We start from the raw sequence: 144,179 nt of genomic DNA, 5'->3' as shown, positions 1-144,179 counted from the left end.
TCTGAGATCAGAACTGCATCCCCCAGCTAACGTTTAAGGCGAGCCGTGCAATTCCCAGACAGCCAGCAGGCGTTAATTGTGCTCCCACTATGTGCTTGCCATTGTGTTTGGAATTAGAGGTTGTCTCTGAGACGATCTAGGCTCTTCTAGAGAAAGAAATCCAGTATTATAAATCTAAACCATCCAGAGATGCCCGTGGAGCCCTTCCTGTCCTGCTTCTTACAACAGAAGAGATTCTCTTTCTGACACAGGGAGGCCGGGAATGAGCTGTGATCCAGCAATTCAACTCAAGTGAGACGCTCAGGAACACGGGACTCACCCCGCTACCCACAGATGACTTTGTGTTCGATGGACTGTCACATCGCTGTTTTCTCCAAACCTCCAAACAGGAGGTGAGGGCTGTGATTTCCTTCAAAGGGTACAGTGAGCACCAACACCTCCCGTAAAACGCGCTACTTGAGGAAAGGTTCTAAGTGTGCAGCCCCTGATAGCCGCCTGGGGAGTTTGGTTTTTGAGTTTTATTCTCTTATGATCAAAGCGGTGATTGGAAAAGGGGGACATTGTAAAATGGGGCTCTGATTAGGACTCTCTGAATTTATATTCCAGCTGGCGAGAAACACATCTGAGTCATTGACAAACTCCAAAATTCTGTGATTCTACTAGCTATTGGGATGAATAAGAGACACATCATACCAAGAATAGTGAGATGAGCGACTACAGACAGCATGGGACCCAGAGGAAGCAGAGGTCAGAGTGGGCAGGGATGAGCTTGGCCTTCTTGCTGAGGGGACTGGGCTGATATTAGACAAGAAAAGGCAAAGGCATCACTGTCATGGCACCATGGGCAAAGACTGGAAGTGAACATGAAACCAACAGGTTTCTGAGGATGTGGGATCCGCCCAGCAGGCGGGGAACGTTCACTGGAGGAGGAGACAGAGGATGAGGTCATCAGTCACACGGGGGTCTGATGAGGGAGAATCAAGATATTGAAATCCGTCTTTTACAAAGATTCAACCGGTAGCAAAGGGTAGAAAGGATAGGAGAAAAGACAGAAGAGAGACAGAGAAAGTCTCTAGGAAGCCCGTACAGTACGGTAAGAGCCCCTGGACAACAGAAAAGGCAAGACTTGGTGTCCAGGTGACCACGGAAGGCAGAGGGGTGGTGGAGACACGTGGAGATGGTGAGCTCTGTGTTTCCAGCTAACTCGGTAGCACTTCCATCGAAGCTCCTCTAGCTGCCACCATTGTCACATTCAACTTCTGCCTTCAAATCAGAGTCTGATCCTGCAAGTTGGGGCCTCTCCGGGGGCTGTTTTCATTAGGAAAAGTTTCAAGTGTTCTCACAGAGACCCCAAGCAATCAGGATTCAAGATGGACGTGGATTTCTCTCTCCTGCTATCGTCCACATGTGATGGTCCCCATGTGATGGCCCATGGCTGGTACGGCAGCCGCCCACGTCTCAGACCAGGCCCCGCCTCCCCAGTCGAGTGACGTCCCTGCAGTGTTCCCTTGTTGGCGTTCCCCAAACTCGCTGCTCCCCGCTCCATGGTCTGGGCGGCAGGATGGAAGAAGGGACAGAAGGAGAGAGCACCCCTTCCTTTTAAGGAAATGACCTAGAAGTTGCACCTAATAATCTCACTCACAGCCCTTTGGCCACAGCCCAGTGTGTTGCCACACCCAGGGGCAGGGAACCTGGAAGGTGGAGTCAGGGTCCAGGGCAGCCCAGGTGAAAATCCCATCACTGTGAAGGAAGGAACGGATGGCTGTTGGGGGTTGCCTGCAGTGTCTGTTACAAAAGCACTTCACCTAAAGTAATAAACCAGAGCTTTTTGAGCAGTGTGGAAAGAATGGTTCCAAGAAAATGATGGAACCATTAACAGAAACAAGAGGAATGAGGAGGGGCCAGCCAGTCAAGTGAGATGATTAACTCATGTGGGGATGTTGTTTGTTTGTTTGTTTTATTGAAGTATAGTTGAGTTACAATGTTGTGTTAGTTTCTGGTGTGCAGCAAATTGATTCAGTTATACATATATTCTTTTTCATATTTTTTCCATTATAGTTTATTACAAGACATTGAGTAGAGTTCCCTGTGCTATACAGTAGGTCCTTGTTGTTTATCTATTTTATGTATAGTAGTGTATACATGTTAATCCCAAACTCCTAATTTATCCCTCCCCCCACTGCACCTTTGGTAACCATAAGTTTGTTTTCTATGTTTGTAAGTCTATGTTTTGTAAATAAGTTCATCTGTATCATATTTTAGATTCCATATATAAGTGTTATCATATGGTATTTGTCTTTCTCTGACTTACTTCACTTAGTATGATCATCTCTAGGTCCATCCATGTTGCTGCAAATGGCATTATTTCATTCTTTTTTATGGCTGAGTAATATTCCATTGCATATATGTACCACATCTTCTTTACCCATTCATCTGTCTGTGGACCTTTAGGTTGTTTCCACATCTTGGCTACTGTGAATAGTGCTGCTATGAACATTGGTGTGCACGTATCTTTTCTAATTAGTTTTCGTCTTTTCTGGATATATGCCCAGAAGTGGGATTGCTGCATCACATGGCAACTCTAATTTTAGTTTTCTAAGCAACCTCCATACTGTTCTCCACAGTGGCTGCACCATTTACATTCCCACCACCAGTGTAGGAGGGTTCGCTTTTCTCCACGTCTCTCGTGGGGATGTTCTCGTGAGCCTCCCGAGGGACACGGTTCCTCCATTTAGAGAACAGGCCCTGGAGCTCAGGGGAGAGGATGGGTTTGAAGACCCAGGTGACAGTCATGATGGCAGAGACCAGGAATGCCCTCCCTGGGACTGAGAGATGGGCCTTATCTGGGCCTGTCCAGCGGGCTCACAGTACTGTGGGCAAGTTCCTAGATTGTCTCCAAAATGACTCTGTAAATCCCACTCTCTGTTGGTGCTGCTTATTCCCAGTGGCACCGGGGATTAACCTTGGGGAAAAGAAGGTCTGTACTTGAACCCTTGAGTGACAATGACTTCTCGTCACTAAGCAAGCTGGCACTTTCTTGACGCCAGTCCCTTGTCGCATGTGTGCACCCTGGTGGGGAGGAGAGGCAAAGGCAAGAAGGACAAAAGCACTGAGAATTTTCAGGCCGCCGACCGCAGCGCCTTTTCTTCGGCAGTTGCCGGCATTTTTAAGCATCTGGAGCGTTTCATCCCCCACTGCTCAGTCATCCATTTTTAAAGTGTTCGCGTCAATAAGTAGGATGGGTACCAGCGCCTTCACCTGTGGCAGAGATGGATCTCTGGCCGGTAGGAGTGAAGTTGGCTCCGGAATATAAATTGGTCCCCTGTTCCAGGCTGCTTGGTGAAGTTCTAGCTAAACTAGGGAGCCAGCAGCCCACCCCTCTGGAAGACAGATGTAAATGTCAAGTGCTGAAGAAATGTGGCCAAAGGGGGGACGGAGGCAGTGTTCCAACCCACGAATCTGCAGAAGGCTCTCAAAATCACAGCTGTAAGAGCACTATTTTGTCTGGTGACACTCCACACATCAAAAGATGAAGTTTTATATTGAATAATTTCTGTCCTGGAGCAAGGTCAGGAACGTCACACAGGATGTCTGGATGCACGTGGGGTGCAGGGTAAACCAATAGCAAATGAAGTCCAGGCGATGCTTAACAGTTTGGGTTTCCTGCCAGCCAGCGAGGTTCGGTTAGCAGAGAAGTGAAGTCATGCCCACTTTTAATAATTTTGTGAACTAATGAGGCAAATGTAGCAAAGAGGCACCTGATGCCTTTGCTTCCAGCACAGAAGGAAACTAATATTTATAGAGTACGTAGTGCATTTAGGACACTTTATATATCATAAGGCTTGGATTTTGTTATTCCTACTCTACAGATGGGGAGCCTGAAGTTCTGAGAGGTTAAGTCACTCACCCAAGGTCACACAGCTAGTAAGCTGTGTGGCTAAGATACGAGCCCAAGTCAGTCTTCACACCGTAACTTACATCTGAAGAAAGGAGGTTTAAGAGCGATCCATGCTGAATTTATTTCAGCTTAATATTGCTGCCATGTCATTTTAATAGAGCAGAATAAGACAAAACTTAAGAGTGAGGTATTGGATACCATTTTGTAGGATGAATGAGAAGTGGTAAAAAAAAAAACCCTGTCAAAAAGAAATGTGCAGCATAGACACGAAGAAGAATTCTTTATAGGTAGTAGAAAAGGGTGAAAATCGTCATAAAGGAACTATACCCAGAATTTTTTATTAGAAAGTGTTGTATAAAATCTTGAACACACAGTGTTTCCATAAAATGTAGTAGCTATAGATTAAAAAGATTAAAATATCTATTTTAAAACTAAACTAGCTGGAGAGGGTTTGGAGAAAAGCGAACCCTCTTGCACTGTTGGTGGGAATGTAAATTGATACAGCCACTATGGAGAACAGTATGGAGATTCCTTAAAAAACTAAAAATAGAGCTATCATATGTCCCAGCAATCCCACGACTGGGCATATACCCAGAGAAAACCATAATTCAAAAAGATATATACACCCCAATGTTCATTGTAGCACTATTTACAATAGCCAGGACATGGAAGTAACCTAAATGCCCATCGATAGATGAATGGATCAAGACGATGTGGTACATATATACAATGGAATATTATTCAACCATAAAAAGGAACGAAATTGCGTCATTTGTAGAGATGTGGATGGACCTAGAGACTGTCATACAGAGTGAAGTAAGTCAGAAAGAGAAAAATAAATATTGTATATCAATGCATATATGTGGAATCTAGAAAAATGGTACAGATGAACTGGTTTGGAGGAAAGAAATAGAGACACGGATATAGAGAACAAACGTATGGACACCAAGGGGGGAAAGCGGGGGCGGTGGGGGGAATGAATTGGGAGATTGGGATTGACATGTATACACTAATATGTATAAAATAGATAACTAATAAGAACCTGCTGTATAAAAAAAAAGAAAAAAGAAGAAAAGCAAAAGAAAAAAGAAAATATAGTAATAAAAATAAACTAAATGAGAACAGAAAAAGTAAAAATATTATATGTGGCATCAAATTAGCTTCTTAAAAGATATATGGAAACCTACCGGAATGCTTAAAATTCGAGGACTGAAAATACCAAAAGTCAGTAAAGGTCTAAAGCAGCTGAGCTCTCAGACACCGCTTGGCTGGAGGTTAAACTGGGCTTTTTTGAAAACTGTTTAACATTATCTACTAAAGCTAAACATACACCTACTCTCTGGCCCAACAATTCCACTCCCAGGTAAATACCCAACACAAAGCAAGTGCGTGTGTCTGCCAAACACCTGGGCACTCATGGCAACTCTGTTTACGATGGCCAATAACTGGATACAACACAAACGCTTCAGTAGGTGGGTATATCCAATCTCTTGGCTTTAAGGTCGTCCATGATTTCCTACTGTTTTACTGAACCAACTTTATCCTCTGTTCCTTTTACTTGAAAGCTCACAGTTCCAAAAAGGCAAAGTACCTCAATATCAGACCCGCACTGGGTGCGGTAGGGAAATGGCATGAATATGTTGGGACTTGTGCAGTCAGGGCAGCCCGGGTCAGAGGATGAAGGATAGAGAACAAGACTTGGGAGTCACACTACTATATCCAAAATAGATAACTAATAAGAACCTACCCTGTAGCACAGGGAACTCCACTCAATACTCTGTAATGACCTACATGGGAAAAGAATCTAAAAAAGAGTGGAGAGATGTACATGTATAACTGAGTCACTTTGCTGTACAGCAGAAAGTAACACAACATTGTAAATCAACTATACTCCAATACAATTTTTTAAAAAGGCTTGGGAGTCAGAGACAGAAAATTCATTACCCTGGGAAGGTTTGCCTGTGCTTACATTTCAAAGGGTAATAAAACCTGGATACACTCACTTCCATTCCAAAGGGCTATAGCAATCCAGGGACACCAGTGTTTTGATTTAAAGAAGGAAGCAATTCACAAAAGGAAGCAATTCACAATTCTAGTAAACATATTAAAATGTCCAAGCTCATCAATACTCAAAAAAAAATGCAACAAAACCTGGTACCATTTTTTGCTTATCAATTTAGCAAAGAGTTTTTAAAGGTTTTAATATCAAGTGTTGGTAAAGGTGGAGGTAAGCCTTCTCACACTGGGGGCGGCCAAAGATGTGTCAGACATAAGTCATTAAATACCTGAACTCACACACACACCTTGTCCCCTTTTTGAATCATCCAGGAAATGAGAGTGGATTCATGCAAATCACAGGGTTATTTCTGATAGAAAAACCTAATAGTCCAACCATAGGAAGCTGGTTAAATAAATTATGGTAGATCTATCCATTTTGAAATATTTAATGACACCAAAATATTCACAATATATCATTTGCAAAGTTTATGAACCTATATGTAAATATATGCATAGACACATACATAGATGCACACTGGAAGTCTGTACACCAGATATGGGATATTTAATTGTCCTTCCTTCTGTTTATCTGTATTTTGTAAGTTTTCTAAAATGAACTCTCATGACAGCTGGATTAAGGAAAACAATAAACCAACGTTATTACGTTTAATAATATCAAGGACTCAACTGAGACCTGGATGCAGTCTGGTGGTTCCTGGGCAGGACCCTGTCCCGCACCAGCTCCCACCCACCCACTTCCTCCTGCCCCTGGGCTTCGGGGCCTTGAAAGCCACAGCCAGTCTCTATGGGGCATTGGCGGGGAAGGGAGGGAACTTCTGATGCTCCTGGGCGGGCAGTGGGGGGATGAACCCCCAGTGTCTCCTGAGCCCCCAGTGCTCACTACACACCCGTCAGTCTTTGCAGTATTAATAGATGAGTTTACTGTGGGTTGAATAGGTGTAAGTGAGCTGGCAACCACCTTATCACCATAACACAATAGTTTCTATGAAATACACTCCAGGTTCCAAAAGTACTGACTTATTGGCAACTTTTGGCAGCTAACGTACATGTAAATTGGGAACCGCCCATTGACGACTTTTGGCAATTTGGGATTCAGGATTCCTGGAGGAGAGCTGCCCTCAGAGGTTCCACCGCCCATGACCGCCTCTTGCTACTGGCCTCGTGGCTGTAAAGCAGATCCTTGCTGCGTTACGTGGGGGCCTGTTAACTCCTCTCTCATCTCCACCTCACGGAAACAACTTATTGCAACAATGATGACGTCACGTGACCCCTTCGGGGCTGCTGTCTCGGGAGGGCTTGTGCCCTGGCCAGCAAAGCCTGCCCTAAGGTCACCGCCTGTCAGGGAGCAGGGGAGCCCAGTCCCCGCCCGCCTCTGCCCACCTGCAGGGCTGTGACATTCACCTCCAACTGCAGCTCTCTGAGACACCCCCCCCACCTCCCCCGAGGGGCTCCTGCAGGACCACTCACCCACATGAAAACAATGAAATTTTTCTTTTTTCTCCAAAGAAGGCGAATGTGGAAAGGAAAGGTGGATAGCGGTGTGAAGTGAAAAGGGCCGGAGACCAGCGGTCTGTGACTGGGAGGCTCTGCTCACGGCCAGTGTCTGGCCTGGCCCTGTACCTTCACCACACAGGTCGTATTCTTCCCAGTTGACCGATAGTTAGCTGATCAAACCTCGGATCTTAATTTCTGTCATTGTTTGAGAATGAATAAACCTATGCCTACCCATCATTATCCTAAGAAAACCCCATTTTCTCCCAAGAAGGAAGGGAGTAATTATTCGGTCCCTGAAGAAGGAATCCCTGAGGTCCCTCTAGGTGTGAACATGTCTCCCACACCTGGTTGACAAAGGCTCATGAAGAGGAGAGCCCAGGTCAAATCAGGGCCCAGGAACAGGCCTCTAGACCACGGAGCCAGCAAACTATGGCCCAAAGGGCCCCTCTGTAAATAAAGTTTATCAACACACGGACGCCCTCATTTGTTGGCTATTGTCTATGGCTGCTTTATGTGCTACAAAGACAGAGGCCATGCAGCCTGCAAAGTCTGAAATATTTACTGCCTGGCCCTTTCCAGAAAAAGTGTGCCAAGCCCTGCTCTAGGCAGTGGAGTCATCTTTGCCCCGGGCGCAGCCCCCAGAAAGCCGTCCCCACATCAGTTTAGGGGAGAAGCAAGTGTGAGAGAACCAAGGACAATTGAAGATCTTCAGTAAAAGAGAAGGCATCTCAAACAGTTACATAGATTCATAAGCATATATAATTAGGTGTACAAAATTATGATCCTACTGTAAAGTTTTCGCCAGGACCTAAACAAGTACATCTGTTACAAGCCAGCAGGCATCATAAAGATTATAATAAGAATAACAAGCCGCCTTAGTTTCTAGAGTGACTCCTTGTAGCAAGTTCAGAACACTGCCTTCTACTCTTTCATCCACTGTCACAGCATATACGAGAGCTGTTAGACTTCGTTCAACAGCTGAGAGAGCAGATTAAGCTACAACAAAATTGGATTTGAGGTTTCTTAACTTCAGACAACCCTATAGTTTTTCATTTAATAAGCATTTTTGTGAGTGAATGGGGGTATAGTTAATGATCACATTCAGGCAACAGGTGTAAACCAGAACTGTCCCCAGCACACAATTATTCTCACTTAATAAACTGTAGTCCAGAGAGAAACTGGAATGAGGAAACTTCAGTGTATATGATTTTCAGCCAGTCAAATACCACCAACCAATTTCTTGGGACTTTGGAATGTAGAAAACAGAAAAAAGAGGTGGTGATTCAGAAACCTCACAGGCCCAGAATCCTAGGAAATGTCTGAGCTGCCCAGTTCCAGGCCTGGGGCCACAAAGCAATTAGCCCATCAACCTGGCACTGGAACTTCCAAAGCAGGAAGACTTCTGAGGAGGAAAGCTGGGGGAGGCCAGGGAAGGGAAGCAATATCTGTTAGCCAGAGGCACTCTGAAATCCAGCAGGGGGGCGAGGAAGGGGGCAGGTCCACAGCTGCAAGCTTATATTCTGGGGGTGGGGTGGTACCAGCCTTTGTTGGCTATTTATCTTTGTATCTCTTCCTGTCACACAGGAGACATCCCATAAATGTTTGATGAATGAATGAGTGGTTGAATGTATTTCCTTGAAAGGGACTTAAGCAACAGAATTACCAGGTTCAATACTGGAACAGCATTTGTAGTCATACACCAAGGCTTCAGAAGCCTCCACAACTTGTACTATTTTCCTCTACGTTAGTCCAGATAACTCTCCCAAGTCCTGTAAAATCAGGATAATAGTAATGTGTATATAATTATGTTATGGAGTTGACGTGATGACTAAGAGTTAATATATGTAAAGTGCTTAGAATACTACCTGCCCCATAGTAAGCATTGTTTAAGTGGAGGTGAAGGTGGAGGTGGCAGAGGTGGTGAAGTTGGTGGTGATGGAGGTGGTAGAGGTGATGGTGATGGAGGTGGTGATGGAGGTGGTAGAGGTGATGGTGATGGAAGTGGTGATGGAGGTGGTAGAGGTGATGGTGGTGGAGGTGGCAGAGGTGGTGAAGGTGGTGGTGATGGAGGTGGTAGAGGTGATAGAGGTGGTGATGGAGGTGGTAGAGGTGATAGAGGTGGTGATGGAGGTGGTAGAGGTGATGGTGATAGAGGTGGTAAAGGTGATAGAGGTGGTGATGGAGCTGGTAGAGGTGATGGTGCAAGAGGTGGTAAAGGTGATAGAGGTGGTGATGGAGCTGGTAGAGGTGATGGTGCTGGAGGTGGTAGAGGTGATGGAGGTGGTAGAGGTGATGGTGATAGAGGTGGTAAAGGTGATAGAGGTGGTGATGGAGGTGGTAGAGGTGATGGTGGTGGAGGTGGCAGAGGTGGTGAAGGTGGTGGTGATGGAGGTGGTAGAGGTGATAGAGGTGGTGATGGAGGTGGTAGAGGTGATGGTGATAGAGGTGGTAAAAGTGAAAGAGGTGGTGATGGAGGTGGTAGAGGTGATGGTGATAGAGGTGGTAAAGGTGATAGAGGTGGTGATGGAGCTGGTAGAGGTGATGGTGGTGGAGGTGGCAGAGGTGGTAAAGGTGGTGGTGATGGAGGTGGTAGAGGTGATAGAGGTGGTGATGGAGGTGGTAGAGGTGATGGTGATAGAGGTGGTAGAGGTGATAGAGGTGGTGATGGAGGTGGTAGAGGTGAAAGAGGTGGTGATGGAGGTGGTAGAGGTGATGGTGAAAGAGGTGGTAAAGGTGATAGAGGTGGTGATGGAGGTGGTAGAGGTGATGGTGCTGGAGGTGGTAGAGGTGATGGAGGTGGTAGAGGTGATGGTGGTAGAGGTGGTAGAGGTGATGGTGCTAGTGATTTGAAACAGTCTAACATACATGCCGTTTGAGTTCCAGAAGCAGTGAATAGAAAGAATAAGATGGAAGAAATATCTGAAGACATGATGCCCAAGAATTTCTAAAATGATTGAAGAACCACAGATCCAAGAAGCTCAGAGAACCCCAGGCAGGATAACACAAAGAAAAATACACCTGACACATCACAGTCGAACTGCTGAAAATGAAACCAAGCTTTTCTGTGTTCCCTGTTTCTTATTTGCAGGAAAAAGGCTTCAGACTCCTAGACCTCCCTGAATACCAAAAGGCAGATTCAAACAGTTGCTAATCAAGGATTTAAGGGGAAGCAGAAACAAAGGAGGAACAGTCAAGAAACAAGAGTGCAGCAATTAAAGCAGGATCCTGGTTCCTCTTCAAGGAATATACATAACAATATCTTTGAGTTCTTCTGCAGGATCTAAGGCCCTTACCCAGGTGAAGGATGGTAACTTCAGGCTGAGCACAAGATTCCTGGAGCCCCACCCTGTTACCTCATTAACAACCAATCAGAAGAAAGTCACATACCCTACAGCCTTCACCCCAAATTCTGCCTATAAAAACTTCTCTCCAAAAAGCATCGGGGAGTTCAGGTTCTTTTGAGTACGAGCCACCCATTCACCTTCCTCAGCCCTGCAATAAACCTTTCTCTGCTCCAAACTCTGATGTTTCAGTTGTTTGGCCTCACTGTGCATCAGGCACATGAACTTGCATTCGGTAACAAAAATTCAAAGATAAAGAACAAAATTGTGAAGGCAGCTAGGGAAAAAAATTACTTACATAAGGTAAGAAATGATAAAAATTATAGCCGCCTTCCTGAGAAGCCATGGAAGCCAGAAGACAAAGTGTAACAGGGAAGGGCAAAATCTGACTCCATGTGGATCTGTTTCTTTTACTTTAACCTTTGCTTTTTATTGCTTTCGTTATTATAATCACTAAAAGGTTGCTGTCTATAGCTGTAAGCATACATAATGGCCTGCCACAGGGAACACAGCCCACCTGTGAAAGGCTGCAGAAAAGAAAAAATTAACACATCCCCTCCCTGATGCAGGCCAAGCAAGGAGATATCTTGCAAGATTAATGGCCTTTTTACTTTACTTCCTCACCCCCTCCCCATCTCTGTTCTATAAGAGAAACTGGCATGCAGACCCCAATGAGATGGTTATTGGGGACACTAGTCCTCCATCTTCTCGGTCTGCCGGCTTTCTGAATAAAGTCATATTCCTTGCTTCACCACCTCGCCTGTCATGCAGCGAGCAGAGTGAGCTTGGACTTGGTAACAAGATGAAATACATCCTTACAAGAATGAAAGAAAAAGCTTATCAACCTAGAATTCTATACCAAGCAAAAATGTCTTTCAGAAATGAAGGCAAATTAAAGATTTTTTCAGACAAACAAAGGCTGAGATGATGCATTATTAGCATACCTTCTGTACAATAAATGCTAAATTTCTTCAGGCAGAAGGAAAATGATACCAAAGGGAATTTGGGATCTCAAGGGAAAAAAAAAAAAAAGTAAGAAGAGTGACAGATAGGGTAAATATGTGGGTAATTTTTTTTAATCTTCTTCTTTAAGACATAAGTTTTGACTATTTAAAGCAGGGGTTACAAACTATAGCCCACCGGTCAAAACCTGTCTGCTGCCTGTTTTTGTACATAAAGTTTTATTGGAAAACAGACATGCTCATTTATTTACTTCTTACGGTTGCTTTTGTGCTACAATGGCAGGGTTAGATAGTTGCAATAGAGACTATATAGCCCTCAAAGCCTAAAATATTTACTACCTGGCTCTTTACAGAAAAAGTTTGCCAACCCTGGTCTAAAGCAAAAAAACTCCAAAGGATTATGGGATTTATAATGTATGTGGACATAAAATACACAGCAATAACAGCAGAAAAGATGGAAGACAGAAATGGACTGTTGTATGATTCTTATTGGAGACCCTAAAGAAACCACCAAAGAATAATAATAAAACAAACCCTTGGAAACTGTGTGAGACAATATTTGTTGTTTCAAACTGCTATATCCTGGGGTAAATTGTTGCACAGCAAGATGACTAATGCAAGAGAAAGAAGGGAGACAGCATGAGGGCTGCAGGTGGGGATTATTTTCTTTTGTCTTGACTTCAGATTCACTTCCTCCCCTCACCCCCCAGCACCTTGCCTGTGCTCAGGGACAAGGCTGAAGGGGAGAAAGAAACTCAGCGAACCGACGTAGGGAAGCCTGGGGGACACGTCTCAACACAATCACGAGCCCCACCTGCCGGAAACAGGCGCCCAGGTCCTAACATTTGAGGCGGTCAGGGTAGGGAGGTCATTCATTCATTCAGTAGCATGTACTGAGCACAGGACAACCAGTGCCAAGCTGTCCCCTGGAGATACAGGAAGAGCAGCAGACCCAGGGCCTCTCTCTCGTGACATTTCCAGGCCAGCGTGTGGAAGTCCCAGGCCTCTCCCGTGTCTAGACATGAGCACGCAGCAATCCACAGACTGGGATGCTGTTCCAGATGTAAGGATGGGCGTCTCAGCTGCTGGCTGCCTCCTGGTTCAAACAGGGCTCCACAGCAGTAGAAGGGCGAGCGTGTTTTATTTTCTAGCTCAGGACTCGATCACAGTATCGTTGGAGGCAGAGACATGTCCAAGGACTTCATGGAAGGAGCCAGCAGGAAACAACCCAGCACGCGGGCTGCTGGCTGCTGCCTCTCCCCTCCGCAGCCCCGCTCGGGTCCACACACCTATCCCTTTGTGCTCCAGTTCAGCGTGCTGCCAGGGAGTGAACAGGATGCTGAACCCAAACACTGGTGGGGGCGTGACAGGACCCCTGTCCTCTCATTTATGACCCTTGATGTCAGTTTGCCGTGGTCCATGTAGGGAAATATCATAAAGGAGAATATCATGGAAACTGGATTATCAAGTGAGCCAGAGGCAGTGATGCCCAGGAGAGCTGGAGAAAGTTAAAGGAATCTGTCATTTATTGCTCTGTGACAAATTACACCAGAACTAGGGTCTGAATACAATAACTGTGTATTACTGCACACAGTTTCTGTGGCTCAGGAACCCGGAGCAGTTTAACTAGGTGCTTCTGGTCGCCAAACACTGGCGGGGACGTGACAGGACCACGACAGCCCACCTGGCACCAGAAGCCAGGCCACCCCCTCTGCCCGTTAGCATCAGATCAGTGTCAAGACAAGGCTACGTCTTGCTGAGCAGATGCTGGGCAGCCTCATGTCCAGCCCCAGCTTCTCCCACCGGCTCTGGCCTCGCTGATTCCAAGTCTACCCCCATCACCCTGCTCCCTTCACTCTCTCCTTCCAGCCTCTCCCCAGTTCCTTCCCCGCTTGCACGTGGCCCTTGGCTTCCTAGCTCTGCACATGCCCTCCTGGCTCCTCACGAATCACGTGGGCTGTCGCGTCTCCCGGCGTGTTGGTTGGCAACTCCCCACCAGGGAGCCGTACACCCCAGAGGATGGAGGGCCTCCAGGGCTCCAGGGAGGATCTCGAGGTTGCCTGAGAACCCAGGGAATGAGCAGGCGGGGATGCAGTTCCTTCTGAACCGTGAGAGTTGATCTCGTCCCCCATGCCAGGACCCATGGGTGGAGACCAGAAATGTTGGCATTGCTGTAAAGGGGTCTGTGTACCTCAGACACCCCTTCACTGATGTTGTAGGACAACCACAGAGGAGGGGAACTCCTTGTTGCTCTTTGGATAAGAGAAACATCTCTTTATTTCTTAGTAGTGACAGACATTGAGAGACACAGGAAGGGGCGTCTCTGGCACACCTGCTCCCTCCCACAAATCTTCAGTCTCCTGGAGACGGCTCTTGCCACCCATGCACAACCAGAGGATATTATTTGGAAGTCCTAGTAACTGTCTGCAGTAACTGTCACACAGGGATTTCTGCCATCATCCCTTATGATAAACGGAGCTTCCTATCAAAAAGTTATACACACCTCAATGTTCATAGCAGCACCACTCACAATAGCCAAGATGTGGAAACAACCTACACGTCCATTAACAGATCAATGGATACAGAAGATGTGGTACTTACATACAATGGAACATTACTCAGCCATAAAAAAGAATGAAATAATGCCTTTTCCAACAACATGAATGGACCTAGGGGTGGTCATACTAAGTGAAGTAAGTCAGAAAGAGAAAGACAAATATCATATGATATCACTGATATGTGGAATCTAACATATGACATGAACTTATCTATGAAACAGAAACAGACTCACAGACATAGAGAACAGACTTGTGGTTGCCAAGGGGGAGGGAGGGTGGGAGAGGGAAGGATTGGGAGTTTGGGATTAGCAGATGCAAACTATTATATAGAGAACAGAAAACAAGGTCCTACTGTAGAGCACAGGGAACTATATTCAATATCCTGTGATAAACCACAATGGAAATGAATATAAAAAAAGAATGTGTATATAATATGTATAACCAAATCACTTTGCTGTACAGCAGAAATTAACACAACAATATAAATCAAAAAATTTAGAACAAACAGAGCTTCCTGTAGGCAAGGTCATATGTTCTAAGAGCCATGTCATTTTCACAAAGTACTACAGTGTACATCCCTCTGCCCTTTTTCTTCAAGCTTCTTAAAACTACACTAGGACCAGCTTCTGTAGCCCATGCATTTAGCTAGTCAAAATGAGTTGTTCAGCCCATCGATTCCTGAGAGTTCGGGTTTTACGAACAGGAGTCAACAGACACTGGGCTATGGCAGCTCAGGATAGGAGCCATCCTGCCAAGTGACCTGGAAATTGGTGAGTTGGTAGGGCTCCCTCACCCCCATCTGTGAAGCAGGCAGAAATCAAGCCGAGTTTGGGGACAACACTGTCCTCCTGTCCAGGCTGTGGGGCTGCCTTACAGATGAGGGACCTCAGCAGTGGGGTCCGACCTCCCTCAGCGGCCACTCAGGCAAGTCTAGAAGGAACACCAAGAAATTAGAGGGGAAACGAAGTGCTTTTCTTCACCAAAGTGCAGCATTAAAGTTTTAGAGTATCCATTCCAAAAGCAAAAAGTATAGCGATTATCAATTATGTGTCTGGCATTGCTGGGTGCCAGAGCTGCAGAAAAGAGTACCCTGGATTACAGCCCTGAAGGAACTGACCCTCTGCTTGGGATAAGCACAAAAGGACTACCAAAGACTAGGGACACCTGTTTTGTAGGGTAGGGGACATTTAAGCTGGACTTTGAAGGATGCATAGGAGTTTGCCAGGAATAGAAAAGGGCAGCAAAGCCCTGGAGAGGTGAGCAGGTGTGGCAGGTTTGGGGATTTGAGTGGAGTAACCAGAACATGATGGGGGTTGGTATCGCATGAGGTGGGAAAGGGAAGGGCCAGATTATGACCACTTTATGCACCATGCTAAGAAGCTTGGGTTTCACCCTTTTTTGATAGTCTGGCATTTAGTCTGATCACAAAATAAAGATCTCCTGATGCTTCACTAGAGCTTTGCTTCTAAGCTTCATCTGTTCTCTTAAGGATGAAAAGTGGCTTTCTTCACTCATTTCTTTTCTTTCATTTTTCATTTTTTTAACCTCTGGTGAAGGTTAAAGGTTTTCTACAAATCTGAATACTCATGGCTATTGTTATGCAGGGGAAGCCCAAAGGCACTGCAAAACACAGCACAGAGGCCAGTTTCCTGGGGACAAAAGGAACTGTGTGAGATCTGACCATGGGGCTCTGGCACCAGGGTCAGCTGGGAGGGAGAAAAAAGTGCAGAGTCAGAAACTGAGCTGAAATGGACGCTAATATCAGCAGGGAGCCCAGCTGCATGGTCTCCACAACATGTCTCCCATGATGCAGAGTCTATATATCCACTCAGTGCACGGTAAGTAATGCCATCCTTCACAGCCCCCTTCCTCTCCCTCTCTCCACTCATCCCCGCCGGCTGTAACACCCGCTGTATATGGCAGCCTCCACATTGTATTTCTCTGACTTTGACCTCACTTGACTCGTGCATCCACCTACCTACTCAGCATCCCCACTCACACTTGACAGATCCTGGTCTCCACATCCCTCACGTGGCAGATTCTGTTTCCCAAAGATAAGCACCAGGGTATCCCCATTCCATACGCTCCTCTACAACGTGATGCTGACACCTCCCACGGACAGCCGGGTCCGTGTCCCCTCCCCTTGAACCTGGCCGACCTTTGAGACTCCCTCAAGCAATAGAGGACAGTAGAAATGAGCTGAGGGACTTCCGCGGCTGGAGCCTAACGTGCCATGTGCTTCCACCTTGTCTGGGGAGCCTCAGTCTTGGAGCCCAGCCCCCAGGATGTGAGGGAGGTGAGATGTGGGGTTTCTGGCCGAAGGTCTCAGCTGAGGGTCCTGCCCACAGCCAGTATCAACAGCAGGCACGTGCACAGAGCCTCAGATTGTCCAGCCAGCGTGTGAGCCGCAGCGACCACGAGGTCCGCTCTGAGCTCTGCCCACATGGCAGACTTGTGACCAGAACTGACTTTGGGAGGGTCTGTCCCTCAGTGATAGACAGCTGGAACCTCCAACCTGCTCCCCGCACAGGCTCCCTTTCTCAGATGATAGAACCGTCCTTTACCCACAGCTCAGGCCAGTACCGGATGCACTGTTGGCTCTCTTCTCACGTCTCAGATCCAGATCCAGTCGATTCTACCTTCAAAATACACCCAGAGTCCATCCACTTCCTATTACTTCATGGCCCCACCCCCAAGCCTCCATCATCTCGGGGGATGGTGGCAATAGCCCCCGCTCTCCAGCACGCGGGGCCACCCTCCCTTCTTCCACTGTACGTATCCCTCCTGGCATATTCCACATTTACTTATTAATTCCCTCAAGTTCTGTCTGGAGACAGGAGGCAGGAACGTGGCTTTGTCCACTGCTGCAGCCCCAGGAACAGAACGGAGCCCGGAATTGGAGAATGTTTGCTAACCAGGTGAATGAACAGAACCAGCAGCAAAGGGCACCGTCAGCACAGACGGGAGTGAACAGAGGAACCCGCCATTGTGTCTGCCTCCTTAGCTCAGACTATTTTTTTTTTCTACTGGACAACACAACCCAAACTGATTTCTTTCGAAGATGTGGCCTTGGACCAGCCACATCTCAGCTCCGAGATTTCCCTTTTCTCCAAAATGGGAATACTAAAACCCGGTCCTTGCAGGGGCCTTTGAAGGATGAGACAGAGTATGAAAGTCCCTGCCACACAGAAGACACTCAGTATGATGTTAGCGTTCTTGTTGTTGTTAAAAGTGAATTGGGGTCAGATTAGGATGTGCTGAGGGGTTTTTATCCTGGGGCACTGGGAGTCATGAAAGGATTTTAAACAGGGAGTTACACAGTTAGAGTTGTGTTTCACAGAGCTCTCTGTGGACCTTGAAGCCTCCTGAAACTCTCTCTAGGACATTCTGTGTACATGGGTTATGGACCTCACTGGAGGGAGGGACCATAGGTCTCTTTAGGTCTCAGTGAGTCTGCAGGCCCATGACGGTCAAGAACCACTGGGAAGGGAAGGAGATAGTGAGGTAGGCAGGAAGGGGCAGTGGGAGGGATTTCCATGCCATGAAAACATTCAAGCAGACCTCCGGAGGGGACCATAGCGAGGACCTGAGGCCTCTGGCCAGCAGCCGCGTGAGAGCACCGTCCTGGAAGTGCGCCCGCAGCCCCACTCTGAACTCCAGATGGTGCAGCCTCACAAGAGACCCCAGACCAGAAGCACCGAGTTAAACTGCTCCGGGTTCCTGAGCCACAGAAACTGTGTGCAGTAATACACAGTTATTGTATTCAGACCCTAGTTCTGGTGTAATTCGTCACAGAGCAATAAATGACAGATTCCTTTAACTTTCTCCAGCTCTCCTGGGCATCACTGCCTCTGGCTCACTTGATAATCCAGTTTCCATGATATTCTCCTTTATGATATTTCCCTACATGGACCACGGCAAACTGACATCAGAGCCTAGCTCTTAGCCTCTGCACTGCACGACATCCCAGCTTCCCTTGCATAATAATGCAACACTTGCGCAGAGCTCTACAGCTTACAAAATGCAGCATCACCCTTCATCCTCATGGGAACCTTGGGGTAAGGAAACACTTCTGCATTTCTTCATTTTGTAGTTTAAAATAATGGGGCTCAAAGAAACTGAAGTGATTTGCCCAAGGTCACAGAGGTAGTGCGTGGTAGCTGGAATTCCAAACAGGTCTTCTGATTCCAAATCCCCGCCTCTCTCTCTTAGTCTGCTGGGGCTGCCGTAACAAAATAGGGCAAGTGGAATGACTTAAAACAGTAGAAATGCATTCGCTCCCAGATCCAGAGGCTGGAAGTCCAAAATCAAGGAGTCAGCAAAGTCCTTCTGGAGGCCCTGAGGGAAGATGTGCTCCCCCCACCCCGCCCCAGCTCCTGGGCTGGTGGCAGCCTTTACCACAAGTCCCCCGGTTTGCGGCTGCACCATCTAATCTCTGCTGCCATCCCCATGTGGCCTTCTCTCCTGGTGTGTCTCTCTCCTCTTCTTATAAGGGCAGCAATGTTATTGGATTAAGAGCCCACCCTGAAGACCTGATCTTAACTTACTTCTTAGCTACATCTGCAAAGATCCTGTGTTCAAATAAGGTCCCGTTCACAGGTACCAGGAGTTATCTTCATCATATCTTTTGGGGGGACACAAATTAACCCAGAAAACCTTCATAAATTACACGCTTTCCTAGTAGACAATCCATAGACAATCATCCAACTGGGCCTAAACTGGGAATTCCTGGGATTGTCCTTGCTTTGCCCCAAAGTGCAGCCTGGGGCTCCAGCAGCCCGGGCGAGTCCACGAAGTGCCCACCAGGGGGCACCACTTGATCAGACAATAACTCCAAAACACCTACGGGTTTATTAAATTCCTTCATGAATTGTTTCTCAATTTTATTTCTTAAATTATGATCTTCAGATTTGCTGGTCCAGAGAGATTCAAGGATTTACTGGTTTTCCAATCACAGATTTCTGAGCAGCTTTGAAACTCATTGCACCCACGCTTGTAGCCATGGACTTGGAGCCACCCTGCGCTGGTAGATTCTTCAGGCAGACAGTGGGTCTCCTCGGTCCTTTAACTGGGCACTCCCTTGGAATAAGCTCAGTTAGAGGAGCCAGGAGCCCCCACTGATTCTGAGATCCAAGTGAACAGAAACATACATGGAGGCGTAGGGTGGCTGTTCCTCCAGGACTGGCTCAAGCTCCTGTCTCGCTAAGGTAAGCTCAACTCTCAGCAAAGTTGCCCAAGAGAAGTCTGCTTTGGCCACCACTTCCCCGTGGGCCCCGTCTCTCTATCCTCCTTCCCGCTCAGACTCATGTGCCACAAACTTGCCCCCAAACCCACTGCACATTGGTTCCCAAAGAGCCCTCAAGTTCCAAGACCACGTCTCCCACAAACAACATCACCAGTTCCCTGAGGGCCATCAGTTACGAAAGGTCCCTCTTTACTCACACGCAAAGTGAAACTCGTAAGCTGTCTGAGAAGGGGCAGAAGGAAAGCCCACAGAAGCAGCCTCAGCATAAGCATCCCTGAGCCCCGGGCCTGGGTGGCTCACCCGTCCTGGGGATGCTGGTGTGCAGTCTCGGCACAGACTGTGGGCTCCCCTGGGACAGTTTAAAGGCTCATCATCATCTCCGTGGCCATCGTTACTGATTCCACACAGGTGACACCAGCTTTCACTCACCCACTCGCTCATGCCACACGTATCTGGGGGCATCTGAAAAGCGCTCCGGTGCTCTGACTGGGTCAGAGGCTCCAGACTTCCTGCCAGGCTGACCCTGAGCCATCGCTCAATCATGGGGTCAGGAGAGTAAAAGAAAGAAAGGAACCGAAGAGATTGGGCTTTAAGAAGGAAATGGACCATCTCAGCAGAGGGGATCAGGGAAAGTCCCGAGTCAAGAGCCTCCTGAGAAAGATGAGGGAGTGAGGAGGGGGCCCTGCAACCCACCCGGTCCCCCCAGCTTTGACGGCTGGTGTCGGCTGCATCCCTGGAGAGAAGCTCTGCTGACTGGGGCAGTGGTGGGGAGCCCTGAGGGGAGGGAGTTGCCCCCAACATGGATAGCTTGAACTTTAGCCCATGGTGGATTTCCAACCCGTCTATACCTCTAACCAGAGAACTAGCTCCCAGCCAGACGTCCTCACTGCCAGACACAAAGGCCCCAACACCCACCGCACTTAAAATTCCACTCAGCCTCTGCTGCCCTCCGTTCCTTGCCCCAGAGGCAGTCAGTGCCTGAGTCCTTAAGCAATGAAGCGCTACCCACCCCAGCCCACATCAGGATTCCTCACGTGTGGGGACCACCTGCATCAGAAGCCTGAGATGCTTGCTAAAAAAATGCAGACCCCTGGGCCCTGAGCCAGGATCAGTGAATCAGACCCTCTGAAGATGGGATCCAGAGTCTGTGCTTCTGCCAGTCTCCCAGGCGTTCAGAGACTCTGCAGAAGACTGGTCTTCACTTCGGAGGAGAGAGCAGGACCTGTACTGACACACAGCATTGCTGTGCTGTATTTACAGCTCTGTGGAGCATCTGGGTGATGAAAAGTGTTATTTATGGGTTGAATGGTGTCCCCACCCCACACTCATATGTTGAAGTCCTAACACCCAGGTCCTCAGAAACTGACCTTTTATTTAGGATCAGGACCGTTGCAGATGTAATTGGTTAAGATGAGGTCGTTAGGATTATTAGGACTTAATCCAATGTGACTGGTGTCCTTATAAAAAGGGGAAATTAAAACACAGAGACAGACAAAGGGAGAAGACCACGTGAACATGAAGGCAGAGATCACGGGGGTACCAGTGACCGCCAGGAGCTGAGAGCAGCGGGAACAGATCCCCCTCCACAGCCTCAGAGGGAGCCAGCCCTGCCCACACCTGGATCTTGGTCGAGTTGCCTCCAAGACTGGGGGAGAGTAAATGTCTGCTGTCTAAGCCCCCCGCTCTGTGGTCCTTTGTCACAAAAGAAATGGTATTGGCTACAGTTTGGGCCCAAATAAAGATGTGGAGACCAACAGAAAGGACAGAGTTTGGAGGAGGGAAAGCAGGCTGGAAATAGAGGATATGGTGGGTGTCCTCACAGTAGAAAAACCCACCCCAATCTCATGGAACATATTATATTTTCCCATGGGAAAGCCAGTAATCTTCTATCAGAACTTCTTAAAAATTAGCCGGGAGAAGATTTAGGAAGAGCATGAAAGAGCTTTTGGGGTGACATGAAGGTTCTATATCATGATGGTTGTGGTTGTTTGTTACACGACGGGGTAAAATTCGTCAAAACTCATTGAATTGTACACAAAATTGATGAATTTTGTTGCATGTAAATTATAACTCAGTAAAACTGATTCAACTGAAAAATCAGCCCAGGAAAGAAAGTTCTGGTTAATTTTGTTTGGTGGTGATTAGAGAGAAAATCCAAGAAGAAAAGAAAAAAAAAAAAAACCCTTGTTTTTGCAAACCATCTTTTTTTTTTTTTTTTTTGCAGTACGCGGGCCTCTCGCTGCTGCGGCCTCTCCAGTTGTGGAGCACAGGCTCCGGACACGCAGTCTCAGCAGCCGTGGCTCACGGGCCCAGCCGCTCTGCGGCATGTGGGATCTTCCCGGACCGGGGCACGAACCCGTGTCCTCTGCATCGGCAGGCGGACTCGCAACCACTGCGCCACCAGGGAAGCCCGCAAACCATCTTTTAAACAAGAAACCAGGCTAAAAATAGGCCATTTGATTTAAAACACGGTATGGAAAAGAAATAGAAAAATAGAAGAAAGATAATTCTATAGCATTTTTATCAGAAAATGAAAACACGTGTATTTTAATATCCTCAGGCAGATAGTTAATCTGATATGGAAAATATAATAAAAAGAAAACAAAAACCAGAAAATTTTCTTCTCCTTTTTAAAAAAATATTTATTATTTTTGGCTGCACTGGGTCTTCGTTGCTACGCGCGGGCTTTCTCTAGTTGCGGCGAGCGGGGGCTACTCTTCGTTGCAGTGCGCGGGCTTATTGCGGTGGCTTCTCTTGTTGCAGAGCACGGGCTATAGAGCGCAGGCTCAGTAGTTGTGGCACATGGGCTTAGTTGCTCTGCGGCATGTGGAATCTTCCTGGACCAGGGCTCTAACCCGTGTCTCCTGGATTGGCAGGTGGATTCTTAACCACTGCACCACCAGGGAAGCCCCAATCTTCTTCTTCTGAGTTAAGAACAAAAATTCAAAGAACTCGTGAGTAATCCCTGAATACAAATGCTGTTAAATGCAGAAATATGCAGAGACGCGTTCCTAATAGAACTAATGGACCGTTCACTGGTAAGTTTCAAATTAAAATATGAAGGGGGGGAGTGACCACATCACTGAAGTGTACCCATAGCTCCAGCCTCCACTGAACACTATACACTGTGTACTCACGTTGAGCATTTGCGGTATGTTCCGCACACGTAAACAAGTCCATGTGCTTTTAGAGGAGGTTCAAGGCCTTGAGCTTGGTCATGGAGAACAGGATGTTAATTGCAGTGTTGTTTTCTATCTCACAACTGGAAGTCTCCCACTCACGTCTCTGTACATTCAGCATTGTGGTGCCCGGGAGAACCTGGGTTTGGTGCATCCTCAGCTGTAAAGGAGGGCGAGGGGAGCTACCTGGGCAGGTGTTGTGAGGGTCAAGGGAAGGGACAGAAAGCACCCAGAGAGGCCATCGGCTTTCTTAGGTTCCCCTACTTTCAACAATTTAATGCCTTTTCAAGTCACACCTCTGTGTTTTGGATGTTTTTATACTGCATTTTCTTTCTCTTACATATTATAGATAAAAAGGAGACATGCCTTCTACCAAACGTTAGGTAGATAGCTAGTGGGAAGCAGCCGCATAGCACAGGGAGATCAGCTCAGTGCTTTGTGACCGCCTGGAGGGGTGGGATAGGGAGGGTGGGAGGGAGGGAGACGCAAGAGGGAAGAGATATGGGAACATATGTATATGTATAACGGATTCACTTTGTTATAAAGCAGAAACTAACACACCATTGTAAAGCAATTATACCCCAATAAAGATGTTAAAAAAAAAAAACGCTTTTCCACTTAAACTTGAAAAAGTTAAGTTCCCAAAAGACCCCCTACATCAACCACCGAAGCTCATTTGGCAGTAAAAACAATAACATTCAGCGGACAACAAGAAATCTAAAACAATAGTTGTTTTAACAAAAAAAAAAAATCCAGCAGCTAATTAGTGTCTTTCCTGTTTGAAAGAAGGGGGTGGGAAGTGGACAGAAGACCTTATAGGAAAGATAAAAAGAAAAGGAAAATAACAGTTTCCAGTTTGACAATCCAGCTGTCTTCTGCATCCATTTCATCCCAAGACGACCAAGCCAATGTGGAGGCTTTTCCCTCCTTCCCTTTTCTTTCCATGAGACCGATCACAACCAGTGCTGCAGATTCCATCGAATTAAGGAATGCTGTTGCCTACATGGGTGAATGAGCTAAAGTGAGTAAAGTACTGAAGTAGAGGACACCTAAAGTGAAACGTCTTCATGAATGTCCACGTGGCTGAGCAGCAAGTTAACCTTTCCTACATGTGCTAAAGAAGAAGAGTTGGGTTTTATTTTATTTACTTTTCCCTGGACTGTGTTGAATGACTATCATCTACAAGTTCAGGCTACTTTTGGCTGAGGATTAATGCACTGGGAGAGCTGAGAGAAAACTGAACAATAGAGCTGTCTTTTTCTTGACCAGTTCACTTAGTATCCCAAACTCTAAGTCTTTCCCGAATTCTTTCTCCTTTTTATTGTAGTAAAATGAACATAACACAACATCCACCATTTGGATCATTTTACAATTCACTGCACCATTCAGTGGAATTTACTACTGTCACAATGTTGTGCAACTATCACCACTGCCGAGCTGCAAAACATCTCCATCAACCAAGAGGAAACCTACACCCATTTGAGGAGTCATTCCCTATTTCCCTCTCTTCCAAACCCCAGTCACCACTAATGTAGAATCTATTCTGTGTGTATGGATTTGCCACTGCTGGACACTTCATATAAATGGAACCATACAATAATAAAAAAAAAAGGGGACATGCCTTGTTTAGTTTGGCTTTAGAGAAAAACCCCAACATTGACACATACTAGCAGTGAGAACTGGGGCAAAATATGTAATCCATCTAGACCTTTGTTTCCTAATCTACAAAATGAGATAATACCTACCTTAGGAGTTTGTTGTGAGGACTGGGTTTTATAACACATGTAAAGCACTTAGCACTATACCTAATGTTTAATTAAGTCCTCAGTAAATAGTATTAGCTGATACTTTTAAATGGTTTTATTACAGCCTTTCCACAATTACATGGTGGCATATGAAACTACTGACTTTTAAATTTCCCATAAATCAACAAGTTTAAAATTAAGTTTATTATATTAAACTAAATCCAAATTAATAAAGAGCTGCTGAGTTTTATTTCGTTCATTCCTCCTTCAACAGCTACTTAATTATTGAGGGTTTTCTATGTGCCCAGTACTACTTTAGGCATGAGGTCAGAGCAGGGAATAAGACAGATAGATACATCCCCTCTCCTTACAGAGCTTACAGCCTAGAGGGGAGCAGATGATATACTAATAAATGATGTACGGGGTAGATGCTGGGGAGACCAAAGGAGGAAGCGTGTGAAGGGCTGGGGAGGAGAGGGAATCACAATTTGATGTCTGAAAGGGAGGGCCTCATGGATGAGGTGACATATAAGCAGAAAACATGAAGGCTCTGGGGGAACAAGCCACATAGACGTCTGGGCAAGAGCATTCCAGGCCGAGGAAACAACACATGCAAAGTCCCTGGGGCCAGAGCCTGCTTGGTGTGTTCAAGACACAATAAGGGGGCCTATGTGATCAGAGCCATGAGACTAGTGGGGGTGGGGGAGGAGAGCATCAGAGGAGAGATAGAGCCCTGGGAAGTGATGAGAGGAAGGGTTCTGAGCAGAGCGTGGCCACCCCCCCCCCCCATCCCTGGCTGCTTCAAAGGATTGTTCTTTTTGTTTTTATCTACATTTTAATAGGTTCGCTCCAGGAGCTGTGGGAGAGCAGACAGCAGGGAGGCCAGTTAGGGGCACGTGGGTGAGGGGGCAGCACAGTGGGCAAAGGTGATTCTGAAGGTGGAGCCAGGGGGACTTGCTGACGGCCAAACACGGGCACGAGCGACAGAGCGAAGCTGAGGACTCCAAGGTTTTGTCCTGAGCAAACTGCCGTTCGCTGAGACAGGAGAGCCTGCAGAGAGCACAGGCTTGCTGAGAACGTTGGATGTTTGGGGTTTATTTTGTGAGTAGTAAGAAACCTAATAGGTGTTCAAGTAAGAGATATCAAGTAAGCGACTGTATACAGAAGCCCAGGCAAGAAGGAGACCTGGCAGCATCAACTTTACCAGATATTTAAAGCCCTGCGACTGGATGCGATCAATAATGAGGCAGTGAGTGAGGATAAGAGATCACAGCCTGAGGAGGAGGCAGCACCCCTGAGCTGGGCAGACAGAGCGGGAGTCCTCGGGGCCCAGTGAGGAAGGGGCAGAGCTGTGCAGAGAGGGGGTCAGAGCCTCCAGGGGTTCCTTCATGCCTTCATCTATGGACCCGCACAGGCCTGCAAGGAAGCTACCTGGGGCCAGGGGAAGGGTCACCTGCGGAGAGTGGAGGGGAGAATCCCCAGCACCCACCCAGGGCCCAGGAGAGCGCCTAAGTCCAGAACCACAGTGGGTCCTCAAGTTCAAGGACACTGGGTGGAGTCGTCAGAAGGTGTTGGCCTCAGTAATGGGGCAAAATGCTGCTCTGGGCCCCCACAAAAGCTTAAAAACAGGACTGAAAGCATCAGACTCTTTCCAAATAGCTTAACTGTATCCCAGAACAAAGTACAGCAATACTTACATATATAAACAAAGTAAACTTCTCAATGTCTGGCATCCGATCAAAAATTACCTGGCATGGAAAACATTACTCACAACAAGGAGAAAGGCCAACCAATAGGAACAGCTTCAGAAATGACTCAGATGCTAAAATTAGTAGAAAATGACATGAATACCATTATTAGAACATATTCCATAGGTTCAAGATGCCAGAGGTGAGACCAAGCACTGAACATGGTACACACACACCAAGGTGAACTTCTAGAGATGAAACTACAATATGTGAAGTGGAAAATACACTGGCTGGGGTTAACAGCGGTTGAAATACTGCAGGAAAGATTAGTGACTTTAAAGGTAGGGCAATAGAAATTATCCAAAATGAAACACTGAAAGAAAGACTGGCCAGGAATGAAACAGAGTAGCCGTTAACTGTGGACAAATTCAAGTGCCTGATACATGTGTGATGCAGTTACCAAGGCAGAAGAGAGGGGAGGGGCAGAAAGACTATCTGAAGAAATAATGGGTGAAAATTTTCCAAATCTGATAAACACTATAAACTCACACACACACATAAAACAAAACAAAGAAATGTAATGAAACTGGAGGACGAAAACCATGAAGAAAACCACATCATGGCACATCATAATCAAACTGCTCAAATCGGAGATAAAGATAAAATCTGAAGAGCAGGCAGTGATAAAAAGATACCGTGCATACAAAGGAATAAAGATAAGAATGACAGCAGACTTCTGATCAAAAACAACATAAGCCAGAAAACATTTTATTAGGGGTAAAAAAACACATTAATTTAGAAATTGAAACTTAGCAAAAATATCATTCAAAAACATAGATAAAAAAATATTTTTTTAGGGCTTCCCTGGTGGTGCAGTGGTTGAGAGTCCGCCTGCCGATGCAGGGGACACGGGTTCGTGCCCCGGTCCGGGAAGATCCCACATGCCGCAGAGCGGCTGGGCCCGTGAGCCATGGCCGCTGAGCCTGTGCTCTGCAACGGGAGAGGCCACAACAGTGAGAGACCCGCGTAACGCAAAAAAAAAAAAAAAAAAAAATTTTTTTAGATGTACAAAAGCTGAAAGAATTCATCAGCCACAGACCTGTGCTTCAAGATCCACTGAGGGAAGTCCTTCAGGCAAAAGGGAAATGACAGCAAGTGGAGATGTGCATTCACGCCGAGGGCTGAGGGGTCCTAGATATGCTACCTATGGGCTCAATACGAGATGCTGGGTCTTATTGTTTAAACCTATTGAAAAGGGAATTTGCTGGAAAATGTGGTAAAAACATACAGTGGAGTATACAGGAAGGAGATTCTGACACATGCTACAACATGGCTGAATCTGAAGGACATGACGCTCCGTGAAATAAGCCTGTCACCAAGGACAACCGTGTGATTGCATTCACATGAGGTCCCCAGAGCAGTCAAATTTACAGACCGAGAAATGCAATGGTGGTTGTAGGAGGCAGGGGGAGGGGAATGGGAGCGGAGGGTGCAGAGTTACATTTCCGCAAGATGGAAGGAGTTCTGTGGATGGAGGGCGGTGATGGTCGTACAATGTGAATACAGGTGACCCTTGAACAGTGCAGGTTTCAACTGCGTGGGTCTAGTTATACATGGATTTTTTTCCATAAATACACAGTGGACTCTCCATATTCATGGGTTTCGCATCTACAGATTCAGCCAACCATGGACTGAAATTTCTCTCTGTGGTTGGTTGAATCTGTGGCTGTGGAACTATGGAAACAGAGGGTCAACTGCACCATGCCATCCTATCTAAGGGACTTGAACATCCATGGATTTTGGTATCTGCAGGGGCTGCTGGGACCAATTCCCCCACGGATACCAAGGGACCGAATGCCTCTGGACGGTACTCTTCAAGGCAGATGGTTGATGGTCAGTTCTATGTGTATTTTACCACAATTTTAAAAACAGAGGAAATTGCCGCTTAAAGCAAAAATAGTAACAGCATATGTGGGGCGTATGAGAAATATGGGGGTAGAAGATCCCCAGCAGCACGGGTGGGGAGAATGGGGGTGAGCTGCCAGGAATGGCAGGTGGCCAGTGGTGAGGCGAAGACCCGGTTATAAACCCTAACGCAACCACTCAGATAACCTCACAAGCAGTTATTCCTAATAAGCAAACAGCAGGCAAAAGAGAATCGTAAAAAAAAATGCTTCTGTCCACCTTAAAGGCCTGGAAGCAGTGACACCCCAGTCGTAGTGACCACAGGTGTACACAGATACCAGAAATTATCAAAGCGTGTGCTTTAAATTTCAGCTATACTCCAACAAAGTTGTTTAAAATAAAAGCGGATGAGCTGCCTGCACAGGCGAGACCTCCTGGGCGGCGGGGATGTCACATCTCTCCACGTACCCCCTTCTCTCCTTCTGCAGCAGTAACGACATTGTGCGCTCTGACATTAGGTGTGGCCACGTCACTTGCTGTGTCCCGCAAAATGTCAATGAAAGTGATTCTATCAGTTCCTGAAGGGGTCCTCACGAGCTAATGCATGTGGTGCCCAAGAGACAGCAGGAGCATGTGTGTAGCTGAGACTTGGGGCACCTGGATCTACCAATGCCAGGTGGAGCTGAGCTTCTGCCAGCATGAGTGCAGCAGGCAGTCTGAGTGAGAGATGGACTGCATGCATGTTGGGACACCTTTGTTACTACAGCTAACTTAGCCCATCCTGACTGAGTACCCCGACACCACACAGGTCCCATTACAGTGGAAGTTCTGTTTGGCACTAGAAGGCAAACCTGTCCAGTGGCCTCCGAGGTCTCTTCCACCTTGAAGACATGAGTTACGTGTCACAAGTGTCAGCAGCCTGGGTGTCTAACTAAGGTTCCCTTTCAAGCCTCCACCGACTTGTGCAGAGCTCAGTGCCTCTCACAGCATCACCCAGGTATTGCTGAGTCCCCGAATACTCAGACACAGGTTGGCTCCTGTCCCCCACCTCCTTCAGTTATCAAGGAAAATCACAGTGACACAGAGACTGTGACCAGTGCCCCCGCCAAGGATGCCACGTCCCTTTGTTCCCAGTGTCACCGCCCCCCAGAATGTCAGGGTCATGCTGGATTCTCATCCCGAGCCCTTTCTAAGGCTCCCCTCCAGGGGACCAGGCCGCCGTTCTAGGTCTGACCCTTGTCTAGGAGCCCATCTGTCCCCACTGGTTCCTCCAGAGATTCAACGGCCCTTACCCATGTGGGCCTCTGCCAGTCCTGGGGTACAGGACTCCTTGTGAGGCTGCAGCCCCTGAGGCTCCTAATTGCTCGTTAAATGTGACACACTGCCAGGGAGCAAAAAGGAAAGTACCAGGTGCTTCCAGGCCCACTGACCTGAGGAGGGGTGGGCAAGACCTACTTTGGAAGAAATCCTTCTCCCTTCATTTCCATTAGACAAATTTCCGATGTGCCTAGGATTTTGGAAGGCTCCCCTGAAGAGAAAGGAGAGAATAACTGGAGAGAACACAAATTAATTTTGCAGTAAGTTTCCCTTCCACACAATCAATGGTACCTCAGAATCAAAGCAGTCTCCAAGAATATTTAGGAGAAATGTATTTTCTCTCAAAGATCCAACGCTGCTGAGATGCAAATCATCTTTCCCATTATTATTCAAGGAAGTTGGGCTCCTTCCAACCTCAGCTCTTGAGTACTTCCCTTTCAAGTTGTGATATTCGGCTTTGTATTTGCAAACTAGAACAAAAATGGCTTCTCTGGGTGGTTTTCCCAAAACAAATAGTCTTTTCCATAGGCCTATCTAAGCATTCGTTTTCCACAGTAAAGAGAACTGCTCTCAGCTTTGAAACAGTCGCTTAATTTCTATCACTCTGTCCAGGTTTCACAAATCACGAGGTCCAGTTTCGATAACTCAGTGATTCCTTTCTTATTATCCACAGAAGTTCCTGACAGGAAGAAGCCTTAGATGTGAAGAATGGGATCACTGTCTTTCCTCTGAAATAGCTCTAATCAGAGTCAGTCTGCTATACACAGGAGTGCAAATCAAACCTAACTTGCACAAAGCCAGATGAGAAAACAACAGTGTCCCAGCCACTGAACAAGGGATATATACAAAAGAATTCCAGGAAATTACAGTTCGCACCACATTTCAGGATGGGGCCTCCTCTGTGATTTAGAAGCAAGGATATCTCTTTTCTGCTAGCATCAGACAGAAGAGTAAAATGCCGAGCCAGATAGCCGTTGGAGGGGAGGGGAAGATCTCGGGAAGGTCTGATGCCAATTTGGAGGACAAAGCCACATGGGCTTGAATAAACTGCGTTTCCTGGCATTTTCCCCACCATCCAAGTCGCTTGGGAGCTTAGCCAGGGCATATTTTTAGTATTCTACTGTGTCTTTTGAACAAGGTTGGGTCTTATGAGATACCACGTGGCCCTGGTCATGCTCCGATGGAGCAAAATCCCAACCAAAAATCTCTTCAGTAAATGTTTATCGCTGCATTTCCAACAGAAGGGGATTCTGAATTCAGTTGTGCTCCTTAAATCAAAATATTCAACCAACGACTCGTACCCGTAAAAATGCGTCCGCGGCTGAGAGCCCAGAGATGCTTCCTGCCCAAAGGCCACATTCCCTAAAGTGAGGTGCAGGGGGGCCAACGTCTACAGTCTTCTGGGGACTTTTTGGAACCGGTACGTCCTAAGCTTCTGTCAGTTTCCCCCAGAAGCCAGCTCGGCCCCAGCGGCGACGGCCCCGGCAGGTCAGCCTGCCTCCCCGCCCGCAGGGCTGGCCTCCAGCTGGACACCTGAGGCCACGCACGGCCTCCTAGTTACACATTCACCCCGTCCCCGGGTTGATCATTCCAGCGCGGAGGAAGTCCTTCCCCGGCCGAGCGCCCCAGATGACGACGCCCAAGCCTTTACCGAGGCGACCAACCTGGCAAAGCGCTGCCTTCCTCGCCAGTGCAGGCACTTTGCCTCCTCTGCGCGAGAAAGGACCCCGCTGTCCCAGCCCCTGTGCCCACCCCGTCACCCCCAGGCCTGCGGACCGCCCTCCCCTCGCCGCCCCCCCGCGCCCCGCCCTCCCCGCGCGCCGACCTCCTCGCGCGCCAACCCGGATCCTCGGCGCCCATCGGCCCTCCCCGCCCCGGCCTCCCCGCCCCGGCCTCCCCGCGCGCACGCGCGACCACATTGGGGGCCGGGCCTCGCGCCCCTTCCCTCCTCCCCTGCCCGCTCCGCCGCGTCCTGACCGGTGGGGGGGCGGGGCCGTGCGCCTGCGCGGAGCGGACAGTCTGGCGGGGCCGCAGCCGCGGAGTGGCAGGCAGTTGCCGTGGGGACCGCGGGCCCCTCCCTCCTCCGGTCCTCTGCCCGTGGCGTTCCCCACCAAGGCGCGGCCGACGACCCGGCTTCCCTGCCGCCGGCCCGGCGGAGCTGCAGACGGTGCCCCGCGAGAGGCGGAGCCGCTCCCAAGATGTCGCAGACGGCCATGTCCGAGACCTACGGTACGAGGCGGGGGCGCGGGCCGGGGCGCGGGTTCCCGGGCTTGCGGGCCGGGGTGGGGTGCTGGGGGCCCGGCCTTGCGGGCCGGGGTGGGGTGGGCGCGGGCGGCGGGGCGCGGATCCGAGTGCCGGGGCGCCGGCCGGCCGAGTGTGGCCAGTCTACGTGATCTGCTTCTCCGAGGGTCCTCTTGCTGGTTCTCCGCGTTCACGCCGGTAGGGTTTCCCTTTCTTAGTCTGATATCAGTAGTCAGGGTTTGGGAAGCCAGTTGGAGACTCGGCTTATCTGCGATATTGTCCCTAGCAAGGGATGTGAAGGACTTGAGGCGACGCCTGCAGTTGAGTGTGCTCCTCGGCTATTGCACTTTGAGGTTTCCTAGATTGGAAGTCTTCCTTTGCACTGAAATTACAAGGACTTATCGATAGGCAAGTTCATCCATTTCTATTTCCAGGGACTTTTCAGGCTGCGTGATGGCTCTTTATAAATGTGTCTTTTTAAGACCACAAGCACCTCCGAAGCACAGCCCAGTCTGCTTGATCTTTGCTTCCTCTGTAGCACCCACACCTGAAGGCACCCAAGAGAGACTTTTTTTTTTTTAATAAACGAAAGCCTTCCCAATTCATAAACTGTGTTTGTTTTTGTCCTGCGTGGTAAAAATAAACAACATAGTACACTTCTGCTTTGTATCAAGGTTGATGAGGTGTTCACCAGTCTGGAATCACTCTCAGATGTGTACATTCTCAGGTTAAGTCTGATTTGGACTTTGCAGTCCCAGGGAGGGGCTCAAGTTCAAAACCATTACTTCTCGTCAAATCAGTCATGTCTCCTCCGTGTGTCCTGACATGCTGCCCCCTTTCCCATCAACAGATAGGTGTGGACCGGCTTTATGGGCCGGCATGGTTTACAACACTACAAGGTACCCCACCGGCACTGCTCTGCTCTCAGGGAGTTTACGGTCCGGGGGGGGATACAGTGTTAATCCAGGTATGATACTAATGAATGTTAAAAACTTAAGGCAGGAGTTCTGAAGGAATGTGGTCTCTGAAGTTATGTTAGAAAGAAACCTGACCCAGACCCAGGCCAGGGAGGCGTTAACCAGTGCGCAGATACCCAGGCCCTGAGGGATCCAGGGTCCCGGTTAGAGGAGTGTGGTTGAGGCCCCTTGGCCCCTGGGCATTTGCTTCACCTTCAGCCACTCCTGTGACTGGTACCTGCCCTGTTCTTGGTAACGCTGGGAGCAGGATGGCTGTTCCTAGAAGGCTTAGGAAGTCCGACAGGACGTCCCTGGCTTGTAAGGATCAGTGTCATGGGAGCTTCTGGTGCTACAGCACCTGTCACATCCACGTGGTCTGCCTCTGTCTGTAGAGAACCACAGTCAGATTTCCTAAAGAAAATCCATTTCTCCAGCAAGGTTTGGTTATGCTTTTGCTTCTTCTTTATTTTCAAGTGCTCCTTTGCCCACACTTTGTTTTTTCCTCTGACCCGGAGAAAGGAGCACATGGGAGGGGTGGAAAGTCCAAGTAGGAAACCAAGTGGGGTTATGAGTTAGGAGGAATATGGGAAGATGGAGATTTTGTTCTTCAGTTGTGTCATATGAAACAATAACCGTGGTAAAATCTGGCATCTCCACTTCAGACAGAGCTCATCAAGCATCACAGGTTAACTGATCAGATTCTGTTCATCAGGCTTTGACCTTTAGTGTTCTTATTTCATGGTACCTTCCAAATATGTTTTTTATTTTTATTTTATTTTTTATTTTTTTGCGGTACGCGGGCCTCTCACTGTTGTGGCCTCTCCCGTTGCGGAGCACAGGCTCCGGACGCGCAGGCTCAGCGGCCATGGCTCACGGGCCCAGCCGCTCTGCGGCATGTGGGATCTTCCCGGACCGGGGCACGAACCCGTGTCCCCTGCATCGGCAGGCAGACTCTCAACCACTGCGCCACCAGGGAAGCCCTGTTTTTTACTTTTAACTAACTGAATTTAATCCTTCCCTCTAGTAGAAGAAACTCATAGAAATTAGTTTTAGGAAGAGCAAGTGTGGCACTTGAAAGTGCCAACCCAAAATAAAAGTCACCCAAGACCAAGTCCTAAGCTATCACCTTCACTTATCATTGGTAGATTGGCACAGCATTGGTTCCCAAAAGGAAAACAGGTTCCCTGCTTCTGGACGTTTGCCTGTTAGGTGGCTGGTAAAGGAATGTTTTGCCTAATCTTTAAATTCCTTTGTACTCTGTGCTCATTTTCTCCCTTCTGGAAAAGGAGTCTCTCTAGCTTGACAGGTATACGATGAAACATAAAGAACCACTGCTTACCAGTGTACTGTTAATGAGCTCTGTCTACTTGCCTTTTCGCTTATTAAGGCAGTATTTCATCTGCCAGGGACTGAATAGTGTTCAGTATTTTGCTGCTCTGAAAGCACCAACCACATGAATAACATATGTTATGTAATACTTTACTTAATATTGTAATACAACATTGAAATCTCGAACACATAGGTTTCTGATTGAAACCCTCCCTCTGAACATCCCTAAACCGAAACAGTGTTTCCCAAACATTGTTAGATCCACAGCATTCTTAATGCTCTGGCCACTTAGTATGGCTTGGGGCTTCCCAAGGAGCTCCAGACTGGCTGATCAGAAATTGCCTTTAATTTATGATACCAAGATCTGTGAGACAGAACGAACGAATTGAATAGGTAGTATCAAGCAGTGATGTTCAGAAAGGATCTGAGAAGCGTAAGTGGTGTAGAACAGCGGTCCCCGACCTTTTTGGCACCAGGGACCGGTTTTGTGGAAGACAGTTATTCCATGGACGAGGGGGCGGGGAGGGTTCAGGCGGTAATGCCAGTGACGGGGAGCGCCGGGGAGGGACGGGGAGCGGCGGGGAGCGACGGGGAGCGGCGGGGAGCGACGGGGAGCTGTGGATGAAGCTTTGTTTGCTCGCCACCGCTCACTTCCTGCTGTGCCGCCCAGTTCCCAACAGGCCACGGACAGTAATGGCCCGCAGCCCTGGGGTTGGGGACCCCTGGTGTAGAAGATGCTAGAAATTAAAAAGAAAAAAAAAAGTAAGGGCCGAGGCAGTTTGAGAGTGAGGAAAAGTCTAAGCCAAATCTCTGTACACACTGGACTTTATGCATTCTACAGTGACAACAATTTATGAAGCCAGGACACAAATTGTTGGTCATATACTAGTTTTATTAGTGATACAGTGTATACTCAATATTTTTATTTTGTGCTTTATTTTGAAAGTATTACAACATTTGACATATAACTTTGAGAATTATCAGGACATGTTCTTTTTAGAATGTTATCACTATAGGCTGCTGTGGGTTGAATTGTGTCCCCTAAAAGGTATGTTCAAGTTCAGGTCCTAAGCCCAGGCAACCTGTGGATGTGACCTTATTTGGAAATAGGGTCTTTACTGATGTAATCAGGTTCAGATGAGGTCATGTTGGATTAGGGTGAGCTCTCATTCAATGACTGGCATCCTTATAGGTTGAGAGGAATTTGATATAGACACATGGAGGGAAAATGTGATGTAAAGACAGGCTGAAGTCGAAGTGATGTGACTGCAAGCCCAGGACCACCAAGGATGGCCGGCAGCCACCAGAAGCTAGGAAGAGGCAAGGAGGGGTCCTTCCCTGGCATCCTCAGAGAGAGCCTGGCCCTGCCAGCACCTTGACTTTGGACTTCTAACCTAGAACTATGATACTACAAAATAAGCCATCCATTTTGTGGCGTTTTGTTACAGCAGCCATAGTAGGAAACTAATACATAGGCGTTGGTAGTCAAAATATGATTCAGGGAGAAATTCAGGCTTGATAAAGCAAAGTGGACTGAGGAGAACATTCTAGGCAAAGGAAATAACGTCTTCAGAGTCATCTGGTTCCAATGAAGTGTGAAAAAACTTGCTGTTAGGGAAATCACCTAAATTGCCATTACTGTGTTTTGTTAGACAGGGCATGTAAAAAATGTCAACAAAGGAAGCATATAACATGAGAAAAAGAACATTTCTCTAAATTGAATACATTTATCATTTTAAATGTTTGTATTTTTCTTTTTCTCACCATTGAAAATTGGTGAACAAGAACCAAAGTTTGGGGAAACACTACAACCACCGTGGTTCTCAACTGCATGTGCCCCGAGCCCCCTGGTGTGTTAAGATGCAGATTCTGGTTTTGCATATTCACTTCTGCACCTGCCCAGCTCCCAGGCTGTGCATGCACTGTTGGTCCAAGGACCACAACTGCATATCAGGACACTATTCTGTACAATGCCTCCAGGCCCTAGAACTTTGAAAACATTGTTCTTTGGAAAATCAGAAGTTTATGAGAATTTTTCATGGTCATTTGAACTATAAAGCATTCCAATCCTTGCCTGTCATTTGCCTTTATCTGAAGTCTCCTAAATATTTCTAGCCACATCAGTCCCTCAAGCTAAATATCTTGTTTTCAACTCCCTACCTACCTATTGCATGTGGATGGCCTAGAGGTAGCCTACCCCATGTCCCAAACCCAACTAATTACCCGTTGCTATTCCCCAGGTACCCATTTGCCTAAGAGATGATCTTTGCTCTGAATATTTTTTTGGAATGAGAAGAAAGCTGAAGTTTCTTTGATTTTTTTTTTCTCCTAAACCATCCATTAGAGATTGCTCAGGCTGATGTAATAGATTTTTCCCCGCATTTCTAACAAATCCATTAGAATACTCGCCAGTGGAAATAGTTTGAGGGAAAACCTGTGATTCCTCTGTGTCCTGTCTGTAACACTGGTCTTTGGACGTCACAGCTTTCTCTGCCAGTCTCATCTTGGTAATGGACTGAGTTCCATGTGTTTAAAGAAGACTTTTGCTTCTCTGTAGCTGTGAATATGACTCAAAAGCTAAAATGATGTGCAGGATACTGTTGTCTAAAGGCGGATCAAGCAAGGCAGATGTAAAGGATAGGGTACTACAGCACAACACATAAGTCAAACGAGCACTGTCTACAAATTGTCTTCTGTTGTAATCCCCACTAAGCTTTCTAAACAAAAATAAGTTTACATTGAGAGAGATTTGGCCAGTAAATAAATCCCTGATGATGACGGTTGTGACACCTGGGGATTCATGCTTGATTGCTCTGCCACAGCTAGATGCAGCCCTGCACTACGCTACGGAACAGGAATTGCTTATATGACAACACATAGTGACCTTGGCCTTCTGATTCTTCCTATTTCTCTTATATGCTGTGTTTTGGGCAGTTAAGAAGTCGTAAAAAGCAGCTCATATTTAGAAATGGGGGGGAGGGACACCATTCATAAAGTGCTGATACTTTATGAATGAGACGATGTATTTTAGAGGGAGGTTTACCATTTTTCAAATGTGAAGTTTTAATCTTCCAGAAGAGACTGCGGACTTAAAAACACAGCATCTTTCCCTCCTTTGTTGTAATTTAAAATATTGTTACGTGCCACATGCTCACTTCGTTACAGAAGTTTCTCTGGTTCACTTGCTTACACGGGTTATGATAGGAGTCCTCATAAAATAAACACCCAGCTTTGCTGCCTGTGGGGACTGGCGGATCGATTTTGCAATTCAGTCAACTCTTGATGGTGGCAAAGCACATCTCTTTCAAGACTAGACCATAAGCTCTTTGAAAGCAGGGGACTGCTTGCATGACTTTCTGTCCCCCATGCTGTGACCAGCCCCTGGACAGCCGTCAGGGAATGTTGAATGAACCTTCACTTTGATTCCACTGGGGAGGTGGTATATTTTCCTCTCAGTTACAGGATGTGAAACAAAATGTCAGGATGAATAGAAAAGCTGACTGGAAGATGTAGTTTAACTCTTTTCTTTATGGTAGAAGTCTACCAGTTTTTTACATTGTATGTAATGTAAATGCAATTCTAATTAAAACCTCTCCAAAGAGGTCACACAGGCATCCTTTTTGAGAATGGACTTCCCGTGGGAAGTCACATCTGAAATCAGCTCCCAGCGGTTGGAGCTGAGGGCTGCAGAGGCACCATTGCTTTGTTTCCGGGGCAGTAGCCCTTGACTGCTGCCCATTTGAACGTAACTGCACCTGCAGAGAGAACATGATGGTCAGCAGCTGGCTGGCCTGCAGGTGCAAGGCCTCAGTGTGTCCATCAGGCACTTCAGGGAGGCTGGCACCCTGCCCTGGGGCCTGGGGCACCCAGGCAGACTTCTTCCCACCCTGGGGCCAGACACCAGGTGACCGGAATCTGTGTTCACCAAACATTCAAATGCCCGGCAGTTGGTAGTTATTAAATACATTCGTTGAATGCACTCACCTCGTTCTAAATCCATGTTTACTTAACCACCTTCTGATTATAAATTGACTCTACATGATCAAAAATAAAATTTTTTAGAGATTATGCTTAAAAGAAAACTTGTGTTCAATAGATAATGGATTGTTAGCTCTTTTGGTCATTTTCTCAGGTGGAAGGTTTCCAGCTGCAAGTGGCATAGGTAATATGAAAGTGTTTTTTTTCATTTTAGAGCACTTTATTCAGGTATTGGTCTGTCGGAATTCATTCTAGTGCACTCTTCTTGTTGAGTTTGAACATGTATTTTTGAAAATGGCTATAGATGAGGTTTCAGGGCTGGTTGATTCAGAAGCTCAGCCATGTCAGCAAGGACCTAAATTTTTAACATCTCTCTCCTCTGGCTGTACTATCCTCATCCCCTGAGCCAGAAAACGGCTACTGTTTGTAATCTGCGTACCCTTCCTTGTTTACATCCATAGAAAAGAGGAGTGCTTTTCCATGTTTATGAAATAAAGTCCATCATCCCCATCTGATTGGGCCAAGTTAGGTCAAGTGCCTGCCCTGGACCAGTTACAGGCAGGGTAATACCTTGCTCTCTTTAGCTGAAACCTGTGTTTCTAATCCAGTCTCAGGAAGGGAGAAGGGGCCTGGGAATCGGTTTATAAAAACAGCGCCTGTCCTGGAGTTCTGGGGTCCTGTTTCCCGAGGTTACTGTGGCTCCTTGGGGGAAGGCTGTTAGGCAGACAACATCTACCGCAGCAGTGCCTCCTAGTCTCCAAAACATGTCAGCTGTGGTTCAGTTTGAACTTGTTTCTTCCAGTTAGTGATTTTCCTGAAGTAGAGGACAGACTTAGATGTCCCTTCTCCAATGGGGAGGACGCAGCAGAGTTGTGGAAAGAGCACGGACCTCCACCGTGGGCGAGCACAGATGGGAAAACCTGATCTTCTTAGGAAGAGCGAAATTTCTCTTGTTATTTTGCAGACACAATATACTTGCCTTTGACCTTAGTTCTCATTGTCTTTGTGAAGCTGATAAAAATATTTGGTGTTTTGAAGGCTAATAACATTTACCTTCAGAACCACTCATACTTTGCGGGGGGCGGGGAATGGAAGTCAGTTATTTGGTGGCCATTGCTGTTTCCCCGCTTTTCATAAATTAACACCTTGAGTAATTTTGTCATAAACTTGTACGTAATTTTGAAATCCTTCTCCTCCATTTCGTCTCTGGTCACTGATGACCCCCTGGATCTCATTGCTCTAGTGCATGTGCTAGACACACACTGGATGTTTGATACGAGTCAGAATCGATCTCTAACTCAGGACACAATTGGGAGGTGGGCGCTGAAGCCTGTACCTTCTCAACTAATGCCGGAGACCTTTCCCGTTCACGTGGGGTGCTTTCATTTCTGTGTAATCTCTGAAATTGCAGATACTGTTATGGTACTCGAGGCTTGCTCCAAAGTTGTAGTTCAGAAAGACACGTTTTCTGTATGAATCCTCAAATACAGAAATTACTGTTCAACTTTTCTCTTTTCATTACCCCAGTTGGAGTGTTCTCTGAAACATTTTGACAAACAGCTTGCCCTTATTTCTTCATATAATTTTATCCTCTCGTATACCTCAATCAGATTTAACATTCTACTCTTTAAAGTATTCAAACTTATTTCCTGGTTAAGGATAATTGTTTTTTTATTAGGTCTCTTCATTTGTGTCTGCTTCACTGGCCGCCAACTTCCTTTTCTGGGCAGTTTCTACTTTAGGAGAAGAATTCCTTTTCTTTTTTTCTTTTTTTTTTCATATTATTACATCAAGTAGGTATCACCTAAGAACTTGCGGCTTTGATACTGGGTCACTGGCCAGGCTCACTCACCTGCGAAGGAACCTCAGGCCCCCAGTGGGTCTGACCCACACGAGCATGTCCGCACAGTCTCAGAGCCTGTCCGTGACCTTGAGCAGCCCCTGGGGTCTGTGCTGAGAATGTTAAACCCACCGTGTCACAGCTCCTCTCTGCCGTCATTTAACTCAGGCTCAGGCAAAGCCCCAGTGCCGCTGCCACCAGCCAGGCTGCTCGCCGCCTGTCACGCCGCCATCCATAGGTCACTGCTCTCCTGCTGCCCAGACCGGCCGCCTCGCCTAAGCCAACGCTCCACCACGGGTTTTGCTGCTTGACTCCCGCTGCCCAGTGAACCAGAACTGGTTTTTGGAAGCACTACATGTCATCTGATGTTCTGTGCGGCACTTGTCCTCCTTGTTGCTGTTCCCTGGTGTCCTCGCGGCTGTTCCTTACCCCCCAAGGTCCCCTGGTCTGGGGTCCCGCTCCCTACTACAGCCCCTCGTCCACCCTGGGCGACGGCGGGGTCCCCGCTTGGATTCTCAGTTCCTCGATGTCGTTGCCTGTCCCCTTCTCCGCCTTCTCTTCTGCCCCCACTTTGAGGCCCTCACGTCCCCGGCTGCTCTCTGGACGTTGTCACATGCCCCGTCCCGGTCACCCTCCCCCGCCCTCCCCCTTAGGAGCTGCGGGCTCCCGGCCCTTCCAGCCCCTTCTTTTGGGGCGATGAGCACCCACGTGCGCCCACGCCTTTCCTTCGCCTCTTCCTCAGCTGCGCGCGCGCTGTGACCCCGGCCCCGGTTCCCCACCATCTGCCCTGCCCGCTGCCCTGCGGGCAAAGCTCTTCTCCGATTGAGACCTCTGTAGACGGATGGCCTGTGCATCCGGCTGGATGCTCGGGGTGCCTGGCCACCCTTCCCTCTCTCCTGGCTGGCTCGCTTTTCCTCTGCATCTGCTGTTTTAAACTTCCATTAATCTCAAGCCCTCAGCTCACCTCCACCAGGTGACAGGAAGAGGAAGGTACTGTGCCGAGGAGACTCCCTGCCCTGCCGCCCCTTCTCCGCCTGTCTTCACCTCCACACCTTACCTTAGCCCTGGTCCTGCTGTCTCAAGAAAGGAGGTCTCTGTCGCGGCGGACACTAAGCCCTGCCTCCTGCCTCACACCTCATCTCTCAAGGCTTAGGGACGTGTGTCACCAGTCATCCCTTTTCCGCTGGTCACTTCCCACCTGCTGGCATCCACACTGCACTCTCCCCTCACTGGCCTGGCCCTTCTTTCCATCCCAGCCAAGCTCTGGTCAGAGCTGCCAGCGCTTTTTATCTGCAGCCTCTCGCATCCCCTGCCCTTCAGCAGCCCACCCTTGGCCCCAGCTCCAGTGGCCTGGCTCACCTCGGGGTGCTGGGGGTGATCTTACCGAGCTTCCGTTCACAGCACTTAGAGGAGCCACCTGCCCAGATCTCCTCCATGGTCGTCGGCATTTGAAGTGTGATCTCTGAATCTGCACCCACAACATGGATACGTCCTCAGAACCTTCAGGCTTTCTTACCTCAGTTGTTGGTATCACTGACCAGCTGGTCCCTAAGCCGGAAGCCCAGGACCCCTTCTCAGATGACCGACCCACTGTCCCAGCGCCTTTTCTGCCAGGAAGTGGAATACACGGAATGAATCCCGCAGTCAAGGCTGTCATCCACCTTTGCTTCCTTTCTGACCTCTGGAAACCTTAAAAGCAGAACCAGTGCTTGGAGAAACAAGGAAGGCAGAGGCCATCTGGTCTACTCAGCGTGACTTGATTTTCTTGAGGCTGAAGGTCAGTGGTGGAGCGGATGTGCGGGGCTCTTAGTGCCCCTTTCTGGCCCGGTGCCCGGCTCCCCGTCACTCGTTACTGTCCCTGTAGCCACAGTCATACTGTAGCATGTGCTGCCGATCTGCTGTGGTCCGGGAAATTGGAGGTTGCTTGAAATGAGTGTAAAAACAAGTCAGTAGGGCTTCCCTGGTGGCGCAGTGGTTGAGAGTCCGCCTGCTGATGCACGGGACACGGGTTCGTGCCCCGGTCCGGGAAGATCCCACATGCCGCGGAGCGGCTGGGCCCGTGAGACATGGCCGCTGAGCCTGCGCGTCCGGAGCCTGTGCTATGCAACGGGAGAGGCCACGACAGTGAGAGGCCCGCGTACCGCAAAAAAAAAAAAAAACAAGTCAGTAGGTTCCAAATGAGGTTTCCCCCATGGAGTTAATCCTTTGGCTTTGTGTTAGCTGCTTCAGCGGAGGCCATTTTTTCCTGATCCAGTTTTGTCCGTGTTCCTCAATGACTGACTTTTGCCCAAGACTAGTTTCTAATTATTCAATACCTTTCCTGTTACCTCATTTAACATTTCTCATGCAAAATTAAAAATACATTAGTAGCGTATATCCCTTTTAGGTTTTCTATTTTGGGGTATGCTCTTTCCCCCACCCTCAAGCTTAGCTCATTCTGAGGAAACCCTCATAACGATCATAAGTCGGATGCAAAAAATTTCTTTGTGATTTTGAGCAAAGTGACATCCACTGTAATAACACAACATCAAATCCAACTGAAGTAGACATGATTACTTAGCTCACAATTAGTTATCTTATACAACCTAACAATGTGCCCTACACATCCCCCCATAAATTACTCTGTAACATGCCTAGTTACCTGCTCCTGGTAAGCCTTTTTTGTAGCTGTTAAGCACTGTACACTTGTCATATAAAACATACATGATATGCAATGTGTATGTCATCCAACTTCCAGCAAGGAAAGAGGGGGAAAAAAACACAAAAACGCAGATCATAAAAACAAAAGAAATCAGTAAAGCCAGCGAGCGCACTTTCTACCAAACCCATGGATATGGGCCTCGTGAGTGAAAGCCTCACTGCTGTGAAAAACCAGCCAACGTCACGCCCCGAGGAGAGAGTGCCAGGTTTTGTAGATGATGCCACTCAGCTCCGAGGAAGCCTGTGAAATCCAGAGCCCCTCGTCAACAGGAGGAGTTTAACGGAAACGCTTCGTAAGTTGGATCCTTGTCACCTACAGGGAATAAGTCATTGCCGGTTGTGGTGCTTGGTCGTGTTTGTGTCAACCAAACACACGTATCTCCAGACGGAAAATAACAGGACACACAGCCTCGCATCTCACCTGCCGGTCCCTCCCTCTGGGTACCACGTCCTCCTTGAAGCACACCCTTCAGTGGTCCTTTCAGTGTGGGATCTGCAGAGTCAACTTACAGAAACACTGTCTGATAATACCACCTATTCTTTCATTTTTTTATAGAACTTTTTATTTTGAGATCATGATAGATTCATAGGTTTAAGAAAAAATAGAGATCTCACGGACCCTTTCCCCTGTTGCCCGCAGTGGGAACATTGCAAAGCGGTCGTAAGATAACCAGGATTTTGATGTTGCCATGGCTACCGATACAGATCACTTCTATCAGCACAGAGATCTCTCCTGCACCCTTTAGAGGCACATACTCTTCCTCCCTGCCCCCACCCCTCCCTAGGCCCTGGCAACCGCTCATCTGTTCATCTGTTTCAGGAGTGTTCTGTAAGTGGACTCATGCAGTGTGTAATCTTCTGGGATTGACTTCTTCACACATAATCCTCTGGAGGTCCATGCAGCTTATCGCATGTGTGCACGGTTCACTCCTCTTTATTGCTGAGCACTGTTCCTTGGTCTGAATGTACTAATTTGTTTAACCAGTCACCTGTTGAAGAACATCTGGGTTCTTTCCAGTTTTTAGCGATTACAAATAAAGCTGCTACAAACATTCATGTACAGGGTTTTGTGTGAACATAAGTCTTCATTTTTCTGGGATAAATGCCTGGAAGTGCAGTTGCTGAGTCATCTGGTGGTTGCTTGTTTCGTTTTTTTGAGAAACTGTCAAGCTATTTTCCAGTTCGCTGTACCATTTTATATTTCTACCAGCAATGTATGAGTGATCTAGTTTCTGCACATCCTGGCCAGCATTTGGTGTTGTCACTACTTTTTATTTTAGCCTTTCTGTTAATGTGTAGTGATACCTTATTATGGTTTTATTTACATTTTTCTAATTATTGGCTAATGACCTTAAACATATTTTCATGTGTTTGTTTGCCATTTGTATCTCCTTTTCAGTGAAATGCCTCTTCATGTCTTATGCCCATTTTCTAATTGGGTTGTTTGATTTTTTAATTAATTAATTAATTATTGAATTACAGTTGATTTACAATATTGTATTAGTTTCAGGTGTATAGAAAAGCGATTCATTTATATATTTTTTCAGATTCTTTTCCATTATATGTTATTACAAGATATTGAGTATAGTTCCCTGTGCTATAGAGTAAATCCTTGTGGCTTATCTATTTTACGTATAGTAGTTTGTATCTGTTAAGTCCCACCTCCTAATTTATCCCTCTCCCTCCCTCTTTCCCCTTTGATAACCATAAGTTTATTTCCTATGTCTGTGAGCCTGTTTCTGTCTTGTATATAGATTCATTTGTACTATTCTTTAGGTTCCACATACAAGTGATATCACAATAATATTTGTCTGACTTACTTCACTAAGTGTAGTATTCTCTATGCTGCTGCAAATGGCAATATTTCATTCTTTTTTATGGCTGAGGAATGTTCTATTGTACATATATACCACATCTTCTTAATCCAGTTGTCTGTTGATGGGCACTTGGGTGGCTTCCATATCATGGCTATTGTACATAATGCTTCCATGAACATCGGGGTGCATCGGGGTGCATGTATCTCTTCAAATTAGAGTTTGTCGTTTCTGGATATCTACCCAGGAGTGGGATTGCTGGGTCATATGGTAGCCCTATTTTTAGTTTTTGAGGAACCCCCATGCTTTTCTCCATAGTGGTTGCACAGATTTACATTCCCATCAACAGTGTAGGAGGGTTCCATTTTCTCCACACCCTCTCCAGCATTTGTTATTTGTAGACTTTTTTTTTAACATCTTTATTGGAGTATAATTGCTTTACAATGGTGTGTTAGTTTCTGCTTTATAACAAAGTGAATCAGTTATACATATACATATGTCCTCATATCTCTTCCTCTTGCATCTCCCTCCCTCCCACTTTCCCTATCCCACCCCTCTAGGTGGTCACAAAGCATTGAGCTGATCTCCCTGTGCTTTGCGGCTGCTTCCTACTAGCTATCTACTTTACGTTTGGTAGTGTATATATATCCATGCCACTCTCTCACTTCATCCCAGCTCACCCTTCCCCCTCCCCATATCCTCAAGTCCATTCTCTGGTAGGTCTGCATCTTTATTCCCGTCTTACCCCTCGGTTCTTCTGATCATTTTTTTCTTTCTTTTTTTTTTTTAGATTCCATATATATGTGTTAGCATATGGTATTTGTTTTTCTCTTTCTGACTTACCTCACTCTGTATGACAGTCTCTAGGTCCATCCACCTCATTACAAATAACTCAGTTTCGTTCCTTTTTATGGCTGAGTAATATTCCATTATATATATGTGCCACATCTTCTTTATCCATTCATCTGTTGATGGACACTTTGGTTGCTTCCATGTCCTGGCTATTGTAAAAAGAGCTGCAATGAACATTTTGGTACATGACTCTTTTTGAATTATGGTTTTCTCAGGGTATATGCCCAGTAATGGAATTTCTGGGTCGTATGGTAGTTCTATTTTTAGTTTTTTAAGGAAACTCCATACTGTTCTCCATAGTGACTATCAATTTACATTCCCACCAACAGTGCAAGAGGGTCCCCTTTTCTCCACACCCTCTCCAGCATTTTTTGTTTCTAGATTTTTTGATGATGGCCATTCTGACCGGTGTGAGATGATATCTCATTGTAGTTTTCATTTGCATTTCTCTAATGATTAATGATGTTGAGCATTCTTTCATGTGTTTGTTGGCAATCTGTATATCTTCTTTGGAGAAATGTCTATTTAGGTCTTCTGCCCATTTTTGGATTGGATTGTTTGGGTTTTTTTGATATTGAGCTGCATGAGTTGCTTGTATATTTTGGAGATTAATCCTTTGTCAGTTGCTTCATTTGCAAATATTTTCTCCCATTCTGAGGGTTGTCTTTTAGTCTTGTTTATGGTTTCCTTTGCTGTGCAAAAGATTTTAAGTTTCATTAGGTCCCATTTGTTTATTTTTGTTTTTATTTCCATTTCTCTAGGAGGTGGGTCAGAAAGGATCTTGCTGTGATTTATGTCATAGAGTGTTCTGCCTGTGTTTTCCTCTAAGAGTTTGTTGGTGTCTGGCCTTACATTTAGGTCTTTAATCCATTTTGAGTTTATTTTTGTATATGGTGTCAGGGAGTGTTCTAATTTCATTCTTTTACATGTAGCTGTCCAGTTTTCCCAGCACTACTTATTGAAGAGGCTGTCTTTTCTCCACTGTATATTCTTGCCTCCTTTATCAAAGATAAGGTGACCATATGTGTGTGGGTTTATCTCTGGGCTTTCTACCCTGTTCCATTGATCTATATTTCTGTTTTTTTGTGCCAGTACCATACTGTCTTGATTACTGTAGCTTTATAGTAGAGTCTGAAGTCAGGGAGCCTGATTCCTCCAGCTCCGTTTTTCATTGTCAAGATTGTTTTGGCTATTCAGGGTCTTTTGTGTTTCCATACAAATTGTGAAATTTTTTGTTCTAGTTCTGTGAAAAATGCCAGTGGTAGTTTCATAGGGATTGCATGGAATCTGTAGATTGCTTTAGGTAGTAAAGTCATTTTCACAATGTTGATTCTTCCCATCCAAGAACATGGTATATCTCTCCATCCATTTGTATCATCTTTAATTTCTTTCATCAGTGTCTTATAATTTTCTGCATACAGGTTTTTGTCTCCTTAGGTAGGTTTATTCCTAGATATTTTATTCTTTTTGTTGCAAAGGTAAATGGGAGTGTTTTCTTAATTTCATTTTCAGATTTTTCATCATTAGTGTATAGGAATGCAAGAGATTTCCGTGCATTAATTTTGTATCCTGCTACTTTACAAAATTCGTTGATTCACTCTAGCCGTTTTCTGGTGGCATCTTTAGGATTCTCTATGTAGAGTATCATGTCATCTGCAAACAGTGACAGCTTTACTTCTTCTTTTCCAATTTGGATTCCTTTTATTTCTTTTTCTTCTCTGATTGCTGTGGCTAAAACTTCCAAAACTATGTTGAATAATAGTGGCGAGAGTGGGCAACCTTGTCTTGTTCCTGATCTTAGTGGAAAAGGTTTCAGTTTTTCACCATTGAGGATGATGTTGGCTGTGGGTTTATCATATATGGCCTTTATTATGTTGAGGAATGTTCCCTCTATGCATACTTTCTGGAGGGTTTTTATCATGAATGGGTGTTGAATTTTGTCGAAAGCTTTCTCTGCATCTATTGAGATGATCATATGGTTTTTCTCCTTCAGTTTGTTAATATGGTGTATCACATTGATTGATTTGTGTATATTGAAGAATCCTTGCATTCCTGGAATAAACCCCAGTTGATCATGGTGTATGGTCCTTTTAATGTGCTGTTGGATTCTGTTTGCTACTATTTTGTTGAGGATTTTTGCATCTGTGTTCATCAGTGATATTGGCCTGTAGTTTTCTTTCTTTGTGACGTCTTTGTCTGGTTTTGGTATCAGGGTGATGGTGGCCTCGTAGAATGAGTTTGGGAGTGTTCCTCCTCCTGCTATATTTTGGAAGAGTTTGAGAAGGATAGGCGTTAGCTCTTCTCTAAATGTTTGATAGAATTAGCCTGTGAAGCCATCTGGTCCTGGGCTTTTGTTTGTTGGAAGATTTTTTTTTTTGCGGTGTGCGGGCCTCTCACTGCTGTGGCTTCTCCCATTGCGGAGCACAGGCTCCGGACGCGCAGGCTCAGCGGCCATGGCTCACGGGCCCAGCCGCTCCACGGCACGCGGGATCCTCCCAGACCGGGGCACGAACCCGTGTCCCCCGCATCGGCAGGCGGACTCTCAACCACTGCGCCACCAGGGAAGCCTGTTGGAAGATTTTTAATCACAGTTTCAATTTCAGTGCTTGTGATTGGTCTGTTCATATTTTCTATTTCTCCCTGATTCAGTCTCGGCAGGTTGTGCATTTCTAAGAATTTGTCCATTTCTTCCAGGTTGTCCCATTTTATTGGCATAGAGTTGCTTGTGGTAATCTCTCATGATCCTTTGTATTTCTGCAGTGTCAGTTGTTACTTCTCCTTTTTCATTTCTAATTCTATTGATTTGAGTCTTCTCCCTTTTTTTCTCGATAAGTCTGGCTAATGGTTTATCAATTTTGTTTATCTTCTCAAAGAACCAGATTTTAGTTTTATTGATCTTTGCTATCATTTCCTTCATTTCTTTTTCATTTATTTCTGATCTGATCTTCATGATTTCTTTCCTTCTGCTAACTTTGGGGTTTTTTTTGTTCTTCTTTCTCTAATTGCTTTAGGTGTAAGGTTAGGTTGTTTATTTGAGATGTTTCTTGTTTATTAAGGTAGGATTGTATTGCTGTAAAATTCCCTCTTAGAACTGTTTTTGCTGCATCCCATAGGTTTTGGGTCGTCGTGTCTCCATTGTCATTTGTTTCTAGGTATTTTTTTATTTCCTCTTTGATCTCTTCAGTCATCTCTTGGTTATTAAGTAGTGCGTTGTTTAGCCTCCATGTGTTTGTATTTCTTACAGATTTTCCCCTGTAATTTATATCTAGTCTCATAGCAGTGTGGTCGGAAAAGATACTTGATACAATTTCCATTTTCTTAAATTTACCAAGGCTTGATTTGTGACCCAAGATATGATCTGTCCTTGAGAATGTTCCATGACCACTTGAGAAGAATGTGTATTCTGTTGTTTTTAGATGGAATGTCCTATAAATATCAATTAAGTCCATCTTGTTTAATGTATCCTTTAAAGCTTGTGTTTCCTTATTTATTTTCATTTTGGATGATCTGTCCATTGGTGAAAGTGGGGTGTTAAAAGTCCCCTAGTATGATTGTGTTACTGTCGATTTCCCCTTTTATGGCTGTTAGTATTTGCCTTATGTATTGAGGTGCTCCTATGTTGGGTGCATAAATATTTACAATTGTTATATCTTCTTCTTGGATTGACCCCTTGATCATTATGTAGTGTCCTTCTTTGTCTCTTGTAATAGTCTTTGTATTAAAGTCTATTTTGTCTGGTAGGAGAGTTGCTACTCCAGCTTTCTTTTGATTTCCATTTGCATGGAATATCTTTTTTCATCCCCTCACTTTCAGTCTGTATGTGTCCCTAGGTCTGAAGTGGGTCTCTTGTAGACAGCATATATATGGGTCTTGGTTTTGTATCCATTCAGCCAGTCTATGTCTTTTGGTTGGAGCATTTAATCCTTTTACATTTAAGGTAATTATCGATATGTATGTTCATATTACCATTTTCTTAATTGTTTTGGGTTTGTTGTTATAGGTCTTTTCCTTCTCTTGTGTTTCCTGCCTAGAGATGTTCCTTTAGCATTTGTTGTAAAGCTGGTTTGGTGGTTCTGAATTCTCTTAGCTTTTGCTTCTCTGTAAAGGTTTTAATTTCTCCATCAAATCTGAATGAGATCCTTGCTGGGTAGAGTAATCTTGGTTGTAGTTTTTTCTCCTTCATCACTTTAAATATGTCCTGCCACTCCCTTCTGGCTTACAGAATTTCTGCTGAAAGATCAGCTGTTAACCTTATGGGATTCCCTTATGGGTTATTTCTTGTTTTTCCCTTGCTGCTTTTAATATTTTTTCTTTGTATTTAATTTTTGATAGTTTGATTAGTATGTGTCTTGGCATGTTTCTCCTTGGATTTATCCTGTATGGGACTCTCTGCACTTCCTGGGCTTGATTAACTATTTCCTTTCCCATATTAGGGAAGTTTTCAACTATAATCTCTTCAAATATTTTCTCAGTCCCTTTCTTTTTCTCTTCTTCTTCTGGGATCCCTATAATTTGAATGTTGGTGCGTTTAATGTTGTCCCAGAGGTCTCTGACACTGTTCTCAATTCTTTTCATTCTTTTTTCTTTATTCTGCTCTGCAGTAGTTATTTCTACTATTTTATCTTCCAGGTCACTGATCCGTTCTTCTGCCTGTTCATCACTGTTTGTTTGCTCTTTAGTTCTTCTAGGTCCTTGTTAAACGTTTCTTGTACTTTCTCCATTCTATTTCCAAGATTTTGGATCATCTTTACTATCATTACTCTGAATTCTTTTTCAGGTAGACTGCCTATTTCCTCTTCATTTGTTAGGCTTGATGTGTTTTTACCTTGCTCCTTCATCTGCTGTGTGTTTTTCTGTCTTCTCATTTTGCTTAACTTACTTCATTCGGGGTCTCCTTTTCACAGGCTGCATGTTCGTAGTTCCCATTGTTTTTGGTGTCTGGCCCCAGTGGCTAAGGTTGGTTCAGTGGGTTGTGTAGGCTTCCTGGTGGAGGGGACTAGTGCCTGTGTTCAGGTGGATGGGGCTGGATCTTGTCTTTCTGATGGGCAGGTCCACATCTGGTGGTGTGTTTTGGGGTGTCTGTGGCCTTAATTATGATTTTAGGCAGCCTCTGTGCTAATGGATGGGGTTGTGTTCCTGTCTTGCTAGTTGTTTGACATAGGGTGTCCAGCACTGTAGCTTGCTGGTCATTGAGTGGAGCTGAGTCTTGGTGTTGAGATGGAGATCTCTGGGAGATTTTTGCCATTTGACATTACGTGGAGCTGGGAGGTCTCTTGTGGACCAGTGTCCTGAACTTGGCTCTCCCACCTCAGTGGCACAGCACTGACTCCTGGCTGGAGCACCAAGAGCCTGTCCTCCAGACGGTTAAGAATAAAAGGGAGAAAAAAAAGAAAGAAAGAAAGAAGATAAAGTAAAATAAAATAAAGTTATTAAAAATAATAATTATTAAGAAAAAAATTTTAAGTAATAAAAAAAACAGACAAATGGTAAAAGCAAAGCTGTACAGACAAAATCACACACAGAAGCATACACACTCACAAAAAGAGAAAAAGGGGGAAAAATGTATATATCATTGCTCCCAAAGTCCACCTCCTCAATTTGGGATGATTCGTTGTCTATTCATGTATTCCACAGATGCAGGTACATCAAGTTGATTGTGGAGATTTAATCCTCTGCTCCTGAGGCTGCTGGGAGAGATTTCCCTTTCTCTTCTTTGTTCTCACAGCTCCCGGGGTTCAGCTTTGGATTTGGCCCCGCCTCTGCGTGTAGGTCGCCGGAGGGTGTCTGTTCTTTGCTCAGACATGACGGGGTTAAAGGAGCCGCTGATTCGGGGGCTCTGGCTCACTCACGCCAGGGGGAGGGAGGGGCACGGAGTGCGGGGCGGGCCTGCGGCTGCAGAGGCCGGCGTGACGTTGCACCAGCCTGAGGCCCGCCGTGCGTTCTCCCGGGGGAGTTGTCCCTGGATCCCGGGACCCTGGTAGTGGCGGGCTGCACAGGCTCCCCAGAAGGGAGGTGTGGATAGTGACATGTGCTGGCACACAGGCTTCTCGGTGGCAGCAGCAGCAGCCTTAGCGTCTCATGCCCGTCTCTGAGGTCCTCGCTTTTAGCCGCAGCTCGCGCCCGTCTCTGGAGCTTCTTTAAGCAGCGCTCTGAATCCCCTCTCCTCACGCACCAGGAAACAAAGAGGGAAGAAAAGTCTCTTGTCTCTTTGGCAGCTCCACACTTTTCCCGGACTCTCGGCCAGCTGTGGCGCACTAGCCCCCTGCAGGCTGTGTTCACGCTACCAACCCCAGACATCTCCCTGCGCTGCGACCGAAGCCCAAGCCTCAGCTCCCAGCCCCGCCCACCCCGGCGCGGGAGCAGACAAGCCTCTCGGGCTGGTGAGTGCTGGTCGGCACCGATCCTCTGTGCGGGAATCTCTCCGCTTTGCCCTCTGCACCCCTGTGGCTGCGCTCTCTTCCACGGCCCCGAAGCTTCCCCCCTCCACCACCCGCAGTCTCCGCCAGCGAAGGGGCTCCTAGTGTGTGGAAACCTTTCCTCCTTCACGGCTCCCTCCCACTGGTGCAGGTCCCGTACCTATTCTTTTGTCTCTGTTTATTCATTTTTCTTTTGCCCTACCCAGGTACGTGGGGAGTTTCTTGCCTTTTGGGAGGTCTGAGGTCTTCTGCCAGCGTTCAGTGGGTGTTCTGTAGGAGTTGTTCCACGTGTAGTTGTATTTCTGATGTATTTGTGGGGAGGAAGGTGATCTCTGCATCTTACTCTTCTGCCGTCTTGAAGCTCCTCCTGTAGACTTTTTTTTTTTAAAGATGTTGGGGGTAGGAGTTTACTAATTTTATTTATTTATTTTTGCTGTGTTGGGTCTTTGTTTCTGTGCGAGGGCTTTCTCTAGTTGTGGCAAGCGGGGGCCACTCTTCATCGCGGTGCGCGGGCCACTCACTATCGCGGCCTCTCTTGTTGCCGAGCACAAGCTCCAGGCGCACAGGCTCAGTAGTTGTGGCTCACGGGCCTAGTTGCTCCATGGCATGTGGGATCCTCCCAGACCAGGGCTCGAACCCGTGTCCCCTGCGTTAGCAGGCAGATTCTCAACCACTGTGCCACCAGGGAAGCCCCCTTCTGTAGACTTTTTGGTGATGGCCATTCTGACCAGTGTGAGGTGGTACCTCATTGTGGTTTTGATTTGCATTTTCCTGAGGATCAGTGATGCTGAGCATCTTCGCATGTGCCTGTTGGCCATCTGTATGTCTTCTTTGGAGAAACGTCTATCTAGATCTTCCACCCATTTTTTGATTGGGTTGTTTGTTTTTTTGATATTAAGCTGCATGAGCTGTTTGTATAGTTTAGAGATTAACCCCTTGTTGGTCTCATCATTTGCAAAGATTTTCTCTCAGTCTGTAGGTTATCTTTTCATTTCATTGATGGTTTCCTTTGCTGTGCAAAAGCTTTTAAGATAGATTAGGTCCCATTTGTTTATTTTTGCTTTTATTTCTTATTTCTAAGAAAATATTGCAACCATTTATGTCCAAGAATGTCTTGCCTATGTGCTCGTCTAGGAGTTTTATGGTGTCATGTCTTATATTTAGGTCTTTAAACCATTTTGAGTTTATTTTTGTATATGGTGTGAGGGAGTGTTCTGATTTCATTTACATGTAGTGGTCCAGCTTTCTCAACCCCACTTGTTGAAGAGACTGTTTTCTCTACTGTATATTCTTGTCTCCTTTGTCATAGATTTATTGACTGTAGGTTTATTTCTGGCCTCTCTGTTCTATTGCATTGGGCTATATGTCTGTTTTTGTGCCAATACCACAGTTTTGATTACTATAGCTTTATAGTATAGTCTGAAGTCTGGAAGGGTTATGCCTCCAGCTTTGTTCTTTTTCCTCGGGATTGCTTTGGCAATTATGGGTCTTTTTTGGTTCCATATAAATCTCAGGATTGTTATTCTTGTTCTGTGAAAAATGTCATGGGTATTTGATAGGGATTGCACTAAATTTATAGATTGCTTTGGGTGGTATGGACATTTTGACAATATTAATTCTTCCAATCCAAGAGCATGGGATATCTTTTCATTTCTTTGAATCAGCTTCAATTTCCTTTATCAATGTTTTGTATTTTTCAGTGTATAGGTCTTTCACCTCCTTGGTTAAGTTTATTCCTAGATATTTTTTTGATGAAATTTTAAATGGGATTTTTTTTTTTTACTTTCTCTTTCGGATATTTCATCGTTAGTGTAAAGAAATGCAACAGATTTATGTATTTAATCTTATATCCTGCTACCTTACTGAATTCCTTTATTAATTCTAATGGTGAGTTGTTTGAATTTTTTTACTGTGGAGTTTTGAGAGGGTTTTTTTTTAATTGATGAATATATTCTAGATGCTAGTCCTTTGTTGGATATTTTGCAGATCTTTTCATCCAGTCTGTAGCTTGTCTTTTTATGCTCTTAGCAAGGTTTTCTACAAAGCAAAAATTTTCAATTTTGGTGAAGTCAGATTTATCAGTTTTTCCTTTTCTGGATTTTATTTTATTTTATTTATTTAATTTAATTTAATTTATTTATTTATTTTTTGGTGTCCAGTCTAAGAGCTCTTTGCTTAGCCATAGATCCTGAAGCTCTTCTCCTATTTTTTCCTAAAAGTTTCATAGTAATGTTTTACCTTTTAAGTCCGTGATCTATTTTCAGTTAATTTTGCATAAGATATGAAGCTTAGGTCAAAGTTCTTTTTTCCCCCCCATGGATGTCCAGTTGCTTCAGCACCATTTGTTGAAAAGGCTCACTTTCTTCTGTGAAATGATTTTTGCACTTTCAAAAGCATTTGGACGTATTAATGTAGGTCTACTTCTTAGTTCTGGTCTGTTCCATTGATCTATGTGTCTCCCCCATCAGTCCCTCACAGTGTGATTGCTGTAGCTACATAATAACTCAGGTAAGGTGATTGCTTCCACTTTGTTTTTCTTTTTCAAAACTGTTCTTGCTATGCTAGCTCCTTTGTCTTTCCATATAAATTTTAGAATAATCTTGTCTCTATGTACCAAAAAGTCTTGCTAGAAATAGGAATGAATTGGCATCTTTACTTTGTCTAGTCTTTAATCCATGAACACAGTATGTCTCTCTGTTTATTTAGATTTCCTTTTGTTTCTTTCATCAGCATCGTGCAGTATTTTTTATCATAGAAACGCTTTACATGTTTTTGTTAGACTTATGCCAGAGTTTTTTTTTCCAGTGATTGCAAGTGGTGTTATATTTTAAATTTTGACGCTCATGTGTTTGTCATTAGTATGAAGAGATACGATTGATTTTTATATCCTACAATCTGGACCTTGCTGAACTCACTTATCAGTTATAGGAGGGTTTTGGGTTTTTTTGTTTTTGTTTTTTTTTTTTTTTGATTCCTTGGATTTTCTATGTAGACAATCATATTGTCCGCCAATAGGAACAATTTTATTTTTTCCTTTTTGATCTGTGTGCCTTTGTTTCCTTATGCCTCACTGCACTGGCTAGAACTTACTGTATGATATTGAATAGAGTGGTGAGAGCGGACATTCTTACTTTGTTCCTGATCTTAGCGGGAAAGCAGTCTTTCACCACTCAGTGTAAGGTTAGCTGTAGAATTTTTTAAATGCTCTTTATCCGTTGAGGGAGTTCCTCTCTGGGTTGCTGTCTTTTTTTGTTTTTTTGAGTGTTTTTATCATGAATGAGTGTTGACTTTGACGAAATGCTTCTGCTGCATCAGTTGATATAATCGTGTGATTTTTCCTTTTAGCCTGTTAGTAGAGAAATTACATTGATTGATTTTCAAATGTTGAACAGCCTTTCGTCCCTGAAACAAAGCCCACTTGTTCTTAGTGTATAATTTTTATATATGTAAAACTGAATTCTTTTTGCTAATATTTTGTTAATGTGCATAAGAGATACTGCTCTGTCATTTGTGTTGTTTTAAGGCTGTCTTTTTCTGGCTTTGGTATCAGGGAAATACTAGTTTCATAAAATAATTAGGGAAGGGTTCCCTCCTCTTCAGTTTTCTCAAAGATGTTATATAGAGCTGGTGTTGATTCTTTTTTTAAATGTTCATAGAATTCTCTAGTAAAACCATCCAGCCTAAATGTTTCTTTTTTGTTAATTTTAAAATTACAGATTCAGTTTCCTTAAGTTATATGGCTATTTAAGTTATCTATTTTATTGGCTGAGTTGTACTACTTTGTGTTTTTGAAGAATGGGTCCATCTCATCTAAGAAGTCAAATTAAAGTATGTGGAGCTGTTCTTGTTACTCCTTTGTTACCCTGCTGGGTCTGTAGTGCTGTGACCTGAAATTGGCTCTGTGTGTCCTCCCTTTGTTGTTGTTGTTGTGAGTCTTTGTTACATAAATGAGTTAAAGATGGTCCTTCATGTTGGCCTCTCTGTGGCGTTCTTCACAGCAAGCTGAGACGTTAGTTCAAAGCCTTGCCAGCACCAAACTCCATTCTTACACATTCAGGTGCTTTAAATATAGCCCCAATACACATATTTTTAGCCATTCAGAGGCTGCCTGCTTTGAATACCCTGTGAAGCCACACTCTCATCTGCAAACTTTTGCTTAGACACACTGGGGCTGTGACAGGCCTCTAGCAGGTGCTGTCTGGCTTCCCTCCCATGCAACCAGTCAAAGTGCTACCCAAACGAAGGCGGTGTGTGCTATGACCATCTCAAGGTCCTGTCTTTTTCCTTGGTCTGCCCCAGACCTTGAACTCACCAGTTTTGCTAGAGGTTTATCAATTTTAATGATCTTTTCAAGGAACCAGTTCTTTGTTTTATGGATTTTCTTTGTCTTTCTGTTTTCAGTTTCATTGATGTCTGCTCTTTATTTTCTTCCTTCTGCTTGCTTTACTTATTTTGCTCGTCTTTTTCTGTGTTCTTGAGGGTAGGAGCTTAGATAACTGATTGAGACTTTTCCTCTTTTCTAATATATGCATTTAGTGCTCTGAATTTTCCTTTCAGCATTGCTTTAGTTGTAACCCACAAGTCTTGATAAGCTATATTTTCATTTCCATTCAGCTCAGTGTATTTTTCTATTTCCCAGGAGACTTCTTCTTTAAATCATGGGTTATTTAGACATGGATTGGTTAGTATCCAAGTATTTGGAGATTTTCCTATTGTCTTTATATTATGAATTTCTAGTTTGATTCCCTTGTGGTTGGAAAACACATTTTATATGATTTCAGTTCCTTTAAATTTGTTGAGGTTTGTTTTATGGCCAAGGGTATAGTCCATCTTGATTTACGTTCCATTGTCCCTTGGAAAGAATATGTGTCCTGCTCTTGTTGGGCAGAGTGTTCTGTAAATGTTGACTCCATCCTCTTGGTTGACTAAGCTGAGTTCTTCTGTGTCTTTGCTGATTTTCTGTCTAGTTGTTTTATCAGTGTTGAGAGAGGGGTGTTGAAGTCTCAGCCATAATCGTGGGTTTGTTTCTCCTTTCAGTTCTATCAAGCTTTAGTTTGATGTATTTTGTAGCTCTGTTTTTTGGTGCACACATTGAGGCTTCCTATGTCTTATTGGTGGGATACCCTTTTTTCATTATATAGTGACACTTTCTTTCTCTGGTCATTTCCTTTGCCCTGAAGACTGTTGTAGCTGATAATGATAATGATTTACTTTGATTAATATTTGTGTGATATACCTTTTTCCATCCTTTCACTTTCACCCTGCCTGAACATCATAACTGAAGGGAGTTTCTTGTAGGCAGCTTATAGTTGGGTCATGTTTTTTCAACTAATCTGCCAATCTTTGTCTTTTACTTGATATATTTATATAGTTTACATTTAATATAATTGATCTGTTAGAATTTATTTTTGCCATTTTATATTTTTGCTTTCTGTTCTGTTTTTCATTTTCTCTTTTCTTTTTCTAGTCTTTCTGTGGTTTATGTGAACATTTTTTAGAATTCCATTTGATTTACCTATAATGTTTTTGAGTATATCTCTTTGCATTGCTTTTTTAGTGGTTGCTCTAGGTATCACATTATATATACATATCACAGTCTACTGGTGTCATCATTTTACGTTCGAGTGAAATATAAAAACCTTGCCTTCTCTTATAGGCATACCTTGTTTTATTGTGCTTCACAGAGACTGTGTTTTTTACAAATTGAAGTTTGTGGCAACTCTACATTGAGTAAGTCTGTTGGCATCATTTTTCCAACAGCATTTGCTCACTTCGTGTCTCTGGGTCATGTTTTGGTAATAATCAAAATATTTTAGACTTTTTATTATTATTATATTTGTTATGGTGATCAGCGATCTTTGATGTTCCTGTGGCAAAAAGATTATGACTTGCTGAAGGTTCAGATGATGGTTAGCATTTTTTACCAATAAAGTATTTTTTTAATTAAAGTATGTACATTGTTTTTTTAGACAGAATGCTGTTGCACACTTAATAGACTACAAGATAGTGTAAACATAACTTTATATGCACTGGGAAACCAAAACATTTGTGTCACTCACTTTATTGTGATTTTTGCTTTATTGCAGTGGTCTGGAACTGAACCCGCAGTATCTCTGGGGTAGAGCTGTGCATCCGTTCACCCTCCCCCACTTGTAATATAGTCATCTTAAATATTTCCTCCTCTTATATTTAGTCACATCAAACAGTGTTACCATTTTTGCTTAAACACCCAAACACACTTTAGAATACTCAAGAAGAGAAGAAGAAAAGCCTATTGTAATTACCCATATTTTTCTTTACCATGTCTTCCTTCCTTCATGATGTTCCATGATTCCTTTTATCACTTCCTTTCAGGTTTTTTTGTTTGTTTGTTTTTTGCCATGCTGTGCAGCTTGCAGGGTCTTAGTTCCTCAACTAGGGGTTGAACCCGGGCACCAGCAGCGAAAGGCCGGAATCCTAACCACTGGGCCACCAGGGAACTCCTTTCCTTTTGGTTTAGAAAGCTTCCTTTAGCCATCTTTTAGGGTAGATCTGTTGGTGACAAATTCTGTTAGTTCTTTTTTTCCTCTACGAATGTCTGGATCTCTCCTTCATCCTAGGAGATTTTTAGGGTATAAGGATATAAGATTCTGGATTGAGAGTTCTTTTCTTTCAGCCCTTGAAAAATATTGGTGCCACTTCTGGCCTCAGTGGTTTCTGATGAGAAATCTGTTGTCATTTGGATTGTTTTTTTCCTGTAGGTAAGGTATCATTTCTCTCTGGCTGCTTTCAAGATTTTTTTTGTTTATTTGTTTTTAGTTTTTAGAAATTTCATTATATATCTTGGCATGGATGTATTTGGACTCTTGTTTGGAAGAATCTAGCTGTTTGAATTCAGTAAGCTTTGCGAATCTGGATTTATGTGTCTTGCCAAATTTAGGAATTTTTCAGCCGTTATTTCTTTGAATACTTTTTCAAACCCATCCTCTTTTTTCTTTCCTTCTGTGACTCATGAAAGTTAGATTTGTTTTTTTTTTTTTTTTATCATCTCAGAACTCCATGAGGCTCTATTAATATATTTTCAGGCTATTTTCTGTCTGTTGTTCAGGTTAGATATTTTCTATCATTTTGAAGCCCAGTTCACTGATTGTTTCCTGTGTCCCCTTTTGTTTTGAGCCCATCCACTGAGCTACATACATCAGTTATTGTATTTTTCAATTCCAGAATGTCCATTTGGTTCTTCTTTATATCTTCCTTTTCTTTATTAAGCCTTTCTTTTTGCTGAAGATCTCTCCTTTTCATTTGTTTCAGTCATGTTGTTATTGCTTGTTGAAGCATTCATGATGGCTGCTTTACAGTCTTTGTCAGATTTTTCAGACGTCTCTATCATCTTGGCACTGGAATCTGTTGATAATATTTTTTCTTTCTGTTTGAGATCTTCCTGGTTCTCGATATAATGAAGGATTTCCGTTTGAATTCTGGGCATTGTTTCATTGTGTTATGAGACCTTAGATTTTTATTTAAATCTCTTGTTTAACTCGTCTCTGCTCTTGGGCGCTGCTCTGTGACTGCTGGGTGAGGTGGAAGCCCAGGCTGCCTGCCGAGCTCCCATGGCCAGGACACCCAGGGCCAGGGCTGTTCCCTTGTACTGCTGGGCCAGGGCGAGAGCCCCAGTGTCCGGCCTCCCACACCCCATGACCACATGTCCCCACGGGCACTGTGGCTCCGTGCCTGGCCTTGGGACACCACCCTGCTGGGGGCGTCAGGGAACCTCACTGCAGCCTCGGAAGGGTGGTGGTCCGGGCTCCCCACTCAGCCTTTGCTGGCATTGGTGGCGTGAGGCCACAGTTTTTCCTGTAGTGTTTGTCTGGAGTAGAGCAGTTTTGTATAAAAGATTTCTCTCTTGCTGGGTTGCCCTTTCCTGGTTCGATGACTTGAGAGAGCAGGCTTTTGTTGGGGCTTCTTAAAATCTGCCTCCATTGGCATTTCCAGGCTGCCAGCTTGTTCAGCTCCAAGTCTGGGAAATACGAGGGAAAAGGAAAAACCCAGGGGACTCATCACTGTGTCATTCCTCAGGCCCCAAGATCCCTGGCCAGTTTGCCACCTTCTCTACACTTTTCAAAGTCTTCTTATGTTTCTTTTATACGTAGTGTCTAGGGTTCTAAGTTGTCCTGAGCAGGCAGAATGGGGAAAAGTACTTCTGCTCCATCTTCTTGGAAGCAGAAGGCCGCCTTGGTGTTAAGGGTCATTTTTTGCACATCGAATTCTACATTAGACAGTTCCTTGTTTTTGTGCTCCTGCCCCAACACTGTGAAGATGGTGACCTTTGGGGTTAAGGAACCTTGTTTCTTAATAGGGAGTTTTCCCTTTCTTGCTGATTGCTTTTACAGTTTAATATTGACTCTACCTCATTCTCTGGGTTTTTTTTTTTTCCATTCCAGAATATGTACTAGACCTATATGTTGGACCTTTTCCTTCAATTCTGCATTTTTCTTAAACTCTCATATTTTCTCTCTCTTCATGTCTCTGTTCTGCCTCCTAGTAGTTTTCTCCAGTCTGGATTGCAGTTCACTAATTTTCTCCTTAGTTTTGTTGATTCTACTCTTTAACTCACCCACTGACTATTTATTTTTAATGACTGCAGTTTTTATTTCTAGACAGACACATTCTGGAAATCTACCTTTTCTTTTATATCACTTTTTATGGATTCAGTTCCTTTTTTATGGTATCAATCATCTTGAGTATACTTTGTCAGGTTCTTTTTTTATCAAATTCTTGAAATTGTAATGCCTTTGGATTGCTGACTCACTCACGATGGGTTGTTTGAATGTTTCGTAATTTTAGATTGTGAGGATTGCTCGTCTTCAGAGGAGCTGTAAGCATGGGTCTCCTATGTATCCCGGTTTGAGAATGTGTCCTTCCAGAGCGACCTGCATTTGCATCTTCCAGGCATCCTGTTGATATCACTTTCTAAGGCCATTTTTATTGTTTTAACTTTCTTGACTTGGAGATTCATTGTCGACATGTTTTTTAAGTTTGAATTTCACACTCACCTGTGGAGCCAGCCCATGATACATCTTCAGAGCGTAATGTCTTTCTGCTGATCCTGCTGAGAGGTCGGGCAGAGTCAGAGAAGGTTCCTTGTCCTCCTGAGCTGGTGAGAAGATTTTTCCAGCCTGTCCTTCACTTGTTCAGATTCAGCTCTCTACTCCTTCCTTCACATGGGCACAAACTCTTGAATCCTGTCCCACAGATGTTAAAACTCAATACTGACAACCCTCCATCTGGGACCCCTACTGCTTTTTCCAGTTCCAAGCATCTAGAGATTGCCTTTTCTTTCCTAAAAGGTCAGCTATGTGTCTTTTTTTAATATGATATATTTTTTCCAGCATTTCTAGTTGTTTAACCCAAGAGGGTTTTCAAAAATAGGGTTTTCTATTTAAGTATGAAAACTTACCTCTTGGAGCTACAAGATTCAGAGTGTGAAGAGTTTTTTGGAGGAATTAAATATTTTTACATATGGAAATTACACATCTTACTTGTCTTTTGTCCAGCAAGGTGCAAGTCAGTTGATATGTTACCCTTTTACCTGTTGAGGTTGTGGTATAATCTGGAAAGCGATTACCATAATAGAGTCCATTGAAGCAAAACTTGCAAAGCAGAAAATAATAATGGAACAAGCATTAAGCCAAAGACTGTGCTTAGATCTATGAGGTTTTGTTTCAGGATTAGATGGACTTGTGAAACTCCTTTTACTATGTGCATATAAAACATGAGAAACATTCGCATTTGTATATATAAATTATTTTTGCTCTCAAGACTTACTTTTGCCTATATATTGGCAGCATCTTTACCTGGTTCTCATCTTCCAGTGTTTACAACCTATGTAATGTATTGGGCTTTATTTCTTAAATGGAAGAGGATATTGAACAAGATTGAGAACTTTCAGTATTTTCATTTTAACCTGGCAATCTTAATTTCTTGGGCTGTGAAAGCTGTTCAGTGACGATGATGAGACTTGCATATTTTATTTTGTATGTGTGGTAAAATATACGTAGCATGAGATTTGTCATTTTAAAATCAACAGTTCAGTGGCTTTAAGTACCTTCACATTGTTGTACAACTATCGCCGCCATCCATCTCCAGAACTTCTTCATCTTCTCAAACCGATACGCATATCCATTGAACCCTGACTCCCCATTTCCCCTCTCCCAGCCTCCTCGCAGCCAGCCTTCTACGTTCTGTGTCTGTGAGTTCGACCACCCTGGGTACCTCATATAAATGGACTCTTCTGGTATTTCTCCTTTAGTGACTGGCTTAGTTCACTTAGCACAATCAAAGGTCATCCATGTTGTAGCCTGTATCAGAATTTCCTTCCTTTTTAAGGCTGAATGATATTCCAATGCACGTATGTACCACATTTTGTTTATCGTTGATCTGTCAATGGATATTTGGGTGGCTTCCATCTTCTGGCGACTGTGACTAGTTATGAACACTGGTGTGGCATGCTTTCAAAACAGGCAGTGAGGTGCATAAAACTGTAGGTATTTTTAAATGCTAACAATTGTGAATAGCACTGTCCTGCAAGTTTAATTGCCTGTAACTATTTGAAAAGCACGAGAGGTTGAATAGGCTTGACCTTTGGGTGATAAGGAATGTAGTTCTTAGGAACAGGGCTGGACCAAGCACCAGCAAACAAATTGACCGTTTGTGCTTCACTGGGTGGGTGGTGGGGGGAAGGAACCAGGGCTGGGAGCGCATGGTCGGGTCTGAAACAGGAGTGTGGAGGTGACACCTTCAGAGGTGCCCCCGACAGAACCAGGAATGTGGAGCAGGCCCTTCAGGGCCACGGGCTGAGCCTGGCAGCCGGGGGTCAGCAGACGTGGGTCGGGGTCAAAGTGTGAGGGTGGAGAGGGGCTTGGTGCCTGCAGCGCTAGGCTGAACAGAACTAGAGTTCTTCGCCAACAGAAAAAGCAAAAGGAATCACCAAGCCAGTGTCAGGCTACCGGTGCCCCATCATTCCGATTCACAGATTCCATTCTAGAAGCCTCTAGTTCCAGTTTATGGAGAGTAGGATCCCAAATTAAATCTATTCCCCTGCGTAAAGAAGAAGTGAAGAGCTCTCTCTATATTGAATGGGACAAATATCACATGTGGAGTACTGACCCAAACCCCTGGGCTTAGGCCGGCCTTCCCAAAGGTCATAGACACAGGAATGAAGGCAAGGCCACAGAAGTCTGCAAGTGCAGGGAAAACTTATACCTGTTTGTGAAAGAAGAAAGGAGTGGACTTCTCAAAGCCTATAAGTCTACCAGGTTTTTTCTTTTGTATAGAAAAATTGCAATTTCTAGGCGATTTTTGCTTGTCACTGTGTGTGTATTTATTTGAATAGCAAAGAGATTTCAGTCATTACAAGAGGAGTTTTCAAACTTCCAGTATCAAAAGAAATTGTCCCCAGAGCAGTTTGAAAAGGCACTGGGTTAGCATATAAGCCATGTATCGAAAAGTTGGAAAGGTAAGTCAGTGTGTTTATTGCCATTTTCACAAAATATTCAGTTACCTCTTTTTTATATTAACTGAGATTTCATTAAATTTTATGATTGTAGTCTAAGTTCGCGGCACCTGCTCTAAAGTTCTGTTTCACGGTCTCTTTCTGTTTTTCAGATTTTTTGTTTAAATTCTTGGTTATTGGGAACGCGGGGACCGGCAAGTCTTGCTTGCTTCATCAGTTTATTGAAAACAAATGTAAGTGACGTCACATGGTCAGTGTTTCTTGCTTCTTTCTTGTTTCTTGTTTCATGTCTTCTCCCGAGAGCGCACTCTTGTGCAGATTTGTTTAGGACAAAACTTCCGAATACGTTTCCAGGGAAAATGTCATAGTTTAAAAATATTTTTAAATGACATAAAAAGTTTATGTTATTAAACGTTTAGTAATCTGATTTTTTATTTAGCATTTCAGTTGCGTAGTGGGTCATTGTTCATTATGTAGTGCGTTGTCCTGTACATTTCCCAGACACTAAAATACAGTATGATGCTGTGGAATTCTGTTTCCTGGCAGGAGTGGCCCGAGAACCCTAGTTGTACATTTTGGATAAGATAGCATTTGCTCCCCAGCGGCCTTGTATTGTCCTTAAGGCAGCTATCGTCATCAGTCCTGTTTTACAGGTAAATAAACAGAGGTTTACAGGACTTGGTGTGTGCACTTGGGATGGTCACCTAGGAACGGTGCATGTTAGACTCAAGCCCAGGCCTTTCGACCACAGAAAATATCTTGTGCCGTTGACCTGCCCTGTGTTGGTGAGAGAGGTTGAATTTTGTATTCCAAGCTACTGTAAAGACGGTAGGTTCGAAAGTCCCTTAAATTAAGCCATGCTTATATAGTAATGGAAAGAATTGTGGAGAATGACCTGTCTATCTAGAGGTAGTCAGGTGAAGGCCCGAGCACAGAAAATTAATCTCACTTAATGCAGCGCCTCTTAAGAATGCGTGACATGCATTAGGTGGCGGGCGGTGGAGACAGAGGCAGCCAAGGGTGTCCTGGGAAAGAGCTCTGAAGAATAAGATTCTAGAAGTGTTTTCTGCTGCTTCCATTTCCATCGACCAGGAGCTTGTTGGAAACTTCATGTAGTGACACGGACCCAGCGTGGCTCAGCCCCTCTTGAATTGACAGGCGTTCACCCGCTGGGCGGCCTGGGGTTCTGTACGAGTTACCCAGACTTTGCATTGTTCCATCCCAGAAGAGGGGACGCTGGGCCAGGTGCCCGGCCTCGGCGGACACTCTCCCTTCACATCCTCCCCTCACCCCTCACGACCACAGTAATGATGTAAGGAGGCTTCACTGTATTGCTCTCGTAGCTGTGTCTTAATCAGGATGCCCTTGGCCTTTCGTTACTGCCTTCGAAGGCTTCTCCCGCCAGGCTGGCCCAGTAGCTGGGCACCAGCGGATGTCCACGCCGGTCTGCACTGTCTGGGCCTGAGACAAGCTGCTGGAATCAGACCCTTTCCTCCCCCAGGCCCCCAGGGAGCAATGAACAAACACAGCTGTCAGATGGCGCCCTGGTTTCTGGTACAATTAAATTTTATCCTATAGTTATAAAATATAAACCAGTCCATGGACTGTGTAGCCAGGATATTTGTTTTTTCTTTTCCTTTCACATCACAGAAATTTTCTTTTATAAGACAGCTTATTCCAGTTGGGTTTAGCAAACTACTTATTTTGCCAACCTCCCTACCCATTCAGACAGTATTGATTTCTCCAGCAAATTCATTCCAAATGATTGCCACACACAATACTCGAGTTCATGAAACTCAACAGCTGTAATGTGCATAGAGGTCTTGGTTTGGGGTGTGTTCTGAGTTTTTTACTCTATCTTTTCTTCTTTTTCCCTTAATCTTGGGTGAGCATCAAGTTTCTTTCTTGGGCCACGGTGCCTCTCCTTCCCTTTACTTCTGTTTCTTTAGAATGTTCGTCCGAATAGTTGAAACTATCGTTGGCCAAGTTGCAGTCTGTCACTGGGCAGTAAGCCCTCCAAGATGGTACCCAGTATTTTGCGCAGTTGCCATTCACGAGAACCTTAGCGGTGGTCAGGTAGATGTGGTCCTACGTGGCGTGGCCACCAAGCCTCAGCTTCAAATACATGGCTTGTTTAGGTGTTTTGAGAAGAAGCTTTATTGTCTCCTTGAGAACAGGAACTGTGTGTATTCTGTTTAAAACAGTGAGTGCTTATTAGCATCTGACTGTTGGAGAAATGAATGGCGACAGTAAATTACATTTTCCATTGACAGCACTCTTGATTTCAGTGTTACTTGTATAAATCTATAAGCCTGTTTCCCTAATGTTCTAAAATAAAATTTCTTTTTCTTTTTCAGTCAAAGATGACTCAAATCACACAATAGGAGTGGAATTTGGCTCAAAGATAATAAATGTTGGTGGTAAATATGTTAAGTTACAGATATGGGACACGGCAGGCCAAGAGCGATTCAGGTAGCTTTTTCTCTAACTTAATAAAAATATTTGAAAAGTGGGTTTGAAATAATCAATTATATTCTCATAATGTATGTGGTCCCCTCCTCCCTCCCCGCACCCTCACAGATTTTAGAAAGTTCACCTCTGGAAGCTTTAAGACAAGCTAAAAGTCAGTTTTTCTCCACACAGCATTGATTTACGAAAGAATACGTTAGAATCTCTTCCGAGTGCACGCGTCCTAATTTGGAGGCGAATTTATTCTTTGGGACCTAGTGGGTACATTAGGAGGTCGTGGCATTGCATATTCCACACATTACTTTTGGATTAAAATCAAGGCAAAGTAGTAGCACAAACAACTTTTCTCTGTATTTCACTTTAAAAGGAGAATTTTTTAAAACCTCTTTGGGGGTTGGTTTTGCTTTACATTAAAACATTCCACAGAATATTCTCTCCTCAGCACTTGAATTACGCTGAAGTCATGATCGACGTTTGGAATGATGACCACAGTCCACAGCAGATAGGTTCCATGTTTGATATTCTGTAACTACTAAAGCAGGAAAGTAGATTAATATTTTAGTTGTGTTTTTTTGAATAGATACAGAAAGTCAAACAGAACAGATATTCACAGTTACAAAATGCAGTTAAATAGAACTCAATCCCAGTGCAAGCATTTCACTTAAAGTCAGGTATAATATTTTAAATGCTCAATAATTGTTTGCTTCAAAAGTATCGTAACTAGAGCTTCCCTGGTGGCACAGTGGTTGAGAGGTCCGCCTGCCGATGCAGGAGACCTGGGTTCGTGCCCCGGTCCGGGAGGTCTCACATGCCATGGAGCAGCTGGGCCCGTGAGCCGTGGCCGCTGAGCCTGCGCGTCCGGAGCCTGTGCTCCGCAACGGGAGAGGCCACAACAGTGAGAGGCCCGCGTATCGCAAAAAAAAAAAAAAAGTATCATACCTAGACTTCAGACAGTATTACTATAAAGCTATTGTAATCAGAACAGCGTGGTAGGACTTCCCTGGTGGCGCAGTGGTTAAGAATCTGCCTGCCAATGCAGAGGACATGGGTTCGAGCCCTGGTCTGGGAAGGTCCCACATGCCGCGGAGCAGCTGGGCCCGTGAGCCACAACTGCTGAGCCTGCACATCTGGAGCCTGTGCTCTGCAACAAGAGAGACCACGATAGTGAGAGGCCTGTGCACCGCGATGAAGAGTGCCCCCTGCTCGTCACAACTAGAGAAAGCCCTTGCACAGAAACGAAGACCCAACACAGCCAAAAAAATAAACAAATAAATAAATAAAAATAAATTTAAAAAAAAAAGAATCTGCCTGCCAATGCAGAGGACATGGGTTCGAGCCCTGGTCTGGGAAGATCCCACAAGCCACAGAGCAACTAAACCCGTGTGCCACCAACTACCAAGCCTGCGCTCTAGAGCCTGCGAGCCACAACTACTGAGCCCATGTGCCACAACTACTGAAGCCTGCACACCTAGAGCCTGTGTTCTGCCACAAGAGAAACCACCGCAATGAGAAGCCCACACACCACACCGAAGAGTAGCCCCCGCTCGCTGCAACTAGAGAAGGCCCACGCTCAGCAATGAAGACCCAACGCAGCCATAAATATATAAATTTATTTTTTTAAAAAGAGAAAGTACCTTGGACAGACTTAGAAGGACTTTCTTATTTAAAAAAAAAAAAAAACAGTGTGGTACTGGCAGAAAAATGGACATATGGGTGAGTGGAACAGAATAGAGAGCCCAGAAATAAACCCACACACCGATGGTCAATTAATCTTCCACAGAGGAGGCAAGAATATACAATGGAGAAAAGACAGTCTCTTCGATAAGTGGTGCTGGGAAAACTGGACACCTACATGTAAAAGAATGAAATTAGAACACTCCCTAACACCATATGCAAAAATAAACTCAAAATGGACTGAAGACCTAAATGTAAGACCAGGTACTGTAAAACTCCTGCAGGAAAAGCAGAGGCAGAACGCTCATTGGCATGAATCGCAGCAATATCTATTTGATCCGTCTCCTTAAATAATGAAAATAAAAGCAAACATACACAAATGGGACCTAATTAAACTTAAAAGCTTTTGCACAGCAGAGGAAACCATAAACAAGACAAAAAGACCACCCTCAGAATGGGAGAAAATATTTGCAAACGAACCAGCTGACAAAGGATTAATCTCCAAAATATACAAACAGCATGCAGCTCAATATCAAAAAAAACCAAACAGCCCGATCAAATAATGGGCAGGAGACCTAAATAGACATTTCTCCAAAGAAGACATACAGTTGGCCAACAGGCACATGAAAAGATTCTCAATGTCACTAATTATTAGAGAAATGCAAATCAGAACTACAGTGAGGTACCACCTCACACTGGTCAGAATGGCCAACATCAAAAAGTCTACAAAAAATAAATGCTGTAGAGAGTGTGGAGAAAAGGGAACCCCTCCTGTGCTGTTGGTGAGAATGTAAGTTGATGCAGCCACTATGGAGAACAGTATGGAGGTTCCTCTAAAAACTAAAAGTAGAGGCCAGCCGAGGGCAGGGATGAGTGAGGCAAGGACTGGAAAGACAGAAATTAAGTGAAAGTCTGCTGACCCTCACCCTCTTCCCCCACCTCTTCCTTAGCTGCTGGCAGCCAAGTGTGTATGTCTCAGGCAGGAGAAACGATTCTTATCTGCAGAAAAATAGCCCCAAAGAAAAGGCTTAAAGATCCTAACATTTTGGTTCCCCAATGAAATAGCCCAATTTCTGTCCAGCCATCTCACAGTGAATAGCCCACACATAAAGAGCGTCTTTTAGAGTTTGGCATCCTTGTCCTTGAATATAAATGATCAACCAAGGATCAGCAGACACTTGACGAAAGTTTTTAGGATAAGAGAAAGAGCCCAGAATAAAGAAAATAGAAACTTTCAGGGAATAGACAGAAACTAAAACTACAGTATCCTCACCAATAAGAGTAGATATTGCGTTCAGGGAATGAGAACAAACTTATAATTTAAAAAGAGCAAAATTAAAATAATATATTAAATAAAGTAGTGCCCTTCCAGAAAGTGAAACGGTAAACTTGAGATGAGAAAGGGAAGAGACAGCATAAGGGCTTCGCTGGTGGCTCAGTGGTTGAGAGTCCGCCTGCCAATGCAGGGGACACGGGTTCGTGCCCCGGTCCGGGAAGATCCCACATGCCACGGAGTGGCTGGGCCCCTGAGCCATGGCCGCTGAGCCTGCGCGTCCGGAGCCTGTGCTCTGCAACGGGAGAGGCCACAACAGGGAGAGGCCCGTGTACCGCAAAAAAAAAAAAAGACAACATAAGAAATCATACAGAGTCAGTCTAGGAAGCTCAAGGCCTTACCAGTTAAGCCTTCCCGAAGACAGAAGAGCAGAAGAAACAGTAAAAGAAACAATCGAAGAACATTTTCCACTAGAGGAATGAGACTCTGTTAAGATTCCACCGTACACCAAACACAGATGAGGGGGGAAAAATCCAGACCAGGTCTGCCACGTAAAAGTTCACAACACCAGGGATGAAGTGAAGATGCCAAAAGATTCCAAGAGGGAAGAGCAAATCACATATCAAGAATCGAAAATGAGAATTGCGCTGGACTCTTCAGCAGCAACGCTTGGAAGCTAGAAGATAACTAAAGCCTTGCCTTCAAAACTCAACGTGAAAAATTTTTTCCAACCTAAAATTATGAACTCAGCCAAACTCTCCATTAAGTGTGAGAATAAAATCAGAAATACCTTCAGTTATACAAGAATGGAGGGAAACAAAGGTGGTCTTTCATATGTTCTCCCTTAGAAACTTCAGGAGGATATGCTTCACCAGCACAAGGGAGGAACCAAGAGAGGAAGACCCCAGCCTGGGGAACAGGGAGGTGGCGGGAGCTGTCTGAGCCCCATTTCTTAGGGGTCCTTAGGGAGGTTCCAGTCCGTAGGCACGATCGATTCGATCACTGACCATTGGGGGTTGAACTTGAGCCCCGGTCCCTGAGCACCAGGGCCTTGCAGGCCTCGAGGAAGACCTGGAGGAGGGGCTGAGGGCCACAGGTGACAGAGGGGACACGCGTGGCAGGGCTCCAGGCAGAGCTGGTGGTTCGGATCAGGACGGTGCTGGTGAAGGTGTAGAGACGTGCACGGTGTAGGACCTGACCAGTTGGTGAGACGGGTCCTGACAGATGTGTCCACTGCGGGACACGTTGCGTCACATCACTTTGTGATGGGCACAGAGTGGGTGGAGAGATTCCTGGCTGTGTAAACAGAGTGGGTGGTGGGGCCGCCTCCCGGAGGGGCCTGTAGGCCGGGAGCCAGAGTTCTGCCTGAGATGTTGACTGTGACGCGTGCATTGTGGTCACACGGAGAGTTGCCGGGCTGGCGGATGGCTCTTACGGAAGTAGGCTGAGCTGAGGATTAAACCGGAGTTGAGAGCGTTGGGAGAAAAGAGAGTGGCATGGACATATATCCACTACCGAACGTAAAACAGCTAGTGGGAAGCAGCCGCATAGCACAGGGAGATCAGCTCGGTGCTTTGCGACCACCTAGAGGGGTGGGATAGGGAGGGTGGGAGGGAGGGAGACGCAAGAGGGAGGGGATATGGGGACATATGTATGTGTATAGCTGATTCACTTTGTTATAAAGCAGAAACTAACACACCATTGTAAAGCAATTATACTCCAATAAAGATGTAAAAAAAAGGGAGAGCCCAGGACCCAGCCTGGGGGAAGGAGCTCCAGGACCAGCAGGGCAGATTCAGAGGAAGGTCCGGAGTAGCTGGTGTGAGAGGAGACTGGGAGGGAGTGGGGCTGCGGCCTGGGGGCGGGGGGAGGGGTCCAGGCAGCAGGGGAGGGCAGGTGCCGCGGGGTCCACGGGGCAGGAGGAGGCGGTGCTGGCGAAGCAGCCCCTGAGACGTGTGGGTGCGCGAGGGGCCCACGATGGGACGGCAGCGGGAGCGTAGCACCGCCTGCCTGGCTCTCGTCCAAGATGGGAGGTGCCGGAGCCCATTGTATTCTGTGAGTGGGGAAGTCTTCGCGCGGGGAGAGAGTCGAGATGCAGGGGAGAAGGTGTGTTACTGCAGGAGAAATCCTGGAGCTTGTGGGAACGGGCGAGATGCGCTCGGGTGGGGGCTCGCTGAAGACAGGTGAGGCCGCGCGGCCGGGCGTGGGAAGCGCAGCCACGCGCGGCCCCTCGTCCACAGGAAGGCACGGACCCCGGGCAAGCAGAGGGGCTGCCGAGGGCTTCGTGCCCTGGGACTCTGTGATGCCCCCTTTCTGCCCCTCCCCCGACGTTCTCAAAGGCACCCTCAGTTGTGCGGGGCAGCCTCATGCCCTCCAGGGAGGATGACCCTCATCCCGCCTCCCTGTCGCTCCTGTGATACGATTTCAGGCAGGACAGCCCTTCAGGCCCATGTTCAGATAACTTTGAATCATTTCTCTTTAAAGCCACCTCCGTCCCTATGTTGTGGTTTCCAAGGCAAAAATGGGTGTTTTGTGTGGGAAGATGGTGCCCAGGGGTACGGGCTCTGCATGGTGGAAAGTGAAAGCCTGTAACTCTTCCAGGTCTGTGACGAGAAGCTACTACAGGGGTGCGGCAGGGGCGCTGCTCGTCTATGACATCACCAGGTAATGACACCCCTCGCCGGCCTGTGCTCCCCGAGGTCCGAGCCTCCCCGCGGGTGTGCTGGGCACGTCGGTGGCAGGGCTGTGGGGCGGGAAGCCCCTCAGCCCTTTCCCTGGGGGTCTTGGGCATTTTCGAAGCAGCCCCTTCCACCACTTTACCATGTAAAGCAGCATGTTCCCAAGCTTCAGATAGATAAGCACCCCCAGTGTCATTATGTTTCTTAACATGGTGTTTTGATGCTTTCCTTAAGGTTTGCAAAGTGAAGCTTTGCGTGTGGTAAATTATTAGAAGTAACGGACCTCCATCAAGCACAGGCTCTAGGCTGGGACGGCCTGGGTTCAAAGCCCACTTGCCGTCACCAGCGGTGTGAGTCCTCCGGCGAGGTGCTCCGCTGTCTGGACTTTAGTTTCCTTGTCTGTTCCATGGAGTAATGACCACGTAATACTTGTGAGGTTGTTGGGCGGTTGATTTGGTTCACATAGAGCTCTTGGCCCATCGTAAGGATCTGAGTGCACTGTCCTGCATGTAGCTATCACCCAGGTATCACAATTAAATTTAAAATTCAGTTCCTCGGTCAGTCCTTAGAATATACGAGGGTTTTATCCTTAGATAGATGAGGGCTGAAAACAGTCCTGAAGGTGGATGCACCTGACCCAGTCCTGGCTCTGCCACTGGCTGCTTGTGTGACTTTGGGCAACTTAGTCTCTCTGGGCCTCAGGTTTCTTGTGGAAACAGGAGATAATAAGACTCTGTGTCACAGAGTCCTTACAGAGAATCAGTGTGTTAAATTCGTGTGAAGCGAAGTACCAGCACATCACACGGATCCACTGAGTGGCAGCAGTTAGCCTTAGGTCCTGCTCGCATGTTGCATGAACCGAGAGCCCAGTAAATACTGACCCTGCTTGGGCAGACGACAGACAGCAAGCTTCTGACTTGTTGCCTCGTTTTCATGGAAACAAGATGAAATGCACCCTGTTGGTGTGGTGTACACCTGGGGCATCCAGGTCATCTGAGTCACCCTAAAGGTTGTGGGCGTTGCCCTGCGTGTGTAGAAGCGCTGTGAGTGGTGTGAGTGACTGGAAAGAGTTGCTAGCTTTATAAAATACATGTGCTATTTTCACAATCTTATATTACGCAGCCGAGAAACCTACAATGCGCTTACTAATTGGTTAACAGATGCCAGAATGCTCGCGAGTCAGAGCATCGTCATCATCCTCTGTGGGAACAAGAAGGACCTGGACCCCGATCGGGAAGTCACTTTCCTAGAAGCCTCCCGGTTTGCTCAGGAAAATGGCAAGTGGCCTTGCACCTGTCACACCTGCTGGAGGTTTAAGACGCAGCTGTAGTTAGGAAGTGTGGAACCTCCTGTTGTTTTCACTGTGCATTAGACGCATTTAACATAGTCTCACCCTATTGCATTCTGCCCACGAAGGTCACTATGATGAGGGACTTCCCTGGTGGTCCAGCGGTTCAGACTCTGTGCTTCCACTGTAGGGAGCGCAGGTTCCATCCCCAGTCAGGGAACTAAGATCCCGCATGCTGTGTGGTGTGGCCAAAAAAAAAAAAAGAGGTTACTGTGATGATAAAAGCTAATCTCTTAGCATTCTGTGGTGACTTTTCAGTCTAGGATCTTCGATATCACAGGTCTTGGTTTAAAGTGAAATTTATAACAATCTTTAAAGGCCCTAATCAGATGATGTCATCTTTTATAAAATGGAATTTGAAGCTAAGTTAGTGAAATATTAGACGTAAATAGAAAGGGAAGCAGTAGAAGACATACTGGACTAATTGGCTGTATTTCACTTACATTAAATTTAAGTCATTTTGGGCTTCCCTGGTGGCGCAGTCGTTGAGAGTCTGCCTGCCAATGCAGGGGACACGGGTTCGAGCCCTGGTCTGGGAAGATCCCACATGCCGCAGAGCAACTGGGCCCGTGAGCCATAATTACTGAGCCTGTGCATCTGGAGCCTGTGCTCCGCAACAAGAGAGGCCGCGATAGTGAGAGGCCCGCACACCGCAATGAAGAGTGGCCCCCGCTCGCCGCAACTGGAGAAAGCCCTCACACAGAAACAAAGACCCAATGCAGCCAAAAATAAATAAATAAATTAATTTAAAAAAAAATTTAAGTCATTTGGCTAAAGATGCCTTTGAAACTTCTCTGAATTTCCGTATAGAATACATAAGGATGACACGTAAAATTAATGGTTGCTTATAGACGGCTGAATGAGAATTCACTACTAGGCATATACCCTGAGAAAAACCATAATTCAAAAAAAGTCATGTACCAAAATGTTCATTGCAGCTCTATTTACAATAGCCAGGACATGGAAACAACCTAAGTGTCCATCATCGGATGAATGGATAAAGATGATGTGACACATATATACAATGGAATATTACTCAGCCATAAAAAGAAATGAAATTGAGCTATTTGTAATGAGGTGGATGGACCTAGAGTCTGTCATACAGAGTTAAGTCAGAAAGAGAAAGACAAATACCGTATGCTAACACATATATATGGAATTTAAGGAAAAAAATGTCATGAAGAACCTAGGGGTAAGACGGGAATAAAGATGCAGACCTACTAGAGAATGGACTTGAGGATATGGGGAGGGGGAAGGGTAAGCTGGGACAAAGTGAGAGAGTGGTATGGACATATATACACTACCAAACGTAAAATAGATAGCTAGTGGGAAGCAGCCGCATAGCACAGGGAGATCAGCTTGGTGCTTTGTGACCTAGAGGGGTGAGATAGGGAGGGTGGGAGGGAGGGAGACGCAAGAGGGAGGGGATATGGGAACATATGTATATGTATAACTGATTCACTTTGTTATAAAGCAGAAACTAACACACCATTGTAAAGCAATTATACTCCAATAAAGATGTAAAAAAAAAAAACACATCTCACAAAAAAAGAAAAAAGATACTTAGAAAAACATAGCTTAGGTTTAAAAAAAAAGAATTCAGGCATTTTAAAATAACTTTAATTTTTGAAAGCAATCAACTACTAAAATATCCTACTATCACCTTTCAGTTGGACTCCAGGACCACCCACTTACACTCTCACAAACGAGCAGGGTTTCTGCTAGGAAAATAAACAGAAGCCTTCATGAGTTTGTAAAGAAGCTGTTTAGAAACATGCACACTTAGAATGTTAAAGGTCGAAAGGAATTTATCTGTCACTTAAGTGAAACTCATTTTTACAAGGAAGGAGACAAGGGTCTGGAGAGGTTGTGGTTTGCTCCCAAAAGCAAGGAGAGCAGCCTTCTGCTGCATGAGTCACCAGCTGGTGCATAAGAAGAGGGCTCGTTCGTGGAAGATCCCCTCACTGTCAGGGCGGCACACCAGCTGTCAGCACTTGTAGGTTGTATCTGTGGTGACGTGGAGACTATTGGAAAGGCAATTGCTACTTTGTCTTATATCAACAGCCGGGTGCCTTCAGCCAGCCTGCTTCCTTACCAGCGTCCTGCTTGCTTAGTTTCTTCAACACATTTAAGTGCTAGCACAAAATACTAGTTACTTTTCGGGAAAAGTTAGATTTATTCTAATATTTAAAAAAATATTTTGACATTTATTGATTTCATATTTGCAGAAATACCTGGTTTTAAGTACTAAATTTGTTTCGTCTATTATTCTAAGAGTGTACTAAGCTGGCAGTTATGAATCGAATAATTGTGATTGTCTTCTAAATATGGCTTCGTGTTTTGTTTGATGTCGATTTTAGAGCTGATGTTTCTGGAAACGAGCGCACTAACCGGGGAGAACGTGGAAGAGGCCTTTGTACAGTGTGCGAGAAAAATACTTAACAAAATTGAATCAGGTAAAAGGCTTTCCATTAATAAACTTTCCTTTAGCGTCATTTCCTCTCTAGCTCAGCAGTGTCACTTTTCAGTACTTCCAGGAGTGCTTTGGTCAGAGTGGCCTCTCCCCCTGCCGACCTGCAGTCACCACTCACGGGCTTGAAGGTCTTGTCCGCGGCTGAGGTGGGAGCCCACGCCTCCTTCACGGCGGCCTCCTTGGCCCCAGTGACGGAAGGGACAGAGTCAGGGTGTCAGGGCGCGTTTGCTTTTAGAACCACAGCCTTTGTTGGAGCCATCCCTTCAGGAAGAATGGACCTTTGTCCGCGCTCCGTCAGCACCTCGGGCTCTGCTGGGCCAGCGGTCGTGTGTGGTGGATTGACGTGATCTATGGGCACCTCGCGGGGTGCCGCTGGTTTAGATCAGGCGTCGGGGAGAATTTACTCCCGAAGCTCACTGAGCGTGCCTCAGTAGTAACCTGTCTCATCATTGTTCTATTTGCTGCTTCAGTAAAAATAAATTTACAATACCCCTAATTTAGGCAGCTGACAAAGTAATATGTAGTTGTCATTTATTAGAGTTACTTTCTATTAAGTATCACCGCAATTATATGTGGACATTCAGTTTTTAATTGATTCATTCAAATATATGAATGCCTGTTCTTTGTCAGGTGCTGGGATACAGAAATAAATTAATCACAGCCCTTGCCCTCAAGAAACTCTTTCATGGGAAGCAGTCAAAAGATAATTATAATACGGTGTGGTCGATACAGTAACTGAGAAGCGCACAGGATCTTGGGGCACACGAAGAAGGAGAACCTACCTGCTTAGGAGGTGATATCAGGAAAGGCTTCCAGGAGGAGGTGGCAGCCGAGCTCAGGCTGTCAAGTGTGAGGAGGGGAGGCCAGCAGGGACAGCGCGAGTGGACACTGGGGGAGAAGTTGAAGTTTCTAGAACAGACGGACCACAGCGGGGAATGGCAGGAGAGAAGGCTGAGGAGAGGCAGCAGCCAGGCCAGGGATCGTGATCCGGGACCTAGAACTTTACCCTGTAAAGGGTGACCGAGTCTCCACCCTGCCTGTATGCTAGAGCCTCCTGGGATGCATAAAAGTTTGAATTACAAGACCTGCCTCTAGAGATGCTGAATTAGGCCCTCAGCATCAGATTTTAAAAAGCTCTCTCGTGTGATTAATTCTGATGTTTGTCCACGACTGAGCACTGCGGTAGGGGTAAGTGGCCATTCAGGGGCGGGGGCCGTGAATGACGTGGTCAGGTTGTGGCTGGAGGCAGATCGTGTGTGTGGGTGGTCACATCAGGGACATGCTGGAGGGAGCCCAGGGCCGATGGCCAGGATAGCAACAAAGGCATCTTTGAGTTATCCGAAAAAAGATGCCTGATTAAAGCTTTATCAAGGGTGTGGAAGCGGAGATGAAGAGACGTAGATGAATCCAAGAAACGCTTTGGCAGTGGCGGCGTCCTGACTCAGATGCTAACTAGCGGGGCGGGGCCCTTGCCTCTGGGGAGGGGACTGAGAGGTGGGGTCAGGAAGGGAGGAGGGGTTGAGGGCAACTAGGTGTCACACCTGGGTAACTCGGGGACCCAGAGGGTCATGGCAGAGCCAGAGGGCAAGCCGGTTCAAGGGAATCCAGATGCTTCTGTTTTGGAGTGTTCCCTGGGCAGCGTCGCTGGAACAAACGCGAGGAGGCATGCAGGAGGCTGTGGGGAGAATTCCTGGCTGGCGGAGTCTGCTTGGGAACCATCAGTCTGTAGGAGTAGTGGCAGCTCTGGAAGGAGCGAGACCACGCAGCGATCAGTGGAGAGTGGGAAGGGCAGTGGCCCAGAGCGAAGCCCTGGAGGCCGGAGGATGAGAGAGAGGAGGGGGAAGTCATAGGTATGTGAAGGTATATGAAGAGATCCGGGAACGTGGGTATCACTTTGGCCGAGCTTCAGCCAAAGGGTTGTTCATTATCAGATGCATCAGAGGAAAGTCTCATAAGCCAAGACGTGAGCTGAAAAGTGTCCGGTGGGGCGGGCAGTAGGAAGTCACCAGCCATCTTTACCAGCAGAATGACAAGGAGAAGACAGGGGGCAGTGGAGCGCCAAGAGGGGGTGAGGAAGCAGAGCCTGGCGCCTCCCCGGAGGAGGGTTAATTTAACGAGAGGTTTCAGTAAATGATGCGAGAGGAGAGAGAGGAACGGAAAGGAGAGAAGGCGGGAGGGGAGCGGACGGAGAAGGTAGGGGCGGGCGAGGTAGTGGGAGAGCGCCAGGGTCCCAGATGGCGGGCTGGGCTCAGCAGGAACAGGGCCGCTTCATCCTTGTGTGGTCTTTTGACCTGAAAACAGCAGCAAAGTTATTCAAGCTGGTACAGAACTGTTATTTTTAAAGACTAGAGCATCAGTAGTTGTCATGAAAATTGGTGTGATGTTGAGTATTAGCAAGCTCAACACGAGCTTTTCTTTAGCTTACCTCCCCCTTTGGTGTCCACCCATGAATACAGTGTGTGTGAGTTCATTCATATAAAGCTTTCAGGATCTGTTTCTTCTGAGATCATCCAAGTCATAGTTACATCAGATGGAAAACTACAAGGACGTGTTAAAACTCTTCAGCAGTACTTTTTTTTTTTTTTAGATTTTATTGACGTATAGTTGATTTACAATGTTGTGTTAATTTCTGTTGTACGGCAAAGTGATTCAGTTAGTTATACATATATATTTTTTTTCATATTCTTTTCCATTATGGTTTGTCACAGGATATTGAATATAGTTCCTTGTGCTCTACAGTAGGACCTTGTTATTTATCCATTTCAGCAGTACTTTTTAATTTTAGTTTTCTAAAGAGGCAGTACATTCATATGGTTCAAAAACCATTATTTTCTCCCCTCCTTTTTATACAAAAGTTAGCATACTATGAACTCTGCACTTACTCTGCCTACCAGTGATGACAAATCAGTATTTAGAGACTTCCATATCCATATATAGATGCTAATGTACATGTGCACACATCGTGTGTGTGTGTACGTAGTGTTCAATTTTGTGTATTGCCGTAATCTATTTAACCAGTCTACTTTGGACATTTGCGTTGTTGCCAGTATTTTGCTGTAACAAAAAATGTTGCAGTAAATAACCGTTTGTATATCATTTCACATGTGTGTGAGTGTATGTATAGGATAAATTCCCAGAAGTGGATTTGCTGTGTTAAAGAACACAAGCATTTGGAAGTTAGGTAGAAGCTGTCAGATTCCTCCATCGGGGTTGTAGCAGTTTATCATCCCACTAGTAGTGAATGAAGGTGTTTATTTCACTAAAGCCACACCCACAGGGTGTATTATCATACGTGGGTTTTTACCAGTCTCATAAGTGAAAAATGGTATCTTTTTTAATTCGTGGTTTAATTTTAAATTAAATCTTTGTATACGTAATATATTCACATAATTCCAAATCCAGAAAGTGCAGAAGAGGATAGAGTGTGTCACCCTCTGTTACCCCGTCTCCTGTCCCCTAGCTGTCTAGAGCTCTTTCTTGAAGTCAGCCATTATTACAAGTTCTTTATGTATCCGTCCAAAGAGGTTTTTATGCCCATACAAGCAAACGTGTGTACTTTTCCTCTGTATTCAAAATTGTGTTGTATATACACAGTGTTCTGCACTTTGCTTTTTTCACTTAATATATTGTGGGGATCACAGAAACATGAAAACTTTTTCTAAAGACTTGCTTGGTCCTCAGGTGAGCTGGACCCAGAAAGAATGGGCTCAGGTATTCAGTATGGAGATGCGGCCTTGAGACAGCTGCGGTCTCCACGCCGCGCACAGGCCCCGAGCGCACAGGAGTGTGGCTGCTGAAGCAGCAGGGTGCACAGGTAGGTGCCTGCGTCGTGGCCGCCCTGCCGCCTTCGGCCTCGCCCTCTGTTTGCTACCCACAGCCCCGCACAGGCTTAGAGGTGGAGGCTGTCACTGCCTTTTGCAGCCGCGTTATGAAAAGGAGAGGTGATTGCGTAAGTAAAAGTTAGAGATTCTCAGCAGTAAGAATCTCTGCTCACACATTCTTCCAAGCTCACACGGACACTCACCAAGACAGACCACATCCTGGGCCATAAAGCACACCTGAGCACATTTAAAAGAGCAGAAATCATCCAGTGTCTGCTCTCAGGCCACAGTGGAATTAAACGAGAAATCAGTAACAGAAAGCTAACTGGAAAATCCAAAACGCGTGGGGATTAAACAACATACTTCTAAATAACACACGAGTGAAAGAAGCAGTCTCAAGGGAAATGTAAGAATATTTTGAACTAAATGAAAAAACACAACTTATCAAAATTTGGGAAGATTCAACACAAACAGTACTTAGAGTGAAATTTATAGCATTGAGTGCATGTGCTAGAAAAGAAGAAAGGTCTAAGTACCATCATATAAGTGTCCACCATAGAAAACGAGAAAAAGAAGAGCAAATTAAAGCCAGAGTAGGCAGAAGAAAAGGAGTAATAAAATTAGAGCAGGAGAGCAATAGAGAAAAATCAACGAAGCCAAAGCCGGCCCCTTGAAAAAGACCAGTAAAATCAGTGACTCTAGCCGGGCTAAGGGAAAAAAAATAAAATAAAATTATATAATAAAATTACTAATATCAGAAATGAAAGAGGGGGCATCACTGCAGATTCTATGGACATTAAAAGGATAATAAAGGAATGCTATGAACAACTCTATGCCCACAAATTTGATAACCTGCATGAAATAAACCAATTCTATCAAAGACACAATTTGCCACAACTTATACAAGAACAAATACACAATCTGAATAGGCCTATATCTATTAAAGAAATTGAACCAATAATTAATAATCTTCCAAAACACAAAGCACCAGGCCCACACGGGTTCACTGGTGAACTCCACCAAACATTTAAGGAAGAAACTATACCAATTCTCTTCAGCCTCTTTCACAGAACAAAAGCAGACAGAACACTTCCTAACTCATTCTATGAGGCCAGCATTACCCTAATTCCAAAACCAGACAAAGACATTACAAGAAAAGAAAACTACACACTAGTATCTCCTGTGAACATAGATGCAAAAATTCTCAGCAAAATGTTAGATTGAATCCAACAATGTATACAAAGAATTACATCCTTCCAAGTGGGGTTTATCCCAGGTATGCAGGGCTGGTTCAACATTCCAAAATCAATTAATGTAATCGTCATATCAACAGGGAACAAAAATCACATGATTTCATCAAGAGATGCAGAAAAATCATTTGACAAAATCCAATATCCATTCACAATGAAAGCTCTCAGTAAAGTAGGAATAGAGGGGAATCTCCTCAACTTAATAAAGAAAATCTACCCAAAACCTACTGCTAACATCCTGCTTAATGGTGAGAAAGTTGAAGCTTTCCTATTAATATCAAGGCAAGGAGGTCCCCTCTCACCATCGTACTGGAATTCCTAGCTAATGCAGTAAGAAAAGGAAATAAAAGGTACACAGACTGGGAAGGGAGAAATGAACTAACTGTGTTGGCTGATGATAATCTGTGTAGAAAATCCAAAAAGTCCACAAACTCTATATAAATGATTATATAGCACAGTTGCAAGATACAAGGTTAATATACAAAAGTCCATCACTTTTCTCTGTGCCAGCAATGAACAAGTGCAATTCGAAATGAAAAACACAATATACCCTTCACATCAGCATCCCTAACCCTAACCCTTCACATCAGCATCCCTAACCCTAACCCTTCACATCAGCATGCCTAACCCTAACCCTTCACATCAGCATCCCTAACCCTAACCCTTCACATCAGCATCCCTAACCCTAACCCTTCACATCAGCATCCCTAACCCTAACCCTCACATCAGCATCCCTAACCCTAACCCTTCACATCAGCATCCCTAACCCTAACCCTTCACATCAGCATCCCTAACCCTAACCCTTCACATCAGCATCCCTAACCCTAACCCTTCACATCAGCATCCCTAACCCTAACCCTTCACATCAGCATCCCTAACCCTAACCCTTCACATCAGCATCCCTAACCCTAACCCTTCACATCAGCATCCCTAACCCTAACCCTTCACATCAGCATGCCTAACCCTAACCCTTCACATCAGCATCCCTAACCCTAACCCTTCACATCAGCATGCCTAACCCTAACCCTTCACATCAGCATCCCTAACCCTTCACATCAGCATCCCTAACCCTAACCCTTCACATTAGCATCCCTAACCCTAACCCTTCACATTAGCATCCCCCAAAAAGGAAATAGGTGGAACTCTAACAAAATCTATATGAGGAAAACCAAACCGATTCTGAAGTTTATGTGGAGAGGAGACAAAAGACCCGTAATAGCCAACACAGTATTGAGGGAGAAGAACAAAGTTGAAGGACTGTTCCTACCCAACTCCAAAACACTATAAAGCCACAGTAGTCAAGACAGTATGGTATTGGTGAAATAATAGACAAGCAGATCAATGGAACAGAATAGAGAGCCCAGAAATACACCCACATACTGATGTTTGATAAAGGAGCAAAGGCAATACAATGGAGCAGAAATAGTCTTTTCAACAAATGGTGCTAGAACAACTGGACATCCATGCAAAAAACTGAATCTACCAGACCTTGTACCCTTCACAAAAATTAACTCCAAATGGATCGTAGACCTAAATGTAAAATGCACAACTGTAAAACTCCTAGAAGGTAAAAGAAAATGTAGATGACCTAGGGTGTGGTGATGACTTTTTAGACACAGCACTAAAGACACAATCCATGAAAGAAATAATTGGTAAGCTGGACTTCATGAAAAATAAAAACTTCTGCTCTGCAAAAGACAGTGTCAAGAGAATTAGTAGACAAGCTATAGACCAGGAGAAAATATTTGTGAAACACACACCTGATAAAGGACTGTTGATCCTAAATACACAAAGACCTCTTAAAACACAACAGTAAGAAAACAAACAACCCAATTTAAAAACGGGCCAAAGACCTTAACAGACACCTCACCAAAGAAGATACCCAGATGGCAATAAGTATAGGAAAACATACTCCATATCATATACCATCAAGGAGAAAGCAAGGTAAAACAATGAGATATCACTACAAGCCTATTAGAATGGCCACAGTCCAAGACCCGGACAGCACCAAATGCTGGTGAGGATGTAGAACAATAGGAATTCTTGTTCATTGTTGGTGGGAATGCAAAATGGTGCAGCCACTTTAGAAGACAGCTTGGCATTTTCTTATAAAACTAACCTTAGGACTTCCCTGGTGGCACAGTAAGAATCCACCTGCCAATGCAGGGGACACGGGTTCGATCCCTGGTCTAGGAAGATCCCACATGCCGCGGAGCAACTAAGCCCATGTGCCACAACTACTGAGCCCAAATGCTACACTACTGAAGCCCGTTCTGCTAGAGCCCGTGCTCTGCAACAAGAGAAGCCACCACAATGAGAAGCCCGCATACTGCAACAAAGACCCAGCGCAGCCAAAAATAAAAATTAAAAAAAAAGAGTAATGCTTAAAAATAAATAAATAAATTAGCAAGACATGTTTATAATCAGTGTTTAAACTGTCAGTCATATAACACGGGTAAAACCATTAGGTAGGTAGGTAGGTAGGTAGGTAGGTAGATAGATGAATGAAACTAAACATACTCTTACTGTATGATCCAGCAGTCTCACTCCTTGCTATTAACCCAAAGGAGTTGAAAACTTATGTCCACACAAAAACCTGCACATGGATGTTTATAGCAGCATTATTCATAATTGCCAAAGCTTGCAAGCAAACAGGATGTCCTTCGGAAGGCAAATGGGTAAACTGCGGTCTATCCAGACAATGGAATATTATTCAGCACTAAAAAGAAATGAGCTGTCAAGCCTTCAAGGCATATAACTAAGTGGAAGAAGCCAATCTGGGGATTTTCCTGGAGGTGCAGTGGTTAAGACTCCGCGCTTCCAATGCAGGGGGCACAGGTTCAAGCCTTGGTCAGGGAACTAAGATCCCACATGCCATGCGGTGCGGCCAAAAAAAAAAAAAAGAAGCCAATCTGAAAAGGCTACATACTGCGTGATTCCAACTATGTGACATCCTGGAAAAGGCAAAACTATGGTGACGGGAAGGATCAGGGGCTGGGCATGGGAGGGATGAATAGGCAGAGCACAGAGGATTTGGGGAGAGTGGAAAGACTGTATGATACCATGTGTTGGATCCGCGTCATCATGTATCTGTCCAAACCCCTAGAACATAGAACACCAAGAGTGAACTGTAATTTAACTATGGATTTGGGGTGGTTATGAATTGTCAGTGTAGGCTCATCAGCTGTAACAAATGTACCATCTGGTGGGGACGTTGATAATGGCGGAGGCTGTGTATGTGTGAAGGCAGGTGGTCTTTGGGAACTCTACATACTTTTCCCGCCTCAATTTTGCTTCGAAGCTAAAACTGCTCTAAAAAAATAAAATCTTAAGAAAAAAGTCCTAAAGCACTGAAACAACACAATGAAGAGTTTTGGCTAATAAGCCAACATGGGGATTAAAATGGAATAAATACATAATTAAATAAATCCAAAAGAAGGCAGGAAAAGAGGAAAAAAGGAAGTAAAGAACAGATGGGGAAAATATAAAACAAATAGCAAAATGCTAGATTAAACCCAGCCTTACCAATTAAAATAAAAAATTAGATTCTCTGCTTGAAAGAATTTGTAGGAAATCCTTAATGCACTTGCTCAGAAAGGAAAGTTGATGGGAGTGATTGAGTTAGAGGTTCTTCTCCCTTTATGTCAGTGACGAGTCTTTTCCTGGGTTCATTGAAGTCTAAATGAATGTGCCTGTAGCTATGGCTCATTTATAAAATTTGCAAGTAGAGATTTTAACTTTCTAAAGCTTCCTCTTTTTTATGTATAGTCAACATTATCTAATATGCCTAGGTAAGTTTAAATAAAAATTGGAAGTATTCATTCACTAGTTCCCTTTGTGACTTTAATCGATGTTTGTTTGTACATTTTTAGTTACGCATATTTCTAAATTGTTCTTAATATTTTTTAGGTGTTCATACAGTGGTATTTGGGACACAATTGTTGGAGCTTGAAGAAGTTTTTTATTTTAACCACCATCTTTTTCTACTTTAAATGGAAGTAGATCTTTGTGCAAAAAAAATAATTTGGGTTGTTATGCAAGCTAGTAGATGTGGCACAGCAAACGTATAATAAATCCAGTTCAGTGGACAAGACCATTAAATGTACACATATATGTAAAAATGTTCTGTTCCGTATTCGCCCTCTCACCCCAGTTTGAATCCTGGCTGTGTACTGTATATAAGCTACTCCAGTACGTCTCCACAGCATGGTATCTGATGTATGGTATGATCAATAGAGTGTTGCACTAAATGCAGTCTAATACTTCATTTTTTTTAAATCGTCTGAACTAAAATCTGTTCATTGTGAGGTGTGCTTTGATCATCGCGTCGGTTATATTGCACAGTTGGTTATGTTTATGACCTGATATTCAGAGACTCTGGCATTGATCGCCAATGCAGTGCTTAGTTAATTCCATTTACCACAGTCCAAAGGTGTTATGTGAGCCACACTCGAAATACTAGATCAGTAGTTACTCACATACCAAAACAAAATGAAAAATGGAGTTTTTCCATGAACTTTACACTGTCCAGCACCCTGTTGATTTTAAAGTATCTTCATCAGACCAGTTCAGGAGGTAGAGCTGAGCACCTGCTCTGTCACAGGCACTGTGATTAGTACTAAAGATGCTGGTACCTTTAACCAAACTTCCTAGGCAAGCGATCTACTCTCAGCATCTGGTCAGTGCAATAGATGAACCATGTACCAGGGGCTGCTCACCTGGTCCCAGTTTGCTGAACCACCTGGTCTCCCTGTTAGAAAACACATCGTTTGCTACTGTGCTTTTTCTGGGATTCAGTATCAGAGCATCACTGCCTCTTTTTTAGTCTTTTGTTGTTTTGTGTTCATTTTAAGGCAACCCACTAAATCAAGTTAATTTTAAAGGGACACCACTAAGAAGTTTCTGTACAACTTTTGCCTTATGACAGTTATCAAGTTAACATGTTTTTAATTCACATGAGTTATATTGAAGTCTAATATATATTGTATTACAAAGACTTGTTCTAATATTTTAAAATGTTTATGCAAAAAATATATAATAGAACTTCTCTTTAAAGTTAAAATACAGCACTACTTAAAGCTGAAAGGTTTACAAGCATTCTTCACCTTACATGTGTTCTTCCACTGTGACTTTTAGCTGCAAACTGGTAAATTTCATTACCTTTAAGTTGGAAGCTGCCTACTGCTTTTGTTGTTTTGTTTTAACCAACAGAGCACAGCAGCACTACAAACTCTGGGAAGTGACTTGGATAAAAATATCGGGATATAGCTGTTTTACGTACTTTAATTTTGCTTCTTTTATGTCTCGAATTTGATTTTGAAAAGTCAGGATATGAAGCAAATTCTCAGACTGAGCTGCTTCTTGGACCTCGCTAGAAGAATGTTTCATTCAGTATCTCATTTACAGTGGGTTTGCAAGCTGCTCGTTTTGGGACAGCTTTTTGCATGGGGTAGGAGCATGTCTGTTTGACCACATCAGTTTATTCAAAAGCAAAAATTTTTTTTAAATAAGATAAATGTTAAGTTGATTTATAAGTGAGCCTGTTAATTAAACCCCAGGTACTGCATATAATTCCACATCCCTTGACCAATAAAAGTTGCTGGAGAACCAAACCATGGTGGTTCTTAATAAAGGCCTTTAGGAAAAATGAAGAGGGGAGAAGATGTGGTATTTGGTCCGTGGAGTGTTTTCCAACACCACCAACCAATCCTCTGATTCTTCACACACCAGATGGGTTCTGTTCTGACCCTGTCTACACGGAGATGGCATCAGATTCCATAGGTTAAGGGCTGAGTAGGCATCACCACCACTACCACCACCCGCCCCCAGACACACACTGCAGATGTCAGTCACCCGTCCAGGTTGTTACCTGTGCTTCTCACCTACGAGCACAGGTTAAGTGCTAAGGTTAAGTCAGCACTAAGTCTGAGGTTCCCACGACCCCCTCCTCGGGTTTGATTAACTTCTAGAGCAGCTCACAGGACTGAGAGAAACGGTTTCCTTACGAGATTACTGGTTTATTGCAAAGGATGTTAAAGGATACAAATGAACGGCAGACGGGGAGATACATAGGGCCAGGTCTGGAAGGGTACCGGGCACAGGAGCTTCTGTCCCCGTGGAGTTTGGGGTGCGCCACCCTCGCGGCACATGGATGTCTTCCTGTTCACCAACCCGGAAGCTCAGAAGCTCCTCAAATCCTGCTGTTCAAGAATTTTTCTAGAGCTTAATCTCCAGCATCCCCCTTCCCTGAGGCCGGTGGGTAGAGCTAAAAGTTCCTTCGATCTTTCTGGTGACCAGCCCCACACTGAGACTCTCTAGGGGACACACCCGAAGTCAGTTCATTAGCATAAACTCTGCTCACAAGGGACCCCTAAAACTCAGGAAATTCTAAGGGTTTTAGGAGCTTTGTGTCGGGAACCAGAGATAAAGACCAAATATATCTAGTTACAAACGTTATGTATGTATTTCCCACAACTTACTAAGTTTTCAGGATGCTCTTAATTTACATATCTAGAAAAGCATTTTCTCAGTCTTCCTGGAAAAAGATTCTACACTCCATCTGGACTTGGGATTATAATTTATTCTTTCACAGTCCAGCATTTAAGTGAAAATGAAAACATCACAATTTGGGAAACTATAACGGTTTTTTGAAAACATATTACTTGTGACTTATGCAAGAGTTTTTGAAATCTTTAAGAACATTGATTCCTAGCAGATCAGTATCATTCAGAGTGAAGAAAGTGCTAAAATTAGTAATTTAAATGATTTGTAATTCATACCATGACACAGTAGATGGTTCTTTATTTTCTGTCATATTTGTCCTTTTTTTTTGCTTTTTTTGGAGGGGAAAATTAGAGGGACTTTAAAACACCTGTAAAGTTTAAAATAACTTTTTGTGCTAGTTGTAAAGTGATTTCTCTTTACTAATCAGTCTACCTGTGCACCTACAGACAATCTGAGTTTATCCCAGTTGTTGCTTGGTCGCTTCCTGATTGTATTTACTTGTTTAAGGAGTTGCTTTTAGAATTGTAGAGGGATTTATCTGAGGACACTCAACCTGCCAGCTTCAGAAAGAGGAGCCATTTGCCGGCCATCACCCTCTAAGGTCAGCAACGGACTTATGGGAGTGTTTGAACTTAAACAAGTGTTTGAACTTAAACAAGAGAAAATAGCACATAGAACCACTGTATCAGCTAGCTTCCACAATTGTCCGCATTATGCCAATCTTGTTTTATCTACTGTACCTTTGCCCCACTTTTTTTATGCTGTAATATTTGGAAACACCCAAAACATCTGTCATTTCACCCAAAAATAGTTCAGTATGCATCTCTGACAATATATTTTTTTAGTTTTATATAATCAACATACCATTGGGAACTTCATAAAAGATAGTGTTACAAGCCAAGAATGGCTATGGCTTTTTCTTGCAATTATATAAAGTTGTCTTTCTGGCATGTATTGAAGAAGCAAGATGCACATCTTTAATCCAGCATTACAGGAGGTCATTTCCCAACATGTGGCTAATTGTACTGGAAGTTCTGTCCCCGAGCCCAGGGGACAGTTGTACCTTCAGCAGGGACACGGGGCAGCCAGCCTGCCACCCACAGCCAGCGCAGCTTCAGAGTGGTGGGACCCCTCGCCGGACTGGTTGTTAGACCTTCTCAGTATCACACTTGCTGCCGTAGTAATGTGAGGCACACCTAATTTAATCACCTCAGCATGTCTACATGAAGGACGTATTGAACTTGACCCATGCATCTCCGGAAGTTACGCTACCAAGTATGAAGCGGGTCGAGCTTGCAATAATGTCAGCATGCTCCTTCATCCTAGAGCACGTTGTCCTTCACCTGCGGGAACTGGATGAGAAATAGATAAGCCTGTGCTCTGACAGCTCCTTTCTCTAACTTCTTGATGTCATGTGTAAATTTCATTTTAAAGAAAAGCTAGCATTTTCAGAAAAACACTAAATTTCTGAGTATGTCACATTCCAAAATGCCATAGAAATAATTATGTTCACTAAATATTTAAGGGCCACCTAACTCTGTGTGAGAGTAAAGTGCTAAGTTCTGTACGTTGGGTGGGGAGCCGTCAAATCATTTTACATTGACTAGGAAAACTTGTGATTAATTTGGGCTAAGTCCACCACACCATCCTCCTTTCCAGAAAAGTCACCATGTTGGTTTCTGTGGCTATAAACATCTGTCACATGCCCTCACGCTATGCCTATTTCCTGGGGAAAATGGTGCTTTTACAGGACACTCTTGTGTTTCTCCGAATGCCCCTTGCTTTCTCATCGCCTCTCTGCCTTTGCATGGACTGTGTTTCACTGCCCTCACCCTGTAACACACCCTGCAGGCAGTCCAGGTCCGTCAGGCTGCAGCCCCCTTGTCCTGACGGGTGCAGCTGGGAGCCCTCAGTAACCCTCTCCCACTCCTGACATGTGCAGACACACCGCCCCAGTCCTGCACTGTCCTGACACGTGCAGACACACCGCTCCAGTCCTGCGCTGTCCTGACCTTGCTTTGGTATCGGTCACGTTGGTCCGTAGATTGTCTTTATTTGTCTTCTCTACTGGGCTGAGACTTCCCTAGGAAAGGGCTGCCTTCTGTGTGCCTAGGGCCTGGCAAATAGAAAGGACTCCAGTGCTTGTGGGAAGGACAAACGATCAGAGTCAGTTGTGTCCCCAAGTCCTTCTAAAGCACCTGGATATCAAGCCTACCCACTGCAAGATGCCTGTTTTGCAAAGTCTCCCGAAAGGTGGTTATCTGATCCTACTCAGCCCCTTCCTGTCTGGGAGGGAGTTTCGTAGCTCCTGGAGCTCACTTTCAAATGATATCACCAAGATGGCGAAGAAGGGAGACCCCGGCCTCCATCCCCCGACTCCCAACAAAGATCAGCAATTAGCTATCCACAGAGAAAAACAGCTCTGGGAGAACTCAGGAGTCTACTTCACAGCTGCTCAGTGGAACAAAACCCTGAAAATAATCACACAGAAAGGGAAGAACAGCTTCCTCTTGTCTGCATCACCCCATCCCCCAGGCCAGCACTGCTCAGCACCAAGAGGGAGCTCCCCAGCTAGAAAGAGTTCTCCTCCACAGGAAAGGGGGGGGGGGTGTGAGCGACTAGCTTCCCCAGCCTTTTGGGGCACCACACAAGGGACCTGTTCAGTTTCACCCCACCTAGAGACCAGCAAAGCAAAGTGTCAGCCGTGCAGCTGGAACAACCATGGTTCCTAGTGCCCTGCTCCGCAGAGGAGCCCGCCAGCTCTCCGTAGTTACCACCCCGTGGGTACTCCCATTCCTGGGCACCTGCTGCCTGAGTCCCTCCCCATTCTCCCTGGCCCCGCCAGAGCCCAGGCCTCTGCAGCTACATAGGTGCAAGATGCCCGCCTGGGCCCCTGCGGCTGACCCCCGTTGCCGGGTGCACAGTGTGGCCAGCCCCTCCCAGCTGTGCACCTGCACACCCCCAGGCTGATCCCCGTCACCAGCCTCCACTGTTGTGTACACACCTGTGGGGAGATTCTGCAGCTCTAGGAAAGTACACCACCTGCCAGGGCCCCCGCAGCTGCTGTGGGCCCACGCTTGGCCCAAGCCCTTGCAACTGGCCTTGTTCCCCACCACTATGTGTGAGTCTGCGACCAGCCCCTGCCACTACACAGGCACCTGCAGCTGGTCTCCACAGCCAGGTGTGTGCACACCTCCAACTGTGGCCATCACTGCTTCCTGCCCTGTGCCCCAGCAGCTGAACCTGGAGGTACCACTGAGGAACCCACCAGCCCTTGCAGCCACAGCAGAGCCCCGCACAGTGCTTGCCAGGAACCACACAGTTGATGCTGTGACCCTCAGTTGCCTGAGCCAATGGCACAGTATCCCTCCCACCCAGACTACCCCCGACCCTGCACTTGGAACCCCGCACCACTAGGCCTGGGATCCCAGCACACTCCGGCATGCCCCCGCCTGCAGGTGAAGGTCTTTCCTTATACCAAAGTCAGCCCGTAAAGTCTGGAAGAGATAGCTGCTGCTTCAAGTGCACAGATACCTATTAATAGCAAGACTGCAGGGATCACAAAGCATCAGGGAATCGTGAGACCACCAAAGGAACACGGCAGACTTCCAGTAACTCTCCCCAGAGAAATGGGGACACATGAGCTGGCCAACAAAGAATTCAAAATAATCGTTCCAAAAATGCTCAGAGAGCTACAAGAGAACACAGATAGAACAACAAAATCAGGAGAACAAAACGAGAAGTTCAACAAAGAGATAGAAAACATAAAAGAGAACCAAACAGACATTTTGGAGCTGAAGAATACAACGACTGAACCAAAGAATTGAATACAGAGCTTCAACAGCAACGGAAGAAAGAAACAGCGAGCTTGAAGACATAGCATTGGAAATTATTCAAACAGAGAAGCAAAGCGGCCGGGGGGGTCGGGGGGGATGAAAAGCCTCCAGGACTTACAGGACACCGTTAAGAGACAGTCTGCACATCACTGGAGCCCCAGGAGGAGGAGAGAGGGAGGGAGAGCGGGAAGCTTGTTTAAAGAAATGATGGCTGAGAACTTCCCAAACCTTGGGAGGCGTTTGGAGTCCAAGTTTCAGTCCACAACTCTCTTTCCAAGACACATGGTAATGAAACTGTCTAAAATCGTAACTCTCAGAGCAGCCTCTTCGTTTGCGACTGTTGACGTCAGTGCCTAGTTACCCAGTTGTCTTGTTTTACATTCTAGGGTTAAGAGCTTTGCTGTTTAGGTTGCAGGTTTTGTTGTTTGGACCAGTATTTCTTGGGAACGCTGTCTGTGCACTCTTAGTTGGCCTCTTGGTACCTGACGGTACAGCCTGTGGGCAAGCAGGCGTCCAGACTGCTGTGCTGTCCGTGTGCACTGACCAGTCACTTGAGGCTGTGAGAAGCAATAGAACAGACGATTTGTCGATAAACGTCTGCTTTCAGGGCTAGGCCTGCTCAGCTGTCCAAGACTTGTAGGATGGGCCATAAGTGCCTGGGGTGGAATGTGTCGAATCTCTCAATTCTGTGAATTACACACACTCTGTTACACATTGAAGCAGAAGCCAGAGCTGTGAAAACTCAGTAACTGCCTTTTCGAAGCCGTAGGAGAGGAGTGGCAAATAATAGATTTCCTCCTCTAATTTTAAGATGAAATGATTTCACCTGAAGCTTTTAAATTTGGTTTTCTATTTAGGTTGTTTATACATGTTTTTACCTGATTCTTCAAACTTTAGCCCTATCTGAGCCGTGAGAAATACACTTCTGCACTTGGAGAAATCCAGTACCCAAGTGCTGCGTTGCTTGTTCAATGTGTCTCCGATCAAAGTATAGGATTTCATGCCCACTTTTCTTTTCTTCTTTTAAAAGAAAACGTAGTTTATTGAGAAATTACTGGAGAATTTTTGTTTAACAGATTCCTCATTTTTAATCCTGTCATTTGAAATGTCTATCGTAAAGCCTCGACGGGGCAACAACTTAAAGGTGTTCTCACTTTTAACATCTGATTTAACCTTCAAAATAGCCCTTTGCGGTGGCTCAGAGTACAGGGGCCCGAGATGCAGACGCCAGGGCTGCCACTCCCAGGAAGTGGACGGCAGGCCCCGGGGGACAGCCCTGTGGTCTCCACAGCAAGGCACAGTAGGACAAGGCACCGATATTTCTGTTGAGTGGCACCTTTTTTTCTTCAGACTTCATGGAAATTTCAAACACACGTGTTTACTGGAATTTCAAGGACTATAAAGCGTCCTCATTTTAACTGGTAAGAGTATTTTCCATGTTTAACATACCTTTAGTGCCAAGTTGTTGGAGGTGGGAAATAAGTTGATTTCATCACTGTGAAACCATGCTTTGATTTCAAAAGAAAAGAAAAAGAAACGTGCAAGCTTGATAACTTGTCTTTTTGTCCCTGCGCTCAGTACACTGAAAACATTATCAATTAAAAATGCATGACTGAAAATGCGTGCCAGCTGGTTTCCGAATGCTTGTCGCAGTCGTTTTGTATTTGGTGCCCAAGGCTGTGCCGAAGTCGCTTGTGAGTCGGGTATTTCTCTGTGAAGGTGAGGCAGTGCCTGGGGGCCTGAGCCGTGGCTGCCGCCCTTCGCCCGCAGGAGGGTGGTCTCTGCCTGACGGCCCTCGCCCAGCAGCATCTAATGTCTGCAGTTACCGTGGCAACACTCCTGTGCTCTCTGCCAATAAACGCCTGAGCCGGCTGGCCCTCGTCTGTGCTGCTTCTTTTCTCTGTTTATTTGACTGAGTCCTTGAACAAGAATAGAAGAAAAATGTCCTTAGGTACTCGGATTTTTTTACTTGATCTGCAGCTATCCGATTACTGTACTCTGGCCTTCCTGCCTTCCTCTTTTTGTTTCCTGCAGTAATGTTGGCTTTAAGCACTAGCCCGTGACTTCAGACTTTTACCCAATGTAGTTACGTTTGGGGATCCATGTAGCGGCCTTGGCTTTAGGCCGGGTCTGGTGTTTGTCTCCGGGGATGTCGCGGTGAGATGGTGTCTCACCCGTTGTCAGAGCCGTTCTCACAGGGTGACGCCACACAGCAGAGCACTCGGCTGGGCGTGGGTACGAGTCGAGTCCACGGCAAACGTCGTAGAAAGCACAGCGGGCAGCGTCGGGATCCATCCACGAGGGAGGGGTGTTTGGTGCCAGGCCGGGGCCCCCAGCAAGGCGGGCTGTTGGAGGGGGCTCTTGGCAGGAAGCAGGCATTTGCTCCTGACCCCCAGGATTCCTCTCAAGGAGCAGAAGGCAGCACAGAGACAGAAGAGCCTCCAGTTCCCTTGAAATCCTCAAGTGAAACAGGCTGTCTGTCTCTGGCCCTCGTCAACACCTAGGTCATAAAACCAGTAAAAGACGGATTAATGGCGATGTTAGCTGTCACAAGCAGTCACTCTTAACTGGTTCACACTACCGGTCACAGTCAACACGGCCAGTGTTTGGGGTTTAAGTTGAAGCCACACTCACAGCAAGATCCCAGGCAGCAGGCGTGGTGTCCCCTGCCCGTGAGCCACCGGGCTTCCTGAACCTGTGCAGGCGTGAGCAGAGAGCGTTGGCTGGGTCTTCCAGATGCTCAGGGCTGCCCGCACTTCCCTTTCCTCATTCCCCACCACCGTAGGAGCTCCGATGGGGGCAGTGTGCGGATGTGCCCCGTAGAGCCGTAAAGCCAAACTGCCCTCCAGAGAACTTGTGCCAATTTACCTTCCCACTAATAGTGCAGGAGGCCCAAACTTAAATCCATGCTGTACGTAAGAAGAAGCCATTTTTTAAAAAATTATGGTTTATATTTTGTATTATTAAATGTTAACCTTTGCCATACATACTGTGGCAGTCATGAAGAAGGTGTCCTTTAATCTATAAACAGCAGTCACAGGCTACAGGAGCACTGTTGTTATGAAGGGCACACCGCGGGCATCCCTGGGAAATCAGTCCTGCTGTGGAGGAAAGTGGAACAGAGTCTATGTGTCCCAATCAGAACACATGGAAAAGCCAGCAGCCTGGCTCACCTAAGGAAGCCCTGGTCCTTCTGAAAAACTCGATAAGCTTCTATTGTTGGTGTAATCAAGTTCAAATTTTATTCCTAGGAAAGGTTAGTTTTTATGGTGGAAATTCAGGATTTACACCTCACTATCCAAAAATCTACGTGTTTTGAATATGGTGAGGTTCAAAGTACCCTTCCAGCCAGGTTCAGGCCCAGGAGGGAGGGGCTACAATTGCGGGCCCTACAGGCCCCTAGCTGGCTCTGCCGTCAGCCTAGCTTAACCACACACAGCTTGGAGTTTTCAGGGGGAGACATACCTTCACAGAGTGGGTATTCAGTTTTGGTTTTGGTTTTTTTTTTTTTCCTGTTTTCTCTAGGATTTTTAAAAATAGCTAATACATTTTTACATGTCAAAAATCAAAGCAGTATGGAAGGTCAGCCTGGGGCCTCCTTGCCTCTCCCTCACTCACTGCTCACCCCACACCTACAGTAACCACTGGCTAGTGTGTGTATCCTTCCAGAGTTCCTTGATGTGGACACAGGTATTATTCCTCCTCTCTTCCTCAAACAAAAGGCAACATGTTACACACACTGTCTTCTTCCATCTGTACTGCATCTTGGAGCTCTTGGCACGTCTGGGTACATTGAGAGCTTTCTCCTTCTTATCGAAGGCTGAATGATGTTCCATTGTGTGAATATGCCATGTTTTCTTTAACTACTTCCTTGCTGATAAACAATTGGGTCATTTCCAATTCCCTGGTTCTTTTGAGGTAATTCCAAAATACATGATTAATGACAGCATCGTCAACTTCCGTCTTCACCCACATTTCTGTCTCCTTCCTTCATTCATTAGAAAAAGTAACAGCATTCCTCCCAGTTCAGCCCCTTTCCTATGCAGAGGCAAGAAGCATTTACAAAATTTGATGGAAACGGGAAAAAAAATCCAGCAAGAAATGTGAAAGACCTTTTGATGAAAACTTTATTGAAATAAATATAAGAAGACCAACTTAATGGAGACATACTCTATTTGGGGATAGAAAGAGTCAATATTATAAAGATGTCAGTCCTCCAAAATTAGTAAGTTCAATGCAGTTTAATAAAATTCCCAAATGGAATGTTAAAATAGAAATCGACAAGCTCATTCTAAAGTTCATATAAAAAAGAAAATTGCCAAGGAAAGCAAAGAACAAGGGCGGGTAGGGAGACTTGCCATACCAAATACTAAAATGCACTGCAAAATTAAGTCAGAACAGTGCTGTGAGCCCAGGTGTAGACCAGTTGATTCACAGAAGAGCAGCGTCTAGAAACTTTCCCTTGTATCTGTGGCAATTTATGAAGAAGCATGATGTGACATTTTACATCACTAAGGGCTCTTCACTGGATGGCGTTAGGGCCTTTTTCTTCCCATTTAATTGAATTTTTTTTAAAAAGGTTGGATCCCTAATTCATATTCACCAAAAAACTTAATTCCGGTTGGATTAAAGATCTAAAAGCAAAAGGTAAGATTTTTTTTAAAGGCATTGGAAGAACATAAGAATTTTTTTATGACCAAAGGGTGAATCTTTCTGTAGGTGACTCAAAATACCCCATAAAGAAAGGGTTTGAGGTTTGACTCTGCAAATTAGCATTTTCTATACAAAAGAAAGCATTCAGTCAGCAACGGGCTATGACAAAGCATTTGCAACACGTTTGACACAAGATTGGGGTCAGATAGATAATACAGAGATCCTAGCTAGTTAAACAGATACCGACTGGGGGGTGGGGGTGGGGGAAAGGCAGTGTGCTTGTCTAGTTTTCCCAAAATAATTTTAAGCTTGGCAAAGCACATAAATAGGCCATTCATCAAAGAAATAGATGATTGATCAACATGAAAAAGAAGGTAACCCTCACTAAGTCAGTGAAATGCAAATTCAGATAATCACGTTTTACTCCTGATATTGCTAACAGTATGGCTTGCTCTTTTTTGTCAAGCTTGCTAGAGGCTTATCAATTTTACTAATCTTTTCAAAGAACCAGCTTTTGGCTTCATTTGCTTTTGTTATCAATTTTATTGATTTCTGCTCTCTTTCCTTCATTCTGGAAGATGTGGGCTTACTTTTGTCTCTTAAGGTGGAAGCTTATTGATCTGAGGCCTGCTTTCCTAATATAAGCTCTCAATGCTATAAATTCCTTCTAAGTACTACTTCCTTTAACTGTGCCCACAAATTTTAATACATTGTAATTGCATTTTTCTTCCATTTAAAATATCTTCTAATAATTCCTCTTGAGACCATCTTTTTGGTGGATTATTTATGAGCAGGTTGTTTAATTTCCGACTGATTTGAGATTTTCCTATCTTTACTGATTTCTAGTTTAATTCCATTATAGTCAGAAACATACTTTGTATGATTTTAAATTTTAGGTTATTTTAATAACCAGGATCTGAACTGTCTTGATGAATGTTCCATGTGAACATGAAAATTTTGTGTTCTGCTTTTGCTGGGGAGTGTTCTATAAATGTCAGTGATTTGGTTAATGGTGTTGTTTAGCTCTTCTGTGTCTTCACCAATCTTTTGTCTACTAGTTCTGTTACTGATAGGCATGTCGATGTCTCTAACTATAATTGTAAATTTGTCTAGTTCTCCTTTCGGGGTCAGATGTTCCTTCAGGTATTGCATTTTGCCTCAGGACAGTCTTCTTTGTAGTTTTAGCCTTTTCCCCAGAAGATCAGCTTAATCTGCCCTCCATAGCCACTCTGTTTACTTTCATAGTGCGGCTTTCCCCGCGCATGCAGAGAACCCTTTGTGGGTCTTGCATTCTGTCATTTTGTAGGGATGATATCTGCCATGCTTCCCATAGGAGCCTGCCAGGTTTTAGGAACGTTCACGCGCTCACACTCATTCACTGTGGGCTCAGACGCTTGTGTTTGGAAGCTCTTGTTAGGTTCTCAGGAAAGATCCACTGCTGTGTCTCCTCCATGACAGCACTCTTCCACCTCTGACCCCAGGTGAGTGGGAGCTTCCCACATATCAAGCAGTCCTTTGACACCAGCTGGGTGTCCTACAGTTCAGCTCAGTGCTGTTACCTGGAGACAGTGGCAGGTCCCATGGGTTAAGGGCTCAGCCCCACAAGACTGCCCCCCGCCCCAACTTCAGACGCCAATCACAGGTCCAGGTTGTTACCTGTGCTTCTGACCAACCAGCTGTAAATTGGAAGGTCCCAGGACCCCCTCCCTTGGGTTCAATTAATTTGCTAGAGCAGCTCACAGAAATGAGGAGAACAGTTTACTTACTGGATTACTGCTTTATCATAGAGGATATAACTCAAGAACAGCCAGATGGAAGAGATGCATGGGGCACGGTACAGGGAAAGAGTGCAGTTTACATGCTCTGTGGGTACCACTTTCCTCGCATCTCCATCTGTTTGCCACCCTGGAATCTCTATGAACCCCATCCTTCTGGGCTTTACAGAGGCTTCATCACATAGGTGTGAGTGATTAAGTCATTGGCCATTGGTGAATGACTCAATCTCCAGCCCCTCTGTCCTCCCCAGAGGTCAGGGATGGGAAAGTTCCAACCCTCTCCTCCCAGTTGGTTTCCCAGGCAACCAGCCCCCATTCTTAGGGGCTGGCCAAAAGTCATCTCAAAAGGTGTTTGGGAAGGGGCTTGTTATGAATGAAATGACAAAGCACTCCTTTCACCTTTCTGGCTCTGGAGCTGTTTCAGGAACCGAGAACAAAAGACCAAATTCTAGAACTATTGTTCTATTCCCCATGTTCCCAGTTTCCTTTTGGTATCACTTCTCTTCTGTCTGAAGCACATCCTTTGACTATTCCCTTAAAGCAGGTCTCCTGGCTATCAATTCTTAGTTTTCCTGCACATGAGTATATCCTTATTTCTCCCTCATTCCTGAGGGATATTTCACTGGATACAGAATTCTGAGTTGACAGTTCTTTTCTTTCAGCACTTTAAGAAACGTGCCACTTCCTCCTGGCCTCTGTAGTTTCTGATGAAAAAACGCATGGGCATTTGAATTGTTCTCTTGTAGGTCATCTTTCATTTTTCTCTGGCTGCTTTCAAGATGTCTGTTAGTTTTCAACAGTTTTCAATATATCTAGGCTTGGGTTTCCTGGTTTATCCTGTTTCAGCTTCACTCAGCTTACTTGGGAGGTTTTTAGCCATCATTTCTGCACGTTTTTAAAGCACTACACTCTTCCTCTTATCCTTCTAGGACTCCTATAACACAACCCGGAAACTTTTTCTTCAACCCTTTTTTCTCTCTGTTGTTCAGACTGGATGATTTGTATTATCTTTATTTTGTCATCTTCAATCTTCTATTGAGTCTATCCAGTAAGGTTTCTTTAATTTCAGTTGGATTATTTTTCAGTTCTAATATTTTCATTTAGTTCTCCTATCATCTGTTTCTCTACTGATAATTTCTATTTCAATGCTTATTTCAAGAGGGTGATTTCTCGTTTGAACTTTTCAATAATAGCTTCCATCAAGCCTGTGAGGGCAGCTACTGATTTTCTTTTCCCATGAGAGCCATTTTCATGGTTTTCATGTGCTGAGTAACTTGGGATTGAACCGTAGGCATCTGAATATTACATGATGAGACATGACCAAGTCCTGTGGAGAATGCTGGTATTTTTGTTTTAGCAAGTAACCAACCTATTTAGGCTCAGGCCCCAAGTCCTGTGGGTGTTGGTTCCAACGTCAGTTCAGTCTTCAAAGCTTTGGCAGTGCTATTTGGACCTGCCCCATGTGTACACCATCTTGTGGTCAGTCTGAGACCCGAGGAGGGGTCTGCCCGTCAGGCCAGTCTCAAGGGTGCTTGGTAGGCTAATCAGGGTCAGCTCCACGGGGGGACGTGTGGACAAGGGAGCAGGTGGGGGAAAGCCGGGGAGTTACAGCACGTGTATACCATTATTCCATGTTTGCGCAAAAAAGAAAGAAAAAGTGTGTATGTACCTCCAAGTGCCTGGAAGAAAGGTCTGGAAGTTTACACACCAAACTTAACACTGGTTTCCTCTAAGGAGGGGTGTAGAATTTTGGTGAGGGGGTGGTACTGAAAGGAACCTGCACTTTTTACTCTGTAACTTCTCTCTGAGTTACTTTACCCATGCCCTATCGCTTTTGTAATTTTCAAAACAATAAGAAGGTGTGAGGGAAAATGTGGCATTTAACGCAAAGTATATACACAGAACGTGTCTTTTCCTGGAAGTATCTAACGTATCTTGTTAAACATTTATCTAATGAAAAATCCATTTAGGGGTCAATGTGATCACCCACTTTCTTCAACCATTTATGTGCTAATCAGAGTTATTTTCCACAAAACAGAAGTTTCAGCCTGTAACATTAATGAACTTTATTCACATTTTTCCAAGTAACTGCAATATTCAATACAAGCGAAAAGCAATACATAGTTCTTAGAGAACACAGCCCCAAATTCCCACTGCCTGAGCCTTGTGATGGCAAGTGCCCAGCCTTTGTTCTTCAGAATGTTAAAGTGAATGCAGTGCTCAAAATAAATATACAATAACAACACAGGGAGACTGTTCTTAAATACAGTTTTGCTAATTATAAAAGAAATCCAAAAAGAGGCCTCTACTGTCTTCACTCAGGTGTCCTGACTTTCAAAATGGAAATAAGTAACAGACGAGCAGCTTTTCCCCCTCTCACACTAGCAGGCTGGAAGGGAGCAAATCTGGACCCAAAACCTAGACGTCACTCCTTGCACAGAATTTGGTACAAAGCACACACCTTACATTGAAGAGCTCCCTATTCATCCTATTGTACAAAATCCATTTCAAATACAAGGTCACACTTTTAGGATCACTTTTTAAATATTATTTAGCTGATCACAAAACTACAGTAAGAACCTTATGAGTCAGGCATTGACAGTTTGATCCCAAACCAACTACAGAATCAGACTGTGTAAATATTAGCACCATTTTTTATCTAGTCCAGTGAAATGTAAAACTATCCACTAAACTATTTTCTACTGAAGCAGTCAACAAGGAAAGTTGTTTTTACTTCTAACATATGCTTGGCCTCTCTCCCTCTTTGCCAATAATACGTTTGAACGCTTTATCAAGTACTAACCTTCCGCTGATAAAGTTTACGCCCAGCACAGCCTTAGAACTCAAAAGCCACCTTTCTTTTGTGCAGTTTAGATGGTTGAGTTTATGTGACCCAGTATACACACCTTTCAGGTTACTAGCAATTTACATTTGATGAATCAGTGACAAAGCTATTTCATCAGAAGCACCACAAATGTGTGCTTACTACAAGTTAATTCAGATAAACTATGCCCTATTTTACTTTCAGTAAACTTGAAAAAATGTATATATGTGCTTGGAAATTTTCTGACAGTAGGGGAGTACAAGCATTTTGACACCTCCTAAATAAGAGCGATCTTTTAGGTTTTAAAAGCAAGGAAACGGATGGATTCCTGTTTAGTTCTCACTCACCTCGGTCCAGTAGAGGTATTCAGGTGTTACTCAATATACTATTATTGCTTTTAATCAAAGTAACACAGAGAACATGTTTATGACAAATTGTTTTAATTAAGAACTTAAAACCAAAATTTTAAAAAGAGTCTTATGTAGCAATTATTTTATTCTATATTTTAAATATCACTGGATTCTCAGTTTCAAACTTTGCAACATGATAGGTCATTTTAAACTAACTTGACGTCTTATAAGTTGTCCAAAGAAATGGGAACATGATCACATCAGTTTCTAGAATGAGAAGGAAAAAGTAGGACATCAAATTGTTACAACTTAAAAAATTTGGGGGGCTTTCCTGGTGGCACAGTGGTTGAGAGTCCGCCTGCCGATGCAGGGGACACGGGTTCGTGCCCCGGTCCAGGAGGATCCCACATGCCGCGGAGCGGCTGGGCCTGTGAGCCATGGCCGCTGAGCCTGCGCGTCCGGAGCCTGTGCTCTGCAACAGGAGAGGCCTATTTTGTAGGCTTAAAAGATAATCTTTACCCCTAAAGAGAGAGAAAAGTAAAGAAACCCTAACCAACTAATGACTTGGACATAGGAAGGGAACTCACAGGTACTTCATATTGACTCATTCATTGTTCATGCACATTAAAAGTACTTTAAAAATTTTGTTCATTTGTCCTCTACTTAAAAATGGGGAAAAATTGGCCAGCATTGCCCTCTAGGTTCTTCCAGATCTGCATCTGGAGTTTGCGGTAATAAGTAAGCACATTGAATATGAGTCTGTTTTCTAAAGGAGAGAGTCTGGCTTGCTCAGAGCCTCGAAGGGTCGGGTTTCTAAGACAGTCCATCAGTGTGGACCCGAGCTACTCCCCTCGGCCTCTTCCTAAGATTGTCAGCTGCAACGGGAATGGAACGCCAGAGCCGTTGGTTAAAACCGAACATGCAGGAAGTGATTTTAAAGAAACAGTTTCCACCATCACGACGCCACAGGAATTTCATCTTCAGGTACCTGCAGTGTTTGAGGACTATAATAACAGCAAGATTCACCAGAATCACTAGCGAGGTTGCTTTGGACAACACACACCTTCTTCGTACTAAATATACATCGCAGTGACTGGGAGAGCTCACGATGTATTCACCTAAAAACAATGCAAATATTTTAAAAGGTTTTTTTTTTTTAAAAAAAGCTCATGATTCTTCAGTACGAGTTTGCAAAACTTAATACAGTTGTGTAAGATGATACTGTGTGAAGATTCTACATGGAATAAACATTTGTGTTCTAAAAACTGACCATCATACTTCAAAGACCCAGAGTACAACTGTCAAGGAGATGCTCAAACTCACATCAAACACCAGACTTTCATTCACATCTGCACGTGCTAAGCTGGCCAAGTACTTCCTTCTCTCCTAGGAGGAGTTCACCATTCATCCTTCCTGCAGGTTCCTGTCTCTCCTGGATGGAAAGCAGTGTTTCTCAAAACCACTTTCTACCACGAAAGCAAATGTACTAGAGAGAAGGAGCACTTCGTTTACACACATCTCTGCCCACGCACACGCCAGCATCTGCTCGCGTGAGGTCCCACACAAGACCTACCGGCTAGGAACCTCGGAGGAAGGTATTTCAACCAAAAGTCTGAACGATGTACATCATCAAGGCTTTGCTACTGGGGAGTTCTATAGGGGAGAAAGTAGGGGTGGTCCACATCTCTAATGGGTATCTTAAAATCTGGCCCCATCCCCAACGAGCAGGACAGTTACATTCTAAATGTCACTGCCAAGCTATCAGAAAGGAGGCAAAAGTCCACAGTGCGTGTGTGTCAGAAGGCCAGACTGCAGCAAGTGAACGGTACCCATTATGCGTTCTTAAAAAATCTCACAATAAAAAGGGACAGTCTTTGACTCAAAAGAAACCAGTACTACTTCTAAACACACTGCACTGGTACTTTGCGTACTGGAATGCACTTGAACTATTAAACTATTAATAAGTGCCTAGATGACAGTTTAAAGAGAAAAGATGACCCTCACCCAGCCCAATAATTCTTAAATATCATGGTCCACGTGAAGTGGTGCTGAACTGAAATGCAAAAGAAAGTGAACTGTTAGGAACTACCAAAGCTCTACTTTCACTATACGTGGAATCAGTACTAGCGTTGAAACTCACTTTTAACGTGATATTCTTTCACAAAGAAATCTACACAGAAGGAAAATGAGTCTTCTGCCGCAAGCTGGCGTGATCTTACCAGCTACGGAATCTCAGAAGTCGTTCACAACAGGAGCAACACAGGCTCCACCTAAACTGAGGGAAGATACTGAAGTTAAGAATCTGTAAGCCATTTAAAGGCATTTGGTGTCAGTATCTTAAAAGATTAAGATGCTTTAAAACAAAACCCTTATAAGAGTATCAAAGATTTAGGGAATTCTCATAAATAACCAAATGTCTATGGCTTTCAACTGTCACCCTACTGCTGAGGTAGGTGACCAGGATTCATCAAAAGAGACAATCCTTTGGAAATTCCCTACGAAAAATCTTGCATAATCAGTTGGTTTCTTAAACCTGTGTCCAGTTTCTTTTGACGGTTTTTGTTTTGTTTTTTCCTTTCTTTCATTTACACTTTTTAAAAGAGGTTGTCTGAGCAACTGTCCCTCCCCTCAAGCTCTGGCGGAGTAGCATCTCATGTACTCCGTCATCCACGGGTTCTCCGACGAGGCAGGCTTGACCCGCCTGTTTTTGTCCACGTCGGCGGAGTGAGCCCGCTGCCTCTGAGCCGCCAGCCGCCTCTTCTCCACCTGCCTTCTGCTCTTGGCTCGCAACGCCGATTCATGAATCTAAGGGAGTCAGAATAAACGGACACTCACTCAGGTGGCTCTGGCGCTAATTTTCCAGAACATTTACAATGAAGCTTCCCCCACGTCACCTGGAGCAGGGCAGAGGCAAGCCAGACTCACCATGTTCAAGAGTTCTGTGTATAAAGGCTTCTCCAGAAGAGCCACTGCCCTGGATTCTGTCTTACCCATCGTCAGCAATAAAGAAACTAGGCAACAGAAAATGACCACCGGACTAAATTTCAGATATAAATGGTAAGCAACTAATCTGCAGGTGCCTCGAGAAACTGGCTCTGGAATATTACTGGAACTCCTTAGCATTAAGCATGGATCAGTATTCCATTGAAGGAATTTAAATGTTTTACAGGGACTTCCCTGGTGGCGCAGTGGTTAAGAATCCACCTGCCAATGCAGGGGACACGGGTTCGAGCCCTGGTCTGGGAAGATCCCACATGCCGCGGAGCAGCGAAGCCCATGAACCACAACTACTGAGCCTGCGCTCTAGAGCCTGTGAGCCACAGCTACTGAGCCCATGCACCGCAACTACTGACGCCCGCGTGCCTAGAGCCCGTGCTCCACGACAAGAGAAGCCACTGCAATGAGAAGCCCGCACACTGCAACAAAGAGTAGCCCCCACTCGCCCCAACTGGAGAAAGCCCGCACGCAGCAGCGAAGACCCAATGCAGCCAAATAATAAATTAAAAAATAAGTACTTACAAAATAAATAATGTCTTACAGCAAAATACTAACAAATCTCAAAGGATTTTACCAGCTAAGACGTTTAATGAACCCTGTTCAACTTAATCCCACCGGGTTGCCAGAGGACAGCTCTGTTGTCTCAAATATCACTCTAAACAGCACCACCTGCTAGGGCTCAGAAGTCTGTTCGGTGAACACTGGATCCTGGTATTTAACCAGAATTCAAACAGCCTGAGCTTTCTGCTTCTTTTCATTCCCTCTTTGCTTTGGGCCGGAGTGACGGTGTTAGTGCTAACACAGTCATTGCTTTGTGGCTCCAAGCGTGAGGCCCCCTCGTCTGCCGTGTCCTCAGGCCTTCGCACAGGGACACTCCAGGGCTGAGTCCGAGGAGAACCAGACCTCCGGGGGATGGATGAGCAGGGGAAACGCAACCACTCTAATTTAATCCAAAGAGAAAACGAGAGTCTAGAGAGATGTCGAGAATGCAGGAGATGTGATCTAACAGACAGACAGTAACAAAGGGGTCAAGGGGATGGGTACCAGTTATCAAGGCTGATGGAGCAGGGCCCATGCCCCTCGGCTGCCCCTCCTGGCCCCCCAAGAACTTGAGAGCCCCAAGTCCTGGCACTTCTCCGCCTGGCTCGGTGTCGGTAAACCCTTCCAGGTTACCAGCAAAACCCCCTGACCTCCAGGCAGCTAACATCCTGCGTCCTGTGTGCAAATCAGATGCCTAGTTCTAGGCTTTCCTTGGGCCACCTAAGACCTACCATGTCCCAAAGCATCACAGTGACCACAGGGTATGACAGCCAATGACAGAAGCGAGGCCATCCCCCATCCTGCAGGGGGAAAGCAGAGAAGCCCGCTGGCACCCACCTCATGCACGGGGGCAGAAGCACAGACGTTGTGAGTTTTCTGGCTCCCTGTATCCATCTGCTTTTCTCCCCACCCATAAAGGGCGAACGGGTGCTTAGGTTCTTTTATTTTAGTTGATGACCTTTGAGGACTCTTGACCGCTCTCCTGCTTCCTCTGGCAGGTAAGGCACTTGGTGGTGGCTGAGGTTCGGTACTGCTGGGTAATTTGTCAGGCTCTCTGGTCCTGATCTGTCGTTCAGGTTTTTCTTTTATGTCTTTCACTGGCAGTGCTTTTTGGAAAAGGAGATAGAACAAGATGAATGCTTTAAATTCCGGTTTACATATAATTACATATGATTTAAATATTTGGGATGAAAAATTCATAATGCTTAATAAAGTCAGTAACTTTTTGACTTATAGCTCAATTCACAAGTTTCACTTAAAACGGAAGAACAGAAACACGTTAGTATAATAATTTTCAGTCTATCCCATTTTAACATCAACAATAAATACACCAAGATTGAACCAAGCCTATTCAAAAGTAACAACTATCACTCGCATTCTGAGATTAAGCATCTTAATTAAATACTAAAAGCTAGAAAGCAACTCGGCCTAATGGCTTTCCCCAGGATAAGTCCAATCATCTTATCGTCTTGCTTCAGGGTCAGATCTGGACCTGTGACAATCATTCAACAGCTGCAAAAGGTTCGTCTTCAAATTACTCAACTGGAGCTCCAGGACTGCATTTCTTTGTGAAGCTCCATGATTATGGAAAACGCTCCTTAGTTTCAAAAGCCCTCCATCACAATAGGGAGGGTTTCCATAGCTACACACACACACACACACACACACACACACACACACACACACACACACACACACACACACACACACACACACACACAGCTGGGCGCCCCCAGTGTGAGCATCTGGGAAGGGGGCTCTTGTTCTTGACGTGAACCAGGGCCCCTGGTCTACACAGGGGCTCTCAGCAGGGCTGGGGAAACTCCAGTGGGGAATAGACTGCCCGCCTGAGGTGAACTCAGATACTAAGAACACAGTCCAAAACGTAACTATTTCCCTTTTACGCTTAGCGACTTTCCATTCATTATTTTTATAAGTACTTTATGAGCTTGTAAAGGTTGTATTCTTTGTGTAAACCCCTAGTGAACCTGCGTTTCATCTCAGACTAAACTTATGTGCGAATAAGAGCTCCTTGTGCATCCAGGCTCCACTTCACAGACCCCCTTGCTCACATCTGTGGGAAACCCCTCGTTTCCGAGGCTCCAGAATTTGGCTCTAGGTGATGATTTTCCAGCTTGTTATTCCCAAACCCCATCACTTTTAGGACACACCCGGGTCCCTCACCCCTTTAGTGGATCCTTCCCTGCAGACATCCACGTCCCCGTGGAAGTAGAGGTCCTCACACAAAATGCACACGTGTGAACCCTGACAGATCACCGTCATTTCTGTCTTCTGCAATGACCCTGATCTACCAAATTGTTTCATTTATTATTAAGCATTTTAGGGAGCAGACAGCCTGCGTCCGACCCTGGGGCTCAGTGCTTCGCACCCCCGTGCGCCACATCCATAAACCCAGCCCTGTGCTGCCTGGGGATGAGGTGAGATGCCAGCCCTCCACTGTATCATGAGAACCCAGATCCACCCATCACTCACACACACTCCTCTGAGTGATGTGTCCACACCTTGTCCGCTTCTCTTCCCTGGATGTAGGAGAAGAGGAAAGAGCCCATCAGGACCAAGACAACAGAGAGTAGAAGGGGGACCGAGGCTGGTGTAGTCACAACACTGAGAGAGATGGGAACAACCTAAATCATCTTCATCGATTCATTTCCCTTCCTTCTCTTCCTCTAACCCACGTGGGGAGCCTGCCCAGAGAAGACAATAATGATTTGGTTCAAAGGACAAGGTAAAGCCAGCCACGAAGAGGTTAGGAAAGTGAATTCCAGAAAGAGGGACTGGCCTGTTCAACGGCCTGGACAGAAGAAAGAATATACATAGTTCAAGATGACAGGCACACAGAGAGCCTAGAGATGAACGCACGGGGAGGGGCTGGCGGGTAGCAGCGGGGAGAAAAGACTTTCTGTGCCAAACTCAGAAGTTTTATTTTTTCCTGAAAATGAAGAAGAATCACTGAAGGATTTTAGGCTGAAAAATGATGTGGTCCTATTTTCATTTCGGGAATGAGGTCTCTAGCAACGAACGTGAAGGACAGGTTAGATCAGAGTGGTGGGGACAGAAAGGACAGCTAGGAAAAGATAGCAGAGTCCGGGGAGGGGAGGGTAACCCACAGTGATGGCAGGGGCGGAGTGGTGGGAAAGACCAGAATGGCGCCCACCACACCTGGCCGGTGCTCAGAGTCACCGGGCACCTGTGAACTGCATACCGATCAGACCACAGTGCAGAGAGCCCAGCGGCACAGGGCGAGATGGACAGGGGAGCGGGCGACGGACACCGCGAGGATGCTGGCAGGCAAAGAGGAGTCTGCGTCCTCAGGGGCTGGGAGCGGCTGGCTGGTCATGCCGTCCTCCAGCAGAAGGCCGCCAAAGGATGGGGAAAGGGTGCTTGACGCCTCGGGTGTGAGATGCCCCTGGAGCCACCAAGAAGGCAGCAGCTGGACCCTTAATTCGGGGCCGAGAAGAGAACGTGGAATCGGAGGGGGTCCTGAGCAGGCGGATGGGGGCCGAGGCTCAGACGGAGCGCAGGTCCCCCAGCGGGGACGCGATGTAGGCGGTGGGAATGAGGGGAAAGGGGGCGGAGGGCGGCCCCTGGGCTGAGCTGGCAGACGGAGCAGCCAGGGAGCCAGGGAGAGAACAGCCAGCAAAGTCGAAAAGCTTCCAGGAGAGAAGCCGGAGAAGGACTCTCAGAAAAGGATGGGGCTTCCCTGGTGGCGCAGTGGTTGAGAGTCCGCCTGCCGATGCAGGGGACGCGGGTTCGTGCCCCGGTCCGGGAAGACCCCACATGCCGCGGAGCGGCTGGGCCCGTGAGCCATGGCCTCTAAGCCTGCGCATCCGGAGCCTGTGCTCCGCAACGGGAGAGGCCACAACAGTGAGATGCCCGCGTACCGCAAAAAAAAAAAAAAAACTCTTGAAATACTGCCTGGTACAAGATAAGTGTATACACATATATGTTTCAAAATCCTATTCAAAGTTTTAAATAAAGACATTTCCAGACAGACAAAACGGTGTCACCACCAGTTACTGTGAAAAATTCTAATACCCTCTTTTCTCAGTAACTGAAAAATACGCTGTCTTGATTTAGGACCATGCTGTGCAATACAAAAGCCATGAACCACGTGTGGCTATTAAATATGCTTAAATTAATTAAAAGTAAGTAAAAATAAATACTCAGCTCCTCAGTTACACCAATCAGAGTTCAAGTGCTCGATTCCCACGTGTGGCTCGTGGCTGCCGCGCTGGATGCTGCAGACAGAGAACCCGCCCCTCATCACAGAAAGTCTGATTGAACAGATTGGCTTTTTAAACTATTTGAACAACAGAATTAACATATTTGACCCAATGGGTATATACAGAACACTGCACCCAACAACTGCAGAATATACAATTTTGTCAAGCACATGTGGAACATTTACAGAAATCTACTTATCCAAGCAAGGTCATAAAGCAAATCTTAATACATTTACAAAATTGAAATCATATAGAATGTATCCTCTGACTATCATGTAATTAAGCTAGATACAACAACAAAAATAAATTACTTTTTTAAATCTCCAGTTTTGAAATTAAAAAAAGTTTTTTTAATTGAAGTATAGTTGATTTACAATATTGTGTTAGCTTCAGGTGTACAGCAAAGTAATTCATATATGTGTGTGTATATATATATATATATATATATATATATATATATATATATACACACACACACACATATTTTTTTCCAGACTGTATTCCATTACAGGTTATTACGAGGTATTGAATATAGTTCCCTGTGCTATACAGGAAATCCTTGTCACTTATCTGTTTTATATATAGTAGTTTGTATCTGTTAACTCCATGCTCCTAATTTATCCCTCCCCCTAAAAACATTTCTAAATAATGTATGGGTCAAAAACAAATCATACAATTGCACAAAAATGTGAATGTCCTCAATGCCACTGAGCTATACACTTAAAAATGGTTAAAACGGTAATCTGCGTTGTGTGTATTTTACATCAATTTTTTTTTTTTGCAGTATGCGGGCCTCTCACCGTTGTGGCCTGTCCCGTTGCGGAGCACATGCTCTGGACGCACAGGCTCAGCGGCCATGGCTCACGGGCCCAGCCGGTCCACGGCACGTGGGATCTTCCCAGACCAGGGCACGAACCCGCATCCCCTGCATCGGCAGGCAGACTCTCAACCACTGCGCCACCAGGGAAGCCCCTACCACAATTTTTAAAAATTAAAAAAAAAAACCATTAAAAAAATGGTGATAGAGGGCATTTCTTTCTTCATCCTGTTCCTATTAGAAATGTTTCTACAGTTTCCTCATTAAGCATGATACAGCTAAAGCAGTAATCAGAATGCAATGTATAGCCTTAAATCAATATATCAAAAAAAGGGGGGGGCAGGGGAAAAAAGTCAATGATAAGCATCCATCTTAAAATGTTATAAAAATAAGCATGAGGGGCTTCCCTGGTTGGCGCAGCGGTGAAGAATCTGCCTCCAACGCAGGGCACATGGGTTTGAGTCCTGGCTGGGAAGATCCCACATGCTGTGGAGCAACTGAGCCCATGCGCCCCAACTACTGAGCCTGCGCTCTAGAGCCCGCGAGCCACAACTGCTGAGCCCGTGAGCCTAGAGCCCGTGCCCCACCACAAGAGAAACCACCACAATGAGAAGCCCACACACCACAGCGAAGAGTAGCCCCTGCTCGCCACTAGAGAAAGCCCGCGTACAGCAACAAAGACCCAATGCAGCCAAAACAAATAAATTAAAAAATAAAAAACTAAAAAAAAAGTAAGCATTAAAAAATTAGAGTAAGGAAAAAAGATCATGAATTAATAAACATATAATAAAGAAAACCAACATAGCCAAGGGTTAGTTTAGGAAAAAAATTAACAGAATTCACAAACCTCTAAGACTGATAAAGAAAGTGAAAAATAAGTAAAAATAGAGCAAATGGAGTCAGCAGGCTAAATGTGCACTGGCGACACATGCATATAGTCCCTTCCTCCCAAAACCCCACTAAAGTGAAGGAAAAAAGGTATAAACCCGCAGGACAAAGAGTAAGGAGGCGATGACGTCAGACAAATTTTGGAAGATGGAAAGTGACGAAGAGATAGAAGTGACTCACAGGAAGAGCAGGATGCTACTGACTCCCTGCAGGAGAAGAGCCCAGGACACAGCGGAGCCACGCAGGAATTGGCACCGAGGCACCAGACTCCCCAGAAGGCTAGTGCGGCAGACTGCCTTCCCAAAGGTCCGGCATCAATCAGTGCCCCAGGGGTTCCTCTGACAGTGTAATATGAATGTGCCTCTGCTGAGAACCAGGGTCCATGCTGCTTCCCCTTGAACCTGGGCAGACTTTTATGAGCAGAGAATGGGGTGAAAGAGGTGCCACGTGGCTCCCGGCAATAAGTCGTAAAGGGCAATACAGCAGGTGCCCAGCTCTCTCTCAGGAACGCTCGCCCTTGGAGGCCAGCCTGCATGTGACGAGGAGGGCCAGGCACCTGAAGATGTCACCTGCAAGCATCCTAGCAGACGGCCGCAGTCCGACGCAGCAGAGACAAGGCACGTCCTGTGCCTGGGGCCAAATTCCAACCCACAGAAACCATGAGCAATAACAGAGTGAGAATTGGATTCTGAAGCACTAGTTTCCAGGGTAATCCTGTTGTGCGGCAATGCATACTTCTTCAACAGTCCTTCCTCTGCTCCTCTGGCCAGGCGACCGCCCTGCCCCCGCCCCAGAATGCAAGTGCCTTACAGCCTGGAGAGGGACGACTGGAGGGCACCAGGCACAGCGGAAGTAAGGGGGCACCTTCCTGAGAACAGGATGACGTGGTAAAGAACGGGATCCCTCCTCCCTTCCCCCAACTCTGCTGCCGGATGCTGAGAGCCAGGCTTGTGCCCGCCCAGGCAGAAGGCTGGATGAGCACTGAGAAGCTGACACTAGAGAAACGGGCAGGTACTGACCTTGGCAGCCCCCAGAGAAACAGCAGGGTCCTCCTGCAATTACGGTCACAAGCTCCCCCAGGAACACAGCTCCCGAAAAGCCCTTCAAGCCTCACTCTTAAATATGGACAGACAGGCTAAGAGCAAGCATTCAAGTACATCCTTTAATAAGAAAGAGACCAAAATATAGAGGAAAAGACTAGGCTGGGAATATAAGAGAGCGCTCAAAGGATATTTATGGCTTTGGGGCGGGGGAGGGGGGTGTTAAAAGAAATCCAGAGAGAATAGGAGGCTATTTAAAAAAAATTTTTTAAAGAACACTTGGGACAAAAAAGTAAAAGTAATCTCTTTGAAATTAAAAACTAGAATGGTAGAATTTAACATTTCTATACAAAATGTGGAAGATAAAATTAAAGAGTTCTGGAAAACAACCAAAAATTCCAATATCAAAAAATTTTTAAATAAAAATGTTAGCAGTTTGATCCAGGAAGTACACCATCCAACTAAAAATAATTATAGAAAGAAAAACTGAATAGAGTGGAGAAAATTATTTTAAACAGTACTAGAAAACATCACGGAACTAAAAGAAATGTTTCCAGATTAAAAAGGCCCACCAAGTTGTCAGCCCAATGAATGAAAAATGACAGACACATAGAATTTTAGAGCACCTAGGGTGAAGAGAATGTCCCAAAACTTCCCTCCCCAAAGAAAAAAGAAGGAAAGAAAAGAAAAAGAAAGAAAGAAAAGAGGTCACGTATACAAAATAAGCATCAGAATAACATGGTACTTCTCAACAGTAAGACCTAAACCTAGGGTTCAACATAATAATGCCTTCAAATACTGAAATTTCTAACCTAGGACGTCTCTATCTTGCCAAAATGGCAGTCCAGCCCTTGGATAAAGGCATTTTCAGACTGCAAGGTGACAAAATGCTTACTCCCCTTCAACATTTCTCCACCAAAAGGAAGGGAGACTTGAGACTTGTGAGATGGGGCCGCATAAAGGAGTTGAGCAAAAGGAATCCTCAGGCAATCAGTGAAGAGAAGCCTCAGTTTGACAGCTATGTCAGGTCTGGACAGCATAAAGTCTAAATTAAAACAGGAGAACCAAGGGTTCCACAAAAATGTCTCCAAGGAAAATAATGAAACGAACAGAACACCTAATGTGCTTGGCATATGACAAGTTTTACAGTACTACCAGACTCTTTCAGGCTGAATGAGTGACGGGAGTACCAAAAACAAACAAACAAACAAACATAAAAGTAAAGCTATGATTAACTCCAGGAAAAACATAAATAATAACCAAGAAAATGTAATCAGCATGTACTACATGGATTACCTGCAAATAACATTTACATAGCCGTGATCATCCAAACACAGAATAGTGCTTTAATGAAACAGTCACATAGTTAATACTGTGGGACAAAGTAGGTGCTGGTATGTGTCTAGGGGTGGGGATGGCCAAGCTAAGATCTCGAGCTAAATCATCATAAATATACTGACGGGAAGTCAGTATATAATGTTTAAACTAAAAAAGCCAACATTAGTCTGAATGAAAAGAGTGTTGCCCACAATGCTGAAAGGCAAGGTAGAGAGTTGGAAGGAGGCCCCTAGGGAGCGAGGAGCATGGCTGGTGGATGGGTCAGGATTATTTTTTCATTTTAAGCCTATTTTTAAAAAAATATGCATACGTATAACTGGTTAAAAAATAAAATTTAATTTAAAAAGAAATGTGAATATGAAGAAAGGAATTGGAGACATTCTAGACCCTCTTTGAAGCATGCTGCTACGGAGAGAAGGGACTTCACAGTGAACGAGCACCTCCACCCACACCCCCTACACACAGGGAACTTCCCGACAGTTTCTTATACCCATTTCTTAAATAAGAACGAGAAGTCAAGGATCATTAGACATTTGAGAAAAGCTTCTTACAGGAAATGCAGGATTACAAGCAAAAGAAACAAATGCAGGGAGACGGAGGGGAAACAGACTGTGCTGAAGAAACACGCAAGAAGAAAGTGGACAAAAAACTCCTAGCGATGTTCTCAGCAAGGTAAGAGAGGATACTATGTGCACGAATCAAGAACAAAATACTGTTTTTTTAAAGAGGAATAAAGAGAGGGAGGGAAGGAAGGGAGGGAGGAAAACCTAGAAAACAATTCAACAGCTCTTATATTAAAAAATAAATAGGATCCCACAAATGAAAAATGTAATCGAAGAGTTGGAGGATGAGGTTGAGAATCCTGCCCAGAAAAACAGAAGAAAAAGACAGATGGAATGGGGGCCGGGGTAGAAAATTATAGGATACATTTGTGAAGTCTGACATCCAACTAAGGAGTCCAAAAAGAAAGGAACAGAAAAAAAATAAAATAAATAGAAATGAGAAAACAATTCAAGAAAACTTCCCAGAATTACAAAACATGAGTTTGACTGCAAGGACCCATGAAAGCACATTGGAGGAAAACAGGCCTGGATCGGGGAAACTTTTCAGAACACAGAGGACAAAGAGAAGACCTGAAAAGCTTCCCGAGGCAGGGAACGTGTTATCAACAAAGAACGACACGGAAGTGTAATGGCAACATCAGAAGTTCCAACACTGGACAGCAACACCTCCAGATTTTTTAGAGACAATTACTTCTAACCTAGACTTTCATGCCCAGCCACAAACTACTGAATAGTGAGGGTAGAATCTTTTGACATGCAAGGTCTCAGAAAGTTGAACCTCTCACACACCCTTTCTCAGGAAGGTACTAGAAGGTAATCTTTGTCAGGAGAGGGTAAACCAAGAAAGAAGACGATGTGAGAGCCACACAACAGAGGGTCCTACCCAAGAGAGAAGCCAGGGAGACCCTGCGGCGGTGGCCAAGGGCCATCCCAAGATGCAACCAGGCCAGATGAAAGTAGGTCAGAGGCCCCGGGAGGGACGTCTTAAGATGGGGAGGGTGACAGTGAACCTGATGTGTCCGTGGTGTTGCAAAAGAAAGAAAAGGGAATCACGGCAAAAACAATATAGGGCAGCTGTGAGCCACCTTTCCACAGGCACTAACTGTGAATCTAACAAACTCTATGATGACGGTACTGAGAGGGTGGGGATAGGCCATGTGTATGGGTTAGGAGATCACTAAAAAGAATTAAAGCCAACAGATGGTGCTAAAAACTGAAAAAGATCAAGAGGTATCAATAAAAGCCATGTTACCTGGAGAAACAGAAATACACAGCAAGGCAAACCAGAGGAGTGGGAAGTGGCCGCCTAGGGAAGAGGCAGGTGGGGAGGGGAGCTGCTGTAGCGGTGCTCAGCCACATAGAGCTACACGATTCTGTGCGCACACATGGCTTCAGTAAAGACAAGGGCTAAGCGCTTACGTTTTATAGCAACTCAAAAGCGTGCTCATCATTCCAGAAACTGTCCACTGAAAAACAAGGACTTTCAATCCTGCCATTCACAGGGATAGACAGGGTCTGTGACAGGCATGAGCAAACCAAAAGATCCTGGGATTGGGAGTCCTGAAAGCAGAAACATCCTTTCTTCTCCTGGATGCCTAAACCAGAAATATTAGCAGAGAAAAAGTAACTACCTTAGCCACTGGGAGGATTTAGTGTCTCTAAGGAAAGCAAAATAATCACGAACTCTTGCAAACACAGACCCCATCCATACTACAGTGCTGTCTAAAAACCGCATTTATATACGCATGGAAATAGCTGACAGCTCTTTTGCAAACAATGAAGGGGGAGAGGCGGGGAGAGAAAAGCCCATTCAGTCTGATAAAGTACATCTCATAACTGAGCTGGTAGGTCAGTGCCCCCTTACCCTCTCCACCTTCTGTTTTGCGAACTTCTAGCAAAGGTTAGGAATGGGTGGGAATTCACAAGTAACCTGAGGATGGAGGGGCAGCTCTGCCACCGGCCACCGATGACGAACTGAGAGTAGCTGAAAACAGTATACAGGACTCAATTTCCTCTCCTGCTCAGCATCTCACAGAGAAGCTAGGATGAGAGTCTGACTGAGTACCACGTGCAATTTGGCAAACAAAAATAAAATCACTGATCATGTATCCTGAGTTTCATCTATAAAACTCAGGTAAAAGCTGTGGTCCCATCTCTTAGAATTGTTTTGAACGTTGAATGAGAAAATACATATTCTAAGATCAGTGACTGGATGCATGACAAGCTCTCAGTACCTTTTAGTTATTTTGCTCACCAGAGCCTCTTTAAAACTGAGCGACGCCGGGTGGTGCCTGGCCCACGTTAGAGTATCAGGAAGAAACCGGGGGTTCCTCCAGGATGTATCTGGGGCATCCATTCAACTTGGCCCCTAGCACCAGTGACCAGCCAGCCCGCCTCACACGCCGAGAGTTCCCCCAGCTCTGCGCTCCTCCGGGCAGGAGAGAAGGCGCGGGGCCCCGGCAGCAACTGCAGATGCACCGCCCCCAAGAGCCATTTTCCAGCTGCCTCTCCTCCCGCTCACAGCAGCAGCAGCAGCCGGAGGAGGGGTGGCGAGAAGCGGAGGGAGCCAGGCACTTACAAGGATTATCTCCCACCAGCCGGGAGTTACGCAACAGTCTGCGTAAACAAATGCAAAATATTCCTTAGGGACAGCGCGGCGAGGTCAGGGAGTTAACACAGAAAACAACGGCCCCATTCAAAAGACAGAGCGCTTAGCTCAGTGGTTCCTAACCTCTGGCGGTCACCTTCGAGAATCTGATGAAAGCTGGGCGCCTCTCATAAAAAAACGGGCGCTCAGAAATAAAGAGATGGGAGTTCAGTGGTGCAGAGGCCACCAAGGCCAGCGGATGAAGATCCGGGGACTTCGCCAGGGACACGTCAAAGGCGTTCACATTGGGCTCAACCCAGAGCCACCTCATTACGGAATAAAGGGTGGGAGGGCGGAGGCGGGGCAGCCACCTTCATTATTTTGTCAAGGGAGGCGCATTCTCCGCCTACCCAAAATACCTAGATTAAATAAAATCAAGGAAGCGCCTGCTCTGAGCGCTGCGACAAACAGCTGGGCGGTTCAGAGGAAACCCAAGAGCAAATCCAGTCCCGCGAGCGGGGCCCTCCCCGGCCAGGTACCTGGCAGCGCCGAGTCCTCCGCGGCCTCCGCGTCCCTGGCCTCCGCGTCCCCCGCGGCCTCCGCGCCCCGCTCCTCCTCCGGGGCCGCGCGCGCCCGCTGCTCCGGCTCCTCGCGCGCCGCTGGCTCCACGGGCGGCGGCGGCGAGGCCGGGGCGCACTGGGGCGCGGGGGCCCCGGCGCCCGAGGACGCCGACGACGCCGAGTCGTCCGAGGCGCAGGCCGGGCCCCAGTCGTCCCACAGCCAGGGCGCGTGCGCCTGCTCCAGCAGCCGGCGGCCCAAGCGGTAGTGGAGCAGCGCGCGGTAGCACGGCCCGTACTCGTCCCAGCGCGGCTCCTGGTAGCGCTTCATGTATTCGCTCTTCACGCCGCTCCCCGGGGACATGGTGCCTCCCGCCGGCCCCGAGTGCCCGCCGTTCCGCGCCGCGCTGTCGCCTACGGAACCCGCGGCACGACACAGAGGCGCGCCCCGCCCCTCCACTCGCCCGACCCGCCGCGACGTTTAAACCCGGAGCCCCGCCCGCACGGGGCGGGACGTGGGGCCGGGAGCGCGGGCGAGGGCGGGGCGTGGGGGCGGGCACGGCGGGGGCGGGACGGGCGGTGGGCGGGGCGAGGGGCGGAGGGAGCGCGCGGCCTGTCCGGGGAGGGGGAGGAGAGGGGGAGGGGAGGGGACCTGGGCGCGCGGCCCCGGCGGGGGTGGGGGCCGAGGGGCAGCGGCTGCGGGACGTGGGGGTGTGGGGGGGTCAGCCGGGAGGGCGGCTCCGGAGCTCAGAAGCTAGAAGCCGCGGGAGCCCGCGGATGGGCGGTGGAGGAGGGAGGCGAAGGAGGCGTGGGCGCGGGGAGCTGGGCGGCCTCGCGGTCCCAGGAGAGCCCTCCGAGCGCGGCGTGCGGGCGGGAGGGTCGGACCCGCTTACCTCCTCCGTGCGCCCTCGGCCCCGCGGCGCCGGCCGGTCCTCTGCGCGTGTGGCGCAGCAGCCCGGAGCCGCCCGCTCTCCCCGCGCTTTCCTGCTGAGCAAGATGTCGCCGCCGGCGCGGCGGCCCGCGCTCCTGCAGCAGCCGGGAGGAAAAAACGCCGCCTCAGTCCCAGGAGCAGATGCCTCCCGCGCGCGTTCCCGGGCCCCGGGCCCCGGCCCCCGCCCCGCTCGGTGTGGGCGGCGGCTTCGGCGCTGCGCGCGGGGACGCGGGCGACTCGGCTGGCCCGGTCCCTTGCCGCCGCAGGACGCATCCGGGAACGAGGCCGCCCCCGCCAGCCCGCGACGTTCTGTGTTCTCTTCCCGACACCTGCGCCGGTCGCGCTCTCCAGAAACAACCCCAAGTCCGCACGTTGGCTCTTGCTTCCTTATCTCTGTTCACAACACCTGTTACTCTGGCTTTAACCCCTTTTCAACGCTTTGGTACAACTCCTTTCTCGTCTACACCCCGAACGTGTTTGAAGCTATTGACTCAAACTGCCAAGCCACCCTCTCAGAGACTCGTTTGCACAGAAAACCTTGGCTGACTCAGTTGCGTTGTGCTATGTATACAACGTTGCTCTGGTTGTTAACAGTTTCCAACGTGGCCCCATGCAGATTCTTCCCCTTTATTAAAAGGAGCCTGGATACATTAGTAACAAAAAAGATCTGAAAGAAAAGAAGTTTGGGGAAATCAAAACATTAGCAATTGAAAAAAAGGCCCGGGCCACGATGAGTTACCCGGTTCCGGCTTCCCTCCTGGATTTCCACGGACTCACGGCTGTTTTCCCTTCTGTCTCCTGTCTCTGCATCCTGCCCCGCCCCCCATCGTAGCCAGAAGTTCCAGAGGTAGACGCTGGGCCCAAGCCTGTTCTGAGAACTTGAAGTTAGTTGTCCAGAAGTCATTAACATTAATTGTTAATGGCAGTTTTCTGGAGAGACACTTGTTTCCTCCTACTGTTGACACCCCCATGGTGGCCCTGCCTTCTCCCCTCCCCAACTTTACCTTCTGTAGCTTGAAATACCCCAGGAACCTTCTAATGTAACCCCCTTTTATTTAAACTGGTTTCCCATGGTTGCAAACAAAAGAACCTTAATAAATATATTAATAACGTGGGGGAAATGACGATGTGCCGTCAGAACACAATCTGTTTCGGTTAGCTTTGGTTGCGTAATTAACCACCTGTTGTGGTTTAAAACAACTACCGTGTATTATTTCTCACGATTCTATGAGTTAGCTGGGTAGTTCCTCTGCTGCTTTAGACTCACTTAAACAGTTGTGTTCAGCTGAAGGGAGAGTTGGGCTGGAAGGTTCAAGATGGCCTCACTCACACACCTGGCACGGAGGCTGGCTGTGGGCTGGGCTGTCTTGATCTCCTCCTCGCGGTCTCATCCTCCAAGAGGTTAGCCTGGCTTCTTCACCTGGCCCTTTCTTCCAAGAGGTTAATAGCAGAAGTTGGAAGGCCTCTGAAGGTCATATACATCTCTTCTGCTGCATTCTAATGCTCAGATAAGTCACAAGGCTAGCCCAGATCCAGGGAGAGAGAAATTCCACCCCTCCACGGGAGTAGCAGCAGCAAACTTACATTGCAAAGAGGCATGCACACTGAATGGAGGAATGTGCAGCTATATCTTAAAATCACAACCACACACGCACAAAGTATATAAGGTATGATACCATTTTTTGTATAACTGAAAAATAGGGTTAGGAATGATTTTTGTTTTGTTTTGTTTTACTTTTCCCTATTTTGCACAGTTAAGTGTACTACATTCATTCTAATTTTGTAAAGTGTTATTATTAGTCAGGGCTCATCCACTTGGAAGTGACAAAAACCCGATTCAACTAGCTTAAACAGAAAGAATATTTATTGGCTCCAGCAGACCTAGACCCGGGGATCCATCGATGTCACTGGGACTCTACTTCTTTCTCTTGGTTTTTTGACCTCTGCTTTCCTGGGGGGTGAGGGTGGGAGGAGGGCTGGCCTCTTCTCCCACTGCAATGGACTTCCTGCACACAGCTGGAGAAAACGCCACTTGTACCCCAAGCTTATGTTGTCTTCACTGAGGACCACCAGCAAAAGAGAACTTCTTGGTGTTCCAATTATAGAGACAGATTCTTCAGTCACATGCTTAGCTGTTGGCGGGGGTAGGAGGTGATGTGATTGGCCAGGCATGGGTCATGTGCCCATCCCTGTAAATGGGAATAGGGCGGGAGGCTGAACTTGACAGGAGAACCACAGGGAACAAGGAAGAAGTGGCTTCCCAGAGGAAGGAGCGGTAGGCAGACAAAACAACATATGCCCATCTATAGATTCATCTTTGTGTTTGGAAGAATAACAGGATGAGAAAGATCTCGACTGACAGCATTTGTGAGGGGAAGTCTTCTGGGATCTATTTGACCATAAGTAAAGTATGGCTGTTAAGAAACTGAACACAATCATAAGCAGTAACTACAAAGTTGTATTTCTATATCAGGGGAGGTAAACCTTTCCTCCAGAGAATCCTCTGTTCATACGGCACTGAAGGACTGCCCGTGTGGATGACGGTATCGATTTGTTCTGCAGGTAGAATCAGGACCAACGAGCAGAGATTACAAGACACAACTGTGGCCAATGTTGTGGACTTGCAACTGGTTTCTGAAGCAAGAGGGAAACTTTAGGACTGGCCTAAGGAGCTCACAGAAGAAACAGAGAGAGTAGAAAATGGGCAGGCACCAAAGGGACCTCACAGGCCGGGCAGCAGTGTCCCCGCATGGAGAGGAGAGGACTTTGGTAGAAGGAGCCTTCAGTGAGAGGCAACCCTGGGCGGGCCCCTCCATGAGGGAGAGTCGAAGCCAATAGAAAGGAAGGTCAATGGCGGACTCCTGAAAGATCATAGAAAGATAATAGAGATTTGCTACCTAGACATACAGATTCCATATAAGAAGCCTGCTACTGACTAAGTCTGGCTGCACTGGGATGGCAGCCTCACAAAGTGGCGAACGCCGCAGGCTGTCCTCCTTCTGGGCTGCTGGGCTGAACTTCCTGCACTCCCTACTTCCAGAGCCCTGCCACCTGCCGCCCCTGGCACTGTCACTCCCTCCCCTCAGGGTGCCATCCCATCCTGTGTCAATCCATATCCTTCTGAGCCAAGGGAGGCGATCTTCCAAGAGCTTCCCTGACTTCACACGTCCTTCCTCCCAAGTTGTTCTTTCCATGTCATATGCTCGCCTCCTGCCTCTCCTGACCCCTCCCAGCCGGTGTTCCCTCCATCAGCCTCGGTCTTCCCATTCGTCTCTGGACTTCGCCTCTCTCTGTCTCTGTCTCTGTCTCTGTCTCCCTCCCTCCCTCCCCCTCCCTCGCCTTTTCCCTCTCCTTCTCTCTCCAAACACAGACAAGACTCAGGAGTCCCCTATCCCCTCTACCCTTTTTATAAACCTATCTCCCAGCGTGGAAGCTACAGATGCTATATTTCCACCAGCCTCCCTCGCAGCTAGAGTAGTCCTGAGACCTAAACTCTGCTAATCAGATACTCCTGCCCCCAGGCTTAGAATCAGGGTCTGCTGGTGCAGAGAAGCAAGGACCAGGAGGGTCTCTCTTTGGCTGAAATGCCAGTTTCAGAACTGAGTTCCTGGAGCAGCAGTGACCCCAGTGCTTGCAGAAATGCCAGTGTCCAGAGCCAATGGTGTCAGCAATGCAAGCCCCATTGGTCTCCATTGATGCTCTTCCTCTCAGAGCCCCAGACCTCTTCCAGAGATTCTGGAAGCCACCCAAGTGACTTTTAAATATGTGTCTTTACTGCTGAAATGAGCAGAGTTGATTTCTCTGAGAGCAATCGAGCACTTCGTTCGATACACTGGTCTGTCCTGACTCCTTCCTTCTACGCGGGCCTCTCACTGCTGCGGCCTCTCCCGTTGCGGAGCATAGGCTCTGGACGAGCAGGCTCGGTGGCCATGGCTCATGGGCCCAGCCGCTCCGCGGCATGTGGGATCCTCCCGGACCGGGGCACGAACCCGTGTCCCCTGCATCGGCAGGCGGACTCTCAACCACTGCGCCACCAGGGAAGCCCTGGAGTCCTTCACTTCCTGAGAAGAGGCAAAGAGAGGCTCTGTGCTGGCGCCCACTGGCCACAGACCCTGACCTGGACCACCAGCTGAGCTCTTCCCTGAGAAGCTACTCAGCCCTGGGACGGGCTCTCAGGTGAAGACCCCGTCTCTGTCTGATCAGGCCACTATAACACAGTACCACAAGTTGGGCAGCTTATCATCGACAGACATTTATTTCTGACAGCGCTGACATCAAGGTGCCCGCCAGCGTGGTCGAGTTCTGGGGAGAATCTGCTTTCTCTCTCTCACAGACTGGGCCCTCACATGGTGGGCAAAGGGGCCAGGGAGCTCTCCGGGGCTTTTTCTCTTAGAGCAGGAATCCCATTCATGAGGGCTCCCCAAAGGCCCCACCTCTTAATACCATCACCTTGGGGAGTAGGCTTCACATATGAATTTTAGGGAGACATGGACATTCAGACCATAGCAACACTTGTCCTCTGCCCTTTCTCACCTGCTGCCGCTTCTTATCTTCTAGGGCCTCTCCTGCACGGCCCCCCAGCTCTCCCCCACCCTCCCCCTCCCTCCCCCCTCCACTTCCAGCAGTGCCTCTGTCTCCCTCCAGAAAACTCCCCTTGCCTGCTGTTCCCGCTCTCGGTCCCGTCTAACAGAGAAGCCAAGATATCCCCAATTCCCTGACTACTCCATAATAGGCCATCAAATCCAGAAAGCAGTGTGATTACCATGGCAATTCGTCAGAACGGAATTCTACGTGTGTGTCCTCCGGCAGCATCCGGCACGCCTGCCTTGAGGGCGTGCCCAGACTCGAATTCCGGCTGTCTTGCTCTGTGCGGTGGAGTGCTGAGCCCTGGGCTGCCTAGTTGTGTGCATTTCTGAAGGCATTCTCAACCAAACTGCCCATACTCCATCAGCCCGGCACCATGCACATCAGGATACCTATCATCTTCTGAGGCTTCAGAATATTCATGAGAGGATGACATTCTTAGTCGAGCAGCACAGACTCCCTACGCTTCAGGTTTCCCCCCTAGAGAACAGCGCCAGGCTGGGGAGAAAGAAAATATCCTTCATGGAGGCTTGCTAATGAATACGCACTCTCTCCATTGCTCTAGGATTCCAAAGCCTTTTTTTTTTTCCCTTGCCTTCTAGCCAATTTACTAGAAAACAGTGTACTTCAAGAGTACTGCTCTGGCGCCTCACAGAATTGCTTTTTCTGAATTGCACTTAGTGTCAGGGCATCAGCTTCCCTGAGGCACTGGACCAGAAACAGGCAGACGGAACTGTTAGATCCATGAAGGGAGGTGACCTGGTCCACGCTTCCCCTGTGACAACTCACGGCACAAATTCGTCTCGGGCTTTTATTGACAAGCTGACTAGTTTTTTACATTTTGGACACTGGAAATCCTGGGGGGTTTTTTGTTTGTTTGTTTGTTTCTTTGCTTCAGCTGCTATAAAGTATAGAGCCAAATTTGTGTCCCAATTTTGTACATTAACATACCACAGTTTTATTCTATTTTATATTCTTTTCTTTTCCTCTGATTTCCTCTCTTATGGATTTGATCCTTTTGTATCATGTATATTTTGGAAGCGGACTTAAATGCTTTTTTAAATGTTTGAAAATTGTTATTTATTTTCCAGAATTCATGTAAAATGTGAACTTTTTAATTCAATGAGACTTGCAGGAAATGTGTACTATAAAACTACACAGATCTCATATAGATATATAAGACACATAAGATATATTTAATACCTTAATTGGAAATCAATATCTAAATATACATGAATACTGTATATGTATATATGTATATCTATTCATTATGCCTACATATATAGACACATAGATACATATATATGTATGCATAAATGAATCACTTTGCTGCACACCTGAAACTAACACAACATTGTAAATCAACTATACTTCAAAAGATAAATATATATATGTGTGTGTGTGTGTATATATGTATGTATGAATCCTTTTTGAATTGGGGATGGGTATAGCAAACCCCAAGTAGAAGGGTAAAAATTAAAATGAATAGTTTGTTTCTACTCTTTACATGATAGCTGCTATTATTTTAAGGTACTCCAGTGAAGCCAGGGCCGAGAGGGATAACAGAGACTTGCCATACACACAGTCATCCCCTCCATCCGTGTAGTAGTCAGCTAGCAGTAAACGTCATAGTGCAGCTTGACTGATGTAATCAGTATCCTTTACCAATGCAGCATTTGGGATATCCAGCTTTGAAATATTGTTATGGGACCAGAGATGTGATCTAGAAATCTCTTAACCGTGGGCATCTTTGAATGGAATGAGGACAGGCTGGTAACATCAGGGACCTCACTGTCCCAGGCCATGACATAGCTGCTAAATTCCAGTGGAATTCAATTCCAGGCTCGTTGCTGAAAGCTTTCTGTGTGCCCAGCGCTGCGCTCAGGGGAGGAGACCTGAAAGACCCAGGTCCTGCTGTGGCCCAGCTGTGCTGAGGGCAGGACACGTGAAGGACTCCGGTCTCAGCCTCCAGACTCAAAGTTCAGTGGTTCCCAACTTTCGGGGAGGTCCATACTCTCTTGGGAATATAATAAAAGCTGTAGGCTTTCTCCCCAGAAAAAAATAAAGGTACACACAAGACACTTGCCTGCCTGTCAGCCTCTCCCCGTGCTGGCTTATGGACCCCAGAACAAGAGCCCCTATCCTGTATTCAAGAGAAAAACAATATATGATTAGCTTTCTAATAGAACTGGCATCAAATGCCCACTATATATCAGACATTTTCCTTACATTGTCTCAGTTAATTCTCACAGCAACTCTTTGAAATAGAATCTACTATCACACCCATTTCACAGCTGAGGAAACTGAGGACTAGACCTAATAAATAACTTGACCAAGATTACACAGCTAGTAAGTAACAGAGCTAGAACTGGAACTCAGGTATGGCTGGCTCCAGAGTTAACACTCATGTTGCTAGAAGGGATTGATTAAGACAAAAGGAATTCAACAGAGGAATAATCAGCCAGGCACTCTGAGACAGAGAGAAGAGAGGGTGCAGACACCGAGGTGTGGGGGTAAGTATACAGGACACTGGGGCCAGGTTGCATGAGTTTGAATCTTGGCTCTGCCACTAACTCCATGACCCTGGTCAAGTAATTTAACTTCTTTGTGCATCAGTGGTCTTAGGTATAAAATAAGCTTAACAGCAACTTCTTGCGTGGATTAGATAAAATTACAGTTTATGAAGTAGTTAGAACTGTGTCTGCATTTAATAAGCAATCGATAGATGGTAGGTCTTCTAATTAGAAAGCAGCACAGCAGGATGACCCCAGGCCTTGGGGATGAATCCAGGCCCATCACGCTGGGCCCCCATTGAAGGGCTAAATGTATCTTGGACACATGTTCTTCCTGTATTTGTAAGTCATGCTGACAACTTTGGGGGGATTACACTGTATGAGTCTGCTCAGGCTGCCATGACGAAATACCATAGATGGAGTGCTTAAGCAATGGAAACTTACTTCTCACCGTTCTGGAGCTTATAAGTTCAAGATCAAGGTCTGGCGTGATGAGATTCTGCTGAGAGCTCTCTTCCTGGCTTGTAGATGGCCGCCTTCTTGCTGTGTCCTTACGTGGTGGAGAGAGAGCTCTGGTGTCTCTTCCTCTTCTTATAAGGACACCAGCCCTGACAGATTAGGGCACCCTTATCACTTCCTCACAGGTCCTAACTCTAAACCCAGTCACATTGGGGCTGGAGCTTCAACGTATGCATCTGGGACTTTGACAGTTTTGGAGATCCCATTGTGAAGTCCAAGTGGATCCAACTTTCAGAACGTCATTGCCCAAAAAGGTGCACCTCCTAGGCCAGGTAAGCCCAGGAACATATTTTCTTGGTGCCTGGAGTGAATCCCGAGTGGTAATAGAATTCACCTCTTTGACTCTCTGTTTCTCTTCACTCCACCCCTGTCCCATGATTTTTGGTTCTATTTCTGGTCCTTAGACTAGTTTGTTTCTGGTTCTGATTTGCACGTGGCCAATAATTTATTCCCCACCGGCAGCGATGATTAGGAATCTGGCTTTATGGTCTAAGCATATAGGAAGATGATGAGAATCTTTCTCAGCCACACGAAATACAGTAAAGACTTGGGGTTAATAATAGTCTTTGTGAGGGTGGGGTGCTTAATAGTCTCACCTGTCTGTTTATGAACTCAAGTCAGTCACGTCAATATTTCATGCACACCATAAACGAGATCAGTCCTCTGAGGTATGGACTTGCTCTGCTCTAAACTACAGACTCTGGAAGTTGGATTACAGCAGAGAATGATGGTCTAAAGGATGTTGGTGCAAAGGACTCCACCAGAAACTTCTAACGATCGATAGCTCAAGGAATAAGTTTATGGCTATAGACTTCCAAGCTGATGCTGCTTAGACAACATTCAATATCAGAGATTAAGTCAGAATTTCCAGAACCCTTATTAGTGGTTCCCAACCAATAGAGATGTGGCATCTGGCAATGTCTGAAGACATTTTTGGTTGTCACAAGGGGAGAAGGGTGCTAGTGGCATTTAGTGGGAGGAGGGCAGAGATGCTGCTGAACACCCTACAGTGCACAGGACAATGCCCACAACAGTTAATCTTCTGGCCCAAAACATCAGTAGTGCCAAGGTTGGGAAACCCTGCGCTAGTGGTATGTACCTCGCTTAGTTATTGATTAAAATTTTTTAACTTGTGTAAGGATTGGTGTTAACTTGTAAAAATGTAAATAATTGTTTATTGTGGTAAAGTATATGTAACCCAAAATTTACCATTTTAATTGTAGTGACATTAAGTGCGTTCACATTGCTGTGAATCTCATCTCCAGAACTTTTTCATCTTCTCAAACTCCATACACATCAAACACTAACTCCTCTTTCCCTCCTCCCCCAGCCCCTGGCAACCACCGTTCTGCTTTCTATCTCTATGACTTTTGACTATTCTAAGTCAAATTCCACCTCACATAAGTGGAACCACAGGGTATTTATCCTTCTGTGACTGACATATCAATTAGCATCATGTCTTGAAAGTTCATCAATTTTGTAGCATGTATTAGAATTTCCTTCCTTTTTAAAGCTTAATAACATTCCACGTTTTGTAGACCACATTTTGTTCATCCATTCATCCGCCAATAGACATTTGTGTTATTATCACCCATTGCCTATTATGACTAATGCTGCTGCGAACATGGGTGTACAAATATCTGTCCAAGTCTCTGCTTTCAATTCTTTTGAGTGTATACCCAGAAGTGGAATTGCTGGGTCAGATAGTGATTCTGTGTTTTATACAACAGCTTCACCATTTTACAATCCCACCAGCGATGCACAAGGATTCCAATTTCTCCACATCCTTGCCGATACTCCGAACGGGTGTGAAGTGGCATCGCATAGTGGTTTTGATTTGTATTTCCCTAGCAGTCATTAGTGTAGACTGCAGAGCGTTGTTTCATGTGCGTATTGGCCTTTGTATACCTTATTTGGAGATATGTCTATTTAAGTATTTTGCCTGTTTTTAAATCGGGTTGTTTTAATCGTTGTTAAGTTGCAGGAATTCTTTATATATTCTGGATATTAACCCCTTAACAGATATATGGTTTGCAAATATTTTCTCCCAATCCGCAGGTTGTCTTTTCCCTCTGTTAATAGTGTACTTTGATGCACAAAGTTTTAAATTTTGATGAAGTCCAATTTATGTATGTTTTCTTCTGTTGCTTGTGCTTTCAGTGGCATAGCCAGGACATTGTTGCCAAAGCCAATGTTATGAAGCTTTTCCGTTTTCTTCTAGGAGTTTTATAGTTTTAGCTCTTACAGTTAACTCTGATATATTTTGAGTTGATTTTTTGTGTATGGTGTAAGGTAAGGGTACAACTTCATTCTTTTGCATGAGGGTATCCAGTTTTCTCAGCACCATTTGTTGAGAAATCTGTCTTTTCCTTATTGAATGGTCTTGGGACCCTTGTGCCAAGGTTTATTTACGTGAAAGGGTTTATTTGGGGCCTGTCTATTCTATTCCACTGATATATATGCCTTTATGCCAGTATCACACTTATTAAAATTACTGTAGCTTTGCAATAAGTTTTGAAATCCAGAACTGTGAGTCCTCCAACTTTGTTTTTCTCTGTCAGATTGCTTTGGCTGTTCAGGCTTCCTTGAATTTTAAGATGAGTTTTTCTATTTCTGGAAAAATATCATTGGGATTTTGATAAGGATTGCATTGAATCTGTGAATCACTTTGGGTAGTATTGGCATCTTTACAATATTAAGTCTTTTCAATCTGTGAACAAAGGATGTCTTCCCATTCATTTGTGTATTCTTTAATTTCTTTAAGCAATGTTTTATAATTTTCAGTGTACAAGTCCTTTGCCACCTTGATTAAGTTTATTCCTAAGAATTTTATTATTTCTGATGCTATTGTAAATAGAATTGTTTTCTTAATTTCCTTTCTGGATTGTCATTATTATTGTATAGAAACGCTATGGATTTTTGTATGTTGATTTTATGTCCTGCAATTTTGCTGAATTCATTTATTAGTTCTGACAGGTTTTTGTGTGTAATCTTTAGGGTTTTCTACATATATGATCATGGCATCTGTGAACAGAGATAATTTTACTTCTTCCTTTCTAATTTAAATGTCATTTATTGATTGATTGATTTTGCTTAATTGTTCTGGCTAGAACTTCCAACACTATTCTGAAAAGAAATGACAAAAAATAGGCATCCTTTTCTTGTTCCTGACCTTAGTGAAAAAGTTTTCAGTCTTTCACCATTGAATATGATGTTAGCTGTAGGTTTTCATATATGACCTTTATTATGTTGAGGAAGTTTCTTTCCATTACTAGTTTATTGAGTCTTTTTATCATAAAAGGGTGTTGAATTTTGTCAAAAATCTTTTTCTGAATCAATTAAGATGATCACACAATTTGTTTCCTTCGTTCTGTTAATACGTATTACATTAATTGATTTTCATGTGTTGAGCCATCCTTGCATTCTGAGAATAAATCCCACAATCCCACTTGGTCACAGTGTATAATCCTTTTAACATGCTGCTAATTTTGGTTTGCTAGTATTTTGTTAGGGATTTTTACATAATATTCAAAAGTAAAGGCGTGTAGTTTTCTTTTCTTGTAATGTCTTTGTCTGGCTTTGGTATCAGAGAAATTCTGGTTTCATAGAACAAGTTAGGAAGTGTTCCGTCCTCTTCAATATTTCAGCACAGCTTGAGAAGGATTGGTGTTAACCCCTCTTTAAATGTTTGGTAGAATTCACAAGAGAAGCAATCTGACCCAGGGCTTTTCTGTGTTGGAAGATTTTTGATTACTGATATAATCTCCTTACTAGTTAGAGGTCTATTTGTATGTCCTGTTTCATCATGATTCAGTCTCAGTTGGTTGTGTGTTTCTAGGAATTTGTAAATTTCACCTAGGCTATTCACTTTGTTGACATACAATTGTTCCTACTACTCTCTTATAATCCTTTTTATTCCTATAAAATAAGTAGTAACGGCCCCACTTTCATTTCTGACTTTTGTAACTTGACTTTTCTTCTCTCCTCTTTTCTTCCTAATCGATTTAGCTAAAGATTTGTCAACTTTGGGCTTCCCTGGTGGCGCAGTTGTTAAGAATCTGCCTGCTAGTGCAAGGGACATGGGTTCGAGACCTGGCCTGGGAAGACTCCACATGCCGCGGAGCAACTAAGCCCATGCGCCACAACTAATGAGCCTGAGCTCTAGAGCCCGCAAGCCACAACTACTGAGCCCACATGCCACAACTACGGAAGCCCGTGTGCCTAGAGCCCGTGCTCCACAACAAGAAAAGCCGCAACAATGAGAAGCTCGCACACTGCAACAAAGAGTAGCCCCGGCTCACTGCAACTAAAAGAAAGCTCGTGCACAGCAATGAAGACCCAACACAGCCAAAAATAAATATAAATAAATAAATAAATTTATATAGAAAAAAAGATTTGTCAATTTTGTTCATCTTTTTCAAGAACCAACTTTTGGTTTCACGGATTTTTCTATTGTTTTCTATTCTCTATCTTATCTCCACTCTAGTGTTTATTACTTCCTTCCTTTTGTTAGCTTTGGGTTTAGTTCTTTCTTCTTTTTCTCAACTGTAAAGTTAGGTTGTTGAATTGAGATCTTCCTTTTTAAATGTGTTAATGGCTAGAGATTTCCCTCTTAGCATTGTGTTTGCTGCCTCCCATAAGTTTTGGCCTCCCATAATTATGTTTTGTTTCCATTTTCATTTCTTGCAAGATATTTTCTAATTTCACTTGTAACTTTTTCCTTGACCCATTGGTTGTTTGAGAGTATTGTTTAATTTCCATATATTTGTGAATTTTCCAGTTTTCATTTTGTTATTGACTTCTAGTTTTATTCCATTGTGATCAGAAAAGATATTTTGTATGTGGCTTAACAGAAATAGGTACAGGGCTTCCCTGGTGGCACAGTGGTTGAGAGTCCGCCTGCCAATGCAGGGGATACGGGTTTGTGCCACGGTCCGGGAGGATCCCACATGCTGCGGAGTGGCTGGGCCCGTGAGCCATGGCCGCTGAGCCTGCGTGTCCGGAGCCTGTGCTCCGCAACGGGAGAGGCCACAGCAGCGAGAGGCCTGCGTACCGCAAAAAAAAAAAAAAAAAAAAAAAAGAAATAGGTACAAAATAATTTTGCTAATATCACTCACAAATTATTGTTATCCAAAGAATTTTGTCCTGTAGAGATGCAAATGATTTATACCTTACAGAAGACTCCAAAAGTTATTATTCCGCTATAGAACATTAACCAATTTGTATGGAATTTTGTAATCTTCTTCCAGCATTCTTTCTGTGCCTATAAATACTTCTGTATCTCCCATAGTCCCTTGAAACAGCTCTCTCAGTTCACTGGCTCCTTCAATCATGAGTTAAATAAGTCTTTGGCTTGTGTTTAATCTAATAAACAAACAAATAAATAACTCTAGCAGAAAATTGGGATATAATTAGGTCAAATAAAAATGTTTCTCAGAGACAGGAGTAACCTGTTCATATTTGGAGAAGGGGAAAAATCGAGGAGAGAAAGGGGCTAAAAGTGGGATAAATGAGACCTCACGCACAGGCAGAGGTCTTAGCCTTGTGGAGCCAGGGTGTTGCCCATTTTCTGAGCCTGGAGAGAAGGAGAAAACGGGTATGTGAAAGGGAATCGAGTGACAGTGAAAAATCAACTGCAGATTTTGAGTCTGCTGACATTGTTCTGCATCTCATCATGCCTTCTTTTCAGAACGCTGGGAACTGGCAACCACGACCAAAATAACAGTACTGGTCAGAAGCCAGGTTGAGCCCTGAGCACTCTGTGGTCAAGGGGTGGTAACCCTTCCACAACTCCATCCATTTGTGCTGCTGGAGCACAAATGCCGTGAGCTGTTGATAGAGAAGACATGGCTGGGGTATGGCAAGGTAAAATATGTCAGCAGTTAACACAGGATCCTCCAAGCACAAGAGCAGGCGTTCAAAGTGCATTTACTGTGGATGAAGCCGTTGATTGTTTTGTCTCAAACAGAAAACAAGATTTAAAAAAAAAAAAGACTGGTGTTTGCAAGCTTATCCAAAAGAAAACATTTCTGCATATGTAGTAAGAATTTTAACATGGACCAATAGGAGGGCTGACCTTTGCCCTCACCCCCTGGTGGGTAACTTCTAAGCCTTTGGAATGCCCTACAATGAGTGGGGCATTTGTTGACCTGGGGTTTTGGACTGCACCGGAGTGTCTAGCAATGTGTTGATGGTGGGGGGCTTTTGAGTCATGCAGTATCAGCTCAACCTCCAGAAGGTTTAGAGACTGAGGTCAGCCACGCGGACAGTTGACCCTGGAGCTCCAATAAAAGCTCTGGACACCAAGGCCTGGGTGAACTTCCCTGGTTGGCAATATTCCCCGCGTACTGTCACACATAATTGCTGGGAGGAGTTAGCACTGTTCATGGCTCCATGGGGAGAGGAGACTGGAAGGCCCGAGTCAGGAGCCCTCCCTCCTGGACTCTGCCCATGTGCTTCTCCACTTATGTGATTTTAATCTACACCCTTTTGCTGTTATAAACTGTAACCATGAGTATACCAGCTTTCAATGAGTTCTGTGACTCCTTCTAGAGAATTACCAAACTCAAGTGTCCAAAGGGAAGGTGGTCTTGTGAACAGTGCTCCCTAAATTCTCACTACTAGAGATTAAACACACGGACACAGGTCATCAAGAAATCTTGATTAAAAAGCATAGATAGTAGAGGAAAAGTATCTGAGCCTTCTGATCAAGGCTGCAACGTTAAATTAGAATCCCTGTTGGTGGGGTTTGGGAGCGGTGGAGGTGGGATTAAATATAAAAAATATTCCCTCATGGGTCCTCTGAAATTCAGAGGCTGCCTAGATATTCCTTACACCACAGCCCATTAGTCCTGAAAGCTGAGAGCACAGTTACAAGGCCCTAGCGAAGGGAAGTGAGTGTCCCAAGATCATACCTTTACTGACAGAGCTGCAGAATCCACTCCTTCATTTGACTCATTCACATGGAAGAAAATATATTACATTCTGCGAGAGCCACCTGCTATAAACCCCAAAGATGATTCCGAAGAATACTATCTATGGTTCATGATAAAGATGTTTTGAAAAATAATTTCTATGTACAGGATGTTCAAATAGCAATAAAGCACGGCACAAGATCCTGAGACCAATGGTGAACATCACCCTTCATCCCTCACCATGACTTTGAAATGCACTACATAATACTCATCAGTTCTGTCGTGTGATGCCTCTCTCTGCAATGGATGGCTGGTTGGAAACTCTCCTTTAGCTCTTCCCTTTTCCTGTGCAGACTCTCTGTCTTCTTAAAATAGAAAGGTGCATACAGAATACAGTGTAGAGGAGAACGATGACACATGAATGCTTCATGATTCATCTGTTGGAGGTCTGGGACTCAGATTTCACCTCAGGATAAAGAACTTTCTGGCAAATTAAAATGGACCAGAAATGTGTTTGAGGGCTCTACCAGAGAGACTACGGAAGACACTTGTTGGGGACTCAAGCATTGGTGGAGGATAAATGAGATCAGCGGAGTCACTTAGCCATTAGGAGAGAGGGCTCTGCAGTCAGTTGGACTAGGGCTGAGAACCTAGCTCCCCACCTACCCCCACTGTGCCCAGGGGAGCCACCTGCCTCTGTCACCTCAGCTTCTGAACCTGAAAAATGGGGCTGGTAACAGCACCTGTGTCGTAGGGCTGCTGGGAGGACGAAGCAAGATGCACACTGGGGGCTTCACAAGCCCGCCATAAATGCTAGAAAATTTCATTTATTTTATGCCTTTTGAAAAAACAGCAGAAGCCTTTTATTAAAAACAATCTGACCAAGGGAGCTTGAACAAGTAAAGCAGATAGACGAAACCAAGGTGACAATCCTCACTCTCTAGAAAAGTAGGGAAATCTGAGCAGGCTGCCTTTCATCACATCTGGAAACACTTCCTACTTGGTCAGTGTATTAGACAGAACAAGGAGCCACCAGCTTCTATAGTAGACAAATTCAAACATCTCAGTATTTACAACTCAGCCATACAGAAGAATGAAATAATGCCACTTGCAGCAACATGGATGGACCTAGAGATTATCATACTAAGTGAAGTAAGTCAGACAGAGAGAGACAAATACCATATGATATCACGTACATGTGGAATCTAAAAAAATGATACGTATGAACTTATTTACAAAACAGAAACAGCCTCACAGACATAGAGAACAGACTTGTGGTTGCCAAGGGGGAGGCGGGTGAGGGAGGGATGGATTGGGAGTTTCGGATTAGCAGATGCAAACTCTTATATACAGGATGGATAAACAGCAAGGTCCTACTGTATAGCACAGGGAATTATATTCAATATTCTATGATAAACCATAATGGAAAAGAATATGAAAAAGAATGTATATAGATGTATAACTGACTCACTTTGCTGTACAAGAGAAATTAACACAACATTGTAAATCAACTCTACTTCAATTTTAAAAGTCTCAGTATTAAAAACAATAGAAGTCTATTTCTCACTCAAACAAAGAGGGACTGTCCTCCCAGCATGAGTCAGAGATACCAGATCCCTTCACCTTGTGACACGGCCATCGTGACACACAGCTTCCAGGACACAAGGAGAAGGGAAGGGAGGGTTTCCTTGGAGAAAATCATTCCCTGCGTGTTTCACCTTCACTCTTACGATACCACTCACTCACAATGCTCCCGACACCGGAAATGTAGGTTTTCCACACATCAAGAAAACCTGTGACACCAGCTGCGTGTCCAGCAATTCAGCCCTGACCCTGTCTACCTGAAGTTTAGCATCAGACCCCACAGGTTAAGGGCTCAGTCCCACAAGACTGCCACCACTTCAGATGCCAAGAACCTGTAGTTGGTCCCCAGGTGACCCCCACCTTCTGTTCGACCTGGCTGCAAATCAGAGGTTCCCATGAGCCCCTCCTTGGATCTGATCATTTGCTAGAATGGCTCACAGAACTCAGGGAAACATTTGCTGGTCTGTTATAAAGGAGATAGGGGCTTCCCTGGGGGCGCAGTGGTTGAGAGTCCGCCTGCCGATGCAAGGGACGCGGGTTCGTGCCCCGGTCCGGGAAGATCCCACGTGCCGCGGAGTGGCTGGGCCCGTGAGCCATGGCCGCTGAGCCTGCGCGTCCGGAGCCTGTGCTCCGCAACGGGAGAGGCCACAACAGTGAGAGGCCCGCGTACCACAAAACAAAAAATAAAAGAGAGACAGTAGAAGATATGAATGAACAGCTAGATGAAGAGACACATAAGGCAAGGTCCAAAAGGGTCCCGAGCGCAGGAGTTTCTGTCCCTGTGGACTCGGGGGGCACTACCTTCTTGCACGTAGATGTGTTCATCAGCCCGGAAGCTCTTAGAACCCCACACTCTGGGAGTCTTTATACAGGCTTTATCATATAGGCAAGATCAATCATTAACTCCATCTCCAGCTCTCTGTCCTTCCCGGAGGATGCAGGGGTAGGGCTGAACATTCTAAGCATGATTAGAATGGCTTGACCTTTCTCGTGACCAGCCGGCATCTGGAAGCCACCCAGGAACCCACCAAAAGTCGCCTCATTAGAACAGCAGACATGCCTATCGCCCAAGAAATTCCACAGGATTTAAGAGATCTGTGTCAGGAACCAAAGTCAGAGACCAAATATTAGAACAAAGGATGTTCCAAGTGTTCTTACCACTTGGGAAGTTACCTGGATTTTAGGAGTTCTGTGACTGGAACCGGGGACAGAGATTATATATGTACATATATATTCCATAATTTCAGAGGAATGGAGGAGACACACCAGCTCGTAACATCCGTGGCCGTGAGATCTGGTCACATGGTCATCTGGTCAACCAACCGCAGAGGAACATGTAGAGGAGCCCGTGGGTGTTCGCTGAGCACTGTGTCTGCCAAGGTCAGCCACCTGGACCTGCAAACGGGCTCCTCTGCACGGCTCCACCTGGAGCCCCTCCGACTGCTGTCACCTGGGCGAGCACCGACTTGTCCCTAAACTCAGTGCAGGCCTTCGGTCCTCCAGCTGCTGCACTGCCTCTCTCAGGGGACACCAAGCGTTTCTCCTCCCAGCCTTTGGGAACCACCTTGGGGTCAGGGCTGTCCCTCTCCCTGCAGCCCACGAGGGCTGAGGCAGGAACCGCCAGAGACGGCTGAGGCCCCAGCGTGTGGCTGGCACTGGTGTAGGAACAGATGTGACAATGTGAACAGAACCCACCCTCAAGCAGGACATAGCTGCTCAGGCAGGCGGGCAGGTTTATGTGTGCTTTTTAATCACGCCACACTGTGGTTTATTTAACAGCTCCCCAGTTATTTTTCCCATGAATTGCCAAAACGTTTCTCCCGTACTTAAAATTTTTGTTTTGTTTTGTTTTTAATATTTATTGGAATATAGTTGATTTACAATCTTGTGTTAGTTTCAGGTGTACCGCAAAGTGAATCAGTTATACATATATCCACTCTTTTTTTCATATTTAAAATTTGAAATCCAAACTTGATATTCATCTTGGTTGGTATTTTATTCATTGATCTGATCTACTTCATACTTTATATTTCATATTTTATGAAATAAGAAAAATACTCTCTATGTGCTCCACCTGAGGTATTAACTGAACAGCACGATCTGAAGGAGAAGGGGTGCCAGGCTGGCATGACCTGCACTTTCTGAGCTAGCGCAGACCCCCAGCCACCTCTGTGTGCTTTGCATGACAGTCACAAACCGTATGTTCAACAATGAATCCCAGGAGTTTTCTGGGAAGCAATGCCAAGCAGACATACAGTTTCTTAGGATCTATTATATTTTCCTTAAAAAAATGTTGATCTGATTCTAATCTTTTTGTCATTTCTACTATTCTCAATGAGGCCTTAAAAATCGCCAAAAAAAAAAAAAAAACGGTTCCAATTTACATCCAGGAGCATCTTCAGAAGGCCCAGCTGTAGATTATCTGGGTCTGGGGTCTGGGTGGTTAAAGCATCTTGCTCTGCCCTGGGCTGTGCTGTTGCCTAAAAGGACAAGGCAGAGGACGGTGAGGCAGAGGGAAACTGACTTCCATTAAAATGCGTGAGAACTTCTCTGGGGGCATAAATTGCCGAAATGGAGTGCTGGAGCCTTCCCACCCCAGGACCTGTTACAGGTCCAGACGTCTCCCAACCTACCAGCGGGGGTCCTCAGGGACCAAAATTTCCCATGGGGCCCTGCTTCCCTCAAGGGCTCAGATGGCTTCCCCGGGCAGCAGACCACCTGGAATTAGAAGGCAAATGACATCATGGCTAGATTCAGACTGGGGTATCTGTTCCGACCTCCCCAAACCTCAAGTTCTGTAGGACCCGCTTGCCAAGGCAGGCATCATCGTGTGTCACATTTATAAATAGCTCCAAACGTCTCTGGAGGGGCCAGGGGCTCCTGGGCACAAAGGAGATGGCTATCCTTCCTCAGCGGTTGCTTTGCGTGAAATAAAAGCATTGAACCAAGCCCATACAGACCGAGGATGTTCAGATCAACTCCCTTCTGGAGTTAGATTTGGTGGGTTTGACAGCAGTGGTCAGCATCGGACCGGAAGTTTTCTCAGAGGTTAGGGAACTAAGTTTGGGGTGTGTGTAATAACTGAGATGTTGAAAAGAAGACTTAGCTCCCGAAGAGGCTGACGGCTTGATTTTTTTTGAGAAGCTGGAACCCGGTTCTCCACTTTCTGATCTGACGCTATGTTCAGACTGGTCCTCTCCGGCATCTCGGCCAGGCGGGCAGACTCAGCACCTTCTCACTGATGGGGGCTGAAGATCCAGATCCGGTTTCTCTGGAGAAACAAAGGTGGATTTGACTGGGGAACTTATCTGAAGAGTGGCCCGCGGAATCGATGGATCCTAACTGCCAAAATCCTTGCCCGGTTGTATTCTACACAAACCCAGGCAGCTCGTAAAGCGCCCAGGACCGTGGTCTGAAACAGAAACACGTCACCCGTGGAGGAGGTCTAAGGCCTCAGAGATGCTGACTGACTGTCCACTGAGCAACTGCATGGCCGGCTTGTTCGCTCAGCAGGAGGATGCTTTCAGTGTGGACCCCGACCCAGAGAACCGCCACCCTGGGTCAGCATCACTGTTTATCGCTGACCACAGCCCCACAGGTGTGGACCAGAGTGTGGGATGCCCCAAGGCTCAACTGCAGTGGGCAGCAGACCAGGCTCTAGGCTGCCCCTCGGCCCTGCGAGAAGCGAGGCACACCTGAGCCGAGCAGGGTGGGGAGGGGCCGGCACTGTCCCCTGTAGGCCCCCAGGGAGGGCACGGCTGCCCTGCCGAGGGGTGATGCAGGAGCCGGGCTGGGTGAGTGCAAGGTCTGCGGTCCCCAGAGAACAGTATCCATCCAGTGGGGACTTTCAGGACCACCTCCCTCGTGGGGGCCGGAGGAACAGTGTTGATTTCTAAATGAGTGCCTGAGATGGCTTTCCTGCCAGTAGCTCAGACAACTGGGTACACTGGGCCGGTGGATACCAGCCAAACTGCATGGCTTTCTTCTCTTGGAGCCCCCCGACCCTGGCCCCTCTGCTCCCACTACAGTTAAATCGTGATGGCCACCAGCTTAACGACCTTGGTTCCCAAACCCACAGCAGGGGTCCATGAAAATACCTTTCCCAGGTCTGTGCGTCGTAACCTGAGGGCCCCATAGGGCTCTGGTTTCCACTCAGAGTTCAGAAACCTGAGCCTTCAGACTTCAGCAGGTCCTTGAGCAAACATGCTGCGTCCCCCCATTTCCCCTTCCGACCACCACACAGGCTGGAGAAGGAGGAAGAGCATCCCCCAGCCTCAGAGGCTGAGTTCCCGGATGTAAGTGTGAGGACCTGCCCTGCAGCAAGACTCAAGGCAACGAGGGACCCCAAGTACCTCTGCGAACAGCGTTCCATGTCCGAGTGCCCCAGGCCTGTGATGGCTTTGAGGTCAGCTCCAGGGTCCCTGCTGCCCAGGCGATGCCCAGGAAGACTCAGGAGTCCAACCTGGACCAGATGCCCTGGGTCTCAGCGCTGGAACCAGAGCTCCTCCAAGGCCAGGTGCAGGTCTGATGATTCTAGTCCCGAGTCCAGCGTGCGGGGAGCTTTTCCCTACACTGCCAACAAGCAGCGCTCTGACGGCAGCCGGGGGTCCTACAATTCAACTCGGTTCTGCCACTCTCCACCCGGAGACGGCATCAGGTCCCGCAGGCTGAGGACTCAGCCCAAGACTGCCGCCACTTCAGACGCCAGCTGCAAATCCACCTGTGCTTCTGACCAGCTGCCTATAATTTGGAGGTTCCAAGGATACCCTCCTGGGGGTTGATTAATTTGCTAGAGCAGCCCCCAGAAGTGAGAGAAACCCTTTACTTACTAGAGCACTGGTTTTTTGTTTTGTTTTGTTTTGTTTTTTGTGGTACGCGGGCCTCTCACTGTTGTGGCCTCTCCCGTTGTGGAGCACAGGCTCCGGACGCGCAGGCTCAGCGGCCATGGCTCATGGGTCCAGCCGCTCCGCGGCATGTGGGATCTTCCCAGACTGGGGCACGAACCCGTGTTCCCTGCATCGGCAGGCGGACTCTCAATCACTGCGCCACCAGGGAAGCCCTGGATTTTTTTTTAAGGTCAATTTTCCATTTTAAGTAAGACTGTATTAACCATTTCTCTAATTGTGCCAAGTATTTTCCCCGCCAATTGTTTGAAAATGAACTTGATGGCTGGGTTCCCTCAGTCCTGCCGCCACCATCGCAGACATATGGCGAGCTCTAGATCCATTCAGGGCACCAACCGGGGCGCGGAGGGTAGTGGGGGAACTGCCCTATGGAGCGCCAAGCACCAAAGTCTGCAAGGATCCCTCCGCCTGTGCAAGCGCAGCGCTGATGCATGCCAAGGCCGTCCTCTCCAGGCGGGCAGCCACGCACTGCCGGCTGGTGCCTCCAGGACCCACTCCTAAAGGCTCCTCTGCGTAAGGCCTTACAGGGGATCCTGCGGTGGGGGGGGGGGGGGGGGCAAAACCTTAGGCAGGACATAGGAAGTTTTCCCGCTCTGGCCCTGCCTGCCTTTCTCTCCTCCCCTTCCCCAGCCCATGTCCATCTTCAGCGCCAGGACTGCTGGCTGCTTCCCATTCCCTGAATGGGAGGAACCTTCCAGCCTTAGTGTGTTTCCCTATAAAACTCCTGCTCGGTCTCCAGGGCTCAGTCCAGGCACGGGGGGCTTCTAGAAGCCTCCCTCCCGCTGCGCCCTCCTCACCGCACTCATCACAGGGGGTCTAACCGGCTGGCTGTCTCTGCACTTCTCCATGCCCGCACCTGACAGGCACCCTGCGTGTTCGGAGGAAGGGGGTAGGAAGGCGGCTCGGAGTCTCCGGGGATCTGGCGCTGGGGAACCATGCTTTCAAAGTGCAAGTCCTTTCACACACGAGGGGCACCATCATTGCTATGGGAAGTGGTGGTAACATTAGGGTTGTTATTACGTCTACGTTAAAATGAAAGTGGAAATCATCCGTAGGTCCACGCTGGGCAGGCAGACAGCCTTCAGGGAAGATAAAACCATTGGTTAAGGGTGAGACTTCTCACTTGACCAGGGAAATGAATGTATGAAGCAAGCACGGTGTAATTACGCTCTAATTACACTCTCTTTCTAGGGTTTCAGCAGCCACCAGGTATGAGTGCCAAGGGGACCACACCATCTACTCACGTGATCAGATTTGTACATGGTTTGTCATCTGCTGGGGGCTGAGGCAGGGCAGGGTCTACCGGCCTAAATGCCTGTCTCTGCCCCGCGGGAAGGCGCATCTCCCGGGAGGTTCTGCGTCCACCATGGAGGGTGCCGGTGCCGCCCCGAGGCGGCATCCTGGGTTGGCAGCCAGGGTCCTGCTGACCAGCTCTGCCGGGCTCACCATCCTCACGGCCTCAGCGATGGCCCAGGGGATTCTCCTGTGCTGAGGGCTGCTCCATGGAACAAAGTCGGGGGAGGGTCCTTCCCCACCCTGCCCCCCTCCAGTGCTTTCCTGGGTGGTTTTTCTTTTACGTGGTATCCCCCTGGAGGAGGGCTTCTTTATGCCAGGATCTGAAGTGCTACTTATTGGAGCCATCCCACGAAGACGATCTCCTGTTTCCAGGACTCGGGAGGCCAAAACCTGGGGGCCCAGGTGGAGGAGACTGCGCGAGTAGCAGCAGCACAAGCCCATGGGTCATTGTGACCTCGGCTCTGCCCGGCGAGGGGCTGGGGGCTCGGGGGGCCAGGCTGTGAGTCTTTCTTCTGGAGCAGCTGCTCACCAACGTCTGCCCGCACAGGCGTCATCTGGGACTTTCCTGTGGGTGCCGGGTGTCCTCCCTGGATTCTGTTTGGAACCCAGTCCCTCCCCCCCACCCCACCTCCCTGGGACTCTGATGCCCACGGCTTGAGGACCACATTGGGCTGAGAAATTCCTCTGGGATCTAGAGGGTCAGCACTGAAACTGTGGTCCACAAACCAGCATCCTGCCTCACCTGGAGTGTGTTAAAAATACAATCTCAGACCACCCAGATCTACTGAATTCGAACCTGCATTTTAATAGGACCCCCCGGGCAATACTGACCCAACTGTGGGGGAGGGAGAATTGAGGAAAAGGCAGAAAGGGGGTCCTGCAAGATTCAAAGGGAAACCCAAGTCACCACGGGAAAAGTTGGAGGTACCTGCAGGCACAATGTCGCTCCCTGGGTGTGAACCCTCAGTCAAGGAGGCAGATTGAGAATTGTACCCTGCCTGCCACGGACAGGGATGCATGTGTCACGTGATCCACATGGGTGAGCAGGGATGCTGGACACTCATTGTCAAGTACAAACACACTCAAAGACCAAAGGCTGCCACTTGGAAATGGGTGACATTCTCAAGGAGCGTAAAAAGGAAAGTGCAGGTAGATTTTGCTTTTCATTCCAAACTCGCTTGTTTATTTGTGATGGAACACACACGTCCACTGGCATCCCCTTCCACCCTAAGGTCTAAGTTTGTTTGGCTGAGACCCATCCCCAACCCAACTATCAATCTTGGGGCCCATCAGAATAGAAGCCCCCAATGTCTGTGACCCCATTACCCTCCCCGCCCCAGCCTCTGAACGTTTGGTGAGTTCATCAGTCAAGTGTGTTTTCTGAAGATTGCAGAGGGCTCATTTTTTTCACTGGCCCCTTTCCCTCTGTCTCTCCCTGGCCATCCCCATTCCGCCACCAAGCAAAGCAAGTACCTCTGGTCTTGTATCAGTTTGGGAATCCCCTTCTGCGGTTTCATTATACCCTTGGGATTTCATTCTGTGGACACATGCTTCCAAATAAATACCTAAGAGAACTTGCCCTAAGAGAACTTTCAATGAATAACATCTCCTCCACCCGTGGCATTGGATAGCCTGTCTTGTTAAGTCTAAAGCTCGGATGAGATGACCCGAGATAGATCTTCACTTATTTCTCAGACTACAGAGAAGATTCACTGCCCAAGTCTAATTCTGCCTCACCACGTCTGTCCCCCCACCTTAAACACTAGGTTCCTGATAGGGAATCGGGACTAGAAGAAGAAAAAGTCCCCCCCTCCAGGGGGACCCCAGCTGAGGCTGTTCTGTGGCCTTAAGGACAGATTCCAAGGTAGCCAAATGGACCTCTGGCCCTAGGGCCTTCCTGGACTCTGACTACTGCTACCTGGGGCCATTTTTGTGGACAGAGGTGTCTCTCGAGGTCACATCCAAAATGCACTAGACCAGGACCTTTGTGTTGAGGAGAAGGGCCTAGGAACACACTTCACCCCTCCTCCATCTGTGCTCTAAAAGAGTGGTAGAGGACTTCCCTGGTGGCGCAGTGGTTGAGAGTCCGCCTGTCGATGCAGGGGACACGGGTTCGTGCCCTTGTCCGGGAAGATCCCACATGCTGCGGAGTGGCTGGGCCCGTGGGCCATGGCCGCTGGGCCTGCGCGTCCGGAGCCTGTGCTCCGCAACGGGAGAGGCCACAACAGTGAGAGGCCCGCTACCAAAAAATAAATAAATAAAAGAGTGGTAGAGCCTGGAAACGGGGGCCGCCCTCCCCCGCCCCAGCCTGCCAGCCGACAGTGAGTACCAAGTAGATGCAAGTCTGCAGTCAGGGATGCACGAGGGTGTGGGAGACAAGGCTACAGGACCAGGAATTCTCGCGCGGTGTTTGGCCTTCTCTAAAATAATATGGTGTATTCTTCCTCTGCAGGGAAACTCTGGAAGCGATTTTTTGCAAATGAATTCGAGGAAAAGAGCTTGACGGAGCACAGTTAGGCCTTCCACTTAGGATGACTTGCAAGGAAATAGGCCACCCACAATCTGTATCCATTAATAGCCCTCCGTTTTCTCGGCCACAGAAGGAAGGCGCTCCCACGCGATGCGATGCCATCCTAACTTCCGGGAAGCATCTTTCTTTTTCAGCCCGGAATATTTGTTTTTTCCATTCTGGTTCGATTCTCTGCGGGGAATTCTGAAATGCACGAGACACACACACAGAGAACAACAAAGCATGTGGAAAAAAGGAGTTTCTGCGTCTCAGGCAACGCTTTCTCAACCTCCTTGTGGAGAATAGACACACCCTTCCCGCAACACTTATCAACGTCTATGCCCCATCGCACACCCCCGCCCCAGTGCTTTAAAGGAAGGCTCAAAAGCAGAGTGTTGACAGCCCTGAGCGACCCCTGCCCTGTGGCAAGCAGTTGGGACCTTGAGTCAGATGAATCCGGATCACGGAGACATCCGACGACCAGTTCGCCGAGGGTGGGACTGGAAGGGGACTCATCTTGCATCCGTTGGAGTGAGATGCACCCATAGTCTTTTTCTATCCCGACCTGTCCCGCTGCCCTGTCTGCACCTCTGGGTTACTCACGCACAGGAGGGGAGAACGCTGGCTCCCGCGCGTGCCCGGAAAGCTCGAGCGAAGCGCAGGTGGTGCCCGCGAGGGGCCGAGGAGAGGATGCGCTCCGCTCCGAGGACGGAAACCGCGGGGAAGGGGCAGCAGGGAGCGCCGGCCGGCCAGGCGGGGGACATGATCGATCGAAGGCGGGAGGCTGTGTGACCAGGGCGGGGCTGGGGGAGATGCTGATTCAGCCTCCAGGTGTGCCAGGACCAGGCTAATTAATCCCCAGCCCTCCTGGCTGTAACTTCAGCCCAAGTAAGAATGACCTTGGTAATTTTAACTCTTTATACACCCACTCAATCACTTACCACCAGATTATTTTTTACTATTAGGACAACAAATTACACGCAACCCACCTACTCAGTACATGCTGCCGGGGCCGGGTGCGGGGAAGTTCTGCCCCCTCCCCCTGCACCCAGGGATGGGTAGAAAGACAGATGGACAAGTGCTGAGGGGGTGGACGGTGGCGTGGGTGGCTGGAAGGCTCAGATGAGGAGGGGGGGGAGGGTGGAGAGAGGCGACAAGGAGCAAGCTTTGCCTCCAGCAGGGCTCAGAACCGTGTATCTGCAGAATTGGGACAAGCCACCTGGGGATGAAAGAGCAGGATGGAGCATCAATTACAGCCTCCCTCTGCACTGCCTGCTGACATGTGACAGAGGCCTGGGACTGTACTGCGTGCTGGTCTAGCGAGATGCTGCCCTCCCCCTGTGGAGGGCTAGGCAGAGGGCCTGGAGAGGACCACAAACCCCGAGCACCCTCTGGCGCTGGCCAGCCTCTGCATCCCTTCCCGGGTGTATGAGTGGGGTGGGCTCCGTATTCTCTGAGACCATTCTAGCTTTAAAATTCTGTGATTCTGGGTCTAAGAGATTTAGTATCAATTGATGATTCACACTCAAAGCCTAGAGGTAATTGTAGGCTAGGTGATTCCTCATAAAGAATCAAAGTGGCAGGTAAGTAAAACAATTCTTTACCCTCAAAGTTCAGCATTAGGCAACATTGCTAGTGGAAAATATTGTTGAAAGAAATCTGTCTCTGCAAAGCCAAATCAGATCAGAAGGGAATGAGAAGCCAGTTGCCTCATCAGGGGGAGAGCAGCCTGAAGGGAGGAGGACCCCGCCAGCACCTGTCTTGCCCGTTTCTGGCTTGCGATAAATGCTCCATCTGTGTTTGTTGAACTAAATTGACATAAATGAAACATGCCAAGAGATTTTGTTAGTGCTTGTTAGAGATTGTTAGTTATCCCCTTAAATCATTCCCCTTTCTTACATCTTTATAGAACTGCCACTTTTTTGAGTACATGCCACTCAGAATAAAAATTACTTTGCTGTGTCACTCTTAAAGCAATGCATTTTGACCAAGATTCGCCCAAGGACATGTAAATAGCAGTATCACATGGCAGCCTCCAGGAGCTTTCCATAGAAGACAGCTAGGCATGTCCTTTGTTTTCCTCCTTCCCACTAGCCAGAATATGGGTGTCATGACTGGACCTGGGCAGCCATGTTAGACCAGGAAGTGACTCTGTGAAATGAGACCATACACGGCAAGAGAAGAGTCCTGAGTGCATGAGGACCTTGTGGAGTTGTGGAGCCACAACTCCAGTCCTGGACGGTCTATTCCCAGGATTTTATAAGAAAGAGAAATACTTTTCTATCTCATTCAAGTCGCTGGTATTTTGTCTCTCATGCCAAACTGATGCGTGATGCCTTTGGTGCCTAGAAGTCCCCAGTAGTTTACTGAATGAATAAATGCCACAGCAATAAAGTTCACTATAGAAAATTAATAAAAATGAGGAAATATAGGCAAATTATTTTCCTGTAAGGATAAAAGAGAAAATTTAAGACTCATCTGAGTCCTGCCTACAGCTAATAACCAATAATTGGGTATTAGTTGGAATGAAACAACTATTTTACTAAACACCAAAATACCTTACACCGAGCTTCGCTAGGATCTGTGAGCTCAACCATGAGAAAACGAAACAGTATTTTTCCATGATCATGTTTACTTTTGTCTTGAGCCCCTATTTTCTCCCAAGAGCAAAAATAATCTTGGTATTTCCAGACAAACTCTATTAATGACTATGGAGCCATTTCAGGATTTAAGTTCAGATGTTTCTCCCCCGCTCTGCCCTAGGGATGGGTCAAGGCTCTGGGGGACCCAGATAAGTGCTGCAGCTGTGAGGAGAAGAAGGTGCTGGCCTCAGTCCATCTCTGCCCACCTGGCCCCTCTGGGTCCTTATTCCCACGCCTCTGCACCCCCCGCAGCCTTGCTATGGTCCTGGATGCCAGATCCCCAGCTCTGTAAGTAGCTACACCCCCTCACCAGGAC

The 144,179-nt window shown here is 45.9% G+C and overlaps 2 protein-coding genes across 5 annotated transcripts; one reads left to right on the top strand and one right to left on the bottom strand.

Moving 5' to 3' along the window:
* The first annotated feature begins 31,345 nt into the window (after positions 1–31,345).
* Positions 31,346–128,289, top strand: RAB4A (RAB4A, member RAS oncogene family). 3 transcript variants are annotated; one of them, XM_060035123.1, is made up of 8 exons: positions 31,346–31,580; positions 63,121–63,201; positions 65,326–65,440; positions 70,986–71,048; positions 72,185–72,339; positions 74,771–74,866; positions 78,565–78,697; positions 128,023–128,289. In XM_060035123.1, the coding sequence occupies exons 1-7, from the start codon at positions 31,550–31,552 to the stop codon at positions 78,678–78,680; spliced, it is 657 nt and encodes a 218-aa protein (XP_059891106.1). In that variant the 5' UTR covers positions 31,346–31,549; the 3' UTR covers positions 78,681–78,697; positions 128,023–128,289. The 3 variants fall into 3 exon arrangements, with proteins under 3 accessions (XP_059891106.1, XP_059891105.1, XP_059891107.1); XM_060035122.1 differs by lacking the exon at positions 128,023–128,289 and adding an exon at positions 83,864–88,010; XM_060035124.1 differs by lacking the exons at positions 31,346–31,580; positions 63,121–63,201; positions 128,023–128,289 and adding an exon at positions 83,864–88,025 and having other exon boundaries at positions 72,223–72,339.
* On the bottom strand, positions 98,774–116,514 carry CCSAP (centriole, cilia and spindle associated protein). Of its 2 annotated transcripts, XM_060035121.1 has the most exons (4): positions 116,361–116,514; positions 115,450–115,881; positions 104,271–104,539; positions 98,774–102,701 (listed from the first exon to the last, which is right to left on the bottom strand). In XM_060035121.1, the coding sequence occupies exons 2-4, from the start codon at positions 115,829–115,831 to the stop codon at positions 102,525–102,527; spliced, it is 828 nt and encodes a 275-aa protein (XP_059891104.1). In that variant the 5' UTR covers positions 115,832–115,881; positions 116,361–116,514; the 3' UTR covers positions 98,774–102,524. The 2 variants fall into 2 exon arrangements, with proteins under 2 accessions (XP_059891104.1, XP_059891103.1); XM_060035120.1 differs by lacking the exons at positions 98,774–102,701; positions 116,361–116,514 and adding an exon at positions 102,842–102,907 and having other exon boundaries at positions 115,450–115,853.
* Positions 128,290–144,179: the final 15,890 nt, after the last annotated feature.

The sequence above is a fragment of the Delphinus delphis genome, chromosome 16, assembly GCF_949987515.2.
Source record: "Delphinus delphis chromosome 16, mDelDel1.2, whole genome shotgun sequence".
NCBI lineage: Eukaryota > Metazoa > Chordata > Mammalia > Artiodactyla > Delphinidae > Delphinus > Delphinus delphis.
The sequence above is the reverse complement of the archived record's forward strand: the minus strand, read 5'-3'. Positions and strand labels throughout refer to the sequence as shown.

Coding starts and splice junctions, on each gene's coding strand:
- RAB4A (XM_060035123.1), top strand. CDS start 31,550: ATGTCGCAGACGGCCATGTCCGAGACCTACG. Junction 65,441..70,985: donor GCAGGCCAAGAGCGATTCAG/GTAGCTTTTTCT, acceptor TAACTCTTCCAG/GTCTGTGACGAGAAGCTACT. Junction 74,867..78,564: donor ACTTAACAAAATTGAATCAG/GTAAAAGGCTTT, acceptor CTTGGTCCTCAG/GTGAGCTGGACCCAGAAAGA.
- CCSAP (XM_060035121.1), bottom strand. CDS start 115,831: ATGTCCCCGGGGAGCGGCGTGAAGAGCGAATACATGAAGCGCTACCAG. Junction 104,540..115,449: donor GGAGGACTCGGCGCTGCCAG/GTACCTGGCCGG, acceptor TTTTCCAAAAAG/CACTGCCAGTGAAAGACATA. Junction 102,702..104,270: donor CTTCTGCCCCCGTGCATGAG/GTGGGTGCCAGC, acceptor TGACTCCCTTAG/ATTCATGAATCGGCGTTGCG.